The sequence below is a fragment of the Glandiceps talaboti genome, chromosome 2 (genome assembly GCF_964340395.1).
Source record: "Glandiceps talaboti chromosome 2, keGlaTala1.1, whole genome shotgun sequence".
Classification (NCBI taxonomy): Eukaryota; Metazoa; Hemichordata; class Enteropneusta; family Spengelidae; genus Glandiceps; species Glandiceps talaboti.
The window spans coordinates 1459323-1603501 of NC_135550.1; the positions used below are offsets into that span (position 1 = coordinate 1459323).

General features: G+C 34.9%; 1 protein-coding gene across 3 annotated transcripts; it reads left to right on the forward strand.

Annotated features, from left to right (window-relative positions):
• Positions 1–32171: 32171 nt before the first annotated feature.
• On the forward strand, positions 32172–120733 carry LOC144453778 (uncharacterized). 3 transcript variants are annotated; one of them, XM_078145130.1, is made up of 4 exons: positions 32172–32238; positions 89012–89679; positions 109938–109999; positions 120194–120733. In XM_078145130.1, the coding sequence occupies exons 2-3, from the start codon at positions 89058–89060 to the stop codon at positions 109967–109969; spliced, it is 654 nt and encodes a 217-aa protein (XP_078001256.1). In that variant the 5' UTR covers positions 32172–32238; positions 89012–89057; the 3' UTR covers positions 109970–109999; positions 120194–120733. The 3 variants fall into 3 exon arrangements, with proteins under 3 accessions (XP_078001256.1, XP_078001258.1, XP_078001257.1); XM_078145131.1 differs by lacking the exon at positions 32172–32238 and adding an exon at positions 84820–84923; XM_078145132.1 differs by lacking the exon at positions 109938–109999.
• Positions 120734–144179: the final 23446 nt, after the last annotated feature.

Here is a 144179-nt window from a genome sequence, read left to right on the forward strand (position 1 = left end):
TCAGAAACATGACATCTCGGCATTATCTATCACGTTAATCGTATTAAAGAATGCTGATATGCAAAATATAGTGGAGACGGGAAAGTTATGAATGGTCAACAGCATGTTGTGCATGTTCGATGGTGCACATTTGCTGTGCCAAATTAAGACAGTTTCGACACAAGTATTTGATGTTGTCATACACACACTAAACGTAGGGAATTTTTCATTTACTACATGATGATTGTTTTTCCAAATACACCATCGGAAAAGAACATTTCTCAAATACTTCGGGGAAGTAGTCGGACCGGGCTGTTGCCTCCACATGAACATAATTTTACACCCGTACGTTTTTGTTACGTACGTAATTTTGAGTTATTATTCATGCAGAGAGAGAGAGATAGTTCATGATAAACATTACAATCCAAAAGGATTACAGGTTAGTTTGTTCGCCTCTATAGACAACTATATTATCTCTTTTGGACAGCCAGGGATGGGATTAGTTCAATAGAAGGTCGTCTTTGCATTAAGTAAGGGAGCCGTCAGTATTTACAAGGGGGGGGGGAGACGGCCGGAGGAAATCACTCATGGTCTGTTAAGAAAAAACATGAACCTCCCCCATTCTCCATTTGTAAAAAGTGACCCTCCCCTTAGTCCCATTTTGTAAAACATGACCCTCCCCACGACAATTGCATATACTGAACGTTAATCAATATTCCCATTATATGTATACATACAAATTAATGATTTTGACTATGTATTAGAAAGCTATAACTGTACATATAAAGTGACAAACGGTAAAAAAAAAACTGGCTAGTGACCTTTCTCTTATAATCATACACAATCTAGTTACCATCATCATCATCATCATCATCATCATCATCATCATCATCATCATCATCATATTTTAACAACAACATTCACGGACAGTGTGAGTGATAAAGTGAGATGGTACACTCAATAAAATGCATCGTTTTATTAAACAATTTTCTTACAATAAAACTAAAACTACCTTAGGGTGTAAGTAACATATATTTAAGTTTACCTTTAAATATATATATATATATATATATATATATATATATATATATATATATATATATATATTCATTTTTGTATTTTTGTATTTTGGCATGCAAAGTACTCGTAAAAAATGTTGAGTGCTCATCTCACTTTTACATATCAAAACACACAAAACAAATTGACAATAATTGAATCTTCAAAATGGTCACAAAACTGCGGATTGTAAAATGTGACCCTCCCCAAATATCGTAATGCAAAATATGACCCTCCCCCAAGAACAGGTTTGTAAAATGTGAACCCCCCCCCTCCCCCCGATTCCTCCGGCCCCCCCTTGTAAATACTGAAGGCTCCCTAAGAGGGATTTATGTCGCCGATCGAAAACTGATTCAGAAAAAAAAAGTATGTAAGAGAAACTAGGAATGATTCACGGTAAAAGGTAAACTTAAATATATGTTACTTACACCCTAAGGTAGTTTTAGTTTTAAGTCCTATCCCACAAGAAAAGAAGAAAAGACACATGATTTACTCATAAGCTTAGATGGCGGTAACATTTTACCTTTACAGTATAGGAGGGAAATCTCCCTCAAGACAATATCATATAGATTTGTATCATGTTATTAAGGAAGAAATCCTCCACCTAATGGATCATTGGAGTCGGGGGCTTAATCCTTCTATCAGCTGAGCACGGTGGTCTACACTGAGTAAGTTTGAAGCATGAATTGAATTTCTAATGAATTAATGAATGAAAGAGTTAAATGGTTCATGAACAATACGACAACCTTCCTCGCATGAAAGATTTTTGCCCCAAATGTCAGCTGTTTGCATAACTTTATGTGAGCCGATGACATCTACTGTTCTGCGATAGCGTTTATACATATTATCTAGCAGCGTGATTACTTATTTAGCAGCTATTGAATGTTACTGTACCTACGTTTGCGAGCTATAAATTTCGCTTCTCTGGTGTGATTGATATCGGAAAGAGTTCCTTCACCACATCCAATCTTGGCAGGTATTAATGATATCCATGCTACAATACAGCCCTCAACTACCAATCTTGGAAGGTATTAATGATATCCATGCTACAATACAGCCCTCAACTATACGAACAGGAGAGTTGTAGATCATGACTTGTCTTTTTAGAGGAAGCGTATATACAAAATAATTGTTACAACTTCAAGGTAATTAAATCAACTAACCTGAACATTGTTATGGCTCTTAGCAAAAGCTTTTATGTGACACTTGAATCTCGCTTTAGGTACCCTTACTTAATTGCATGTGTCTCATCGTAACATGTTAAGTATGATGGGTCGGTCAGTCGTTAAAAACTGTACATTAAAAAAGAAGAAAACATACTAAAAATAAATGTATCAGTACATATTGGTTATACGTAACAGTCTGAATGACATAGAAATGACAATTAAAATAAGAAGGAAACTTTGAGCTATGTGTTTTATTACAGTTTCGAATTTCCGGAATAAACGATAATTTTGACTCAGATATGCACTCATGAGGTTGCCATCTGACAGTCAGCGACACTTGTAATTTTTTTCTAATCATTTTGTAGAGGGCGTCGACTTTAATTTTCTCCAGATTGAAGAAATATAAGGTTGGTTGTGTCAATGATAAACCTAGAGTATAATATTTTGATATCACATACATACCGAATCTTGTCAAATGACTGATGAAGCTGGTACTAAATATGCAGAGATCTGCAGATATTGTAGCATAACATTATATGACTGAATTTTCATAAACGGTTTAAGTTATGTGCAAGTACTGACAATAATGATTTGATCCTAGATAACTGAGTACGACTACTACGTACATTATATTTCTATGTTGTGAGTGGATTTTGTACAAGGCTTGAATCGAAAGTTACCAATTGTACTATATTAAAGATAGTGTGACTTTTAAACTTTAGGTAATAATGTGGTATTATATATCAGTATTATGTTCTGTATTTAATCAATCTTAATCCAATCTTATAAGACAAATCTTGGAATCTAACACTTTACAACAGCTCAATATAAATAATAATAATAATAATAATAATAATAATAATAATAATAATAATAATAATAATAATAATAACTGGTTAATAACTAAAATCATATACATTATTTTAAAATCTGTAAGTTGAAAATCGTTCTCCCTCAGCTGAGCAGAACAAAATTGAAAGTAGTATATAACTTGGGACAATATGTATCTTTTAATACATAGGAAAGTTTATTCGAATTAACCAGCCGTTAGTAAATATCTTTTCTCACACTATGTTCCAATACAATTTCCTTCTTCTAACTCCCTAGATTTCATGTACAAAATGTGTTGATGTGGCTAGAATCCCAATACCAAAAAATGTAAGATAGAACATTTACATAAAGTGCACAGCTGTGCAGTCACAAGTCTCATGGTAAAAGAATCACATGAAACAAACACAATAAAAGTGCACAACTGAGCACTTTCAGTGTGTCAATGTGGATTTCAGTCATAAATGTATTTTTTATCAATTTTACGTTTCTGACACTAAAGTCTATTTTCATCTAGAGTTTCATGATCTCTCTGAAGCAAATTCTTATATTACAAGGCGGTACTAGTGCTCATTTGTTTGAATTATATAAAAACCTAAGGTTATAATTCCTGTTTTCATTCATTTTGATGTGTTTATCCAGTTTATAAAAAGTATCATCTCTTTTTAAATTAATCAATCTAATATTTAAGCCAATGATGTTTTCAATCCTGCACTAATATTATACTACTTATTGGGAAATTTCCACTATGTAAATAATAAAAAAATCATATATTGATAAAGTATGTGATGATATAAATGTTGAACCAGTCATATCTTGTAATAGAAACCCTATTACATCAAAATCGATATAGTATATTTGTTTCTGTTATTCCATAGTTCACTAATATCGCTATGGTATCCAGTAAATTGTTTAACCTAACATTCCAAAATGTATTAAGAATTTGATGTATTTATCATCCAATTAAATATTTGATCATTTTCGTTTAATTTATGTGCAAAATTAGTTTTAAGTTTTCCTTTTTCTTTGCTCTATGATATCTACATCTTTCAAATCACTAATTGACAAATTTTGTAGATCCATATATGTACATATAATATTACGAAAATATGTTTTATTCTTCATTAGCCATTTAGTCTATACCCTGTCATATAGATGTCTAATGCTGTTACATAATTAACATTCTTCTCAAACACTAATGACTTATTAAATACAGAAAGAACATCTGATGCATTTTCTTCAAGTATTTTACTCCTTTTGTAAGTCAATATTATTGTTTGTAATTTTTGTGTTGTACTTTAAGAAGTTTTTACTTATCAGTCAGTTTTTAATTTGAATTTATTATACTCAATATCACGGCACAGCAGATATAAAAAACAGGTATAGCTGGACATTTTCTAAGAATACTGTTCAGTTAAATCAAAGGTTATTGATATAGCTTTATTCAGTCCACCAAGCAATTTGTATGATCTTCTATGAGCTGAACATATACATTCTAAATAGTTAATTAATGTTTCGATGCTTTGTATTTTTTCACTGATCATTTATTAAATATGCGTGTTTCAGTCAATAATTTTATCAATATATTTAAAATCAATTAATATTATTCCTTTCAGTGTAACTTTTAATATATCAAATAGAAGATTGGTTGTTACATTTGAATCTAAATTTCAACCTTGATATAGAATTTCAACTGATTTATCTATCTTGATGCTTATTTTGACTCATGTATGAGATGAACTTTTTACTGTTATGCTATTAAGTAGTAAATTATATTCACCCTCCGTATTCAGTCTGATACAGTCTATGATTAATGTACCTTTCGTTATTATTTCATTATCATCTGTCATTTGGACGGATGCCATATGCATTGATAATTTTGTTTGATTCACTTTCTATATTTGACTGAGGGTTGTAATCATAACTGCAGTGCACTATTAATGTTATTATATTTCACTATTTCTTTTTCTGGTGTAATTTGAAGATGTATATTTAAGTCTATGTAATCAATTATATCTAATCTAGCATCTGGTGCAGATAAATAGTGTCTAATATCAGAAACTATATTTATTTAATACAACATTCCGTGAAAACACAAATGGTATATTGGGTGTAATTCTATTATTGTTTCATCTATGTCATTCAAATTCAAATGCAACTACTTAACACCTCATTCTGTTGTGGATTTCCCAGTCCAGTGTGGAATAGCATCCAATAATTGAAGCTTAAAGGAAAATCTGCCACACATACAGGCAAGAGAGCTGGGATACTGAAACAAAGGAATATTAGATTAGTCTCGCCAAGCCTCAGATCAAGATGTACTACACATTCAAAACTCAATGGGTTAAACTTCTAAAACCTTATCCAGATTAAATTATCACCAGTAAGCGACCACAGTTCCTCTGTCATTCATAAGCAAAGCCAGCTCTTAATCTTACTTACAACTTGGAACGTCCGTTCTGTCCGTGAAATGGCAGCTGAGATCGATGATTACATAAATGAAAAAGATATTGACATTCCCACATTAACAGAAACGTGGCTGAAGGAGGCAGGTGATGAGCACATACTTGCTGAATGTACCCCATCTGGCCATGTTACAAACATCTACCTTGAGTGGAAACAACTGGTGGCTGATTAGCCATTATACACCAAGGCAGTAGTATAAAATATGAGGTTACGAGATCACCCAAACGACAACCCCCCCTATTTCACCATTTTTACTTTAAATAAAGTATTAAAATTTGAGTAAACAAATAAAAAGTGGAAATTTTTGGAATATTAAAACGACAACCCACCTTTTTCACCCATTTAACTTTAAATGATTGGTTTAATCAGTATTGTAAAAAAAAAAATCACTGCTGTCATATGGATCCTTCCTTTTCTTTCAACTCCTGTCTCAGCCTTGCCTTGTCCCATTTGCTTTGAGACTGGCTTTGTAACCTTTGCATTTAGGTTACTTGTATTGTGTCTCTTATTGACGTGAGATACTTGTCTGTGTAACCTTTTTGGCGAGGTTACTTGTATTGTCCCTTTTGCTAGGGACTCATTTGTGCTTAGACATTATCCATACGACAGGGGCCCCCAGTGATTTGCAAGCAAAGCTGACCAGCCATTGCATAGCAGCGCGATTAACATAAGGACATTTACTCACTTATTAATAGATCATTGTAATATCAAAACTTATGTACGGTTTATACTCTAATTAGTCTAAAAGTATTTTAATAATAAATAATATTAATGTACAATGTACAAACATAGTTATCTTTAAAAATAATAGCAACATAATTAAAAGGCTGTAAAAATTTCACTAATTTTTTTGTTATTCTCAATAAAACAATTTCTTACCACATAATTAACCGAACAGCATGTTGGTTCTATTGTTATGTAAAAGTTGGTCTCAATAACTCAAACCAGACAGTTTGAACTGCGACAATAGGCTCTATTCAAATACACACCTTAATTCAAACAAATAGGCAAACAAAACATGTCTGAGTTTAACAAAGGCGAACCTACATTCAATGGCTCTATTCAAACACACAGTTCAAACAAATTTATACATGTCTGAATTTAACAAAGGCGAACCTACATTCAAAATTGCAATCGTCTGGTAAATCTTTACAAAAATCGTACGTACACTAGGTAAAACAGACTGTTTAACATGATAAATCTTTACAAAGAATTTCTAATATATCAAAAATACTTAAAGGTATTATAAAACAGACAGATAATGTTTCCAGATATGATTGGTATACTAACCGGACATTTCTAACAAGTCCTACATAGTGTATAAAATTCTTACTGTAGCCACTAATCTTAAATACCTACTTGCAGTCTAACACGCGATATTCTATAGTAACCTAGCACTAATACGACATCATAATTTACCATGGCTGTATGTCTACGTGTTGGAATACAATAGAGGTCATGAGATCAAGGAAAAAATAGTAATGACTCATCCATGACATGTTTTTGGTCCTATTTCAACCACCGACTTGTAACGAGCGCCCTCAACCTCAACTTTTTTTTTACAACTATTGCTTTTTTACTGTTTTAAAAACTTAAATATTTAGTATTAATATACACAATGAATAAATCGTTAAGTTTATCTCTTAATGATCTTAGGAACTTTAAATCTATGAAACCAACCACAGGTGTTAAATATCACTTAGAATATGAAAATAATATGTTTAAACTAAAACCTTTACTGCCTCCAAAACCTATAATAATGGAAGAAATTGCGATAATTGAATTAGATCATAAAAAAATTGTTAGGCTATTGGTAAATGAATTTTCTCATATAATAAACACAGATAAAGTAATATTTGATAGTGACAGAAATGATTACTTCTTTCAACCAGGAACTTACCATATTCAACATTTTATAGACTCCGGTAGTATTCCGAAGGATATTAACGAGAGATCAATAATTAATTTTAATATAAAATTCGATGATAAAATTAAAATATCTGATTCAACATATGTTATAAACAAACAAATTATACCAGCATCTGTGTCTCGGTTATTTCATACTGAAAAAGGGGTAAAAGTCACTATTAGTTTTAAGGTCTTCGATCGTCATTATACAAGAATAACTTTTCGTTCAACTTTGATTATTAAACCTTTTAAAAAAATATATTCTACATATATAAGTGATACGATTTTATAAAACCTGAAAAATAAAATGATTGACCAAAATATTAAAATAATACAAGATTTGATCGATTATCTCACATGAGTATGTAGTGCGTATAGATGCTCTTACAAATTATTAAGTCGTGTTAATAAAGCAATACTCATTACTAGTGGGATTGTTTCAGGAGCTGGTGCATTAGCTGCAGTTCCCGCAATACCAGTTTTTGTCAGTATATTAGCTGCAGTTCCAATAATTATTACAGTTCTCAATCAAAACTTAAAGCTAACAGATAAAGTATCACATTTGAAATTACAATATCAACATTTTAAGGAATTATTAATATACACGCAAGCAAATATTTACTCTGAAACACCACAAGAATTTATTCAAGAAGTATTCATAAAGTCTCTTGAAATGCAGAAAGCTGCCGATTACACTCCCCCTTTGGAGCGTTACTTGAAGTATTACAAACTGAATGGTTATTCAGAGATGGAATCAGAGACGAAATCAGTGAAACCAGAGATAGAATCAATGAAATCAGAGGTGAAATCAGCGATGAAATCAGCAATGGTTAAATCAGAAATTGAAATATAATATTTTACTTTATATAATTTACTAATATAGAACAGTATCTGAGAGACTTGTATTACAATTCTGATTTAGCATACAGCAGCATCACAAAATTGTGGCGTAAAATCAAAGAAGACAAGATTCAAAAAATAAAATATAAGGAATTGAAACAATGGCTGGAAGAACAAGAAGTGTGCACTATGCACAAACCAGCAATTAAGAAGTTTCCTTACCGCAAAGTAATTGTTTATGGAATTGATGATCAGTGGCAAGCTGACATTGTAGAGATGAATAATGACCGGGGGAACCAGCGGTATCATTACATCCTGACTGTTATCGATGTGCTATCGAAGTATGCCTGGGCGATACCACTCAAATCAAAATGTGGTATTGAAATGGACGACTCCTTTGAGTTAATTTTCAAAAACCGTGAACCGAATAAAATTATGTTAAAGATCTATTTGAAAATCATGAAATCGAATGGTTTAGTACACGATCCGATAAAAAAGCTTCAGTTGTTGAGCGTTTTAACAGGACACTTAAATCACGTATGTATAAATATTTTACTGATAAACAGACTAGAAAATGGGTTGACATACTAAATCGATTAGTGGATGGTTATAATAATACTTATCATAATTCAATCCACATGACTCCAAAGGACGCATCATTACTAAAGAATGAAAATATTGTTTGGTATAATTTGTATGATGCTTATCTCACAGTTGAATATGGAACTCCGAAGTTTAATATCAGTGATACTGTGAGAATTTTCAAATACAAGAACGTGTTTTCCAAAGGATATTTACCAAACTACACATGTGAACTTTTCAATATCAAACAAATTATCTTTGGTCCCGTTGTTGTTTACACTCTGGAGGACTTATCAGGTGAAGATATTGAAGGCACGTTTTATGAGCAAGAATTATCGACTGATATGACTAAAGAATATAAGGTTGAAAAAATATTACGTAAGAAAAAATCAAAGGTCATGAATACGCATTGGTAAAATGGTTAGGATATGACAATAAATCCAATTCTTGGGAACCGATTGAAAATATTAAAAAATAAATAATTGATATAAGATAACATGTTTGGAGAACATAATATAACCAAATTTTTAAATAAGTACAAAGACGTCCTTGGTTTTAATGTAGAATTGGAATGGGACAGCTTCAGAAGAAAAAAATATGCACATATTAATTGTAAATCCAGGGGGAAAATTGAAAGATACATCCCTTTATCAAATCATTTTATCCTTTTGTAAAGAAGTTGAAAAAAAGAATTTTTCTAAACGTATTGTATTCATAGGTTTATTTCCAGACTCAGAGGACAGCCAAGAGGCTAGATTTTTGAATGAATACTGGGTTCTTAAATTAATACAAGATACTAGGAACAGACGTATATTTCAAGATAGATATGGAAATTTAGTAGTATGTTTTATATAAACCCTTTAATATAAAACCTGAAAAAATGTGGAGATTAGGATTACCAGAGACAATGAAGACGAAGACAAAGTCAAAGAAACAGTTTTCGACACCTTCGGAACCTTTGACTCTTTCAGCTGTGCCTCAGCAGCCTCATTTTCCAAAACCATATACATTAGCAAAGCAAAATGCTAACTATGCAATACATCAACCATTTAATAAACAGTTATCCATGGATTTACGAGACATATTAGTCAACATGGATGTTTATGTAAACGACAGTGATCGATTCAATATAAAGCTGAGGGATATATTCAAAAACTATATATTAATTCATAAAAATGCAGGCAGTGCCAATAAATGGTTGAAAGGTCCAAATATGCATTACTGGGATCAACAGTTAAATTTTGCTGTTTGGTTTTAACAGCAAATTAGTGTTTCGATTAAGACGGCCTTATAGTATAGATCTGGTATAATGTTAATCAATGATATTTTATGGTTATTTATTACATTAGTTATCATCTACTATTTGTATAAAATAAAATATAAAATAAAATGTATTTTTATATTATATAACAATATGGAACAGACATTGACAGATATTTTACAGCCAGTTGAATCAGTAGCACCTGTAACAGAACAGGCGACAGAAGTGTCTCTAATAGCTAAATACAGAGAAAGATTACTATGTATCATTGCTGCTGGACAATCAAAAGCTTTCTTGGGAAAAAATTTCACTCTCGAATATATTGAAAACGCGAACAATAAAGAAATTGAAAAGTATTATAACATATTTGAAAGCACTTACAGTTCTCTCGTAAGTGACAATATTGTAAATGGAGTTTTATTTGGGATTAGTAAATTAGTAGGACTTGTGCTTCCAGTGCATAATGTGAATAAATTAAGTGATGACTTGAAGAACAATTTTCTTGTTACGAATCAATTCAAACAACTTACTGGAAAGTTAGCATACAGTTATGGTCCTCTTTTAGCATTGACAATTGGGGGTCTCACTATTTTAAATAACATTAAAGGTGATTCAAAATGCTCAGATTCACTATCGCTAATTTGCTAGACGACATGTTTGTGAAATGCATTCTGGTTTTAAAACTTTTCAAAAGCGTCTGCAAACACCTTAAAATGACCTTTTTTCAGTCACTTCCCTTCGGATTTACTTCGAGAGTTTTCGGGTATTTCCGGTCCTTCCTAGACCACGGGATATTATGACGTCATAAGGGGTACACGTTAGCACGTAGCCTATGACGAGCGTAGTCACTAGGTGAACAAAACTCAACAGCATTGTGAAAAAATACATTGCTAGTGGTTGTAACAGACATCAGTAAACAAAAACTACACTCTACATGTCTTATTAACCAACATTTACCGATATTTACTCACACTTTCTGACTAATTGGCAGTGTCTGTGGGTATAAATGCTAAAATATTATCTCCCCATATTATGGCAAAATAAATCAAAACGGCTAGACTACAGTGTAGATATACATAAACACTTGTAATGTCGCTCGCGTGTTTCAATTTATTTATCTGCTTTTTTTATTATTTGCCGAGGAGAAGCATTACAATATCTTCGACAGGCATGGCGTCGACAGCATATTATAGCCCACTATACTCGACTATACTCACTGATGTCGCCTTTTGGACGGCGCATTTAGCAACAAAGTAAACATATTTATCTTGAATAAATATACTAGCTATTAGATTGCCATATTATCAGCAATACAATTGTAAAGAATTGAGGAAATTTCGTGAGTTTAGTGTTGTCATTTACATGACTTTAGCAACTCGTCTGGAAGAAAACTTGTATGGTTTCCCTTGTTGCCATATATCACTTAATTTAATGCAACAAGCCTATTTAATATTCATTAGAAGAATTCTGTAACGAATCATGGTATTCGAAGTATACAGTTTAGGAAACCAACAAATCAAATATCGCAATGTGTTCATGATATTAAATATGATTGGACAATATCATTGACGTCGGCAATCAAGGTCGTGACCCCAGCACATGGTTATGAAAGAAAGCCTGCAACTAGATACTTGGCTAGCCACGTCCGGTCCAGTTTCTCAGGGTTTGTTTTGAAGTTAGAGACGTTATTTCTGTACGACTTGAAGAATTTTACAATATATCTGATTGATAAATATGGATTACATTAACACGTGGATAAATTTAACCCGACACGAATCTCCCGATTCCGTACGTACATTGTACATACACTGCTTCAGCTTTGATCGGCGGAACCACAGGCATTTGTTTCCCGAGTTATGTCTCAGAATATTTCTATCAGAATACAATAAAATGTCGATAATATCGTTAATATTGACGTACATAACCAACTATATACGAAAGGGATAAAATTACACTTGTTTCTGTGATCGCGCAGGTTCACTCACTGCGAAAGAAGACACGTGTCGGGCGAGGGCGGAACTATCCTAGTATAAGCTTACTGCCGCGGCCGCGGTGACTGCACAAAACTTGACAACACTACCCCTCTACCTATATATAATAATCACCTGTATACCGTGATAAAAACAAGCAATAATTCGAGTCCCCAACAAGTCGATGAGACCTACTTCTGTTCTGTCCGATCCGAATGCGAGTTTCTTAGGTTTTATATGGGTTTCAGACTCGGACTAGAGTATTACGCCCTAGACAATAATAAATGTAAAGTTGTGTTCACAAGCCAAACATGTGACAATACAAGACCACAACGAAAACTGTGAAAAATTTACAGGTCAGTCTCATTTTATATATGGACAACAAAATTAGGTCGGTCACAGTTCCATTTACAAGATGCAATGACTCGGAGCGTACTTCCACATGTTCGGAGCAAATCGAATCAATTAGTGTATTATGGGACCAACAAATATATTGTGGCACATGTCCCGATACGCCTTCTTGAAGTTTCCCATTGGTATTCTAATAGCTAGTATATTTATTCGAGATGAAATATGTCTACTTGTTGTTAAATGCACTGTTCAAAAGGCGACGCGAGTACGATTGGGCTAAAATATGCCGTCCTTGGCCCGGGGATGCCATCAAACGTCACGACGGTATCGTAATACTTCTTGTTGGCAAATAATAAAAAATCAGATAAATAAAAGTCAATGAATGTGAAACACGCGACATTACAAGTGTTTATATATATCTAGTCTAGCCGTTTTGATTTATTTTGCCATAATATGGGGAGATCATATTTTAGCATTTATACCGACAGACACTTCCAATTAGTGAGAAAGTGTGAGTAAATATCGGTAAATGTTGGTTAATAAGACATGTAGAGTGTAGTTTTTGTTTATTGATGTCTATTACAACCACCAGCAATGTATTTTTTCACAATGCTGTTGAGTTTTATTCACCTGTTGACTACGCTCGTCATAGGCTACGTGCTAACCATGTCTCCTTATGACGTCATAAAATCCCGTGGTCTAGGAAGGACCGGAAATACCCGAAAACTCTCGAAGTAAATCCGAAGGGAAGTGACTGAAAAAAGGTCATTTTAAGGTGTTTGCAGACGCTTTTGAAAAGTTTTAAAACCAGAATGCATTTCACAAACATGTCGTCTAGCAAATTAGCGATAGTGAATGTGAGCATTTTGAATCACCTTTAACTTTGCAACACATACTTGTCCTACTACGCAAAATAAGCAAAGTGACTTAAATGACTTTAATAAAGTTGAAAAGAGTGACTTAATTGAAAAGAGACAACATGGTAAAGTTCTTGATCAAGAACTTATTCTAGAACTTGATCAAGAACTTGAAAACAACTTGAAACTTGACTTAGTTGAAAAGAATTTCAAAAAATAAAGTAAAAATATTTTGTATTATATATATAACAGTGTAAAAAATGAGTGATACAGAACAGCCTCAAGCACAGTCTCAAGCACAGCCTCAAACACAGCCTCAAACAGAAACTGTAACTATAAAAAGTAAAACTAAAAGTCCAGGTAGAGTTGCATGGGGTAAAAAATTAGCAATAATTTCAGCTGAAATAAAAAAAAGAAAAAAATTTAAGAGTTAAAAGAACCGATAGAGTCAAGGGAGTCAAAGCAGTCGAAGGATTTAATGGAACCATCTGAGTTTTCCCAACCGTCCGACAGATCACAATTTAATAATACTATGATTTTATTAACTCGTGGTTCACTAGTAATTGGGGTAGCTGGTTTATTTTATAAAAGACAGTTTTTACAATCAAGTGGTAAAGAAACTAAACAATTAACGACACCACAACCAATTGAAAATAAACAATTAATGACACCACAATCAATTAAAAATAATGCTCTGTTTGAAATGGAATAATAATTTTTTTTTTATATATTATATATATACACAATGACGGACTATACTAAACTAATCGTGAATGGTCTTTATGATGGTGCAGTTTTATCTGCTTTAACAATAGCTAATAGTTTAATACTTGATACAACTATGAAGATGGCTCCAGACAGTCCTAAAACAAGTGTTTCATTCAAGAAGTTTGCTTCTCTTGTAATAGCTATAAGTCGGGCAGTATTAGAGAAAGATATGTTAGAACAAAGAAATATGTTACCAGTTGATCCTTACAAAGGATAAATATAAAGGATAAATATACAGGATAAATATCAAAAGAATAATTTATATATTTATATATCTAAATATATACATAATGGGTGTGGCTATTGCAATGATGGTTGGTGGTGCACTTTTGAATGCAACTGCCTTTGTTGGAGCTGGTTATTTAGGTAAGACACTTTCAGGTGATTCAAAAGACGAACATGAAAAAGAATTGAAGAGACATGATTTAGCTTTGGAGAATTTTAATAAAGATCGTGAGGTATGGTTGGAACATAGACAAAAAGTAATGGATTTTATAGCGAAACAAAAAATTTTAGCTATCCATGCGAGACAAAATCTGGTTCTGACTGATCAAAACTTAAATTTATATCAAGAATATCATCCTTAGATTGAACATCTCGAACGTCTTAAAAATGAACCACAATTTAGTGAGTATTATCAACCGTCGGAAAATATGAAATTATATCAATATATTTATTTAGCTGGTGGTGGAATATTATTAGTTTATCTAACAAAAAAATATATTTAAAATAAAATGAAATGAAATAAAATGGAAGTATGTAAATTATGTAAACAAAAATGTAACAAAAATGTAAACAAAAATGTAAACAAAAAAGTGTAGCCCGTGATTGTACTAATATTTGCGGTACACTGTTTCGCCCAAAATACCATTGCTCTGATTGTTGTGATTCGATGGTAATAATGAACTGGTATGATATTATTCATTGTAACATATGTAGAAGATTCAATATACCTCGTGAGGATATTTGTAAAAACATTTGTGGTAACATCTATGGAAGATTCCACTGTTTTAACTGTTGTACTATTAATGAACTACTAATTAATAGCTTTGAGTATAACCAAGTGAAAAGTAAAATATTTATGATCGTAAAAATCACATAAAAATAGTTTTTAAGAGGTATAATCTTAATTATTATCTTTTATCAACTGTTACTAGAATATTTTTATCAATCAATGCAGTTCATTTAGAGCCAATACAATATCGATTACCTAACTTTAGCGTGATCATAAAAGCAATTCTATTATACTTAGAGCAATATCAGGAAGCGGATAAAATACCAGAGTTGAAAACAAAAGCACATGTACAGTATATAATTCTTGAACACTATTGGAATAAATGGAATGTAGAATATCCAGAGATAAGATTTAGTTGGTGGCGTTTACGTTGGCGTCAAATTTTTTTAAAAGTAAAACAATCATTTAAATAAATATTTAAAAATATATTATTATTATTATATACAATGTGAAATACTTGCGATACTTGCGGTAAGTCAGCGCCTGAATTCAAATGTGAAAAATGTAACAGGCGTTTTAAACATAGGCATAATTTTATTTAACATGAAAACATACAACATTCTTGCGAGAATAAAAAACATGAATATCCTGATGCATGCCCAATATGTGATCGTGTTTTTACTGAGTTCACATGTGTTAAATGCGGGTTTGCATATAAATATGAGTGTCATTTAAAGATACATCTTAACAGAAGTACATCTTGCGTTTTAAAGAATCTAAAAGATATTTCTGTGAATGTGGTTTAGAATTAGGTAGTTATTTTTCGTTGTATAGACCTAAAAAGAAAAGTTGTAAATTACAAAAAAACAATTGAATAAATAATTAATATAAAAAATATGAATAAAAAAATATATCTTATTTATATAATATGAATAAGATTCGGGACCCGCTCACGAACCGACTGATAAAAGTTGGTGGTCTTGTATACAATAAGCTTATACAGAATGGTGATCTACAACTTAATACCACACCCCCAAGAGAAAATCCAAGAGAAAACCCGAAAGAAAATAATATTTTAGATTGGTCGGTACCTGGTGGTCTTCCTCGACCATTAACAGAAGAGTATATCATTAATCCTATCACCAAACGTATGATTAAAATAGGTAATGACTCTTATTAACAGAGGTTACCGATATGTAGGTGGTGTTATAATATCACCCAAATATCATGAACTCAAGAGAACTTTAAAGGATATGTGAAATCATATGAAATTGATATAACTGAGAATGAACCACATACACAATTAACTGAACATAAATTGATAATAAAGAAAATCTTAGAACAAAATTTACAAAATACGGGTGGAATAAAAGCGATATTAACCTTAAAGATAAAATTTGTTAAAAGTGGTAACAGTGGTAAGGAAGAGACAAGTGATGGTTATTTTAATAGTAGTCCTTTACAAATTATAAATACTGATGAAATAGAAGAACAAATTCATGCAAGTTTTGAAAGAATTATTGAACATATCGCCAAATGGTTACGTGAAGGATCTGGTTGGCAAATAAAATCACTTCTTAATTTTATGTACTTATTGCAGGATACGATCCTTTACAAGGTAACTCATATATCAAATTACCAAAAGAACTACAGAATTCAACGAAAGGTCTCATTAATATACAAAATAATGACGATGGTCAATGTTTTAGATGGTGTCATTTAGCATATAAGTTTCCAGTCGGAATTAATAAAAATAGACCATCTAGATACAGTCAACATATTAATGATGTAAATTACCAAGGAATAACATTCCCAGTTACTACAAAACAAATACCAAAAATTGAAAACCAAAATAATATATCTATTTCTGTATTTGGTTATAAAAATAAAAAAGCATATCCACTTTATGTTAGTAATTATAGTTATTTATGCAGATTTCGAATCTATAACTCGAAAAGTAATTACCTGTCTTCCTAAAAAAGAAAAAAGATTCACACATCATTATCAAAAGCATGAAGTATGTAGTTTTAGTTATAAACTTGTCTGTTGTTATGATGACACATCCAGTAAAGAAAATGTTATTTACAGAGGACCAAATGCATCTAAAATATTTATGGAAATGGTGTTATCAGAAGTTGAATATTGTAATAATATAAAAGAACAACATTTTAACAAATCTTTGTGTATGAGTAAAAATGATGAAATATGTTTCCAAAAAGCAATGCAATCTCATATTTGTGAAAAATTATACAAAAGAAATGACATACCAGTTCGTGACCATTGTCATATTACTGGTAAATACCGTGGTTCAGCACATGTAAAATGTAATATTGAATTTCAAGTAATGAAAAAAATACCCGTTATATTCCACAATTTAAAAGGATATGACAGTCATTTTATTGTTCAAACCCTTGAAAATTTTAAGGGACAAAAAATTAATATTATCCCACATTCTATGGAAAAGTTCATGGCTATAATGGTTGGTACTCACTTAGTCTTCATCGATAGTTTGAATTTCTTGAATGCTTCATTAGAAAAACTCGTATGTAACACAAGTGATTTCAAATACACAAAACAAGAATTCCCTGCTAGCTTAAAATTACTAACACGGGTGTATACCCCTATGACTATATGGATTCCATTGGAAAATTCAATGACATTAATCTTGAACTAAAGGAAAAATTCTATTCCATTCTAAATGAGACTGGTATAACTAAAAAAGATTATAAGCATGCAAAAAAAATTTGGAAACATTTTAATATGCAAACGATGGGTGATTATCATGATCTATATCTTAAAACCGATGTACTTTTATTAACCGATGTATTTGAAAATTTCCGAAAGACATGTAATGTATACTATAACCTCGATCCCTGTCATTATTTCAGTGCTCCTGGATTATCCTGGGATGCATGTCTAAAAAATGACTAAAATTAAATTTGAATTATTAACGGATATAGATATGCATCTCTTCATAGAAAAAGGTCTTCGTGGAGGTATCTCTTATATATCCGCTGGTCATGCAAAGGCAAACAATCCATACATGAAAGATTATGATCCAACTCAGGAAACAAAGTACATCATGTATTTAGATGCTAATAATCTCTATGGTTGGGCAATGACTCAATCTTTACCAACACATGGATTTAAATGGATTGATTCGCCTGATTTAAGTAAGTACACCAATGAGAGCGAGCATGGATTAATCCTTGAAGTTGATCTTGAATATCCTGACGAGTTGCAAGATCTTCACAATGATTATCCTTTAGCACCTGAGACACTATGTATTACTGAAGACATGTTATCACTGCATAATAAAAAGATACGTGGCTTATTTAAAATCAAATGTGGAAATATAGGGAAATTAACTACAACTCTGAGACCGAAAAAGAAATATGTACTTCATTTTCAAAACTTAAAACAATATTTATCACTCGGTTTAAAAGTCACTAAAATTCACAGAGCTATTGAGTTTATTCAATCAAACTGGATGTCACAATACATCTTATTTAACACGAAAAAAGAAAGAAAGCAAGAAATAAATTCGAAAAAGATTTCTTCAAACTAATAAATAATTCTGTCTTTGGACATACTATGATGAATGTACGTAAACATCGTAGTATAAAATTATGTATAACAGAAAAACAAATCAAGAAATTAGTATCTAAACGAATGTTTGTCATGCAAAAAATTATAACCCAAAGTCTAGTAGCAGTGGAAAACAAAAAAGAACGATTAACCCTAAATCAACCCTTATATGTTGGAATGAGAATTCTTGATTTATCTAAAACTTTAATGTATGATTTTCATTACAACTATATAAAAGAAAAATATGGACCATGAGCTAAATTATTATTCACAGATACAGATTCATTAACGTATGAAATTAAAGCCAATGATTCTTATAAAGATTTCTACAAAGATAAAGACCTTTTTGATAATAGTGATTATTCATCAGAAAGTCCATATTTCTTTGATTATAAAAAAGTAATTGGTAAATTCAAAGACGAGTGTGAGGGCATACCAATGATTGAATTTATTGGACTTCGAAGTAAAATGTGCTCTTACATAATAGAGCCTGATTCAGAGTCTGATTCCAAAGCAAAAGATAAAAAAGAGAAAGATAAAAAAGTGTCTGATTCAGAGTCTGATTCAGATTCAGAGTCTGATTCAGATTCAGAGTCTGATTCCAAAGCAAAGGATAAAAAAGTAAAAGATACACGTAAAGCAAAAGGTATAAAAAAGTTAGTTATAGAAAAGAATATAACTCACGAAGAATATAAGACAGTACTTTTTGAAAATTTACAAATGAAACATTCCATGAATACTATACTATCGATAAATAATCAGGTTGGTAGTTACAAAATCAAAAAACTTCTTTAAGTTGATTCAATGATAAACGTTATGTTCTTGATCATCATAACACGTTAGCATATGGTCACATTAATTTAAGTAAGCTTTAGGTAAACTTTAAGTAAGCTCAAGTTGAAATGAAATTGGCCAACCATTAAAATCTGTTATTTCATTATTTTGATTAGTTATCCAAATTCGAAGATTAGTTATATTCATTTTCTTGATGGGTACTGGAACATTCACAGGAAATGAATAAGTGACAGCTTTTCCTATTTCACCCCGATCTTGTATCATTAAAATTTGTAAATAATTAGACCTTTTCCCATTGATGTAATTAGTAGGTGTATCTATAATATCACAGTAGACTACGTATTCAGTCACTGGAAGAAAATCTGCTTTGTTTGGACTAATACCCGATAAACTATATTCTTTCTCTTTAAAACCAAGTATCCTCGCAAAATTCTTAGGTTTTGAAAAGTCTACTTTAACATTATCACCAAGTACCATCTGTGTTTTTCCTGTTGGTAAAATTCTCTTAAAATTAATTATTTTATTCTACCAACTGCTTGTGATAATGTTTCTACATTGTAATTACCTGGTTCTACTTTTTTAACTGACTCTTTATTGTTAAAAGTGAAAGTGATTTCATTGTTTTCTTTCATAATATTATACCAGGAATTATATAGTTTACACTCCAACAGTCGTATCTGTTTGTAACCAGTCAGCGTTTCTGTAAAACTGATAGTAATATCATTAGATTTTTTGTTAATATACAACTTCATTGTTTTTTATATATATATATATACATACATACATACATATATATATATATATATATATATATATATATATATATATATATATATATATAATCAAAGTAGGTTGGTTGGAACTTGAGGTGTTTGGTTGTAACTCCGAGTTTCACGCTCAATGCGTTCATCAGACAAGTCTGATGAACGCATTGAGCGTGAAACTCGGAGTTACAACCAAACACCTCAAGTTCCAACCAACCTACTTTGATTATTCCCGCCCTGCTTACCCAAGCATCGAGCACTCTATTCTACGAGTTTGATACTATTTACTATATATATATATATATATATATATATACGAAGTATGCCATCAAATTTTGGATTAGGTATGATAGCACCACAAGGATATGCACTTAATGATCTCAAAGATGTTTACACACCCACAGCGTATTTAACCGGACGTAATAATAATAAAGATTTCATTTTAAATGGAAAAATAATTCTAATTCATTTAATTTAGAACCAGCAGCAGTTCAATCACATGAACATACCAACAATTTAGTAGATCTAAATGATATAGATGAGACAATCGAAGAATATAAAGTAACAAAACATCATGTACCATTTGGCTTTGCACATAGCAACAGAGATAGTAAGTTCTATACTTCTGAATTACCACAAGATTTTGTTGAATTGATTGAAAAGCCGCTAACTATTGACCATGGTTTAACTGACCAAGTTCCTTATGTGATGGTTTATAATGACAATAATAAGACATTTAGTTTAACTGATATCAGATACTATTTACCGGAAGCAGGTCCTAGACTAGACCTTCTGAACCCAAAGCTGCATTTAAAATTGGATGCTTCAAAAACAATAGTAAAAAATGACAATACTTTTCGTAGAATTATGAATTCAGGGGAATGGTATTGTAGTTATAATCTTCAAGAAGGAAATGTTAACTTATTTTATGAAAATCAGTTTAAAACATTGGGTTTGAAACCATATGAAGGTGAGGCTAAATTAAAATTGTTTACTTCTAATGAAGCGATGACGGACGATATAAAGAAAGTAACCAGTGGTATCATTGTTATTAACTGTATTAAATTAAATACTGAGAGTGAATATGATATTCTTTTGAATGGATTTTCAATAGCATGTGACCAACGTACATTATTAACTATTGAAATCCAAATTGATAACGGGAAGATTAATGTTACTTTTACAGAAAATAAAGTGTTATCTAAAATAGCACAAGAGTTAAAAGAAAATGAAGTGTTATATGCAATAACACAAGGGTTAAAGTTTCTAGATATTAAAACAATAACTTTGAAACGTATGATTCTTATAGATTTAAAAGTATTTTAGGCTTATTTTACTGTGTTGACTAACTTGAATCTGGCAGAGAAAGTAGTATATAAAAATAAGTGAAAATAAAAGATAAAGATTTTTAATTTAAGCAAACAAAATATTAATAATATACAAACACAATGACACATAATTATGTTTTAACAAATCTAACAAAACCAATAAGTTGTATTCCAACAAGTTGTATTCCAACACAAGATCAATTTCACAAAGCAGTACAAGAACAATCTGTTAAAAAAATGGAGGGATTTACCAGTACATGAAATATATAAAGTAACTGAAGTAAAAACAATTAATGGTAATTAATGGTAAAGTTATTTAGGTAAAATAGAAAATGATAATTTAAAAGCTCATTATTATTTACCATCACATATTGATAAACAGTTAGAATTTTATAAAGTTCCATTTTATATAAGATCAGGTCTTCAAAAATCTGACAAAACAGGTCAACAATATTTTAAATATAGTTGTGTTAATACTTAAATACGTTATTAAAAAACCTGAGTTGATTTTGTATATTTTTTTTATCCACTCAAAATGCACTTAATAAAAGGTTAATATTTTTAATTTAAACAAAAAAAAATATTAATAATTATATATACATGGCACAAATGGCACAAATGACAATGTCTGAGCAAATGACCACCGAAGAATGGATGAGTGTTGAAGAAATGGAGTCAAACGAAGATAAAGATCCTGAAGAATTGGAGGCAATAAACCTAGTACTCAATGAATGGGCAGGTATTTTACCTACTCCTGATCACTTTAAAAAATCTACTAAGAGAATTAATAAAAGAACTAAAACATTTAAAAATTTAATCAATCAACCAAATAATAACTTAACTAATGAAACATTTAACAAAGCAGTACAAGAACAATCTGTTAAAAATGGAGAGATTTACCTGTTAATGTTATTTATAAAGTGATAGGTGTATATCTAATACAGGGAAGATTTGGTGTTAGTTTTATAGGGGCTTTTCAAGATAAAAATGGAATAACTATGAAATATTATTTACCGTGTATTAGATCAGATGGATTACAAAAATCAAATGAAACAGGACAAGAATACTTTTATTATGCAACTGTTAATATAAAATAAACAATACTGATTAAGGTAGACGGGGAAGAACCGCTGACCGACTGCTGCCGATTGCTGGCCCTTAGATCTGTAACAATTACTAACATACATTGTTGACTTCACATGCCACTCATATGGAAATTTGCCGTTTAATTTTCATGAAACTTCGAATACAGACTTAAAAATACCTAGTGAATCGATGTATGAAAAAATAATTGCTTGGTAGAAGCGATTTTCTTTACAAAAACGTCAAATTTGGTCAAGATTTTGGGAAAAAATCGGTGAAAATTTTCCTGTAAATGTATTTGCCGTACACCCTGAACTATGACCTAGACACATTCAAAACAACATACTCTATCGATGTTTTATAGAAAATAGGTGAATTTCCAATTAATTCTTAGTAAAAACTATGAAAATAATGCATTTTTGAGTCCAAACGATGTCATTTTCCAAGTCCCAGGCGAAATCACGTAAATCTGTAATGAGTGATCCGATTGAAAAGCGAGTACCAAACATCGATAGGTCAGAGTCTGAAGAATTACCATAGAACTACGTTATCATCCGGGTACTTCCCGCTCACACGCAAAGTTGGGTCAAAGGATTAGTCCGAACGTGAAAAAATATTGCCGAACGAAGCCGAAGATGACGTTTTTAATAAATATTCATGAGATGTTATGGGTGGCGCCATGATAATGGAGTGGAATGCGGAAGTAGGTCTCTGCATAACGGATCGCCCGATAGTGCATTGGTTGTGACATCGCGGGAATTTTGAAACATTAGTGCAGTAAATAAGATTGTTTTTGTCAGGAATGACAATTCTTGAGTATATTTTGGTAAAGGAGCATGAACATTGGACTATCTGTTTCTCCTCTTTGACTGGCCGTGGTGGGACGTGAGCATGGACAATTTGACATATGCAAATAAAGTTCAAAGTCCAAAACACTTCGTGCTGTGTCGGATTACGTCGTAAATAGTCAAGGCGGTTCTTCCCTGTCTACCTTAAACCATTTATTTAAAGTTAAAAAGGTGAAAAAGGTGGGTTGTCGTTTTAATAGTCCAAAAAATACTATTTTTTTTGTTTACTCAAATTGTAATACTTTATTTAAAGTAAAAATGGTGAAATAAGGGGGTTGTCGTTTGGGTGATCTCGTAACCTCATATTTTATACTACTCAAGGCATCATTGAAGCTAAGTTCCTGGAAACCAATCCAATATGTTAAGTCATTTGGAGCAGCTGAAGCTACAATTCTTCACCGGGAATCTCTTTTACGATCTTAGTCGTATATCGACCACCACCTTCCGTTAAAAAACAAATTATCAGTTTCTCAATTCATGACAGAATTTAGTTCTATATTGGGCAAAAATAGGTATATGTCCAAATCATCTCTACATTGTTGGTGATTTCAACCTACACATCGACGACACAAATCATCCTGTTGGTGGGAAATTTAATGAGATCATCGCCACGTATTTTCTTACACAATGGGTACATGAATCAACTCACATTAATGGGCACACACTGGATCTAACTATGTCTAATTCTCCAACAAGTATCAATAATACTTTCGTTGATTTCACCGGACACTCAGATCACAATCCCGCGCATGCCGATCTTATACTTCGTAAACAGTCAAGATGTGAAATAACTTTTCGATGTATCTCAACGTCATCATTTATCTCCCAGATCTCATACCACTGCCAACAGACCCCTCTTCTGCCATAGCATCATACATCTTACTCAGCTTCTTGAAATTCATGCTCGTCTGAAAAAGCGGACTGTCACTTTACAACTCAGACATTTAATGGTATACATCCGAAGTTGGTATGGCCAAGAAGACGAGGGGAAGGACTGAACGTCTGTGGCACACTACTAAGCTAGAAATAAAGAAGAATGCAGAAATAATAGCCACGTAATCAAGAAAGCGAAGAAGGAATATTACTCAAATTTAATCACTACTGACAACAAGGAGATCACTATTTCACATATTTTCTAGCTTATCCGGCAAGCAGTGTACAACCGACATTTGTAATAATTGCCGACATTTGTAAAAAACCGATATTTGTAATAAAATTGCTGACATTTGTAATAAATTGCCGATATTTGTAATAAACTGACGATATTTGTAATAAATTCTGTGAACGACATTTGTTATAAAAATGGCGATATTTGTATTAAATTTCAGTTAACAATAAATCTACTTATCTACCTAGTATCTACTAACTTACTTGGGGGTTTCATTGGATCAGTCTTTATCTGGTGAGATTATAGCTTCTAGCGTGCTATCAAAATGCGCAAACAAACTTAAATTTTTATACCGTAATACTCGAACTTTTAATCTGAAAACAAAGAAATTACTTGTCTCGGCTTTGGTTCAGTGTCATTTCGACTATGCCTGTTCATCGTGGTACAGTGGTCTCACAAAGAAGTTGAAGGGTAGACTACAAGTTCTGCAAAATAACATCATAAGATACATACTTAGTGCTGCTCCTAGAACACACATTGGATATAATCAATTTAAACTTGTAGGTATGTTTCCAGTAAAATTGAGGGTTGAGCAATTAAAACTCAATCATATGTTCAACATCATAAATCATTGTGCTCCTGAGTACTTAAATTGCAATATAGAAATGGTCCGTAATCGGCACAGTTATAGAACAAGAGCGAGTGAACTGTCATGTGCAGTTCCAAGAGTCAGTGGTATGGGTAAGAGTTCATTCGCTTACACAGGCATTGGTCTTTGGAATAGTCTCCCTCTCTCAATTTAACAGTCTCATACAAAAAATAGTTTTAAAAACCATGTCAAATCTTTTCTATGGAACAAATTAGAGGTTAAAGAACATAAAATTTTGTAACTGTTTAGTCCTTCCTTTTTTAAATTGTGGGTGTAGTCTGTGTAATTTATAATTTTTTTTTTGGTGCTCTGTCATCTGTAATACATTTAAAATTATTTTAATTTTGTTTGTTTGTTTGTTTGTTTGTTTGTTTGTTTGTTTGTTTGTTGTTGTAACATTGTTGCCATGGCGTTTTGAATACCCCTATGAGGACCACATTGGAAATAAGTGTTTTTAAAAATACTTTTATGTGTTATCCTCGGTGATTTTTTATCCTTGTATTTTACTATGTACTTGTATAAATTTTTACCCAAATAAAATCAATCAATCAATCAATCAATCAACTTACTTACCTACTAGTACCTACATTATCTATCCGGCAGTACTATTTTACCCCTAATTTACCAACCCATCATACCAAATCGTCAATCCCTTGATGAACATATCGTGCTTTAGTGAACGAAGGTATATTTTAATTATTGAATGTTATCAAAAATAAAATAAAACATGATATTTATGTAGATACATTGCTCAATAATAAGATGTATCACACAATGAAAACAATTAGAAGTATTAACCATAATTTGAGTACTTATAAAATCAATAAAACCTCTTTATCATGTTTGATAAAAGATTTTTATTAGATGATGGTATATCAATATATGGGCATCACAATATTTAACTAATTTGAGGTAACCACTATATTAAATGATGAGATTCAGTAGGTGTAAAAGAATGTCTGAGGGCGTACTTCACATATGATCATATTAAGGTGTGTGTTGTAAAAATGAAATAAAGATTATACAATTGGGATTTTATACTATGTGTCTTCCCCTTTGGAGAATTCACTGGACAAAGCAAAGCTTCGTCCAAAGCCCTAGGTCCGGCTTCACTTGTGTCATAGTATGTTATTTGATTATAAATAAATTATACTGTGGTGAAAACTGTGGCTACACCCTGCCTGGAATGTCATGTGGTGAAAACTGTGGCTATACGCCCTATAATTACAACTTCTTCTTATTAAACCCAGCATTCTAAAAGCTTTGCTGACAATAAGTGAGATATGCTCTTATAGCTTAAATTGTAAGTTAGTAAAATGCCAAAGTCTTTGATTTTATAAACTCTTTCAAGATCATTAGGGAGCCTTCAGTATTTACAGGGAGAAGGGCCGGAGGAATCGGGGGATGGGTCACACTTTACAAACCTGTTTTGGTAGGTCATATTTTGCATTACAATATTTGGGAAAGGGTCACATTTTGTAATCCGTAGTTTTGTGACCAAATTGAAGATTCAATTATTGTCATTTTGTTTTGTGTGTTTTGAGATGTAAATGCGAGATGAGCACTCAACATTTATTTTTACGAGTACGTTACATGCCAAAATACAAAAAAAATACATATATTGTAAGAAAATTGTTTAATAAAACGATGCATTTTGTTGAGTTTACCATCGCACCTTATCACTCACACTGTCCGTGAATGTTGTTGTTAAAATATTATGGGGATGGTAGCAGTGATGATGATGGTGGTGGTGATGATGATGATGATGATGATGACACGGACAGTGATACATGTACTGGCTCAAGTAATAACAATGAGTCAGATTAGAGTGACACTGATCATCGCAATACTGAAGGTGAAGGTGATGATGATGACAATAAGATCAGGGAACTTTTACAAGTGACCAGATCAGGCAGAGTATGCTCAACATGGGAAGCACGTTTTAGATACTAACTAGATTGTGTATGATTATAAGAGAGGGGTCACTAGCCAGTTTGTTTTACTGTTTGTCACTTTATATGTACAAATATTGCTTTCTGATACAGAGTCAAAATCATTTAATTTGTGTGTACATGTTACACCCAATCTGTGAAATTGCCCAATTCATGAAATGGGTAGGTCACTGAAATACTCAATCGTGTTGCCCAGGTTATGAAGTGGGTATAGTAAGATATGCCCAGTACATGAAATGAGCATCTTTTATAGGACACACACAAAAAAGAATAAGAATCAAACAACTGTATTATCATGTATTTACAAACTCATCACTTCACAATTCTGATTTTATAATAATTCGGTGTAGCTTGTGTTTTTAGTTCGATAATCAACATCCCAGTTCAAAACTCTTCCCCCAAAATTTAATTTCGCTCCTTTTAGATCATAATCTATACTCTCATTTGCATAAGGTTGATTATTTTATGAACTGGGCAAAGTTACATGCACATTTCATGAATTGGGCAATTTCACAGATTTGGTGTAACATATACATATAATGGGAATATTGATTAACGTTCAGTATATGCAATTATCACGGGGAGTGTCACATTTTACAAATGGAGAATGGGGAGGGTCATGTTTTTCTTATCAGACCATGTGTGGTTTCCTCCTGGCCCTCCCCCTTTGTAGATACTGAAGGCTCCCTTATCATCTATCATTTATGTATGTATGTATGTATGTATGTATGTATGTATGTATGTATGTATGTATTTATTGCATTACATGCCAATGCCAGAAGTGTGTTGTTTTTTATATATAGGTTCGACTCGACTATACGTTGTCTTGGTGATCGTTGATCTCCGTCTTACCAGACAAAAGAATCGTAACTATCCTGATAATGTGCATTTTATTACTAAGGGACCAGTCAGTTTCTTCGGCCTGTAGGGGGGGGGGGGGGTAGGGGGTTGGAGGCGGTGGCTTGGTAGGGGTCACCCTGTTTTTGAAATTGGCAGTGGAGGGAACATGCTGGTTTGAAAATTGTGGATGGGGGGAGGAGGTCATTGTGATGGTAGGGAACAATCCTTTTCTACAATGGCATATAGCCTTGTATGAAATGTGGGACATGCAAATATGTGTTGTTGTCCCTGTTTCTTACAGCAATTCGTTAACACGTAGAATTCAAACATAACTATACATATACATAATTATACATGTATTACCTAGCTAGTACACTAGATACAGAACATGTCATGTAAATGCTTGGCTGTTTCAGAATCAATGCTTCACCTATATTACACTATGGGCAAAAGTAAACTTGAAGGTTTCGTAATGGCAATCTTCATAGATAATTTATAAAAGAAGTTAATCTAAATTGTTCTACTCTTCAGTATGAACTTGTCAGAAGGGATTAATACACTTTCTATTTCGGATACTACATGTTATTGACACTACAAATCACCACATCTCATTACATTCCAGTTTCTATTATACACTAGGTATGACCACCTAAAGTTCTCTAACATACCGGTGGCTTTACTATACATGCAATATTAATGCCCTTATGTTACAAGCCCATTTGTATGTGATACTTAAATATATAAATATTTTCACCCTCTGCTAATTTGAGATGATATTGTCTTTTAAGTGTGTGAAATATTTGCCAAGATAGTATAAATTGCCTTAGAACTCCAAATCTCCCGCTACCAATGATACTACCATAATATGTGCTGACCTTTGTTATAATGGTGCCATATAACTTTTTAAGAACATATTTCAACCCTTTGTAAGTTGTAAAGAATAGTTTCTGATACTTGATGGTGCTACCTTGTAAAGCTTGGATTTATTGTTTGAAAGGGTCTGAATAGCTTAAAATTAAGGGTAAAAACCCTCCCGGGCTTCTAGGGGAGACCCCCTCCGACCCCCTCCCCATGAGAGGTGTATATATTCCCTTCTCAAGCTCTCCCCCCACTTTCACTGTCAAGGTGCTATTAAACTCTTTTCGCAATATATATATATATACCCTGTGTAGTCAATAATTATTTGATAGTCCCTAACGATCATAGCGTATCAGATATGTGTATTTCATGAATTTATAAAGTTCTGGTGATGAGGATCGATTGAGGTTTAAGAAGGTGGAAATCATTTTCCGTCTCGGAAAGCTGGAACATCATTGAATAAATAGATTATTTACATCATTCCCCTAAAATTTATCTAACTACGCTTATTCTATCTTTCAGGCGTGTTCTATAAGCTTCTTTTTGGTGCACGTAACTTTTAGATCTTTCCGATCGTAATTTAACCGTTGAAAAGAACTTGCGGTAATCGTTTTATTCCATGACATTTAAATATACAGTCAGGTGGTGACCTACTATTTATCTTGCCTTGATATCCTATGATAAAGAATATTGATTCGGATAGCATTTATTGATCGGGGCTGTTTTACTTGTTCCTTATGCACTTTTATGTATGTATGTATGTATGTATGTATGTATGTATGTATGTATGTATGTATGTACATGTCAAAAATGTGGTTTTCTATATATAGGTTCAACTGTACGTCGTCTTGGTGATCGTTTCGTGGAACATCTCCGTTTGACCAGACAAAAGAATCGTAACTATCCCGTATCTATGCATTTTATTACAAACGATCATAATGTATCAGATATGTCCATTTCAGGAATTTGTAAGGTTTCTGGTGATGAGAAAGCTTTGAGGTTGAAGGAAGAAGAAATCATTTTCCGTCTTGGAACGCTGGAACCCCTTGGAATTAATAGATTATTCTCGTCTTTCCCAATCTAATTATCATGATTATTGGGTATTTTTTTAAATTTCAGGCGTATTCTATTGGGTTCTATTAGGTGCGTGCGAATTTAAGAACTTATCCCACGTATAACCGTTTATTTATATCACGCGCGGTTTTGTTCCATTATATTTAGAAATGTTCGGGTTTTCACCTGGCATTTCTCTGTCTCGCCAATTTTTCCTTTGATAAAGAATATTTATTCGAAACGTCGGATTAAACAGCTATATATACGGACTGGTTTATTGGTTCCTTATGCATTTCTATGTATGTATGTATGTATGTATGTATGTATGTATGTATGTATGTATGTATGTATGTATGTATGTATGTTTGTCTGCATGTATGTACATGTATGTACACTTGTATGTGCGTACATACGTACGTGAGTGGAAGGGGCTAGAGGAAGTTTAGATACATGGTTTACCTTTCCATTGGATGCTCGAACTTTAAGCCCTCAAATGTTAACATTTTCTTAGAGTCTCAATAGTTAATAGAATTTATAGGATATTCATATTTGGTGACGATCTGTTCAACTAACGTGTGATAAGTTTTGGGATTGGAAACCAAAGTACTCTCTAATATACACTGCGTTTTTGTTTATGCCATTGTTTGGGCATTGCTGATATTTCGCATCTGTAAGATCTGACATAACAAGCTATGTTTTAGCCCAACTGAACTGATAAGGTTTAGTAGTGCTATAGGCATGGTGTGGTGTCTGTCCCTGTGTCTGTGTCTGTGTCTGTGTCTGTGTCTGTGTCTGTCTCTGTGTCTGTGTCTGTGTCTGTGTCTGTGTCTGTGTCTGTCTCTGTGTATATATGTGTGTGTGTAGGCAAGTTATACTAAAAAACCGCCAGACCGATTGCCTTGGTATTAAGCGGGAACATTACTTTTGGTGTCTAGATGGGAAATTATTCGAAGCAAAATGATCGCATCACACGTGTGATTTGTATCTAAAAATGCCATTTTTGGTAAAAAAACTTAAACTCTAAAACTACTGGTCTGAAATTTGGTGGGAACATTTTTAGGGGTGTACAGATTAAGATTTGTCCGTGACATTATGATTCCATCAGTAATATGCACATTAGGGCTAATGAGGTGTCTTTTTTTAGTAACAAATCTTTCATTCCAAAACTACTGAGCAGATTGGATGAAATTTAAGAGATGCGATTGGGGTGTATAAATGAAGAAATATCAAGCTTGCATTGATATCATCAGCGATATGCAAGTTAAATGTGAATTTTGGTCAAAAACGTATATCCCACAAAGTACTTGGTCAATGAGCCTGAAATTTGGTGAGATTTACTAGAAGTGTTCTTCTGCAGATTTTGGTCAAAACATATTGACACAATTGAGACCATGACCACGCCCTTAGCAACAACCAAATGCCAGTATATTTTGCTAAAATAACATCACCTGGTAGGCAAATGAGTAAACATTCAAACATGTAAGCAAATATCCATAGCAACCATGACCACACCCATAGCCACATCCAAACGATGGTGTTGTTTACAAAGATGACAACATGGAGTAACAGACAAGTGACTAGAAATTCAAAACATGTATGTAAATGTGCCTAGCAACAAGGTCATGCCCATAGCAACACTCACATGATGATGTATATTGCAAAGATAACATCAGGGACTGATAGACAAGTGAACGAACATTCAAAAAAGGTATGCAACTATGTCTCGCAAAATGGCCGCCGCGCAAAGATAACAACAGGGTTGGATAGCAACTGGATAAACATTCAGCACATGAACACCTATACATAGTATGGATCGATATGTGGGTAAACATTTTTAACAACTGTACAGTTGTGCTACAATGCCATTGACGCTAGTTTTACCACATAAAGGATAAAGGAATCGAATATAGTGGGATGTACACCACATATTCTCTTACATAGTTGAAGTTTCTGTAAAGGTAGAAAAACACAGGCAAACAGCAGTAACATGATATTAACGTAAGCTACTTTCTTTTCAAGAGGTTTATATATCAAAACTGTTGATTGTGGTCCTTCAAAGTTTCATAAAAAGCTCGATGCAATGTAAAGATACTAAGACGGTGTTTTGTGTGATCTATAATGCTTGTGCATGAAGGTCAGCTGCTTAGTTTGATATGACGTTTTCCTGAAATCATTCTCAGGAGCAATATGATAAATCCAGTCAGTACTCACGTGTTGATTTCACAGGTGGTTGGCTATTGTTCGTGAGTAATATACTGGGCAAGCGCATTCTAGTTTACCTAAGTGGTTAATGCTGTTGGCGTTTTACGGTATCGTTACGTTTAACTGCAAAAGACTAGGAGGACTTGATACTATACGTTGTATCAGTGAAAAGGCACTGTAAAGGTAAGTTTCTGTATTTCAGCATTTGTTAATGCATGGTTAACCACTCCAAGTAGTGTAGAATTGAAAGTCAATGTATTAATTTGTGTACATAATTTCAATCTACCACTAATTTACACTGAGAAACTGTCGTGAAACTCTCGGTTTACTGTGTGTTAGTTGTGGACCATGTCATACATGTTGAGACTTCATAAAATGGTTTACGTTGTGATTCGTACATTATTTAATCCTTACCTTCACCTGTTTCTGTGGTAGTAGGTTTTGCTTAAAGCCAATGCCAAAGGTGATTAAGAGGACGAAAAGATCTCCAACACTTGTTGAAGATCGGCTAACTAACACCTTGAATAGTAACCCTGATAATAAACGATGTTTGACATTTTGCTATCTGCTCACGTCATGAGAATCATGTTATAACTATCTAAGATTGTCGTGTAGAAAGCGTCACAAAGTGCTCTGCAATTCATGGTGGCAATGGAGTTTTCTAGGGTTCGTCAGTGAACAGTATTCAGTCTTTTCAAGTTGTGTCACAATGGCATACAGATGAACGTGATGTAGTTAGGTATTCACGACGAGCCCATCGCCTTAATCGCAACGAGACATGAATCATTTTCAATGTGTACTACGTGTGATATTTTTGTTACTCAATTTGTAAAGACTATTCATCAAATAATTCATTACATAAGTCTTGAAGTCGAGTTTGGACCTGACAACGGTGGTTAACGCTGTATTTCAAATACGTACGTTGGAATCCGTTCACTCTCTACTAGGACTATCCTGAACTTTGATTTAGCTTAACAATATATGAATGACGTGGCCGACATTAAGAAGAGATGACAAATCGTGATCACAATATTTCATTCGCTACGTATGATTTTAGTATGTGTTCGACATTTAAAAATAAAAATGTCTACACGCAGTTCACGAATGTTAAATGCCACTTAGTAAATTTCAGCTTGTATGACAAACTGTCTCTATACACATAAATCATGAAACGCGCGTGTCAAAAAGAAATTGTCATTTGCTAGCCACTGATAGTAAAGTAATAGAGCCGCTTGTAGAGACTGGACAGTGCAATTTTCCTTGGAGACAGCTCTATTTTCCCTCGAGACCCTTGATACTCTCTTACCATAGATTGGGCAATTGACAGTTACAAATGTATAGAAGGTTTCATTTATAAATCATGTTTTACTATGATTTAGACACGCGATCATGTTTGCTCTGAGCAGACAATTTGATAGATCAAGATAAATTGGTGAAATTTCTGACTCTTCAAACCTGTCACGTAGATAATATCATGATACACCAACAAGTATAGTACAGATAGAGAAACAGATTTTTGTGCATCAATTAATAAACGCTCACTGTTACAAGTATAGTAGTAGATTGCTCCTTTGTCTAGAAAATTTGTCAACTATCTTTGATCGTTCTTTCGTAATTTCTATTGACCAAAGGAGACCAAGGAGTTCAAACCAGACTCTATGACCAATAACCTTGAACTTAAGATATAAAGCGCAAAAACAGTCATCTGCCTTGTTTGATTAAAGTTCACTCTTCATTTGTGATTTTATATCACGAATCTTGCTATAAAATTAACTCAAGTTACATCAACTTGTAGAATTCAAATCAACCTTCTATGGAAAGCCCACTGAGGTAAGTCGAAGTCGAAGATCAAGCCGGTGTTTACTGCAGAACCCCATTAAAGTACGCCATCCAAGCTTGGTTTGAATAAGTAACCCGAAGTCGAAATCTGTAAAGACTAATCACCGTAGCTTAAACCACTGAACTCTTTATAATCTTTTTTTTTTCGTTCTTGTGTCGAATATATGGTGTAATGTTTATCCTTGGCGCCGATTTAGTGGATGATCATAAGCCGCTCTTTTCTTGAACTGTTACGATGTTTGTATGGGAATTCAAGTGAACATTTATGGCTCTTTACATATGATTTTCTCATTAACAAGTCCACACTTATCTCTAATTTAGCTCCTCTTTCGTGACGTAGGCGACATTTCAAATTAAGAAAAAATGGTGAATTCATAAGGAAGTCACGACGTTGGATCGGAAGCATCACTAGTTTTGCAAACCTTGACATAGTAACGGTCATATAGGTCGTAGCAAGTAAGCCCATCGGGAGTAAGTGTGATAATTGGAATTAGTCTACGGCATATTAAGTAACCACGTTTCTAATCCATCTATGACATAAGAATATCGAAGATGTCGGGTATGGTTTCCTTTACTATCTCCAAATTGTATTCTCATGAATATCAGTGCATGAATACGCATGCGTACACAATAAGTCATCATATTTGATGATTGTACAAGGCTATGTGATTACTCTAAAGGACACAGAGGTGTGCTGTCTAGGGGAAACAATATGCAATGTTGGTAATACAATATGGAATGTGCGGTTAGAAATACACGGATTTGCACCAAACGATGTGAAGAGATAACATCACTGGCTCCATACATTTGATATGAAAATGACAAAAAGGAAAGTGACACGCGTAGGAGTCGTGTCTTCCTATGCAAAATTTTCTAATTAGTCGAACTAACTCGCCGAGATCGACTGGTCAATTTTGAGTATTCGTCTTGGTGCGTATATTTATTACCTCATGACAGGCGAGTAGCCTACTCTTTATCCTCTAGCCTGTCACGGTCCATGCCGCCGGGTCGACAACTTAGACATTGCGATTTCTAATATAATGAATTCGAAGATCACACAGCGAAACAACGGCTTGATGACACACACATACACATACACAAGCACGGACATACATACATACATACATACATACATACATGCATACATGCATACATGCATGCATGCATGCATGCATGCATACATACATACATACATACATACATACATAAAGGTCTTTTGGCATTCGTGACTGTTTGTTATTGACTGCATAAGTACCAACGTCGTTCTGAATAGATCACACACTCATTTAGTGTTCCATACATATATCCAAGATATGGTCTATCAAGCACGACTACATAGATCAAATCCAGCACTGTTACATCAAACTGAGGCCAAGCCACATATTCATCATCCTAGATCATTTATCACTGTTTTTACTAAAAGAAGCGGGAGAGTTCAGCAAAGATGGGAAAATATTACGTGTGTGATTTAAATGATTTAAGTATTCCAAACTCATTTACGACACTATATTGCCTATATTTGCAGCTTTGGGCACGATTACAAAACGTACGGATACATATTGTTAACAGCATTCTCATCTGAAGTTTGGTATGTTTCATGTCCCAATGACTTTTCCCTCGTAAACATTACTTTGCTTTTCTAAGGGCTATTGTACTGGCACTGACACAACATTATAAATTTGATCACTTAAATTTACGGCGCTAGACAAATAAGAACATTCACATCTTTCACGCTTGGACCTGACATGGCATATACATTTGATTGAAAGCTTATTAAAACTGTCGTAATTTTTCGATCGAGATTTGCTTAGTGTATTATATGTATGTATTTATCCAAAAGATCGAATAACGCTAATAGTCGGTATTAAATTGTATGTTTCCATCACAGCAAAGACACGTAATTACGGTCAAATAAAACTAACGCTCACACAGTGTCTATCACTATGTCCATGCGCAAACATCGAATCGTGTTCTCTTTTACAAACTTGTTGCGAGTCTATGATGTGTAGTTTCGTTTGACAGTTATTGCAATAGTATACTTGTATGAGCCTAAAAGCTATGTTTGAGAATATCATTGCCAAAAGGTTTGCAAGAAAGCATTTTGTTCCTTTTCCTAAATCGGACAAATATCCTTTTCTGCTATTTGCCAGTGTCTAATCACGACATCATGCAGATGCCACATCCTGCATAAACTATAGCGTTATGGGTTTGAAATATTTATATAGTTAAATAAATTATGTAAGGATAGCCTTTAACGAGTTTGATTTAAAGGAGGACTTCCTAGGGTTCGCTTAGTGATCTTTTAGTGTGTCCTCAATTACACAATATACTATCAAATGCAATCTTTTGCATAGAAAAGTACCACAAACATATCATTTTCAAGCACATAACGTTTTGTCCGTATTTGAATTGGTGCCAATATTTGTTCCCTGCGTAAGACCTATTCACCTGTATGTGGACATCCATATAAGGTAATATTGACTCCGAATAGAATTAGACAAATCTGCAAATATACACCATCAAACTAAGAGGCAAATTACATTGATGAAAGCACATCAGAGTATTTCCTTTCACAACATCCTAACCCGATTATCCTACATATAGTGCCGAGTTTATGCAATTTGTCTTCCTAAATTTGATTTCCGCAGTCTTGTAAGTATGTTCTTAGTGTATGCGTTTCGTGTCCTTCATCCCGTGCACTGTGTTCAGTCGGCAAACAAATTGTTTTCCGGCTCAGGAACCCTCACAGCCATTGTTTCTAAATCTGTTATGGAAATAATGATTTCTTTCCTGGAGACACCAAATGACTCGAACAGGGGGAAACAAATAGCTCTGAAGACATATATTTTAGCGAGTGTGGAATAAAGTTAGGTTTCCTTCTATACTTTGATAAATGATTAGAGGGTGTCCATAGCCTATAGAAATCCCCTAGGTCTTCGAAAAGATATTCGGCTACAAAGCATGTATGAGGAACAAGGAAGCAGAAACGGGTTTGTCAATTTAACCCTTCTTACATGTTATGCTACATTTGGGTTGCGATGAAAATAATGTACGTTTTTGAGAGAGACTACGAATCCCTGTGGCAATAAAGATGCACTTCTTTGACACTTGGAGTATGACAAATTGTTTGCGAATGCAGTTCGTCTATTCAAGACAGATTAATCTCATATCTACTCTACGTTTGAAGTTTTAAAAGATAACACAGGTTTGTTCTGTCGACGCGTCCGTTAATGTAGAAACAAAAATACTCTCGTGCCTCGACTACGCATTTAATTGCATTTCACTTCAGTCCAACCAAACACCGTGTGCTTTATTGAGCAGCAAAATGCTGTCCCAAGATACGACACTTGTTGAAGTCCTATGATTACAAATTGCCAAGATTGTCAAATTAATATGAATGTTACGTGAAACAAATTTGCATCACCAACTGTAGATAATTGAGACAAACCTTTGTGTGTAAACACTGTTACATTATTTGGGCATTTTAATACAGACGATGACAAAGTTAAATTCACAATATTAATTTTGTATTTTTGGTCAGGGTTGAAAGATAACATAAATGGTCGTGAATAAAGCTCCTTTTGGACAGGACGATTTTAAAATTGAAAATAAGACTGTATAATTTCGTGAAAAGCATTTATAAGAATGAAATATAGCATTATTAATCATTACCACCGTCTTGTTCTCCCTATCCAATCATTTCTACTGAATTAAATGTAAGACTTTAGAAACCACTCTGTCCCAAGACTAACATTTCTATTCTCTTATTTTTTTATTGACCATGATTCATTTGACGAACTTTCTTGATAATTTCTAAACCGTTTCTTCTTTTTATTATATGACGTATCAAACCCGATACCTGTACTTGGTATGATAGAATGTTTCAATGAATTTCAATCTAAGTTTATATAACTTACAATTGACTGTTTTATTATGCCAATTGAACATAGTAGTAGAGTAGGTATTTTCAACATTGTCGATTCCCGACTCGTAATTATTGTACTCCCACAGGTACAGATAGATGACTGTGTGACTTACATATAATTATATGATGACATAAGATAATATGATTGAATGTGTTCCCAGACGGCCACTTCTTGTTGATAGCTTTAGTCATGTTATTACAATTTACTAGTTGATAAAGGAATTATATACAGAAATGTACACTTGATATGACCACGTTTCATTGTAAGAAAGGGTGGCATGGACATAACAGAATCGGGTGGGGTGAAACTTTTTTTCCTGGTATACCTACATTCCTTTTCTCTTATGTTCATGCAAACACGTTGTTGAGGGATTCTACATTTAAGGCTAAGGGGGTCAGTGCACGTGGCTGGTTTACGTTCAAACAAAGCTAGCTGGACAGGTATGACTTGCCATTAACAAACTTGCCATTCACAAGCCGTTTTGTCAAGTTTGCTCTTCCGGGTGTCTCTGAGTCTCCTTATTCTGATAGTCCACATGAAAAGAGGTCTTTAGCAACAATGTCGAATGTTAAGATGTTGAATATGCACGATATTTGTTATAGGAATAGCTTAAACTTACATTTGTTTTGCATAAAGGGCACATTTTATATGTTTTTCTTCTCTGTATCAATACATGGAATCGTGATTATGTTTGACATTAATCTACAAAAATATGTCGTTTCCATGACAACAAAAGAATATGAAACCTAACCGTATATTTACATTTTCCTGTGGATTGAGACTCTACTTTTCGGCGTAAACAAACCACTGATAACGCTATTGTGTGGAAGGAATCTTTTTCAGATCAAAATTCAATAAGGGCTCCTTTGTACACCTGCGGTTTTAATACGAAACCTAAGTAACAGACACGCGTTTTGACATGCATGTACAATTGCTGGCTCTGAAACCCTTTCAAATTGTAGATAAAGGATGTGGCTCGTAGGAACTAAAAGTCTGGTTAATAAAGAACGGTTACGAAATATTCGTTAAGCCCAGTTGTGATATGTGTGACAACATATCGCAATTTGCAAACGATAACCGGTAATACTATGGGGATTCGGTGTTTTATGTATGAAGACATTACGATAGCTAACTACCGTCTTAGAAATCATGTTGCATCACAATTGGACACACAGAAATACAGAACTCGCCTGTCTTGTACCTTTGTAAACTTTCTCAGAACGAGATAAGATCGATCATTTGAAGTGTACATAATCTATTTGTCAAACTAGCCCAACGATACGCATTGGATTTACTAGATTAATAAAGTTCCTTCATGATCGATGGAAATTATTCCCTATGCAGCGTGCAATTGATAGACCTCTTGTGGAATCATAAATATGGGATATATTCAATATGTAGGAGAACACCTACACAAGACAAAATGCAAATGTTTATGTGTCTACATGACCAGTGCCCCCTTTCAATATTAATTAGGATTAGATAAGAATTAGGAAGTTAGTACAACATAAGTACTTTGTGTATTTCTTAACTAATCATGTTTCATTAGTATACCCGTCCTCCTTATGGATTGACAGGGTTGTTAGCAAGATTTTTCATGTTGCATAATTGTGTATATTTACATTCCCCATGGAGCCTTGTGTTGTCATAACATAAACAGTTAATAATCAGAACAACCAAAATCTAAATGAATTAGATGTCACATATAAAAGGCATACTTGTACCTGCCAATCATAAAACATCCGTTTTATTGATGTCAGTCAGGTCCCGGCAGTCTAAAGTTCTGTTACCTGTTAGACGCTGGAGTTGGCGTCAAGCTGGATTTAAACGGCTGTTTTGATTTGTTTATTTATTTATGAAGTGTGATTATTTCGTTTATTTGCTTCCTTGTCTATTGATTATATAGCAACGATGATGATGCCCTAAGAAAATGAAAATTCAACGTATAAATTATTGATGAGTTAATCTGCCTGGGAGTCGGACTGAATTTAGCCTTATTTGTATACAGATTGTCATGGTAAATCCGTCTACAATTGAATTGGCTAATCCGTAGCATTAGCATTAATAATCACCATGCCAGTAAATGCGAATCAGAAATCATATTGAAATGGGAACCTTAACTAACTTCATATACCTCGGTTATGGTTGACATTTGGTTGGCCATGTCTGGCAAGGCATTGTGGTATTATAAGCAGAATTACTGCCCAACATATAATAAATCCTTGTCCCAAGAGATTTGTGCAAATCGTGTTAGTCTTACAAGATTCTTTGTCTTGTCCTGTTTTATAAGTAGTACAAGGGTACTAACAGCTAGGTCTACTCATACGTTCATGACTAGATACAAGGGAAAGTACACACATTATTCATCAATGATATATTAACGATAAAACGCCGATGGGGATTAAAAATGCTTACACACTAGGTGAATGCACAATATAATCAAGTGACTTCGAACTCATGGCTGCTAGGGTCAATCGTACATGTGTGCCAGAAGAAGAGGAGCTTGTCATGTCTCTTTAAATCAATGTCAGTGAAGTCCCTTAGATTACACAACTACAGTTTGAAGCAAACACTTAGGACAATTCAAGATATTGGGAGACAATTTAATACTTGACACCAGTTAAAGAAAACGACACTTGTGTCTTCTATTGACCTTTGGCATTATTTTGTAAATCAAACCACTGATCATGATTTTAGGGAAGGAAAACAGTGTATTGCATAAACTCTTAATTAATATCCGCAAAACCAATTTCTTCCTCTGTGAACATTAAGTTCATTTCTTCACGATATTATTAGTTCATCGTTTTCTTTTTGTGGTTGTTCATTTTAGTTTATATTTTATTTTACTTTAGTTTATTTCCATGATGGCCAATGGGAGCAAGTCCCTTTTCCAGGCTTTCTTAAAAATACAACAGAAACACACACAATTACGTCAAGCACAAACAACCAGGTGAAGCTAAAAAATTACAGACTAACAATAAAGATAAAAAGACCTAACAAGCCCTGTGAACGTACCTGATGGTACTAATTCGAAAGGAGGATATTTAAACAAACCAGTTTTAAGATCAGTAGTCCTACAAATACACATTGACCTAGTATTTCTCTGTGGTATGTTAAAATTCAAGTCTGAGAAAATCAAATGACAATCATAAAAATAGCGACAATGGCGTAGTAGCACAACTCATTCAACTAAGTCGTGTACGAATTTTAATATGTTAATTAATGAGATTTCATTTCAATCCGAGATGCCATCAGCACACTGCAGTAACCATTGGAGAGCCTGGCATGTTTTGTTCGCTTAAGAAATACTTTTTTCGCTTGAGAAATAGTAGATTTTATCCGTCGTTAGAGCATTTAGGTTATCAACTGTCGTTTTTATGAAGGCATGTATGTTGTTATGCAAAATATGAACATGAATTTGTATTTAGTGTTTTAGTGACCTCTACATATCAGTTCCTTGTGTGCCAACTCAATTTTCGGTATATTAACATCTGTACGATTTACAGAACCATGGCCACTATGTCTATGTTTCAAAATTAGGATTTTTTTGAATTTTTACATCGTATATTTCTTGTTTTTGTTTGGTTTTTGTCGTTTTAATTCCATGAAAAACAGCCGATAGAAATCTCTAAAGTTCACATTTGCAATAATCAATATGGTGGCTAACCTCGCTAGTATACTCTACCAATGACATACATCCCGGAGAAAATAGAGCTCGATTTAGAATCTCATCTTTTGTAAATTTGTTGTAAATTTTGCTAGCAATACCAACTACCAAGAATTATATTTAAAAGCACCCAAACAAACCCTGAATGTACGTGTTTGTGAAGTTTCCTATTTGGGTGGGGAAAATACAGCGTGACTGTCGTTTAGACTAGTAGTAGTACATGCATGCCAATCAGGGCAAAAAATGACATCGAATTTCATGTATTAATATGCTATATCTAGTTCGAGAGAGAACAAAATATCGTCACTCCACACACTCTTGCTCCAAACACAAACACAAACACAGAAATTATAAAACAACAACAACAACAACAACAACAACAACAACAACAACAACAACAAGATTTATATAGCGCCAATGACACTTTCAGGTTGATTAGATCAGATATTTACACAGGAGCAGTGTTGTTCAGAGCTTTGTACGTGAGTAGCAGGATCTTGTAGCCAGGTAGCCAGTGTAATTCCATACGTATAGGGGTTATGTGGTCATATTATTTATTTGACGGAGGTGGTAGTAAACTGACTTGCATATCGTGTGAACGTACTTACATAGAGTGTAGTTTTCATCAAATGTTAGTCCTACATTCTCCACAGAAAAATAGAGCAGTGAGTGTATATTGTACAACTGCAGACATCAGACCATGGACGAACAGAACCTGTTACAAACAGGGAAACTAAACAACTGAATTGGATTAATAACACTTGTCACAGCATGTTGGAAGGACAGAGACTTGTATTACATTTCATCATTTGATGATAACAGTTTTATGGCCATTTTACGTAACAGTTTACATTCACAAATAAATTTCTAGTTCCCCTGGCATTCCATCTGATGTCTACAGTTGTATGAGTAGTCTTAATCAATAAAAATACCGCCAATGGCGTTGTAGCACAACTGTACAGTTTTTAAAAATGTGTATCCATATGCTAGTCCATGCTAATAATAGGTGTTCGTTTGCTGAATGACTATCCAGTTGCCTATCCAACCATGTTGCTATCTTATACGGTCATGTTGTTAGATATTTTTGCATACATTTTTTGAATATTTATTCGTTTGTCTTTCAATTCCTGTTGTTATCTTTGCAATATACGTGATTACTTGGCTGTTACTATGGGCGTGGTCCTGTTGCTAGGCATATTTACATACATTTTTTGAATGTTTATTCAATCTATTTATCCCCGTTATCTTCGCAATATATGTGATCACTTGGCTGTTGCTATGGGCGTAGTCTTGTTGCTAGGTTCATTTGCATACATTTTTGAAGGTTTATTCATTTGTCTTTATATTCCTGTTGTTATCTTTGCATTATACGTGATTATTTGGCTGTTTCTATGGGCATGGTCTTGTTGCTAGGCATATTTACATACATTTTTTGAATGTTTATTCAGTTGTCTATTTATCCCCGTTATCTTCGCAATATATGTGATCTCTTGGCTGTTGCTATGGGCGTAGTCTTGTTGCTAAGCACATTTGCATACATTTTTTTATTCATTTGTCTTTCTATTCCTGTTGTTATCTTTGCATTACACGTGATTATTTGGCTGTTTCTATGAGCATGGTTTTGTTGCTAGGCACATTTGCATACATTTTTTGAAGGTTTATCCAGTTGTCTATTAATCCCTGTTATCTATGTGAAATACACGACCGTTTGGTTCTTGCTATGGGCGTGGTCATGGTTGCTAGGGATATTTACATACATTTTTTGAATGTTTACTCACTTGCTTACCAGATGATGTTGTTATTTGACCAAAATATACTGCCAAATGATTTCTTCTTCAATCAAAATTGAATTTATATATATATATCTCGATACTGAGAAGTAAGTTTAAGCTGCTCAACTCGTGATTTAGTTTTAGCTGCTCAACTATATAAGTATCTCGATACTGAGGAGCAAGTTTGCTTCCAGAATGCAGAGCATTTATTAACATAATTATGACAAAAGTATATGTTGTTACTGTTTTGGGCTCCGTACTCGGTGCTTGAATTGGGTCAAATTTTCCCCAAATTTTCCGATGTTGATTGACTTCGTTCTTGACCGTTCAAAGTATTCGGGTTGCTTGTATTAAAAGGTATGTATATCGAAATATATATAGATAAATTTCTTTCCAGATTTGATTTTTAGATTTCGAGAAATGAAACGAATTTGAGAGCGATGGAAATTCACTTCATTGTGGCATGCATTGAGAAATTCTTGAACTGAGTGTTACATAAGGATGTTGCTGTGAACGAGTTGTATAGAATCAAAGTATACACCTGTATCATGCTTACCATGAAGAGTGTGCGTTTCAATTATTTTGTTTATTATTTGCCGTGGTAACGAGTGTGTATCCCGGGTATGTTGGGGATCGCGAAGGCCGAGTGAAGTCGAGGACGGCAAGCTTTCCTGTACTGAGTATAGCTAGCGAGCATTTAATCAACTTTTTCGACAACTAACGTTTACTGGGACTACTAAATGTAGAGCTACATTTCTTGCAAAATGAATGAAATTATTAGTTGCATTACTTTGACCTGATCTCACAACATCATGTCACATCACACATGTGTAGTTCTACTAATACTATGTCGTTGTATTGACACTCTCGTGTTGTGCGGTAAACTGTCAACGGTGACGATCATTTCCTTTTCGTATTTGATATTTTTTTTCACTCGTTATGAAGAGATGGATTTTCTGTTTATTTTCAGTTTCGTAGCAAGACTAGAAAGCACTGCATTCAACTCCGGTTTATGCACCTTCCTACTTTCTTTTCTAAGTTTGGAAGTTCAGATTTGATATAGATAATACAGTGAATCCATCAAAAGAATGAAAACAAAAGTTCATTATGTTCAAATCAAATGATACCAATAAACAATCCTAAGATTTGTTCTGTATGCATGGGTAAATGTATGTCTGTATCTGTTTCTCTGTAAATTAGAATAATTTCAATTCAGAAACTGTGGCACACCTTCTTGCCAGTTGATGTATCTCTCTCTCTCTCTCTCTCTCTCTCTCTCTCTCTCTCTCTCTCTCTCTCTCTCTCTCTCTCTCTCTCTCTCTCTCTCTCTCTCTCTCTCTCTCCTCTTATGTGTTGGTTCTGATGGCAAGTGAACTGCGACACTATATTCCCCCTTCCTTCAGAAAATTAGCATAAATTAATGTAATATTTGTCGTTACCTAGTAATGGGCAAGTACATTTCTATAGTTATATAAGGGAGCCTTCGGTAATTACAAGGGGGCGGCTGAAGGAATTCATTGTGCTAAAAAGTGGCCCTTCTTCAACTTTCTTTCTCTAAAACACGACCCTCTCCCAGTTAAAGTAGTTCAAACGTGAAATATCAGAAATGTAAAAGGACACAAATCTAAAAGTACAAAAAGAATCCCACTGCTGCCACCAATGTTGAAAGTTTTAAGGGCATTGGTTATTTCCCATTATTACCGCCATGTGGATATGTGTGAAGGTACTGAATTAATAAATACCTGTGTTTGGATCTCATTGGCTGAGCTGAAGGCCACAACTGCCAATAATTAAGTTGGCACACTCCCGAAATTGTCGGAACTGAGGTCATGGTCATCACAACATTATCTTTAGTATTTTACCCAACTGTTCTGTTTTACAACTGTGAGACCCACTCCTCTCCTCACACCACAACTGACAATTAATTCGTTACATTGGTTGGCAACAGCAATTTCATTGATAAAGGCTGATATCATGGGTACCTAATCCTAACCATATCAGTAATCCTAACCCTAACCCGAATGGCAGCAATGGGATTTGGAACTGGTGGCAGCGAAGGGACGACGATTCAACCAAAATAATGCAATTTTAAGCAATACAATGAGTCAAAGTAAAATGTGACCCTCCCCCTAATCCCATTTTCTAAAATATGAACCTCCAATACCCACGCCCCCTCTTTTCTAAATACTGAATGCTCCCTAATGTCTTTAACTTCTTCATGAAAATCGCAGATTCAAACGATGAGTCAGTATTTGTGTTATGCCACAAATGATTTGAAGATCAAATTTAGCTATTGAAAATTCGAGTCAAGGAAAGCTGTCAAGGAAACATGATCAAAGAATTTAAGCCTATGATACTAAGGGATGGTTGATTTTATTTGCGGAATTGTACAACAACATTGGGTGATTTATGATGACGATTGGGAGGCTTAAGTGTGTGATTTGTGACTTTAGACTTAATGTCAGAGCATGAATGAATGATGAATACTGAGGATGGACATCGAAATAGGAAACTCAGGTGTTGTGACCGAAATAAGGGTTAGTGAATTGATACGTATTTACACAGAAATGTGTTTGGGTGGTGAAAAATTACCCACATTAACTGTTCACCTTTAAACTAATCGTTTATAAACACTTTGCGATATAGGGTATCAGGCAGGATATTCAATTTGCGACTGTAATCCAAAAAAATATTGTATTTTGTGGCAATATTGCACTTCCGTGTGATATGTGCTTCGACACGACGTAAGAGTGTGCGCCAATCAATGACTTCTTTTCTTTCACATCGTAGTGTTATGTTTTTACGAATAGCTCGAGGCTTCCGAGGTGAATGCTGTCTTTTTGTGATAATTGCAGCTACTTTATTCAGTACCACGCGATTTTGACTAATTTTGGCCAATTATATCATACCCTGCATGTCTGTGACTCTTTGCTCTAATCTAATTAACTACCCAAATTGTTATCATTTCGTTTTGCTTGCAACCAAGAGAGTCGGTTCATTCCAAACTATATACAAAACCTTTCCACATTTCAGATCCTGTTTGTTAGAGAGGAATCTTTTTGACTTTGAATTATTCGAAATTAAACTGAACTGCTGCACCAGACTACTGCATCCAAATATATGCTATAGTATATACTTCAAGGCTCCAGTCTCTTTTAAAAAGAGTCTGATTATTTTGACACTGAATCTTTCAATATAGATTGTTTTTATCTATTTTTCATAGATGAAAGGTCAAGTGCGTGAGTCTAACATATAGTACGTGTAAACAACAATTATAGAGGGTCAAAGTTGATATCATTTCAAGATGCCTGTTATATATATCTAAAACACATGTACAAAAATCCTGCTGCCATATTTACCTGCAAATGTGACTAGTCGACTGTATGATTTTGGTGTGTGCAAATAATACTATTTTAATGTTTGCCAAAGATTTCAGTAAATCACATTTTTTTTAATTTATCAGCGATACACATAGTAAATAGTCATGTTTAGACAGGACTTTAATTAAACCCTATTTATTGATTTAGTGCATTTACCAGCAATAATACAACATTGCGAAACTTTCCCAATACTGTCATTTGTAAATGACACTTTTAGTGGTCTAAATTACAGTGGAAATCTACACCAGATTAAGACACGTTTCTTGCCACACTTGTTTCATGCATTGTTCAATCTTTTTTTTTAATATTTCTCTTCTCCTAATTATATTTTCCTTTAAGAATTCTATGCGCACTATATAGAAATTGTATATGCTAAATTAAATACATTGTAACAGGATGAAATAGTTTTTAATCAGATGTACACATTTACAATGATACATCACTGATGATGAAGTAACATTATACTCATTCCATCTTAATATATAAATATTCCATTTTATAGGGTACAAATCACCTTGAAGTATCAAGTTTGGAAATGTCTATCACTTCAAACATGTAACTGATTTTAGACTTGATGTTCTTGAACTCAGCGAGATCAGTATATTCTATTATGTAATAGTAGATGTCGATTTTCATGTTCAACAACGCTAGGCCGACTTAGAAGGCTTAGTTTGTGATTTTTGAAGTGATAAAAGATGTACATTACATGTTTGACTTTGATATTGATTCTGTTAGGACATATTAGGATGCTGATTGGGTGAACAGAGTGGCACAGATTGTGATCGCAACTCGTAAATTGTCACGTTCCTATCTTTGCAATAGCTGATACAACACGACTGTGAGTTCGGAACCAGTCACGTCTTCTCTTATTATCGTGCATTGAACGTATTGCTGGAGAATCCAATCGCTGCCATCTAATCGAATTGAGAATAGTTCATTAATACATTTCCGGAATCATAGTAATGTTGATACGATAGGAATTGAATCCGGCTTTAGATTATTTGGAATAAATCGTATTAACCATGGAAAAAACGATTTACAGATCGAATCTCAAACTTATTTTGACCTACGCGTCAATTCATAAATACTTACATTAATTTCTTTGTCTGAGCTTAAATATATATTTATGAACTTTATAAGCAAATTTGTACAGTTGTATTAAGAACATGATTATGGCAGAATATGGCATATACATACACTTGCATAAAAGATATACCGACATAGAATTTTACATTTGTGTCTTTAACTAACAAATCGTGATATTCCAATGTCCAAATTTTGATTAAAATCCACATCTCTTGAACAACGTCTATTACTTGAGTCGGTCGGTACAAAACAGAGGTACAGGTCAGGTATCGACTGAATATATTTAGATTCACATTCGGATACAAAGATGTGAACCCCTCAATATATTTGGTGTAGATTCGATTAGTTATCAGGTTATTTTTTTCTCAGCAATTCGCCATCAGTTAGCTTTGTTTTTAAAATCGCCACTCAATTAGTGTCTTCTGTTCTGGGAATTACATTTTTCATATACACTCATAATAATGAGAATATTTCAAAGTTAGCCTTATACTCAATCTGTTTTCTATGAATGTTAAAAAAATACTCTTTCATATTTTATTGATACATATACGTAGTCTCGATTACCCATACTCTTGCTGTTGATGGCTCCACCCCAGCATCTGGCACGCATCTACCATTTATACCCACTTCTCCTTGTATGCAATGTAACAAAAAAGGCTTTGATATCTTTACTTGCCTACTACACACTCTACGACACATCTAAATTGTAATTAAAATTGCTAATTAATGAGAGAGATCGTTTGAGTGGTTCGGCGTATTTATAGACATTTTCAACAGAATGTGAACATATTTGAATACTTACATTGTTGGATTAGCATTTATAAAAGAGAAGGTGGAAATTGCCATGAAAACAATATAAATTGGATATTGCAAATAAAAACACACGAAGGATCTTTGGATCCGAATGTTGAAGTGAACCCCAAACAAGTTTTCAGTATATACCTGACCTGGCCTAGCCTGGCCTTGCCTTGCCTTAGCTCTACCTGGCCTGTACCTGTGTTTTGTACCGACCGTTACTTGAGTATAGTTTTTGGTGAAAGGTTTTGTTATCGTTATTACTGTCGATGCTGGGTGTTTAAATCGAACAAACAATGTGCAGTTCCTAGCTAATGTCCTGACTCAAAAAAATGAAAGGTCGACAAAAGTCAATGAATATACATTTAAATAAATAGAAGATTGTACGTGACAATGACCCGTCATTGTGACGTCACTTGCTAATTCCATTGGGCATATTCCAGGGCCAAACACTATACACATGTAAACAACTTATCACAGGATGCAATTTGTAACATCGAGTGACGTCACATTAATGGAAATCGTGCGTCGAAACTTGAAAGCATTACACTTTTCTTTAATGTAAAGTGGGCTACCTACATGCTGTTTGATAACTCCTGTCACATGATTTATACTGGGTCAATAGTCTTGAACTTATTGACAAATGGATGTCATTATGGGGAGCTTGTATAAAGGACTATACCTTCAATACCCTTCCTTTAGAAAATCCATAAATCCATTTTTACCTTTCATAAGAAAGGTTATAATTTAGGGATGAACAGTCTGTGTGTGTGTCTATGTGTCTGTCTGTCTGTCTGTCTGTCTGTCTGTCTGTCTGTCTGTCTGTCTGTCTGTCTGTCTGTGAATCGTTTTCTCAAAAATGGCTGGCTCAATTCTAACACAATTTGGAGCATATATATGTATAGGGTAATGGCTAAAACTGATTAAGTTTTGGTAAACGTCACATAGCCTAATTACTGAAAATGAATAATTATGCAAATGCCTCTTTATAACTTTCAGGACATGTGCCCTATCTATTTAGGCTTTATCTTAAGAATGCATGCTTCAAATCCGATATAATTTGGGTACATACATTGATGATAACAAGTGCCTGTGTCATATAAAGTTTGATAATGTAGCTGTTTCAGTAATTAGGCTATATCATAAGAATGTATTCTTCAAATGTGGTAAATATTCCAAACAAAACAAAAGGCACATGTCCTGAAAGGCTTGTTGAAGTAGCTTTGAGCACTTTCAGTAATTAGGCTAAATTTTAAGAATGCACGTGTCAAATTCAATATGATTTACTACATACATTAACTATAACAAAGTACAGAGCTTCCAAAAAACTTTGTGGTGTAGCTTTTAGATTTAATGAGGCTTTTGCATAATTAACCATTTTCAGTAATAAACCAGGCTACATCTTACAAATGCACTCTTCTAATTCAATCACATTTGATACATACTTCAAACTTAACCAATCGCACACATGTATGTTCTGTTGCATTTCAATAATTATTGTATGTAGGAACGAAAATATAATAGCTTTGCCCTTAGAGAAGGCATTCAGTTTAAATCTGGTTAAATATCTCTGTTTAGTTGCGTCTGGTAATCGTCATTTCATTCGAGTCAATGTGATATGGTATGTCTATGATAAACAAGTTTTGTTTGCTAAGAATTAAATGTTGAAAAAAGGGGTTAAATGAATTGTTTGTTTGTTTGTTTGTTTGTTTGTTTGTTTGTTTGAGAGATTGATTGATTGATTGGTTGGTTGGTTGGTTGGTTGGTTGGTTGCTTGATTGGTTGCTTGATTGCTTGATTGATTGATTGATTGATTGATCGATCGATCAAATATGACAGTTATAGTGATTTTCAAACAACGTGCCAGTAACTTGGAAGGGAAATATGACAGTTACAGTGATTTTCAAACAACGTGCTAGTAACTTGGAAGGGAAATATGACAGTTATAGTGATTTTCAAACAACGTGCTAGTAACTTGGAAGGGAAATATGACAGTTGTAGTGATTTTCAAACAACGTGCTAGTAACTTGGAAGGGAAATATGACAGTTATAGTGATTGTCAAACAACGTGCTAGTAACTTGGAAGGGAAATATGACAGTTACAGGGATTCTCAAACAACGTGCTAGTAACTTGGAAGGGAAATATGACAGTTGTAGGGATTCTCAAACAACGTGCTAGTAACTTGGAAGGGAAATGTGACAGTTATAATGATTCTCACACAACGTGCTAGTAACTTGGCAGGGAAATATGGCAGTTACAGTGATTCTCAAACAACGTGCTAGGAACTTGGAAGGGAAATATGACAGTAATAGGGATTCTCAAACAACGTGCTAGTAACTTGGCAGGGAAATATGACAGTTACAGGGATTCTCAAACAATGTGCTAGTAACTTGGAAGGGAAATATGACAGTTGTAGGGATTCTCAAAGAATGTGCTAGTAACTTGGAAGGGAAATGTGACAGTTATAATGATTCTCACACAACGTGCTAGTAACTTGGCAGGGAAATATGGCAGTTACAGTGATTCTCAAACAACGTGCTAGGAACTTGGAAGGGAAATATGACAGTTATAGGGATTCTCAAACAACGTGCTAGTAACTTGGAAGGGAAATATGACAGTTACAGGGATTCTCAAACAACGTGCTAGTAACTTGGAAGGGAAATATGACAGTTACAGGGATTCTCAAACAACCATGGTCAACAATGGCATTTTAGAACGTGATTTTCAAAGTGAATTAATCCAACTGAAACAATTGAACAAATTGTTCATACTCAAATAAAATGTGATCAGCAGACGAAGTAATTGTGTTCTGTAGAGTAGCAACGACAGGACTAGAACCCATGCTGCAATAAAATCCCGCAAGCGTCAACTCAAACAATTTTAGCAATTTTCGTATAGGGAAGATTCATTGTGCAAAGCTATATTTCCAGAACAACGAGCATGTCAGTCGTGTGAGATTTTCAAGATCAACTCCTTATACCTAAATATCATTCACCTGACCTCTGTTTACGATACTACATAATAAAACGTCGTAAAATCCAACAATTCCGCGGTTCGCATTGAGACATTTGTGTGAGAATACCTCGTAAATGACAAATGAAATATTCATGGTGGACAACATTAATCGAATTTTGATATTCCCTTATGGGTATTACATTATTTGTTGTTTTCTGATCTAATAATCTTGTCAGGCATGATTAAATCATGGGTGTACTTTATTGGAAGCAGTGGGCTGACGTCGCCAAGGTGACAGATATGTAAATTGGAATTGAATGGAAGTTATTTGAGTGTTTTTGCATATTGCTCATTGTTATATTCTCCCACACACATAATGTGATTGGGTGAATGATTCCGATATTCTTGATTTAAAGGCTTGGGATTTTGATATTAGATATCATATAGTGAGATTGTTAGTGCCACAGAGTCTGTATGCGGATAAAAGAAATTTGTGATTTCGTGTTTTCAGCCAGTTGGTGAGTAGTAGTTTTCATGTCTGTTTTATGCACCTGTAGCACAAAAGTACGATGTCGTATGTATAAAATATTTGACTTTGCAGGTTCAAAATCTATGTCAGTCATCAGTTCTAGCCACACGATAATCATTAGGTATCTTTATTCACTGGTCACAGAGAAGATACGTCGGAAACAACCTGCCTGTAGTTGGGGAATCATGTCATGATATCGAGTCATCTCGGGTCATCTATTGCTACGAAAGCATAGACAAATATATTGTTGATGCGGAAAAAGTGTGTTAGACGTCATTTCGCAGCTTTTGGTATTGACAAAGCAGACACTTTGTCGAACGATGTTATAATGACCTTTCATCGTCCTGAAAGAATTGTGGGATAGTGGACCATGACAACTACATTCTGTAAATTTCATTAGAATGAATAATGAATTGTAAGTTAAATTGTTCGTGTTGAAACCGTTTTAATTATGTTGCAATATCTGCATATTGTAAAATGTATTGGATAAGAAACGGATGTACACACAAAAAACGAGGAAGATTTTGTAACTCGATTTAACTCATGCATTATTAATTGACTGCTACTATAATCTCTTATGATTCTCATTCTTTGAACGCAAGTTCTGATTTGCCTATTTGAAAAATAGTTCAATTTTTAAAGATAACCCCTGAGCAGGAGGAGAATCAGTTTGTTTGAATGTGCATATGTCCATTTCAACAATGAATATATCTAAACTGCTTAGGTTAAGCTCAAAGTGTGTATCTGTGTAGTATACTAGCATGGCTCATACCACCAAATAATTTACAATCCTTCAAATGGTAAATACCTCAAAACTAATTTCCTGTATGTTGTACAGACTTTTTTGAGCACGATATTTTATATTTGTCAAGGAATGATCGATGGTTGGCTACAGAACTAGGATCAAGTTAAATAGCGATGTTCGACTGTTGTAGGCAATATATAGTAAATGACTCTGGCTATCATGGAAATCCCCAGATCATCCGTCTAGAACATTCTTTGCTCGATTTTCCCTGTGTATTGAGTGTTTTGTTGTTGCAAGGAAGATGACTAACTATCGACCACTCACTAGAGATGTTACTTTGACTCAGTTGTCAGGAAGTAGCCATTAACACTCGTCTTAGTTACAATAATAGATATTCACCCTACATCTAATTTACTTTTCTTACCTCCTCAGCCCATGATTTGTTACCGCCCTAGGGCAATCGCCTTACCACTTCTTAGAGTATCATTTACCAACAGAAAGTTTAGCGCAAATAAATAACTAAAAACATTGAATAGGTGAAGCGCTACTCAAAGTGAATCAAAGTCACAGCAAAATATTAAGAATCAGATTTAAACTGAATGCCTTCCGTAAGGATTTATGCAAGAAATTTAGCTCTATATCTGTGATTCGTCAAGTCCCAATGAAAGTTAGTTGTCAAAAATGTTGTTCAAATGCCTAACACGCCTCCTATTCTCATCACAGGAAAGCTTGCCATCCTCGACTTCACTCGGCTTTCGTGATCCCCTACATACCCGGGATATGGCATGTGCGTGTTGAACTTCCTTCTGTCCCACCACGAGTTTACACATTCTCAAGATTTTGTTGAGTGGCGCTGTACACTAATTATATAGAGGTCAATGTATAGGTCACCATTAGTGATATATTGTCGCGAAATTTTCTTCGTAGGCTATAGGCGAGGCTTGGTCTATTTTCCGTATTTTGACCACACACATTTGGGTATAAATTATAGATTATTACACTTGATAAATATGTGAGAGAGTATTTATATCCTGAGATACAGTGCTAGATAAATGATTATGTACAAGCCTTGAAACAAACAGCGGTAGTTTGTTATCGAGAGAAATCGGAAAAGAACATGGTAAAAAGGAGATGGTTTCAGGTCAATATAATACTTCCTAATCTTCAAATCGTAAATCTAAAAAGATTTCTCTTTATTCATCTGCGCATCAGTGTGTGAAATTTGAAAATGATAAGGCCATATTTGACGAAATTGAAACGATGATAAATATTTCACCTGTTTGTTAACTCCGCGCTCATTGTAAACCTATTTTAAGGCCAAGAAAAAAAATGTTTTCTGGTGAGTTTGAATCACTTAAATACCCTGCCTCAGTCTTCTTTTTCTCGTGTTTGTGCAGCCAATGCAGAGTGCAGATCCAAGGGAAATACAAAATAAGGTTGGCACGAAACCCCTGAAAACAGTCTTTCTCAGTAGTGTAGAGCACAAGTATAAAGTTGGCGTCAGATTCATATTCGGATCTGGGGCCATCTGACTGCCTCGGTTTTCCTTTTTTCTCGTGTTTGTGCAGCCAATGCAGAGTGCAGATCCAAGGGAAACACAAAATAAGGTTGGCATGAAACCCCTGAAAACAGAGTCTTTCTCGGTAGTGTAGAGCACTAGTATAAAGTTGGCATCAGATTCAGATTCGGATGTGGCCATCTGATGCTCAATATAACATTCATAAGATAACACTACCTGAATCTGAATCTGAATCTGAATCTGATGCCAACTTTATACTCGTTGGATCGATTAATTACTCAAATTGGTCATTAATATTCATCGGATTATTACCAAAACCTAATCAGTTCTGGCCATTACCCTACGGAACATGTCTATGAAATTTTGTTTGAATTGATGCAGCCGTTTTTTCGGAAATCGTGATACAGACAGACAGACACACACACAGACACACAGATTTCATCGGTATATTATAACCTTCCTTACGGAAGGTAATAAAAATGAGCATTATCTGTTTGGATTGATCTAAACACGTTGCCTGGCAACCTGTCGTTGCGAGGTTAGCAGTGTGATCGGACACTGTCGAAGTTCAAAATATCTTAAAATGCTCAAATGTTTGGTGCCATAGTAACTGCACGTTTGAACAAAACTTGTCGGATCTGTGACGATTTGTGAGAATCACTGTCCGTACTTGCAGCGTGTGAATCGTGAATGAAATTCTAACGTCATTAGCAAGTGACTGATATGTAGCAAATTATAGTGACTCATGGAGCATCTGTGGCTAGGAAATGTGGTATTAGTATTACGGTAATTTTAACAAGATTACTTGTAAAATTGTGTTACTTTTAGGCACGGAGTTGAAAGGTGGCTTTTAAGTAATTGCTATTCGCATCATGGGCATCTATCAAATATTGACAAGTTTATTTTGTGACCACTCTGTGTCATCACTTTCATTAACTCTGTTTAACAATAACTGACAGAGAAAAAACACAAGATCCTTCAGTTTTACATCATTCAACACTGATATATAATCATAAGGATTTTTTTCAAGTTTGGCATTACCATGTACGGGTATGTACGGGTATCGTGGACACGTTCATCTCCGAATTATACACGACAAGTTTACATGTCCTAGAAAACAAATTATGAGTACGATAGAAGCGCACAGAATCTGAAATTCCAACCAGTTCGATATAATGACACAGCACGGGGTAATACGGGTTTTTATATATCTGGATATAGTGACAGGTTCTAACCTCTTGAATAAATTACAATTCTTTTTTTCTTGGCGTTAAAAACTCCTACCTTAAGATCTGTGGTTCCAATGTCTATAAAAGCTTCACATTATTACCTTTTTGTGGTTGGCTGTAAGATCGCATTTGCAGGCAATCATGCTGGAGAATTTGCCTACATAACTTCATACGATCTCTTCACTATTTCAAAATTGAAAATCTTGTTTTTACTTCGTTCGATATTCCCACGTTCGAGCAGCCTAGGAAGTTGCCGGTGAAAATGTTCCAATGCCAGTGAATTCTATAAATATCGGCATTCAGCAGGTGACATTCTAAATTTACTAGTAGTGTAGATGAAATATCCCGACTGATGTACTCTGACTCCAATGTATCAAAACATATGAAGACAGAAAATGTTGTTGATGTTAGTTTTGATTGACACTTCCTTTAGATAACAATGGACGACCATTCACGTAAGCAGTGTACTCAAGTTTGATAGGTTTGTTGTTGTACATGACTATGTTGGCAAGCCTTAGATTTCGACACAATTTGCCCTTTTCTGGATTTTCATTAGCTACAGGTGTTTGTACCTGACATTGGTGATTGTAAAGATTTTAGTTCAACATCTCTCCAAAAATCATGGCAGCTTGACCGAGTACCTACACAGGGGAGAATCACTGGTTCCAGTATGAGTAAAGAACACAAACCTCATTTCTTTTCTCCAGCTAATCAGCCAGGTATGAGTGATGGAAATGATGAACAACCCACTAATCGCAACAATACAATAGGCGACGTTTCAAATGTGGTGGTTTGAAAAGATAAATCGTCACAGTCTGTAAAATCTAAAGAGGTAAAATGGCACAATGGCTTGAACAATTTGAGTGGATGAACATCTATACCAATGAAAACAGGAAGTACCTAATAGATGGCAGTATTTACAGAGTATGGTGTCAATATTGTAAATTCTCGAAAGAGAAGTCTGATTTCGCTTTGGAACGGGGAAAATTGGTTGAAAAACAACACACTTTAATGGAATACTCCATTTCCGTGACACACGTTCGAGCGAATTCAAAGACATATATTTAACGAAACCAGTGGTGGCCAGTCACTTGGTGAAAGCCTTTGGTATAATGTACTTAAATGGTGATAACAAAATAGCAGAAATGAAAATAAAGATAAATATTGATAAATCTAATAGCCAAACAAGAAGTGCCATTTTCACTATTTCCGAGTTATTGCTACTGCTCAGAGAAAATGGCGCGCATCGGTATTAAATCCAACCTATGATAACACTCACAAATGCTCAGATATGATTGCAACAGTTGTTGGACAAATGAGGAATGACTTGGCTAACGATATCAGAAACAAAGTCAAAGATATTTCTATTTTGATTGACGGCGCTGAATTAACTAAGTGGGACAGAAGGGAGTTCAACACGCACATGCTGATGATGGTGTTAATGCAACAAAAACTATATGTGACATAGTTTATGAAAGTTAGAAGCAGAAACTTATAGGATTTGGAGCAGATGGTGCGTCTGTCAATCTCGGTCGAAACAAGAATGTATACACTTTACCCAGGATGAAGTAGGACAATAATACCGTATCACTTCACTGTATTAAAGTTGTTAAACTGTTACGGTGCTTACCATGAAGTATGTAAACTTTCTAATGCATAATAGCAATGTTATGCGGGTTTGGATTTCGTTTATTATTTGCCATGGAAACGAATATACATACCCTTGGTATGTACGAGATCATAAAGGCCGAGTGAAGTCAAGGATGCCAAGCTTTCCTGTGTTGAGAATAGGAAGCAGGCATTTGAACAACAGTTTTGACAACTAAGTTTCACTGGGACTTGAAAAAAAATCACAGATGTAGAGCTAAATTTCTTGCATAAATCATGAAATTGCAAGATTACCCTTACAGAAGGCATTCAGTTTAAATCTGGTCTGGTATGTATTTCTCTTCTATGAGGTACGATTCTCTGTCTTTTAATAACCCAACGTCTGTGTGAAGTGATTGATGATACAAGGAGATGACATGAAGTAACATAGTTAGAAAAAAATACGTGCAACATCTACCTTGAGTTGAACTTCGTGTTTCGTTCCTTTCTCTATCTTTCTAGGCTTTCTCTCTTCTTTTCTATCTTTCTCCTCTGCCTCCCATCCCCACCCCTCCTCTGTCTGTCTGCCTGTATGAGTGCCTGCCTGCATGCCTGCCCACCCGCCTCTTTGAATTGTGTATTTCCCATCGCCTACAACCATGGCTCCTCAAAAAGGAAATACCATACCCCTACAAGCCAGTTATTAACCTGGTCACGTCAGAGTAATATTACTAGTGTTGTGTATTCTAGAGACAATACACTTCGTCACCTTGATAGGCGTAGCAAAGTATTTATGTGTAGCCTATACATTCACAAAGCTTTTAATTCTATATGGTGGAATGGTCTATTTCACAAATTGTACACTTGCAAAATATGTTCATCGGTCAGATGAATATCCTATATTTCAGTGTGTACGACAAGGAAGCATTCTTTCTCTCCATAATTTATGCAAACGACATCTTCGTTGAACTCGAGAACAGTTTGGTCGGATGTTACATGGCTTCCCTATCACTTGGTTCACCTGGTTTAGTAGATGACATTTCAATATTAGCACCAACTCGTTCTACATGTCATAAAATGTTTAATATTGTGTGGAACTACTGTTCAACATGGAAACAAGAACTCTCAACCACAAACAGTAGATTGTTAGTTTTTGGAGAAACAACAAGAGAACACGATCGCGCTCGACAACATCGAAACTTGTCTTTGAACAGCTGTCCTCTTACAGAAGTTGACTCAATCACAATTGTCGTCATGCAAATTGCAAATACATTATCATCTTACAAAATATGTTCTACGGACAAAATTGTCAAATCTCCATAGCCACGTATACGTCAGATGAATATCCTATATTTCACGGTGTATGACAAGGAAACATTCTTCCAACAACTCTTTTCCCAATTTATTCAAATGAAGTCTTCGTTGAACTCGAGAACAGATGGGTCGGATGTTAGATGACATTTCAACAATAGCACTAACTCGTTCTACATGCCAGAAAATGCTAAATATTGTATACAACTTCTGTTCAACGCGAAGACTAAAGCTCTCAACCACAAAATGGAGATTATTAGTGTTTGGAGCAAAAAGAGAGAACGCGCGATAGCTCTCGCCAAAATCGAAACCTGCCCTTGAACAGTCGTCCTCTTACAGAAGTTGACTCAATTACAACTGTTGGCATGCAAATTGCAAACTCATTATCATCGATGGAACGAACACTCTCGGTTTGGAAAGAAAACAGTTATTGGGCTATATGGTCTTAATCCAATTATCGGTACTAAAGTTTGGGAACTCATGTTCCTCTCAACAGCTTTTCATATATTTGAATTTTGGGCTCCTACCAAAACTAAACCTTTAATGGTTGAACGATGTCAGCGATATGCCACCAGAATTATGCAAGGTTTACCGTCCAAAACACAGATGAATCTCGCGCTAAGCGCCGTGGGTTTGACATCAATTGAGGTATATATTGACAATTGCAAACCGCGATTTTTTGAAACTCTCTGTATTTATGATAATTTCTCAGCCAGGAAACATGTATTTTTACAAGGCAAAGTGTCGTCAGTAAAGAAATGTTTAGGTTTTATGCCTCGTATTGTGAATATAATTTCTAAATACGGATTGCTTTGTTTTTGTTTTTTCGATGAATTCTGTATAATTGGTTATTTTCCCGCTAAAGCTATTTGGTAAATTATTGTAAAAGATGCTATGGACAACTCTTTTCAACGAACCCCACGTATACACTACTATGGCTTTGTTCAAATCTAAGAGAAACGTGTTAAAATATCCTACAATTCCTGAATGGTAGAATAAAGATATTGACCTATGTATCAAGATTATAGACAACTATAAGTTCAATAAGTCAAGAAGTAAAAAAGTGGCGAACTAAGTTACAGATTTAAGTAGGACAGCTAAACGTGAATTTTATAGTACTAAAATTGAATAATTGCACAAATGATTTCTGGAAATTTTTTAAACATATAGTTCCAAATTTTAAGTCAGTGAACCCCACATTTCTTTCTAGAAATGGTACAGAATATCAGTCAACAGGAAATGACTTTAACATTTTTTTTCACAAATGTAGCTGCCAAATATATCAAACAAGCAAACCACAATAGTGATGGTATTACATACAAATTATTTTATATCAATGAATCTGTCAGATGATACCAAATTTGACAAACCTCTGATCTTGTTAACCATGATACTTTATTGAAGTTGAAAATGTATGGCTGTTCAGAGAAGACTTTGTTCTTTTTACATCATATCTTCAGAACAAGTCTCAGTATATATCGTTTAATGGCATCATAAGCGATTGTCTTCTTGTTTGTGTTTGTGTTTGTGTTTGTGTTTGTGTTTGTGTTTGTGTTTGTGTTTGTGTTTGTGTTCCTCAGGGATTGATTTTAGGCTCGCTGTTTTTTTCTGCTTTTTATCAACGACCTCCCAGTAATATCCGCAAAGACAAATATGTTCATGTACGCTGACGATACTGCAGCACACGTTATTATTATATTATTCCTGATATTAGCGTAATTGAATCCAAACTCAACCATTTTATATGAAATTAATCACAATGATGTAAAAGGTAATAGCTTGTGTATAAATTTGCAGAAAAAACCAAGGTGATGGTCATAGGAACAACTCAGAAAAAAAGGAGAAGGTATAATTCTATAATTCTAATCAATGTTACACGTGGCAGTAATAACCTACAATGTATTTCATATGGAGAGCTCCTGGGTGTAAATATTGATGATACACTGACCCGGAAAAAAACAAGTGAACACCATAAAGTAAAGTAGCTTTTAAATTGCATCACCTCAAACGTATTAGAATTTTTTACACTTTTTTACAATTGTTTTATATTGCACCACTTGACTATTGTTCTAACATATGTGGACACTGTTCCAACACTTTTATTTAATATTGTCAGACTACAGAAAACTGTTTCAAGAATACTCTTAGACTCTGATTTCAAGAATACTCTTAGACTCTGATTTCAAGAATACTCTTAGACTCTGATTTCAAGAGTACTCTTAGACTCTGATTTCAAGAATACTCTTAGACTCTGATTTAAAGAATACTCTTAGACTTTGATTTCAAGAATACTCTTAGACTCTGATTTCAAGAGTACATTAGACTCTGATTTCAAGAGTACTCTTAGACTCTGATTTCAAGAATACTCTTAGACTCTGATTTCAAGAATACTCTTAGACTCTGATTTCAAGAATACTCTTAGACTCTGATTTCAAGAATACTCTTAGACTCTGATTTCAAGAGTACATTAGACTCTGATTTCAAGAGTACATTAGACTCTGATTTCAAGAGTACATTAGACTCTGATTTCAAGAGTACTCTTAGACTCTGATTTCAAGAATACTCTTAGACTCTGATTTCAAGAATACTCTTAGACTCTGATTTCAAGAGTACTCTTAGACTGATTTCAAGAATACTCAGACTCTGATTTCAAGAGTACTCTTAGACTCTGATTTCAAGAGTACTTTAGACTCTGATTTCAAGAGTACTTTAGACTTTGATTTCAAGAGTACTTTAGACTTTGATTTCAAGAGTACTTTAGACTTTGATTTCAGGAATACTCTTAGATACTGATTTCAAGAATACTCTTAGACTCTGATTTCAGGAATACTCTTAGACTCTGATTTCAAGAATACTCTTAGACTCTGATTTCAAGAGTACTCTTAGACTCAGATTTCAAGAATACTCACAACACATGTCACGTGCTGCAGCCAGGGATGAACTATATATCCCAAAACACAGAGCACAGGTTTTAAAGGTGATTCAAAATGCTCACATTAACTATTGCTATTTTGCTAGACATGTTTGTGATACGTATTCTGGTTTTAAAACGTTAAAAAAGCGTCTGCAAATACCTTAAAATGACCTTTTTTCGGTCATTTCCCTTCGGATTTATTTCGAGAGTTTTCGGGTATTTCCGGTCCCACCTAGACCACGCGATTTTGTGACGTCATATAAATTTCATCTTTTAGCAAACAGTTAGTTTTGTAGTAACCTTGTCGTTCTTCTGGCTTTTGTCATTTTACATTTTTTGGTGTTCACTTCATTGGTTTGTATTTTACTTCTTCATATATTTAATGTATTTATTTATTTGTATATTTTATTTCGACACTGTGTGAGGAGAGCCTTTGGCTGAACAGGCTATCGAGTTTAAATAAAGTCTAATGAGTAGTAATAATTAAGTAAATATTATATATTAATAATAATTTTAATAATAATAAAGTTTATTTGAATATTAACCACCCTACCTAGGCTAGTTGTTTATGCTGAGTTCAAGAAAGAGGGTAATTTTACTAACATCCGTTGCCATGGTACCCACAACCACCAAAATATGTGGATCATTTTTCCAAAATTTGACATAAAACATGAGAATTTAATAAAAGGACAAGTCCAAGTCTGGTTAAAACTTCTGCTTTATTTGAATCCCAACGTTTCGACTGTACACAGACAGTCTTTTTCAAGGGCTAAGAAACAAAAAAAAAGTATGAAAAAAGTAATAGGAATACAGAAAATGAACAAAAAGCTAAAATGATTCCAATGAACTGTGTAAAAACAAAAACTAAAATGGTAAGAGACTAGAACAGTAAAATGGCATACCTATAAAAAAAACCTGGAGAGCAGGTTAAGTGATGTCATGTAAAAGTATCCCTAAGTTTATAAAAGAAGGGGGAATGTGAGGCTCCCTAGATAGATGACTACCAGTCTTTTTTGTTGATGCCTGGTGGACGTAGTGTATTGAATACAATCATGTGCTTTATTTCAAGGCTTTTTCTGATGCGAGTATCACGGGGAAAAGATCTTGGAAATACCAATAAATGTAATATATATGAAACTGTGGTTATGGGTATTAAAGTGTTTGGCAACTAGAGTATTTCTGTTTGACCTAGTGTCATACTGATGCTCATACATACGTTTGCCCATGACTATGCTGGTGTATGTTGGTGCAATCTTGCTTCCCATAGCAGTACCTTTAGTTTGCAGGTAAAATTTGCCATTGAAGATGAAGTAGTTCTTAGTAAGGACAGATTTCAGCATCTCTGCGATAAGTTGCGGTGTTGACATTGACTCTCATGTACCAAAATATCCATCCAAAGTTGCGTTCAAGGAAACCTTTAGTTTCGTTATGATTGAACACAACGCCGCTGGATATAGTTGGGGATGAGTAGTCTTCCATACCTTCCATTTTTACGGGAATATTGATAAATTATCCATGATTTCACAGTTGAGTTTGTGACCTTTTATTTGCATTGTTTTAGTTTAGTACGCATGCGCTGTGGAGATGCACACGTAAATATCTTGTGAATGTGATTAAAATCGCAAAATTTTATTGCAAGTAACGCAAAGTTAAAAAAAATTAAATCAAGTGTTTGTAGGAGTGCGAATTTGATATTTAATTCTGAATACTATGTCAGATTTCCCGTAGAAAATCAATGACCATGTTCTTTTATGACAACTGAACTTTCCTCACATTCAACTTTTCAAATGCGCACTGAACGGTATGAAAATTCGTAGAGACCAAAGGGATTTGTAAAAATCTGGGTTTTTTTTTGTTTTTTTTTAGATTTTTCAATTTTTGATTCTTTTCTGGAAAATGGTGTGCTATCGCCAACTATGTTGAAACCGTAAGAAAACCATTGTAATTTGTAAACCGGCACATTTTACCATGTACAACTACATACATACATATGGACCTAACTTCGTTATTCTGTAAATATTACATGTAAAACATACAGACTGACCTAGCATTTGCTTTCACAAAATTAATCTTTAATTGTATCAAAGCTGTGTGGCAAAAAGCGAGAATTTCGAGTTATTACATATATTTTAGTTTAATACCCGCCAAAAAATAATGCTATCAACAGGTCAGCAATATGTGTTCCACGGGCACTCACCACAGTCAGTACACTGCACTCATGTCAGAAGAAAAAAATTGATATTCTTTTCACTAAACTTTGCAACATTATTTTATGACAACTAAACTTCGCTCAGCTCATGCACAACTTTTTCAAATGCACACCAATCTGTCTGAAACATCGTATGTAGAGACCGAAGGAGTTTTGTGAAAATCTGAGTCATCGCTACTGTAGCTGTCAATCAAATATTCGTGCCTAAATGCTTCGCGGAATACTTGATGGACACAAATAAAAGATTCGTTGGGCCACAGTGCTAGTGCCAATTTAGTCATAAATAAAATAATATTGTTAATGTACAGAGTAAGTACCAAGCTCCCAATTGTTACGACTTGAAGCTTGAATGGGAAATGTTGGAGAATTAGTTGTAGGTGTAAAACTTTTACACCTCCAACACAGCAACCATAAGTGACATTCCTCTAAAGTCCTCCCAACATTTTTCATTCTTATATATATTAAACCCCTTAACTTGTAATAACAACAATAATAATTAAATAAATATTACATAATAATAATTTTGATAATAATAAAGTTTACTTGAAAATTAACTACCCACCCTGCCTGGGGTAGTTTGAGGTAGTTCAAAAAGGTAGGTCATATTATGAACATCTGTTGCCATAGTAACCAAAATCACCATAATATGTTAATCGTTTTTCTAAAGCTTGACATAAAACATTGAAAAAAAAATCAAATTTAATGAAATTTCTTTTTGGCATGTATGAGTTAGTGCTACCTGGTGTAACATAAATTGTATAAAATTGGATAGCTGTTTCCATGGACACGAATGGTAGACGTGAAAATTATGCTTTCATTATATACACATACATGTACATCTCACAAATAACATTATAAATAAGATAAATATCTTTTTTATTTTCACATTGACCCCATTACAAAGGGTAGTTTGTCATGCTGAGTTCAAAAAAGTAGTCATTTAATGAACACCAGTTGCCATGGTAACCAAAATAACCATATTATGTGTATTTTTGAAAAATTAGACATAAAACACTTTTAAAAATTAAAATTTAGGAAAAAACATCATTGCTGTTGGCATATACTAGTTGGTGATATCTGTTGTAACAAAGTTTCATGATTTTTTGAAATTATCTGTATCAAACTTAGGTAATTCTAAAACTCTAATATCGCCAGAATGCATTGTAAATACCTAAAATACCAGCAGTCCTTGAGAATTCGATCTGCGCAACTAGGTTCAGTCTTTTATCACAAAATCGTCGAAGTAAGTGTACACATATATTTGAGTACAAGTTGACATGATAGATGACTCCATACTGTATATTGTTTGTACTGGGATACATATTATCCAACAAATATCGTCTGCTTCAAATTCTCCAACTCAACTGAAAATGCGATGTGTGTATATGCGTATGTACACATTTCCAGGTCCCAGTGCATGACACATGCCAAATTCAAACAATAATTACACTAAAGATATTTGGGGATATGTTGCAGTCATGGTATCATCAATTGTTACAGGAATATTGATATTATCATCCAGAATTTCTCAGTCGTGAGGCTTGCTGACCAGTGTGATAAAGATGGCGACTGTAATACTATGTGCGTGCTAGGTGAATATACAAGTGAGATAGACAATGATAGAAACCAACTCACTAGCCTATTGTTTACATGACTTTGCCGAATGACTAGGAATAATCATTAATTCACACGAAGTTGCTAAAATCATCGATGACTTAAAACAGCTTGGAGCATTTCAGATATCTTTTTCAGACATTTCATTGATGAATGTTATTACAGTGTTTTTTAACGGGGTGTCTGGTGACCAGCGCCTGATTATGGCATCAGTTCCAGTGGTATTGCTATGAAAAGTAAGCACTGGTTACGTTTGAAAATGGTAAGACAGATTATTTACAATTGGATAGTGGCTTCCGTGGAAACATAAAATACACTTACAAATGCCATGTTTTAGTTTTAAAAAATACATATGACAAACACCTACAAACGAATGGGTTTGCTATTAAAATACCAAATATTTTGTTACTCTAAGTCCAAATAAAATATGCAACTCGTTACAAACTGAGTGGTCATAAAAGCTTAAGATGTATGTCAGAAGATCTGTGCCGATTACAAGGCCTAATTACGATCCCAAATATCAAAGGACAGGGCCTGACTACATTACAACATGTCACACGCAAGGAGGGTGCTACATGTACATACATACATAAACAAGCGATGTGCAGGAATGTGAAGAATCTTACAGGGCTTTGCTAGTTTTCTGTTAAATATTACATGCAAAAGCTGGCAACCGTTAGCAATAATGACAGCATAACACAGAAATAACGATATACTGTGTAAAATTACTATTTAATACAAATTACTCAACATAGTCAGTGATAGCACATCATTTTCCAGAAAAGAATAAAAAAACTGAAAAATCTAAAACCAAGAGATTTTTACAAAACCCCTTTGGTCTCTATCTACGAATCTTCAGACCGTGTGCATTTGAAAAAAGTTGAACGCGAGTAAAGTTCAAGAACACTGCCATTAAATAAATGCTTCGCACAATACTGGACAACTGAGAGCTTCACTGGGCCGCAGTGCTAGTGCCAATTTAGTAATGAAGAAAATAATATTGTTAGACTTGTATTCATATACACAGCAAGTACCAAGATCCCAATTGTTAGGACTTGAAGCTTAAATGGGAAATATTGAACAGTTAGTTGTGGGTGTAAAACTTCAACCTTTACATCTACACAACAGCCATAAGTGATATTCCTCTAAAGTCCTCCCAGCATTTTCCATTTTTATATATTAACGACTTGAATGTGTTAAATAAATATTAAATAATAATAATAATTTTGATAATAATCACGTTTATTTGAATATTAACCACCCTACCTGGTCTAAATGGCGAATATGCTTCGCATATTGCACTTTGGAGCAAAAGTTGAAAGTTTCGTAATGGTAAATATAGTTTATAAATTTAAAGAAGTTAATCTAAATTGTTCTACGCTTCAGTGTGAAGGGATTAATGTGCATTGTATGGTTTCTATTTCAGACACTACATGTTATCGACACTACAAATCACCACATATCATCATATTCCAGTTTGTATTATACATAGTACATGTAGTAGGTACGAGGACCTTACATTCTCTAACATTCCAGTGTGTTTAGTATATCTCCAACAGTAATGCCACAATACCAATATCATGTTACGGACACTACCTGGCCCATTTTTATGTCTCAGGCAAAACTCGTTTACAACTTGCATTAACTTAAGCTTTTCGAAGCTGTGAAATATTACCTTACATGTAAAGGCTATAGATAACATACAATTGCTTTAATTGAGCGAAACCAGGTCTGCTGGGGGGGGGGGGGCTGCTAGGACTACCTCATCCCAGAGGTCACTCATGCAGTCAACCAACAGTCAGATGTACACATTGTACTGTCATAATGGTATTAAACGTTTCTCAAATATTTTAACCATGTGTACAAAGATTAATTGCTAATTAATTGCTGTCTTTTAGAGATTTGAAATTATTGTCAGGATAGTCTAAAACCTGCCTTAAGAGAGCGATCATTTTTTATGGACAGGGGTGGGCTGGTGAGTTTTTGTTTGTGTTGTACTTAAAAAAAGTGACCAGCAATTCATCCACAAAACAATCCATCCACACCCCCCCCCCGCAAATAAAACAACACACTGACCCCCCCCCCCCATCTATTGACAAGAAACATTCTTTTTATTAAAGGACAATGTATTCTCAAAGCATAATACCGCACACTGCATAGTTAATTTTACATGTTACATTTTCAGTAATTTTAAGTATCTGGTAAATTGCTAACCATAATCCGTTGCTTCACATGTATAGAGCTCTTTAGATAGTCATCCTCAGAGAAGTATGATTGTCTGTTCACGGACAAACAAAATATTCATGGTTTAGTAACCAAAAGTTCTAGGATATCTCTTAGATTGAGTGAACTATGACTATAGATTAATTCAGCTAATTAGCAAGTATATTATTATAAATAGAGTTTATATACTTGTAAACCCATGTCAATAACTGTCACACATAATGATAAATTGCATCATATAATGAATTGTTTGCATCATATAAAGATATGTTTGCATCATATAGTCAATATATTGTTTTCTTTAGACTTAAGACAGCTGCGGCTTTCCATACATGTACACTCATTGACTAGTTTGCTCTTGTATCACCCCAATATGTAATAATCAACCCAATATGTAATACTAACCCAATATGTAATAACACCTTAACCCAATATGTAATACTAACCCAATATGTAATAACACCTTAACCCAATATGTAATACTAACCCAATATGTAATAACACCTTAACCCAATATGTAATAACACCTTAACCCAATATGTAATACTAACCCAATATGTAATAACATCTTAACCCAATATGTAATAAACCTAAACCAATATGTTTTAACACTGAACTCAATATGTTCCACTAACCCAATATGTAATAATACCTTAAACTAGTATGAAATACTAACCCAATATGTTTTGACACTTAAGTCAATTTATTTCACTAACCCAATATGTAATAATGTCTTAACCCAATATGTAATACTAACCCAATATGTAATAACACCTTAACCCAATATGTAATACTAACCCAATATGTAATAACACCTTAACCCAATATATAATACTAACCCAATATGTAATAACACCTTAACCCAATATGTAATACTAACCCAATATGTAATAACATCTTAACCCAATATGTAATAAACCTAAACCAATATGTTTTAACACTTAACTCGATATGTTTCACTAACCCAATATGTAATAATACCTTACACTAGTATGAAATACTAACCCAATATGTTTTGACACTTAAGTCAATTTATTTCACTAACCCAATATGTAATAACATATTAACCCAATATGTAATACTAATCCAATATGTAATAACACCTTAACCCAATATGTAATACTAACCCAATGTGTAATAACATCTTAACCCAATATGTATTAAACCTAAACCAATATGTTTTAACACTTAACTCAATATGTTTCACTAACCCAATATGTAATAATACCTTAAACTAGTATGAAATACTAACCCAATATGTTTTGACACTTAAGTCAATTTATTTCACTAACCCAATATGTAATAACGTCTTAACCCAATATGTAATACTAACCCAATATGTAATACTATCCCAATATGTAATAACACCTTAACCCAATATGTAATACTAACCCAATATTTAATAACATCTTAACCCAGTATGTAATAAACCTAAACCAATATGTTTTAACACTTAACTCAATATGTTTCACTAACCCAATATGTAATACTAACCCAATATGTAATAACATCTTAACCCAATATGTAATTTGATTGATTTGATTTATTACTCTAGGTCAATGCATCCATAAATGGATTTTCATGCATTGAATATAAAAATACAAAACATACGTTAAAATACAAAGATACATAATTTAAAAATTTGGGAGAGTAACAAAATTTACAGGGCAGAGTACAAAGATAATAAACCTAAACCAATTTGTTTTATCACTTAACTCAATATATTTCACTATTCCAATATTTAATAACACTTTAACCCAATACGTAATGACACTTAACTCATTATGTGATAATATGCCACGTCGGAACCATACTTAAAATGGTGACTTGACCTGAACTTTGGCATAGCGGCCTGTTTTAGTTATATATGAAGTCGTAATATGTCATGAAATGGTGTGATTTGTATTGTTCCTAAGATGTTGTGTCAGCAATATTTGCCGTAAAAACACATTGTTCTCCTTTAACTGAAGAGTAAAACAATTAGGACTTGATGAATAACTGTTATCTAAGCTATCCACTAAATGTAAACACAAGGAATTTTAAATGTGTGCACAAAAGAGTTATAAATATTACAACTTACGACAGTATGTTGCAAACACATAAACAATTTATTGAAGACATCCTTCAATCCAAAAACGTCCACATACCTCCGTATACTACAGCGCAATACGCTTATTCACATGGTTATAAGTGTAATTCGCATGTAATGAAAACGTCAACAAATAAACAATTTCGTTTTATTCAAAACTATGTTCGTAATGAGTTACGGTACTGTTGGCAAATATACAACCTATCCAACTTCGAAAACGTATCTCCCTTTAATTTTGACATGTACTCCCTCGATATTTGCTTTATCGCCAATAACATTTACATTTACATTCCATGCCTTTTTAAACTGTAAGTTGAATTTAAACAGAATAGCCTGCAACTAAATAATTAAAATAAATAAATAGACATGTTAAATAAATAAATAAATAAATAAATAAATAAATAAATAAATAAATAAATAAATAAATAAATAAATAGAATAAATAAATAAATAAAATAAAATAAAATAAAAGAATATTCCGACCTATTTTCTGAACTCATGTTGTTGGAAATGTTTTTTTTTTAAATATAATAACTTCATATCGAATTTAACAAAACATATTAACATATTTGAGAAATATCAAACTTTAACACGAACTTGTTAATATTTTTTCCCGTCCCTCCATATGATCTCCCGCACATAAATCCAATTTTGCACGCCTGTGAAAAGAATATTAACCCATGCATTGAACCATCTGTTACTGTTGATAATTTCCCGCAATCTTATCACTATCCAGCTACCTCTACCAAAGTCACGACATATTTGTCGCATGCTGTGGAAACCGGCGAATGTATCTCTGTCATAGCTAATTTTCGGTAATCTACCAATATACTTAACTTCTGAAATCGTGTGTTCAGTACAAACAGAAAACCGAACGTATCTACAACGGTACGAGTTTCCGAGAGTTTCGTTCACTGGACGTGTTCTGCTGCAGAGGTTGCTCTATGATGCTTTTCTGTTCATCATCGCTATGAGGTTGCTCTGTTTCAAGTATGATGCTTCTCTGTTCATCATCGCTATGAGGTTGCTCTGTTTCAAGTATGATGCTTCTCTGTTCATCATCGCTATGAGGTTGCTCTGTTTAAAACGCGTAGGAATAACTCAGTTTAAGCCAGAAGTTCTATTTTCGCACAGCGGAATGTTGTTTCGGCCACTTGATATAAAATTGCAAAGTTCTTGTATATTTTACACAGACTTGTAACAATAATGAGTACACTTGTAATGAAAATAAAAATTAAACTTGTCAATATTTGTAATAAACTAACGACATTTGTAATAAAATTGCCGACATTTGTAATACAACTGCCGACATTTACAATTAGTTATTGGCATTTGTAATAAAATTGCCGACATTTGTAATAAACGGCTGACATTTCTAATAATATTCCCGACATTTCTAATAAAATTGCCGACATTTGTAATACAACTGCCGACATTTATAATTAGTTATTGGCATTTGTAATAAAATTGCCGACATTTGTAATAAACGGCTGACATTTCTAATAATATTCCCGACATTTCTAATAAAATTGCCGACATTTGTAATACAACTGCCGACATTTATAATTAGTTATTGGCATTTCTAATAAAATTGCCGACATTTGTAATAAACGGCTGACATTTCTAATAAAATTGCCGACATTTCTAATAAAATTGCCGACATTTCTAATAAACGGCTGACATTTCTAATAAAATTGCCGACATTTCTAATGAAATTGCCGACATTTGTAATAAACCGCTGACATTTCTAATAAAATTGCCGACATCTTAAAGCCGAGTTTTAAGATTTTTAAGAACAGCATCTACATAGAAATATCTTATGTGATCGTATTAAAGTATTTTATATTGCCTGAAGTGAATTAATAGAAAATCCACTATTTTTCGGACATTTGCTATCAATGCTTCATCTCCACCAATCCTAGATTTCAATAACTAAAATAACTAAATCTAAAAAAAAAAGTGATTAAAATTCCCTGTGTAAGAACCTATTCTACATGCCAGAGACGTTTTTTGGCGATACTTAGCACCAAATGGACACGGAACGATATGTTATTCCTTCTGTGATTCGAATCCAAAATTCTTTTCTTATCATTGGTTGGCCTATCATAGGCTTGTGTTAATAAAACCATGAGATGTTCTGATAATACGGATAATTATTTGCAAGCTATTATGTTTCTTTTTATACATAAATACAGTAACTTAATTAACGGACAAACTTAAACTAATTTTTGAAGCCAATAAATGCATTGGAGGACATCAAGTATACCTAAGAACTCAGTTGCGTATGTAAACCCAACATAGTAATATCTGTAATATTGACATTACTCTTGCAGATACGATAAAGTCGCTTCGGTATAATAGAGAACTTTAGGTGTGCTCATCGACCATTACGGAATTGTAATTTCACAACAGTGCAACCTATTGGTTGTGAAATCGCTGTTTATATGTTTCCTAGAGAAATCAGTTTGTTGATAGTCAATATACTTTAGCTAAGATCTCTAATATGGATATATTATTTCGTTATGTGCTATGGATATATTATTTCGTTATGTGCTTGCTAACTGGCTGAATCAATCACTCACTCACTAGTTCGCTCACAACCCACCTGCTCGCTCGCATATGATACCCATCCACTCATCACTCAGTCGCTCAGAAGATAACGTAGGGTTCATCATCACAAACAACTCATGCATTCGCTTGTACACTAGAGGAAGTAGGAATTAGGAACTAGATAAATTCAAGTTAGAAAACAGTTATTAACATTACTTTATTGCATTGTTATCTACCCACTATATGCCCGTCCGTATGTCAGTCAGTCGATCAATCAGTCAGTCAGTCAGTCAGTCAGTCAGTCAGTCAGTCAGTCAACAAACCAACCAACCAACCAACCTGGTTGGTCCTGAGTTACCATTTGACAAAGTCAATTGAACAGCACGCGTACGTCCGCCAATGCTTAAAAATATTCATTCATTCGTTCGTTCGTTCGTTCATTCAAGCATGACGTTTTGATCAAGTGATGGGTTTATGATTTGAACTGATGGGTTGGTACATAAGGGGTAAAAGAGTACTGCTGGGTAGATAATGTAGGAACCAGTACGTATACGTAAGTAAATAAGTAGGTCGGTAGATAAGTAGACTTATTGTTGACTGATTGTATGACCAATCGATCGATCGATCGATTGATTGATTGATTGATTGATTGATTGATTGATTGATTGATTGATTGATTGATTGTTTTGATTCATTGATTGATTGATTGATTGATTGATTGACTGATTGACTGACTGACTGACTGACTGACTGACTGACTGACTGACTGACTGACTGACCAATACAAATACAACAATACAAATCACACCATTTCATGACATATTACGACTTCATATATAACTAAAACAGGCCGCTATGCCAAAGTTCAGGTCAAGTCACCATTTTAAGTATGGTTCCGACGTGGCATACTATCACATAATGAGCTAAGTGTCATTACGTATTGGGTTAAAGTGTTATTACATATTGGAATAGTGAAATATATTGAGTTAAGTGATAAAACATATTGGTTTAGGTTTATTACATATTGGGTTAAGATGTTATTACATATTGGGTTAGTATTACATATTGGGTTAAGATGTTATTACATATTGGGTTAGTATTACATATTGGGTTAAGGTGTTATTACATATTGGGTTAGTATTACATATTGGGTTAAGGTGTTATTACATATTGGGCTAGTATTACATATTGGGTTAAGGTGTTATTACATATTGGGTTAGTATTACATATTGGGTTAAGGTGTTATTACATATTGGGTTAGTATTACATATTGGGTTGATTATTACATATTGGGGTGATACAGCTCTCCTCAAGACACTTGTTTGTCCTGTTCATAATTGTTCAGTTTAATCATGGCAGTGACTCAAAACTCCTCTCACATCTTTGACCAAACTACTTATTCTAACCAAAATGTTTTTGAAAAGTTTTTGAATAATGAAACGTGGTAAATGTCATTGATTTCAAAACATAAATAAAAAAATGTCCTAAAAAAGATTTTCTGTACTACAGCTGTTTTAGAACTAGATTACTAATTCAATCCACTTACTACTGGCTATGTTGTCCAGTATATTGCTGACAACATGATAGCCTTGAAAATAAATACATTCTAATACCAAGTAAATGTAATATAATCTGCTAACAAAATTTTACTCGCAGTATACAGCCATTCAATGTGGATACTAGATATTCCCGGGAGATGTAAAATCTAATTCTCCTCATACCTTTGCACACTGTCTGTACTATAGAAGTCCTGGCTACGGTGTGTATCAGTCATGTACATAATATATATTCTCCAAGAATCCGATTAATGTTGTGTTCACCTTGGAATATATCTTGGTAGTTTATGGTGTAAAATAATAGCAAGAAAAGGGGGTTTCAAATATAACCAGGTAACATGCATTAAACCAATTTGGTGATGGTCACAGGTATCAGACAATAAGTGAAACACAAACACAGAAAGGTTATTTTTGATAAGAAGACATGTAGTTCGTACTATAGCTATGCCAAGTAACAGTTCAGTAGTTTGTACATGTATGACAAATCAACACATTAGGGATGAGATCAACAGTTAAAAAAACTAATTCTTCTAGTAAGGCCTCAGAGCCCCTATCCCCACCCCATTCTAACTAAATTGGTAAAATTGTTGTGCACAGCACAATCAATTTCAAATCCGTATGTAGTATTATGTAGTGCTATGAATACAACGCCAGTATGTAGTGAGGAAAAATAGCTCTTTTAATGGCACAATAAATGTTTTTAGTTACATGCACAATAAACATGCGCATTCTATATACGATGTGCAATCTCCACACGATGCTATCTTCGATATCATCGTGAGGCAGCCAGTCACAAATGAATCTACCCTGCGCGAGCTTAGGTGCTTTGCCTAGTTATATTAAATGTATGAACATTTAAGTACAGGAGCGTGGCTCATGCTTTTTTTAACTTCGTAAAAATGATGACCCCTTCTTTGAGTCCCAAATTGAGGTGACCCCCTCTTATTTTCCGCACCCCCGGCCGTAAAAACTGATCGCTCCCTAAAGTCTCTTAAAGTAAAGAAACTCTCCAACTCTCAATTAAACATCTTTTAATAATTCAACCCTATGTAGTTGCTTTTTACATGTTGGTCCTGACTTGTAAAGCTTGAAAACTATTATTTGAAAGGAAAGAGTCTGAATAGCCTAAAAAAGCTTTAAGAACAAAAAACCTCCAGGGCTTCTAGGGCAAGACCGCTTGGAACCCCATGAGAGGTCTACATATTCTCATCTAAAACTTTCCCCCTACCTTTTACAGTCAAGATGCTATTTATTTTTGTTCAACATATTTACCTTGTTTAGTCGCTAATTTAGTATGATGCTATCTTATAAAATATTTAGTTAATCAGTCCACCCTGAGTCATCATCAAATACCTATCATGTAAATATGATATATATATGTGTGTGTGTGTGTAGTGGTGGCGGGGGTGTTCAGTATGTATTAGAATTAAGTGATAGGGGGTCAGCCTGTTATCGGTTTTACAGATATGATATGTTTCATTTTATTCTCTCAAAGATTTCGAATTTGGTCTTTCTCGATATTAAGGTCACAATTTTCGGCCAATTCCAGGACAGTTTCGTCATATTTCCTCCAGATTTCAAATCTACTTGACATTGTATTCAAGTCACCCGGAACTGCTTCATTTGCAGTATATCTACATGCTTTCCATATGAATTTTTCCAATGTTCATTGCATGTTTTCAAAACAGTCCATGTCAGTTTGACTTAATATGAGTATTTCACCTGAATATTCAAGTGTAGGACGCACTATGTGGTTCCATAAAGATAGTCCAAAATCAACCCTATTGATGTTAACATGGCTACCAAGAATAGATTTCATGATGGGGAATAAATTGTCAAATTTCTTAGACACTTTCATAAAATGAGTATGATCAGAAAGGTTGCGAGTGATCCAGTACCCTAGATACTTGTATTCATTTGCCTCTTTTATAGTTATATTACAAATTAACCACTTCGTTTGTCTGTCAAACATGTATGTTTTCTGGTTGTATTTACGAATTGTTGAAACAAATATTTGATCAATTGTTTGTCTATCTTTCCTAAACTCTCCTTGTATTTCACCTAGTGTGTTCCTTGATCCAATTAAACTTGTTACTTCTTGTTCAATAATTTCATTGTATAATTTACCCACAACTGAACTCGGTGAACTCTGTACTTATCAAGATTTCTTGTGTCACCTTCTTTATGTAGTGGGATAATTATATCCCCCCCCCCCAATCTGTTGGCACAACTTCTAGTTCCTTATATAAATTAAACATAACTAACAATATGACTAACTGATAACCTTCCCACCCCCTTTAATAATTTCATGGGTTAGTGCATCTGGACTAGCGGCCTTATTGTTCTGTAGATTTGGAATTAGGTTGGTAATAGTGTCACCTGTTATTGTTATTGACTGATTCTTTCTCAAATTTTGACACAGACTTTATCACCTTATTCTCAAAATCCTTTGCTTGTTCCCTGTAAATATCGTTTAAGGACAAGTTGTTATCTGGTTCCGTTCACCTAAATGTTACAAATAATCAGTGAACACATCCTTAACTTTATTCTTTTCTAGAACTAAATTTGATTCCTGGTTGAGAACTACTGTTGTTTATGATCTTTCTTTTATACCTCTTAATAATGACCAGTATTTCTTACTGGATTTCCCACCTGATTTTGAAACATTGATGGGCTGTTTGACTTTACATTCAATTTGTTTCTGTTTAATAATATTTTATGTGCACTTCTTATGATCCAAATAATTGTGTCCTAACGTTTGGCCATATTCACTATTCATATTATTGTTATTGTTATTATCATATTGTTATTACATTTACTGTTTTCATCCCATAACTTCATGGCGTGTTTCAGTAACAGACGTTAGCCAATAATTCCAAAGTTCATCACAAGCATGTTGATTCTTTCTATTTGAGGCCAAATTAACCATTGGATTTACGTCGACTATTTTCATTATTCAATTTTGATACATGACATGGTACATGAACTTACGAGTCCATATAGTGATTACCAGAGTCTACACTTCTACTATAAGAGTTGTTCACATGTAAACATGGTACACATATATTGATCATTTCGTTTTTTGTCGGCACACTCATCGTCGCCATGAATTTAGTAATCCTGAGTGTAGTCCTGATTGTAATTCTGGGGACATAATTTTGTCCTGTGACCTGGTACACAGCAACTGTAACAAGTGAGTTTCTCTCCATGACGACCAACTCACTGAATATGGCTTGGTTCTCCACAGTTGAAACATCCTAAGGACCTTTGATTTGGAGAGCTAATTCTGTGTTCTTGTACAGTCACTGTATAGTTATATCTGTCATGTTGGTGGTATGGATCAATTCATGGTCTCTGGGTATGGAGGCTGGATCTGATTGGTTTTGCCATGGTAGTATACTGCTGGATGGATGATTGGTTTTGCCATGGTAGTATACTGCTGGATGGATGATTGGTGATACACCATGTTCTTGTAGGTACAATTTTGCTTCATCAATTGAATGGAACCCTTTGTGTAATTGTGACTCAATCCATTGACGAATGGGTCAGCTTCAAGCCAACTTTTGAATATGACTGTCTTCCTATCGCTTGCAACTGCATATAATGAGAAGGTACATTTTTTTCTTTGCCTTCGTTTGGGCTGAGGTCTGCAACATCAGGATGAGGTGCCCATACTGCATTATGTGGAGGTAAATTTTGTATATTTGCTCCATTCATGATGAATGTTCTGTTATAACTTCTGATTCTTCACTCTTATTTCTGGTTACATCATCTTCACTGCCGACAACGTTTTGAATAGTTGGGTTACTGGTTTCTTGACTTTGTTTATCAGCACCATAGGTGTCAATTCCACTGTTTGGTAATGAGTCTGCCATTCTCTGAACACGGTGAGTGTAAGTAGATATAGACAACTAGACCTTCAAAAAAATCTTGATGTCAAATGTGTTCTAAGTTGTGAAAAATCCTCAGCACGTACTTCAAGTATTCATACTACTGTTCCATAAGACAGTAACAGTCAGAACTTGCTGGAACTTATGAAAAACTCACGGGAATGGAGAGCATGTTCTGTGTGTCTGTCTGTTCACTGGAAGTCAGCCATGAGATCCTCATCAATGTAAAACCAAGCAAGCAAAGTCCAAAGTACAAACAAGTTGAACAGTTGAAATACTCATCAATCTCATTGGTAAAAAAGTCCTATAAATAATGTTTATACACTAGTCATGCAATCATTCTCATCATTATGCAAAATTCACAGAAGATAAAATTGTACCCGGTTCATGTTATCGAAATGTTCATAATGTCATGTGACTTGAATAATGTCGACATTGATTATTGAGACGATGGCAGGCAATGCCAGTCAGACAGACAGACAGACAGACAGACAGACAGACAGACAGACAGAAAGCCAGCCAAACAGACAGACAGATAGACAGACAGACAGACAGACAGACTGACTGACGGATAGACAGACAGACAGACAGACAGACAGACAGACAGACAGACAGACAGACAGACAGACAGACAGACAGACAGACTGACTGACTGACGGATAGACAGACTGACTGACTGACTGACTGACTGACCGACAGACCGATATAACTAGAACACAACCTCTCCTAAAACGAAGTAATACTGGGTGGATAACGTTGTAAATTGTATGATGAAAACTCATCTGTGCAAAGGTTCAGTGTAAGTTAATAGGTTTAACTTTGTATTGCACCAAAATTTAATTAGCTTACCAAAGCTTTCGCCAGGTATCCACCATGGCTTCATCAGTATTTTCTGAAGTCACAACACATGCGCATGTAAATTGTAGTTAACTGTTAGAGTGGAAAAAATCAGCTCCACATCTCATTTGGTTTAAAATAAATACATATTATCTTCGCAATCGACACGTTTCTACTTGCACTATCGAGCAAATCCCTCATGTCTCGTAAAAACAAAAACTGTTTTTATTCAATACCGGAATGTGATAAACTCACAGATAAGATCTCAATATGTTTGTACCATAGGCATAATTGATGACAAAGGTAAACAAGATCGAAACAATATGTCGATATCGACATCAGGACATATTTCTAATCACTGGAGAACGACCATAACGGGTCGACTGGCTGCAAAATAAAAACCCTTTGTCAAATATATTATCTCAACATTGATCGAAAACTCTAACATAAAGATGTAGTTCAGCTAGAAGAATATATGCGACTATGTAAATACATTTAGAATCATAAACTAGGTGAAGAACTGGGTAACACAAGAGTTAAAAATACTCATGTGAATCTAAGCTTCAAACAGCGCAAGCTCTCTGAAATTGTATGAAATAATAACTAGGTATCCTACTCCATGGAAAAAACATCAATGATTCAAATTAAAACCAAGCATGCAAAAAAAACAAAGTACGAACATGTTGAACAGTTGACATATCATCCATCTCATTGGTAAAAAAAAGTCATATAAATAATATTTATATACTAGTTATGCAAATCATTATCATTATTATGCAAGGTCACAGAAGATAAAATTGTACCCGATTCATGTTATCGAAATGTTCATAACGTCACATGACTTGACTAATGTCAACATTGAAATCACTCAGTGTAAGGAAATACTGATAAATTTAAATACTCTTAGAAGTAGATTTTCTGTGAAGGATAGAGCAAGTTACATAGTTTCAGAGTAGGTATCAGAATATCTAAGCAGCAGCAATCTGTGATTCACTAGCCTTCAAAATAATGCCTAACACCGCACGTCCTTAATAACACGTCAAGTATATTAAATGGAAGTGACTCTTTGATTACAGTACATCACATGTGTATACAATGTGTGGAAGTGTAAACGATCTTTGAATGATATGGTTCTTTCAATTAAGTCTGTTTGCCAAATGTCGTCTATAAATTTACGATCGATTACCCTCGTACACTTCTAAATGTTATACATTCAACACATGTATTCATGTATACCAGGTAATATTTCTTAATTCATCACATCATTCTATCATTCAATCAGTGACATAAGCAAAGTCCGTTCTACGTATTAACGAAACCAAGTAAATGTGTGGCTAACACAAACATTACTGCTTGTTTGCCCCTATTCGCTTTATCATAAGTTAAAGGCATGATATACAGTTAATATAATTACTTAGCATTAGCATTGATAAGTGGTTGCGATTCAAACTAAATAACATTTTACCTGAATACACTTGACTCTTAAACTGGAGTCAAAACTTGTGGTTCATTCTCATTTGATGCATGCATTGGTGAACATAAAATTATCTTGATTTTTCATTTCATTTTGTTCCTCAAAATTACAAGCCTGTGGAATAATATGCAAATATTGCATAATGTGTAAAGATTTAGCTATAACATTATCATTTTTAGTCATCATGTATATGATAATCATATGGTAATGGTAATTTGATATTTGCATGGCATTCAGAAAGTAAAAGTATTATAATTACAGGAGTGTCTTAGTCCAAACTGGCCATGGATGATCTGGTATAACCATATAGTTTTGAAATCGATAAAGAACCAGATTTAACCTGAATGCCTCCCGTAAGTGCAAAACCATATATTTTTGGGCGTACATTGTTGGAATGCAAAATTCTAAACTGTGGCTATTTTACATGGTGTACCACTTAATTAGAAACTGAATTATATGAAACTAGAAATTTGAAGCTTGTATAGTTAATATATTGCCTAATTATGAAAAAATCATTGATCGTGCAAATTAACCATATAGTTTATAAGTTACAACATCAAGCTTTAAATGACACATGCACTTCTTTAGCATCAATACATTTACTAAATTATCTGAAATTTAAATATTGTATTCAAACGATATTGCCTCATTAATTATCAAAATGATTATTGATACAAGTTACATATCACAATTAAAAACTACATAAACAACTACATCAAATACGTATGATTTGTTATGGTTAACTGATGTATCAAGTTAAATTAAATTTGAAGTTTGCATTCTTAACAAATAGCGTAATTACCGACAATCTTTAATTATGCAAATTAGTCTTTAACATTAAAAACTATATCAACAGGCTTTATAGGATATGTGCTTTGTCATGGTGGTTGTATGTGCCAGAGTATATGGAATTTGAAGTGTGACATAGCTTAATTACGGAAGATCATTAATTATTCAAATTACTCATTAAAAGTAAAGGCCATGGCAACAAACGTCTGTGCATTGTTATGGTTGTTATATGCACCAAATTATATAAAATTTGAAGTGTGCATTCTTAGGATAACGCCTAATTACCGAAAATCATTAATTATGCAAAATATTCATTAAAACTAAAATTCTATGCCAACAGACCATGGCAGTGCGAGACTCACACGCAGACCCTGCACTACCCAATGTTCCACCCTGTTTGCAGTACACACCCCCGCTGGTGGCTGGCAAAACTCGGGTACCACACCTTCCATGACGTGACGTCACTCAAACAGGCGAGTGGCGTCACGACATGGCTGTTCACTACGACTCCTCCACGTGGAGCTTGTCTCCCCTTCTTTATCTTGTCTCAAAGTCATCATTTATTGGCATTAATATGCAAATATCGCATAATACATAAGGTTTTAGTTATAGAATTATGATGTTCAGTCATCAAGTATATAGTAAACATATGGTAATTTGACACTTTCGCATGGAAGTCAAAAATGTGAACTTATTGTTACAGTAATCCTTTTGTTAAAACTGGCGAAGTATAACCTGTTATAACCATATATTTTTTTAGAGATAGAGAATGTAAAAATATCCAAATATTCGTCATATGACCTAATTAAATATTCAAATTGGCCTCCAACACACAGCATTTTTTGCCTTTTGATGGTGAAATTTACAACTTTCGTGACTTTTCCTATCATTCCATTGCTCCCAATACCACATTGTTGTGGCTCAGAATACAAATATAAAACAACAAACAAATATGTAGTCATGCAATGATTTCTATTCTCTCCATCAAGTACTGTATGTGGTAATTCAAAAAGTGGAAGTAACATTTACTGAGGATCATGTGTCCAATCTGACAGCTCATTATATAGTATAACCATATATTTTTCATTCAGTGTGACACAGAGGACTTTCAAAATCATAATTTGGTCATGTAACGTCATTATGTATTCAAAATGCCTGCTGGTCTCGAAAAACTGGACAAAGTCTGAAATATTTTTATTTTCCACACCAAAAATTCATTCGAAGTCATAATGTACGGTACAAATTTCCAAATGTGACTTTAAAATATATATATCATTCTCTTACCTCTGCAGCCTGGGTTCGAAACCACCAGGTGTCGGCTGGGTCTGATTAAATTTACCACGCTCTAGGTAAGAAGTTTGACTCTACCGTGCAATGCAGGTTTTCTCTCGGTATTCAGGTTTCTTCAGGGACTGGTCAGTTTCTCCAGCCTGGGGGGGGGGGGGTGGATTCTTAAATCAGGCCTACAAAAAGTCACTGACCCCCTCTCTGTAAAACTAAAGACAGGCTGACCCCCATCATTTAATTCTAAAACATGATGACCCCTCCTCGCCTATATTTAATATTCACATGACAGGTATTTTTTGATCGTGACTCAGTGTGGACTGCTTGACAGTCTTGCATCTACTTTATAACATCCCGGGTTAGCACTATCATAATTATAATTGACTACACTGCGTAAATATATTCCAAAAGTAGTTTACTAGCATCTTTGACAGTGAAAGGTGGGGGAAAGCTTGAGAAGGGAATATGTACATCTCTTATGAGGGTCCTAGGGGGTTTTCCCCTAGAAGCCCTGGAGCCAATATTTAGACTATTCTGACCCTTTCAAGCAATTACTTAATCCGTGCTTTACAAGACAGCAAGTATCACAAACTATTCTTTATAACTTACACTGAGGGTTGAAATATGTTCTTAAAAAGTTAAATGGCATCATTATATATACATGCAGTAAAGATCAGCACATCTAATGGTAGTTGGGAGATTTGGAGATTAAGGCAATTTTAGACTATCTTGGCAAACATTTCACATCTTGAAAAGACAATATCATCTCAAATTAGAATAGGGCGAAAATATTTAAGAAAGGTTTAATACCATTATGGCAGTAAAAAGGTTGTCGGTGCATCTGATTGTTTGCTGAATATATGGGCGACCTCTCGAGGTTAGGGAGTCCTTGGGGTTACCCCCTGGTAGATCTGGAGTTTTTTGCTTCTGCTAAGGCAATGTTTAGGTTATTCATAGCCTTTGAGATAATATTTCCAAGCTTCGAACAGCTAACGTAAATGTACGTTTTAAAAGAGTTTCCCATGTCACATAAAATGGGCACATAACATTGGCATAGGGGCATTAATAATGCATGTATAATAAAGTCACTGGTATGTTAGAGAACTTTAGGTGGTCATACCTAGTGTATAATAGAAACTGGAATCTGATGAGATGTGGTGATTTGTAGCGTCAATAACATGTAGTGTCCAAAATAGAAAGTGTATTAATCCCTTCTGACAAGTTCATACTGACGAATAGAAAAATTCAGATTAACTTCTTTTTTATAAACTATCTATGAAAATTATCATTACGAAACCTCCAAGTTCACTTTTGCCCCAAAATGCAATATAAGTGAAGCATTGATTGTGAAACAGCCAAGTATTTACATGACATGTTCTGTAACCAGTGCGGTAGCAATGTAATACATGTATATGTATATGTATAGTTATGTTTGAACTAATATTAAAGAATTCATGTAAGAAACAGGGACAAGAACAAATATTTACATGTACCACATTTCAGACAAGGCTATATGCCATTGCAGAAAAGGATTTTTTTTCTTCCATCACAATCTGAAACACTATCACCCCTATCCACAATTTTCAAAACAACATGACCCACTGCCAATTTCAAAAACAGGGTGACTCACTCCCCCTACAAAGCTGTGAATCTGCGAATATTTGGTGTAGATTTTCTATTAGTTTCAAAATCCCCACGCAAGTAGTATCTTCTGTTCGAGGACTTACATTTTTCACATAGATTACATACTTGTTCTTGTACGTTCTGGGTGCATTCAAGAGTAAAACGTAGTCGCATTTCGTGCAGTTTCAGTATTTATTGATAACACAGCACAATAAATATAAACTTAAATATAACATTGCAATATATTTAGGACAGAATGTATCAATTTGGTTTGGCTAAATGAACTGACAAGTGCTCGCTCAAGAACAACAGTCTTGGGATATTAGTCCAAGTGTGACATCCCTGAAGATAAATAATGATCTAGCAGGTGATTCTGTTTCACGACTGGACATCTTTCACCCTAATTCAGAAGATAAGGCTTTGGCAGTTTGTAAACATTGAAAATTAATGCCCACCGTACACCCTAATTTTTAGTTGCGATGTCATATTTACATAAACATGTTCCAGATGAAAAGGTCAACGGTTATTCAGTGGGCAATATAACATGTATAGCAATAGCCATTAGAATTCCACAATTACAAGATAGTGAGTAATAATAAGAAAATTTTATTAGATTTAATTTATATGAATCTTCATATGAATCGTAAAAATTATGCTTTACTATATATTGATACATACACAGTCTCGGTTACCCTGACTAACATATACGATGCATCAAAGGTCAATGAAAGTTGGCACAAAAAATCAGGTCAGGTGATGGTTACATTCTATGCTTTGTAATTGTGGATTTCATGCAATGTAAACAAATAGGTTTTAATTTTTACTTGTCTACTGCACACTCTATGACACATTGAAATGCGCCTGCTCTGTGTGAGCAGTAATTAAAATGAGTAATTAATGGTTGTCAAGAGAGATATAGTTTGACGTAGACATTTTCAACAGAATCTGAACATATTCGAGTACTTGCATTGTTGAATTAGCATTTATAAAGTGAAGGTGAAATTTTAAAAGAAAACCAATATGCATATATTGTAAATAAAAACACGACCGGTCTTTGGATCCGAACATGAATGTGAATAAAAAAATATCCAGTCTTTACCTGGCCTGGCCTGGCCTAACCTGACCTGACCTGACCTGACCTGGCCTGTACCTGGGCCGTACCTGCGTTTTGTACTGACCACCATACTAAATTCTATAACAGACTGGATGTGTGGCCCCCTAGGTTGTTTAAATTGTATAGCAGACACCTTTAAGTAGTAAAAGCGTAAAAAACGGCTTACGTCAACCTATAAATAGCTGTGTGGTGACGTCATCATGTGTTCCAAACGGACGCTTAGGGTTCAATGGATTCGCAATTTATTTGACGAATGATCTTACTTTCACTTTCCTGTTGTCTGCGTCCTTCATTTCGGCTAAGGCCTAACAAAAAGTTGTGTGGTTCCGAATACGCTCAAGTTTAGAATAGCCCACATGGGGTAAGTAGATTTTTATATTTTTTTTCATATATGAGTGTCTAGTTCAGGTAGTTATGTTTTCCGTTGTTTTCCAGATAGTCTCTGTGTCATTGATGTTTGTTTCCGTATCCACTATTTCTTGCGAGACAATTTTCGCGATATTATTTATATATATAGAGAGAAAAGTAGTCTATAACGATACTGATGAGGTAAGCAATATTACCTGATTTGTATTCAATACACAAGGCATGGTAAATACCCATCGCCAGATATATGTAACTCCTTCGACTATGTAGACGTGTTATTGAAAACATTGACATACAAAATAGTCAAGTCTTCAGCGCTCTTAAAACATGGTGCCTTTGGCGTTTCTGACAACGGGTACAACGGATATCAGTTTTAAACAATTTATAAACAATTCAATTTCCGTTCCGCATTGTGTCACATTTGAAGCTGTAGGAAGTTTACTACTATAGATAGCTTACAGTAACTGTTTACATTACCTGGGCTAACTAGACAACGATCAACATTCATTAATGTTTCTAATAACGCATAGGTCAATATTCAATGGGTTTTTCAGTATTAATGACAGTAATATTAGGCCAAAAAAGTATTTCTGGTCAGGGCATGTTGTCTAAAGTCGTGAGACGACGCGAATTTATTTATTTATTTATTTTTAATTTCAACAAACCTGTAACTCAGTGTAATATTTATGGCAGTTACTGTTCTTTTTATTTAGTACTATGTTGCAAGTGTATATTTGGGACAGATGTGTCATTTGCTTGTTCATGATTAACTATGCAGTTGTCGTCATTGAAGTACGGACAGTTATTTTATGTTCCCTGGATCTGCAGATTGTATGGGCTGGACCGACGCGTGGGTATTTAAGTGATAAGCACGCTGACCAGAAACAATTCTTTTTCTTTGCCCTAAAGAACCCTTCCTTGTCATTACCAGATGTAAACTGAATTCCTCCCATAAGGATACACTACTCTTCGTTTTGTTAAAGAGTGTGTACCTTAGTTTGTATTTTAGCAATACAGATCTAAATATAACCAAGTGCCAAAAGGACAAACACAGAAGAAGAAGCCCGAAATCACAGCAAATGCTACCTACAATATATACAATCGACATGATGGCGTCATGGACGCCATCTTGCCATTACACTTACATGCATGGTTCATGCATACACATTTGTCTTCATTGCATTCTCTCACGGAATTGAACTTCGTAAAGGTATAACTCAATTGAAATGTAAACGCACTAGAGCCAATGGGGAGATCTAAAAAATATATAGTATTTGTATACTCAACAAACGTTTCGGATTTGGTCTGCTCGAACCATTAATATGCAAATTTATATAATTAAACATTAACCGATCTGTTTCAAAACCTATTCAGGTCTAGCCATTACCCTAAGGATTATATATTCCAAATTTCATTACAAATGAGCCAGCCGATTTTTAGAAAATAATGACACAGACACGGACAGACAGACATTCCCCTTTTAATACCCCCCGTACCCTTACGGGAGATAAAAATGATAGAGTCCTCCAGTCACAGTACTACACCGTAATGTGGTGGTGTACGTCACGAGATGTACATTTTGTAAATTGGTAATAAATAACGATTTCGATGTACACTAGCATTCAATTTAACACCTGCAGTATCCTGTCAGCGATTTACAATAAAAAACACACCTTACAGCTGAATTGTTGCTAAAGCTCGGAAAATGAAAGTGTTTTAAAATCCCCTTTTAAACTCCTTTCATAAATCAAACGAGCAATGTCTTTTTGCATTTAAATATTTAAGTAGCTTAGAACAGTTACAATGAGACGAGTTATCGTGCTTCCAACAGTTCTGGCCTCAAGCTTAAGTAGACTTTGCATCAAAACTGACACCTTTATTCAAGCTTAGGCTTTTGCTAGATATGATATCAATATACCCATAGATTGATATTATTGAGATATTTGGCACTCGTAGGTTGATGAACACCTGTGTCCGTCTGCCTATCGCCATAAATTAGGAATCGATTTTCTCAGAGAACAAACTCGTCATTGCGAGAAACATGTACGAGTAAACCTATCCTGTATTTCTCTTTAAAGAATGGCTTGATTATTCATAACAAAAACTTATATTTACATTTAACCAAAGCAATTGCCGCTTATCATCAGCAAGAAAGTTGAGAAACAGAAAGAGGCTACATTCGATTGAAATGCATATTTGACTTCGAACATATCACCTCTATTTTCTAGATATTTCCCTTTGTGTCATCGTTACTGTCTGTCATCTTCTGAGACATGATTGGTGAAAAGATGAATAGAAAACACTTATTCCCTGTCTCCCTAATGTTACTATAATTTAAATTTTCATGGAAAGTACCTTGATAAAAAACGTGAGATTGTAAGAATGACACAACTACTACCAAAAGATTATTATAGAGGAAACGTAGTGTATAGACACAAGAGAGTCACGAAATGTACATTGTGTACATTTAGTGGTAGCAAAGTTACACATAACAGTTACTTTTAAAGTAGCCATTCGACATTCGATGGTAAGCAGAAAAAAATTAAACAAACAGTCGTCTCAACAATGAAATTTCATGATCGGAACACACAACGTCTCCCCTGGCTGAATACATGACTAGCAAATATAGACTGTACTGATAGGTTACAATGACATTTACGCATTTCTTGTGACCTCATACCACAGTCCTGTAATATGTAATACGTCTACACCGTAACGAATGTTGCTCTTTGTCCTGGTAACAAAATCCTTCCAGTAAACTTTCATGACCTCAATTTCCTAAATTTCGAAACCATAGATCTTTGTTCATACACATACTGTTGGAATGGACAATTCCGAGCTATAGCTATTATACTCGTGTACGTACATCACCCCCTATATCAAATTTGAAGATAGCACAATTAAGATATTGATTATATTAAATATCGAAAATCTGTAATTATGCAAATGGATATTGCGATTTTAAGCTATGCTTTAAAGGACACATGCACTTCATTAACCATCAATACATGTGCTAAACTATCTGCAATTTTACGTTTGCATTGTAAAGATGTAATGCCAAAAAAAAACTAGTTTCGAGCTCTAATTTGATGGGGTAAGTAAAATTGAACAATTGTTGACAACTATTGTATTGACATTGTTTTCGTGATAACTATATAACATTTGAAACTTCAAAGCTCCAAAAATACTGCAATTGTTGTACCAAGGGTGTCCAATTGTATAAAATTGGCCTTCAGTTTACGATAGATAATTGTTTCAGAAGTCCTTTCGCTCTTTGTGTTCAACACGATGAGATTTTGTCATTTCCACTCGATTGGTTTAAAATTGACCTGAAGTATTTTTTCACATCGGCATAATATACGTGATAAGCCTTTAGGTTGTATTTACACATTATTTAGAGATCGGCCATCCCTACCTGTACGAAAATATCACATCAGCATAATATACCTGGGAAGCTTTTTTGGCTGAATGTAGAGTTCAATCACCCCCTGCCCGACCAAGAATATCACATCGGCAGGTGGTAAGTGGTAGATGGTACTATGCTTTTGGGCTGTATGTACAAGTTCACCACCCCTTCCCCCTCTTCAATAATTATTGAACGTCAGATTAGTCGAATGACATATCCTATCCCTCTCACTTTTACAAGCCAGGAATTAGCCTGTTTTGATATGATTTATGTCGAAATACAATTATAGCCATGGTTATTAAATGGGCTCAGAGTTTCCATGACATAATTTACGACCTCTGTGCAATGATCATCCGCTTTCTACACACTTTATCATGTTTTAAAGCAACACAAAGACGACATGAAATGATAAATATAATATAATTTGACCAATTGACTTACATAATGTTGTTACTAAACTGTATGACGTTGAATTAATTCCAGGGTGCTTCCACTAATTGGATTCTTGTTATAATGAATCTAATAACTATCAACTATCAACTATCAAGAGCCTTTTATTTATCTTTGATTTTATATATCTTTAATGTTCCGACATGAAACTAATTAATAAATCCATTAATACATTTTGGTACCTAAATTTGAAAAAGCTTACTAAATCAATTTCTGTCTTTCTTTAGTCACTAGAGTGAATAGTATCGCACAACAATAAACGATATTGGCAAGATGAAGACGTACAGCAGTAAAGTAGGTATTCTATGTACTGGAATATTGTTGGTGATTCTCTGTGATGTACCCGTACATGGAATTCAACTCAGCAACTCCGTACTGGCTCTTTGTGGGCCAGGTAAATCCAATGGCGCCTTCTGTAGGGCGCTCGTCAAGCAATTAGAATCTCTAGAATCTAAATTGGAACAAAAGGTTGATGTTATCCCCGATTGGATAATAGATGCAGAGGTGAAACGGAGCAGGTGTATTCCTGGTCTGGAACTGAGTTGGTGGTGTAGATCCCGTAGAGAGAATGAAGAATTTCAAGATATTAAAAACGCTATCACTATACCTGCCCCAGAACTTCTATCTCCATCGAAACGACCAGCTCCTCTTGGTCTTCAGGACTGTCCTACTGACATCAGTGGTGCGATAGATCCCGTTTGCATAGAGAAACGACGAAGACAGAAACTTCAGAGTCGAGCTGCTGCTTTTGGCAATCGATGCATCCCTGGTAATGAGTTCAACTTTTTCTGCAGAGGAAAGAAATCAAACGACGATTGGTCTACGTTATCTGGGAAGAAATTAGACATGAAGGACCCAGGATATGATGAGTATGTGATAAAAGATAATCTACGACGTAAGTATGGAAATGAACTCACATGCATTTCATGAAATTGCTTTGATTTGATTTGATTTGATTTGGCAAAAAATCTTCAGCAAACCACAAAACAAAAACGGAAATAACACTACAGCTTTCACAAACAAACAAATACAGCACGGAATATCTTTGCCGAGGATAACACAAAAAAGTTTTAACAACTTATTTCCATTATGATTGTGGTCCTCCCACACCAAACATTACCTAGCATAAAAACACGCCGAAAAAAACAGTACATAGTAGACAGAATATACTAAAAAACTGACCCAGCTACTGCATATGGAGCAAGGCCAGCCTACAGTAAATAAACGAACTCACTTTCTTCCAATTCAGACAATTTCTCGTACATAAAAAGCTTTAACACTTTTCTTAAAAAGTTGCAAAGAGCTGACATTACGAATACACGAAGGTAGACTGTTCCAGATTTTTGCGCCAGACAAACGGAATGAATGTTGACTCTGAGTATTGAAGGTTGGAATATAAATAGAGGAAGAACTAGATCTGGTGTTGTATGGATGCCTACTACTGGTTAGTCTGAAATGATCGGAAGGATAACTGGGTGCATTACCGTTCAGCACTTTATAAACATGATTTAGTTTTAGCTGTTCAACTCGTTGTTCAATAGGAAGCCATCCTAGTTGTTTGAAGTGTGTGTAGGATATATGAGTTCTTGGATGCAAGTTTAACACAAATCTGATCAGTTTGTTTTGAGAGATTTGTAGTTTAGATTTTGTACGTCGGGCTAGGCTTTTGTACCAGTAGGAGCATGCATAGTCATGTGATCTGTTAAGACCATTAAACACGTATCGGTAGAATAAGACGAACGAAACCCAGATTGATACATATACAGAAGGTTCGAATCTTCAACATACTTAGACACCTGATCATGTACGACTTTTTCAAAGACTTTAGAAATTATGCTGAAAATAGACACGGGACGGTAATTTCTGACATCAGTTTTATTGCCCTTTTTATACAAAGGGACTACTCGTGCATTCTTCAAATCATTGGGCACTTTACCCGACTTAAGTGACAAGTTGATTATATGTCGTAGATGAAGGGCAATAATTTCGGCTGTATCTTTTACGAATCTGGCCGGTATGCCATCTAGCCCAGTGGCTTTTGCAGATTTAGTATTTTGGAGAACTTTGCAAACGATGTCCTCACTAACAAGGGATAAACTAAACGAGTTTGGAAGAACACCCCTATTAGCATACAATCGTTCCACACTAGCTATGTTAAACCGACCTGTGCCAGTAGGGAGTTTCTGCACCAAAGTTGTAGCCACACTTTCTAATATTATGTGGATAAAAACAGGCCCAAGTTAAAGCATGGGCCATGACTTTGCCTCATGTAGTTGACACCCTTACTTTTGGGGGATAATTTCTTACTCTTGTGTATCTGTAAACGTTTTCCAGAAAACATTATTTGGATGGAATCAAGCGATATTTTTCAAATGGTTTGTAATTGCATACATGATGTGATGTAAACGGTTACTAATTGCATGGCTGAACGACATAATTATAGTTTAAGTGGTCCAGAAATCCCCCACATTAGTCTTGTTTGATAGATGTGATTAGTTCAGTATTTCTCGTTTCCTTCCGTAACAAAGGAGATGTATTAGGGGTTGAAATGTCTGTGTGTCTGTGTGTATGTCTCTATCACCATTTTCTAAAAAACGGCTGCATCAATTCGAACGAAATTAGGTAGACATGTTCCGTAGGGTAATGGCAAAAACTGATTAGGTTTTGGTAAACACCCATGAATACTAATGAGTAATTTGCCTGATTAAGGGTTTTCGGTAATTAGGCTATACCTCAAGGGTGCAAGCTTCAAATTCAATATAATTTGGTACATACATTTGCGATACCTAAGTGCATCTGTCCTGAAATTATTATTGATGTAGCTTTCAGTTTTAATAAGATATTGTCATTTTTCGGCAATTGGACACGGTGGCCACACAAAAGAAAGTAGTTGATTCTGTTCAGGAAACATTGCCTAAAGTGGTGTGATGACACAATTTTTTTTAATTGTTCATGATTAGTTGTGCAGTTGTCTTCCCTGAAGTAGCAATTAATTTAGGGAGAGTTATTTTTGTTTTCCCTTGGATCTCTGCAGTCTGCATTGGCTAGACAAACATGGGAAAAAAGAAGATCGATGCAGACTCACCAGAAAACAATTTTTTCTTGGCCTTAAAAATGCCTACCATGAGATCTATCCTACAACTTTCTATAAAAGCTTCCCATTATTACATGTGTGGTTGGCCATAAGATCGCATCTGCAGGCAATCGTGCTGGAGATTTAACCTACATAACTTTATACCATCTTTTCACTATTTCAAAATTGAAAATCTTGCTTTTACTTGTATATTTCTGTTTCTGAAAGCATACAGGAGGAGATCGTCGGTCAATCCGGGTCAGCTCCAACTTCCAAGTGAAATCACCAGCTTTCTACCGAAAATTCTTGCTGGAGAATTCACCAAGATAAATCCATACCATCTCTTCTTTCATCAAAATTGAAATTCTTCTCTTTTTTAAAATACAAATCTTTCGCGAGTTTGCTGCCAGAACGCGTGCATTTATTTGTATTAACACATTATCACAACAATGCAAATGAGATAGATAAGTAAATGTTGTTACTGTGTTGCAATGTTGGGCAGCGTACTCAGCACTAGTCACTGGTTTAATTGGGTGAAAGTTTCCTCAATTTTCCAACATTGATTGGCTTTGTTCTAGATCATTCAAAGTATTCTGCTTGCTTGTATAAAAGGTACGTATATTGAAATATATATCGATAAGTTTCTGTCGAGATCTGAGTTTTATATTTTGAGAAACCCAACAAACTTGAGAGCCATGGAAATTCACCTCATTGTGGCGGACATCATGAAATTCTTGAACCGAGTGTTACATAAAGGGTATTGCTGCCGTAAACGAGTTGTATAGAATCAAAGTATAGACTGGTATCATGCTTACCATAACGTATGTAAACTTTCTGCATACTAGCGATGTTATGACAGTTTGAATTGTGTTTATTATTTGCCGTGGAAACTAGTGTACATATCGCGGGTATGTAGGGGATCGCGAAGGCGGAGTGAAGTCGAGTTTGGAAACTATTTTTAGTTACCAATTTCAAAAACTGTCCCCATTTCTTTATATGTGCTTTTAATTGACTTTTTCTAACCGCAGTATGAAACGCTACACGCTACAGCGTAAATCGGGTATCCATCATTAAGCGACTGTATACTACGAGTGAAATTTTGTCAGCAGATCATAATATTACATTTCCTTGGTATTATCCTGGACAACATAGCTAGTAGTAAGTGAACTGAATTAGTGATCTACTTCTGAAACAACTGTAGTACAGAAAACCTTTTTAAGACATTTCTATTCTGAAATCAGTGAAATATATCAAACCCTGTTCAAAAAACTTTTTCTTTAACATTAGCAGTTTGGTCATTGAAGGGAGGGGAGCTTTGAGTCAGTGCCATGATTAAACTGAACACTAATATTATGAAAAGGACAAACAAGTGCCTTGAAGAGTGCAAACTGGTCAACGTGTGTACATGCATTGAAAGTTATGGACATGGGTTTACAATTATATTAACTCCATTTCTAATATTGTACTTGATAGCTGAATTAATCTGTGGTTATAGTTCACTCAATCAGAGAGATATCCTAGAACGTTTGATTACTAGACTATGTATATTTTGTGTGTCAGTGAACAGACAATCATATTTTTTATAGGGTAGGGTTAACGTTCCTGTCTAAAGAGCTTTATACATGTGAAGCAATGGATTTTGGTTAACAATTTACCAGATACATTTTAAATTATTGAATATGAAACACGTAAAGTTAACTATGCAGTGTGTGGTATTATAATTTGAGAATAAAGTGGCGTTTGCAAGAAGAGGAATAATGTTTTTTGCCAACAGATGGGGGGGGGGGGTCAATGTGTTTTATTTATTTTTCAGAGGGGGAGGTTGGTTTTTTGTTGATGAATTGTGGGGGGGGGGTTATTATTATTATTATTAGACTTTATTTAATCTCGATAGACTGTTGAGCCAGTGGCTCTTCTCACACAGTGTCGAGAAAAACATTAAAATATATACAATATATACATTAAATACTGCACACATCAAATGAGGACAAAACAAGCAAAAATATAATGGGTACAATAACAAAATAGACGAACATCAACAATACACTACTGAAATTATGAATCACTTGAAATTGAAAAATGATATTTACATTTGCTTTTAAAAGCCTGCAGTGAGGGACATGATTTTAAGTCAAGTGGTAAACTGTTCCATATTTTTACACCACTGTAGGTAAAACTTTTCTTAAAAAACTCGGTTCTATGTTTTGGAATGTATAAATCTTCCCTGGTTCACTACCTTTAAGTCAAACACAAACAAAATGTCACCGACACACCCCCAGCCGTAAAAACTGATTGCTCCCTTATCGAATATTTGTACAAATCATCACCTTGTACGTTCAAGGCATGCAAGGTCCTAGCTTCGACTCGGTTGGAATGGAAACAGGTGAAGCAAGTGTAAGAGCTTACACTGATCGACTTATCAAATTATAGAAGTTTGTCTAGGATCCTGTCCTAGGGTATCAGTCATCAATCCGAGAGGGAAATCCACAAACCAAAAAGTCTACTGACATAACTTAAAAACATGTACTCAACCTGTCGCCTTGTGTACCTTCTCAGTCCACCGAGTCGCGAAGACGCAGCAAGCCGTATACAAACCATGTCAAGTTATCGAGTCAAACAGGAGGTTTATTAATAACTGTACTTTTACCGATCAAAGTACAGATAAAATAAATCCAGTCACTGCACGACATATGGCGTTCATTGTCAACGTTTAGAGTTGATGTCTTGAAGGCACGCAGCTTCATTATTTATGCAAAATATTCGGGGTCAAAATGAAAGTATAATGTTACATCTTAACTTGTTTCGATTTTTTTCAATATAAGGGTCAAACGTCCCCAGGGAGTGGTTTATTGCTTAAATAATTAACCCAGTTTGCATAAACCATTTCATACACGAGTACATGGCCTATATGCAGTCGGTACAAAACACGGGCAAAGGCCAGGCCAGATATCAACTGAATATTTATTTTTTGGATTCACATTCAGATCCAAAGATGTGAGTCCGTCAATATGTTTGGTGTAGATTTTCGATTAACTGTCAGGTTATTCTTTCCCAGCACTTCACCATCATTTCTCTTGGTTTTCAAAATCGTCACCCAATTATACTAGTGTCTGCTGTTGTAGGAATTACATTTTTTCATATGGATTTCATTACTCGTTCTTGTATGTACTGTGTACATTTAAGAATAAAGTACGTTTTGCCAACTACAAGTACTTTAGTAATTTTCACATGCAAAATAAAGAAAAATGGCCAAATGGCCATTTGTCTAAATGAAGTGACAACTGCCCCTTCAAGAGCAAAACGTCTTGGATTATTAGTCTAAGTGTGTCATCCCCAAAGATAAATAATGATGCCCCCCCCCCATACGTCCTAATTTGTTAGTTGAGACGCCATGTTAATGTAAGCACATTCCAGACGAAACGATCAAATAAAGGTTATTTAGTGGGAGATATAAGTATAGTAATAGTCGTTAGAATGTAACAGTTGAAACATTGTGTGTAATACTATTATATAGTTAGCCTTATATTCTATGTTTTATATGAATATACAAATTATGCTTCAATATATATTGATACATATATGTAGTCTCAGTTACCCAGACTCTTGTCATTCAGGGCTCCATCCCAGTTGTTATGTGGGGTGGATCCCCCAATGGCAAGAGTCTAAGTAATCAAGGCTAACACATATGTTGCATCAAAGGTCAATGAAACATCAGGTAAGGTGGTGGGTAAATTCTATACTTTGTAATTGTGGATTTCCGTAATTGGCGAACAAATTTATCCTCACTTATTGTGTATGCAATGTAACATATAACAAATAGGCTTTGATTGTTACTTGCCAACTACACACTCTACAACACATCTAACTGCGCATGCTCCATGTGAGAGGTATTTAAAATAGGTAATTAATGGCTGTCAAGAAAAAGTGTTCAGAGTACTTACAGACGTTTTCAACAGAATGTGAACATATTGGAGTACTTATGTTGTTGCATTATCATTTATAAAAGAGAAGGTGGAATTGTCGTGAAACCAATATATATTGCAAATAAAAACAGATGACTGATCTTTGGATCCGAATGTGAATGTGAACGTGAATCGAAAAAAAAATGTTTAGTCTATTCCTGACCTGGCCTACGTTTTGTGCCGACCAGTCACTAGAACAAAGTCAGCAGTCAAAGTCCTAGCATGGTTGTACCCATGTGTAGAGCACAGTAGTGCGACTGTGTTGAAAGCTTTGACTAAATATTGACTAGTGAATTCTGATGGTAGATCTTTGGATCTCAAAAATGAAATTCAGTTAGTATCTATGTTTTGTACCGACCGATTTTCAGTTCTGGGACATTACCTTACCACACCCTCTCATCAACTTTCAGACATAAATTCTTTGGCACAATTACCTCCAGTCTCCAAATCCTCTCTCGTAAACCTGTCAGACATGGTTCAAATCTCAATATTGAATGTTTAAGTATGTTTTATATAACATTTTTAGAGTCATAAACATATGAATGAATACCATCATCTAACAAACCGAAGGGACAGAATTGAAGGACAAAGGTACACAGCACAATTGTTCCTGGAGTGAAAAATAGATCATTAAAGCTTATTACAGTATAAGTATGTAACACAATTTTGTTATTTTATTTAAATCAATACTTAATTCATGTGTAGTTTCATGTTCAATAAAAGACTTATTTAGCCACTTTCATCATTACTAAATTAATAATTTCTTTTCTGGATTCTTTGTTAATTCAATTAAGATTTTCAACTATAAATGTCTTTTGACCTTGACCTTAGGGTCAATTATCAAAATCAAACTATTTCTTGCTTACTGCAATAAGTCTTTACCATTTATTTATGGCCAACTTTTTAAAAATCATGTCTAAAGTAATTGAGAACAAGATATACATGTATACCACCATTACATTTGGTGGGCATACAACCATTTACTAGATGGTGGTTATATTTGTAGTGAACTGTCATAATTTGCCAAATAACTCAAAAGCTTTAATACTTAGGAATCTAAATGAGATGGAATGTTAGAACAGTGTCATACCAGGTGTAGTAATAGTGTACATAATGTACTCCAATGTCTGGTCACCTCTGATTGACCTTGATTAAAAATACTTTGACTAAGATTGTGTGATTTGCAATACTTGAAGGCAATGATTACCTAGCTTGAGTCTCCATATGCTCTAAAACCAATATAGTTGCATTGCTTTATTTTCACTAATGTATGAATAATCAAATGTACACTTACAGAGGCTAAAGTTACAATAGTGAAAGACATAACAAATAGCTCTAATAGAGCTAACAAGACGTCTGGCCAATTGATTAAACATTACCTCAATATAGTTTTGTGAATAATATTACACTCAGCAAGAATGTTTTGAAAATCTTAATATTATTTTTATACATAATCGAAAAATAGTACATGCACTTAGAGTAAGCTACGTAAACGTGAAATAAAAATCTGAGCAAACGTGTAATGTAGCAATTTCCTTTTCAAAACAACTCTGGAACCACTGTTTTTGAGATTAGTTTTTGTACATGTTCTATCCATGTTAGATTGTAGTCGACATCAATGCCCAAATATGTCTCCACAAGTCTACTCTTTTTAAAGAAGCATTATCAATTTGTAAACTGTCAATAACAGTAATTTATCTTGTTAGTTTTGAAAAATAGCAACATTTGTTTTGTAACTTTATTTGTAAGTTTTATTTGCCTTATACCAATTAATCCCTTAAATTTATTGAATTTTCCTTGATAATAATTGTTGGGCAAGTTAATTGTATGAGTATTAAAGAACGAATTAAAGCAGCATCGTCAGCAAAAAAGCTTTAAATCAAATGCATCTGCACATGTAGAAACATCGTTTATATATAATATCAAAAGAAGGGGACCTAAAATTCACCCCTTGGGATCTTGACAAATTGTTTTCTATTTGAAAGGTAGCTACTGCACCGATTTGAAACTACACCTCTACAACCATAAATTTTCATATTTCTGATCAAAATGTTATGGTCAGTCCCGTCAAAAGCTTTCTTCAAATCAATACAAACACCAAATTACAGCAACCATCAAGTAAGTGCTGTGTGACGCCCGTGACAAGATCCAGAAATGTCAATTTAGTACTTCTCTTATCAAACCAAATTGAGCATCACTCAAATGTTGAACTTCTCAAGGAAAGGCATGATTTGTTTATTGACAAGTTTCTCAAATAATTTACTGAAAATAGGTAGAACTGAAATTGTAGAAGTGAGTTACTTAAAGCAATTTCCAGACGATCGGGAAACACATTTGAATGAAAGGTTTATAATATGTACAATTGGCTGACTAATGTAACACTGGGATGAATATTATCAAAACCAGAAGATTTTTTTCGGGTTTAGTGTTATGATGTCATTAAACACATCTTCGTCATTGACAGGTTGGAAGTAAAAAGAGATTTTGGAATTTTGTGTAAGATAAACTGAAAAATCTAGATCTGATTCAATTTGAGAAGCAAGTTTTGAGCCCGTACCTGTGAATATTTAATAAATTCATCAGCTATCGACTTCTCCAATGTTAAGGCATGGCATCCCTCGATTCACATTCAATTTTACTTGGAATTTTGGAACTTTTACAATTTTTATTGAGAATTTCGTTGATTGTTTCACATGGCAGTACCGTACACCAAGGGGGGGGGGGGGCAGCTGCCCCCCCCCCCCCGAGATTTTGGAAGAAAGAAAGCTACTTCTTGAATACATAGTGATGTTATTAAATGATGATTCCTAGTATGCGTGATTTAAATTGATGGTTCACTAAAGTGACTGTACACTGACTCCACCCTAATTTGTATCTTATATCTATATTGTACGCTGGCTTAACTTTGAATAAAAATGTGTCCAGTTAAAAATTGTAACTTTGTGCAAAAAATTAAAAATTCTTTGTGAGGGAAAGTACAAAAGCAGTGCGCACATGCACTGACCACTGTGCATTTTCTGTGAGTAACAGTAGTCTTGAAAGTCTCCTTCATTTGAAGATAGCAAGTGGCAATTATAATGTCAGCGAGTGTAACTCAAAAAAAAGACGAAAAACGTCGTTCAATCTGAGGTCGCCTGCTATGCTGCATACAGTGACTCTGAAGATGCGCTCGATCTCATTTACATCTTGTTCCTTATATTAAAACATTTCATACTGATACCAGATTTAAACTGAATGCATTCCGTAAAAGTTGTCTTACAATTTCATGATTTATGCAAGAAATTTATCTCTACATCTGTGATGTTTTCAAGTCCCAGTAAAAGTTAGTTGTCAAAAACGTTGTTCAAATACCAGGAGAGCTTGCCATCCTCAACTGCACTCAGCTTTTGTGATCCCCTACATACCCAGGATATGTACACCCGTTTCCATGGCAAATAAGAAACGAAATTGAAACCTGCATAACATTGCTATTACGCATCAGAAAGTTTAAAACATACTTCATGGTACGCATTGTAACAGTTGAACAACTTTAATACATGAAGTGATACAGTATTATTGCCCTACTCCTTCCCTTGGTAAAGTATATACATTCTTGTTTTGATTGAGATTAACAGACGCACCATCTGCTCCAAATCATATACATGCATGAAAGGTGTGAAGTGAGCAGACGATTGTGACTGTATATTTTTGCAATAAAGCTTACCGATGATGTGTATTTTCAGTGCTCACCTTGCTTTGATGAAATAATCTTCAGATTCAATGAAAATATCAGTACAAACACTTGAAACCCCTGAAAACATAGTCTTTCTCAGTTTAGAATAGCGTGTATCTGTACCATAGCTTCCTGGTTTATCTTACATCGACGTTGGTGGTGCACTTTCAAAACTAAGCACGTGTGCGACCAGACGATTGATCGACTAAGTACGCAAATTGCTCATTAATATTCATGTAACTTTAACCAAAACCTAATCAAGTCTTGCCATTACCCTACGGAATACGTCTCCAAAATTTCATTTCAATTGAGCCAGCCGTTATGGAGAAAACGGTGACACAGACAGACACACAGACACACACACAGACTTCCACCCACTAAATACAGCTCTTCCTTACGGAAGAAAAAAACGGCAGATCTCTTTTTGGAATATTTGGTGGCCCTGAAAAACTATTAAACTAGGTACGCAGTTTAAGATCCACTCTTTGAAGATTCACTTTCAATAATTGTATTCGACGTTGCCTTTGGTTAAAATGTTGTTTGATATAATTATCTCATTTCACACTCACACTAGCGTTATTCCACAATTCAGTTTGAAGCGACAATTTGCTATGGAAATAATGGCCCTGAATTCGACATCCAAACTTTAATTTCCATTACAATGATAATGACAGGGAGAATTCACTGAGTCCACCTTTGGTTCCGACATAAACGAGGCCATACAAGTTTTGGGAGTTGGGTAAAGAAAATGATTATTTTGTTGTTACTTATTTGAGAAAGCACCATCCATTTTTTTACTTTGAACGTGACATCTTTTCGGCAACTACAACAGAAAAAATGAAAAAGCTGTTCAGCCTACCAATACATATTTTCCTGGTGATTGACAATATATTCTCATGCGGGCTTCGCATTTTTTTTTTCAAAATTAAGGATATTCCTTTATATTTTCTGAATAGTACATGTAACGATATACAATTGAGTCTATTCCAAATTATACAATATCTTATATAATGATTTACTTGGCTTTGATGATGCATACAAGCATGAATTGAGATTAAATTAAGCTGTTGTATATCCAATGTGCACTAAAAAGAATGGAACAAAAGTTTACGACAATTGGAGTGGGCTAGCTGAGCAGTCATCGGGCCATCAAAAGTCTGAAAGTCTTGAAATGTTTTGCTCTTTATTCGGAACCAAATTAAACTTCAGAAGTCACTTACCAAGTGCACATCCGCAAAATATCTTTCTGCTTTGCCACAACAAAATACACTTCCTGATAATATGCAATGCATAGCATATTTGTTTCAGTTCTGGTATTTTATTACCATATTCCAGCATTGTAAGACTTTAAATTATGTGTATGGTTTGATAATGTATGCCTCTATAAATGGCCTCCTACACTGTCTTATTTGCAATTTTTTTCACCTTTGGAGTTGTCTCCTTCCAATCAGTAGCAATCAAGGTGATAATTGTCTTTCTCCCAAAACAAGATGGAAGGTTTCTGGCTATTAAAGTACCTCCCTGTATAGGTTAGAGCTAATTAGAGACATCTCCTTATGCATGTGAAATCCACATCCTGTGTAAAGTAATCTCATCATTGTAGTTGGCTATCACTGATATTTTTATGCATCATTGTACCATATGATTTTATATCTCCACTGTAGTGTAGGTGACAGAAGGGGTGGCTAACATAATGCTTGAGTTTCATTTGGCAGGGCTGAACATTTTTTTAGAAGAGCGGTTGAGAAGAGCTACAATATCTGAACTCGACCTGAAATATTTTGCTATCATTATATATGGTTTGTTTTACCCTTGTCAAGCATTGTGAAAAAATGAAATCGACCTACCTACCCAATGTGATGGGTTAGGTTACCCGTTGACCAACATTTTTTGTTTTTTCTGGCCTTGATATATGCGATATTTAATGTACACTTGTTTGGATCTAAACCATTACAATCACAAACTGGAGTCCAGTCTATCAAACTGATCAGATCACTCAGATTCTCTATTATATTTTGAAAGGTCTAATGAATTGGAACATGAATTATTCAATCACATTTGACATGGAAAAAATAACACTGAAGCTTGGAATCTCCAATCTCTGGAACAGTGTTTTTGTTAAAGCAATAATGAGCAATTAAGTATAAGTAACATGTTGAAACATTGTTCAATGTATGGTACAAAACAAAACAAAACAAAATCATGAACGCAGTTCCCAGGCATGGAAATAAACTAATAGTACTATGTTTTCTTTGCTGTTTTTGACAAAGTGACAGTCTTTGAATCTGAATCAAATAAGTTGACATGTACATTACAATGCATTCTATTACTTCACTACCAGTTGTTAAAATCACTTTTCTGATTGGACAATGACCTCAATCACGATGGCTTTATTTTCACTGTTATAAACCATGTCTCCAGCAACAAACCTAGAAGTTATGTCAGGAACACTCCTTCTTCTGTGTCTTTTTTTGCCTATAATAAAGAATGCATTCTCATCAGCAATGATTTCGATAAACTGCAGTCTCCAAAGGTATTAAAGTGAGAATGAACTGTTCAGTCATCGAATTAAAATTAACACCATCCTACACTTACAATGACCACGCCTGACACTTCCTTCATTCATGAACAAAACAAAGTTTCGACACCTTGAACTTATACCCTAGATATATCACTGCTATACTGTCTTTCCATATTGCTTATTTTTCCTTAAATGTGGCCGATTTTGATCAAGAATCAAGATGCCTGGGGTCTGACCACCTATATTTTACATAAACTTTCATCAAAGTATATATATTTACATGGAGCATTAGGCATGTTCTATGTCTTGGCAATGCTCTCATTTCAGACAAGCATTATAAAGCAGGAGATTTGATGCCAATTAATCCACATCACTTGCACAAAATTAGTTTTCCATACCAATAGGTTTCAACAAATCAAATGCCAGTCGCAAACTGTAAGTGGGGAAATCTTTTATAACGAATACATTCCAACTTGATATTGTTATATTTTCATTCCATTACTTTTTCCAACCGGAAATGCAGAACACGATTTGATCATTATATTTCATGTACATCTGCATACATGTAAAAGTCACCTGATCATCATAACTTGGTGATAGTCATTTCTTTGTAGATGTCTTAAGAATTTTGTACTCACACATACACACACACACATCTCAAACCTACACTTTTGAAGTCGGTTCAGTTCTTTAAAAGATATTTGTGTACTTTCACTTCACATACTACATGACAGAATCCTATCTGACACTGAAATTGATTAGCTGACGTTGAAATTTTTATGATTCCTACAGCCCCATCAATGTTACAAGTAAAATATTGTACATTTACAATAACAACATGAACAACACAACAGTATATTTCCCATGCATTCATAGCAATTACAGGGAGACATGTACATATCACATCACACCAATTACATGTATACAATGTACATGGATAATTCTCAAATGAATTCTGAAAATGTCCCATCCTAGTTGCCTTTTATAATGTAACAAAACAACAAACAATAGTTCAGAGATAATCATAACCATGGAGAATATATTGTTCATGGTTCCGAGAATCAATAGGACAGTACAATATAGTTACTTTGGAACGGTAAATAGGAAACGAATGCGACGTTTCGATTCGTTTACTACAGACCTTGATCACGCAATGATTTAATTATTCAGTGTTAATGTTTATCTCTGAACTGGCGGAATAATATGTCCGTAAATTGATGGTTTTGATATGACGTTTTTTTTCTCGCCCTATCTGAGGAAAACAAACGCCAACTTCGCACTTTTCCTGTAGTGCAGTAACATTCTCACAAACCAGAGTTATTATTTCTTCCACTACACTTCGAAATAAAATGTTTGACAGTTTATTAACGCTATTACGCAAGTTAGACGCTCCTTTATTGAAAATTACATGTGTAAACAAATGTGACACAAAGAAAGAAGTAAGAAATTACCATTTTTTGACCGAAGAATGACAAAAGCATTTATCCTCAACATAAGGCGTCCAAGTCCAAGCTCGAACCAAGTTTGGTGATAAGGTAATGCTTTGACCCAAACATCCACAGAAAGTAATTTCTGTTTTGCAGTCTGCGTGAACTGTGTGTACTTTTCCCCAGTGACCAGCGACCATCTTCGTCACCTGCTTCTATAATTTCTCCCCAATCAAATGTGAAAGTGACCATACTGATACAGTGATGGAATTTAACAGAGCATATGGAAAATGGGAAAATACTAGTACAGTGTCGAACCGCACTGATTTAGTAGGAACTTCATTCGTTCATGTGCATTACTGCACTGCAAGGGAAAGCAGGAAAGTCATGCTAGCTATGTGCACGCATAGGTGTTAATTCGCATAGTAAGTGAGAAGCCATTTGAATTAATACAAGTTTGAATTAATTTTCATTTGCAAGTCAATATCCTACCATCTTTATTTTAACGAAGAACAAGTGGCATATTTCATTGTACAGCTATTTTCTCTCTCCAAGATCACTGTAATTCAAAAGTGTAGTTCACAGTGTAAGACTATTTTCAAGCAGTAAATCATATCAGGCAAAGCTAAAGTCAATATATGTTATATCAGTTGTTATCAGTTTTATTGACCCTATTATCAGTGACATTGCAAACAGCTTTAGATATGCAAACAATGTTTTTTTATACCCGAGCTGCTGGCTCACCAAGTCGGGTTTGTATCACTTGAAAGGCTAATGGGGGAAAACCGTCATGGATTGTTGTTTTTCGGTCACAGAATAACTTCACCTGGGATTGATGTCTGCTCTTGGCTATATTTAGGCTATATATGTTCTGTAAATGTTTCAGTTGCTTCTATGTCTTTTAAATCGAGAGTTTAGAGCTATTTTGTCGACTCGACCATGGTCGACGAACACTATAGTAGGACCGAGTAGTATACATAAGGGGCCGGTCAGTTTCTTCGGCCTGGGGGAGGGGGCGGTGGATTGGTAGGGGAGTCACCCTCTTTTTGAAATTGGCGGGGGGGGGGGGGTGTCATGCTGTTTTGAAAATTGTGGATAGGGGTCATCGTGTTTTAGATTGTGATGGAAGAAAAAATCATTTTCTACAATGGCATATAGCCTTGTCTGAAATGTGGTACGTGTAAATAGTTGTTCTTGTCTCTGTTTCTTACATGTATTCTTTAATATTACTTATTAGTTCAAACATAACTATACAATATACATATACATGTATTACCTAGCTACCATACTAGTTACAGAACATGTCATGTAAATGCTTGGCTGTTTCACAATCAATGCGTCACTTATATTGCACTTTGGGGCAAAACTGAACTTGAAGGTTTTGTAATGGTAATCTTCATAGATTCATTTTGGACACTACATGTTATTGATACTGCAAATTACCACATCTCATCAGATTCCAGTTTCTATTATACACTAGGTATGACCATCTAAAGTTCTGTAACATACCGATGACTTTACTATACATGCAATATTAATGCCCCTATACCAAGTGTTACGGGCCCATTTTTGTGTGATATGGGAAACTCATTTAAAACTTACATTTACTTCAGCTTTTCGAAGCTTGGAAATATTACCTCAAAGGCTATGAATAACCTAAACATTATTGCCTTAATAGAAGCAAAAAACTCCCCACCCCCAGAGGTCACTCATGCATTCAACCAGCAATCCGATGCACAAAAAATCTTTTTACTGGAATAATGGTATTAAAATATTTTCACCCTATTCTAATTTGAGATGATAGTGTCTTTTAAAGATATCGATGTAAAATTGCCTTAAACTCCACATCTCCCCTACCAATGATACTAACATTAGATGTGCTAAGCTTTACTATAATGATGCCATTTTACATTTTAAGAACATATTTCAACCCTATGTAAGTTATAAAGAATAGTTTCTGATACTTGATGGTGCTGTCTTGTAATGCATGGATTAAGTTTAGGACTGCCACCCCCCCAACGACCACATGAGGTGTACATATCCCAGTCTCAAGCTCTTCCCCCTACCTTTTACTATCAAGATGCTATCAAACTTCAAAAATATTCCAACCCTATGTAGCTGCTTTTTACATGTTGGTGATGTCTCTTGTAAAGCTTGGAAATTATTTTCTGAAAATGACTGAACAGAGTTAATAACCTCCTGGGCTTTTAGGGAGAGACCTAGGACCCCCATAAGAGATCATGAATATTATATATGGGCGGGTGATCATGTTTTAGAATTATGTGATATGGGGGGTCAGCCTGTTTTTGGTTTTACAGATAGGGGGAGGGGGGCGATCAGTGACTTTTTGTCGGCCCAATTTAAGAATTCACCCCCCTCCCCTAGGCTGGAGAAACTGACCGGTCCCTAAAGATGCTTTTGGGCCAGATTTTATATAAGCCCTCTCAGCCCCCCCCCCCAAAAAAAAAAAACAACAAAAAAAAAAAACAAAAAAAAACACACCCCTAACTTCCAGCCTTCTCAAACACATAGACAGCATCTTCACAGTGACACAGTAAAGGTCATTTAAGGGCGATATTTACGTCACACTTAAATTTGTCAGTTACGAATTGCACCCACTATGCTTGTTTTGGAAATCAGTTTATATTAATTAGGGTTTCGAAACCAGAACTTCTGTAAACCTACCCACCCCTAGGGAGCCTCCCAGGAGTGGTTTACAACTTAATTACGCAAAAAGAACCGATGGGTCTTTCTAGACCAGAAGAACCCCAATTAATATACATACATAAATAATATTGAAAAAAAATTAATATATCCTAAAATTAAATAAGATATGCTAAGTGAAAAGATACAAAGTATCAAGGAATTAATTAACGGGTTTGTAGTGCTTACAGAAGATCATGCAAAGTGCTTGGTGGCGTGCATAAAGCCATGATACTAATAACTTCTGATACATTAACTTCTACAACGATTTTAGCAGCGGTGTCGGCTATACCTGCTTTTATGTCTAGAGTGGCTGATGTGCCTGTGATATTGAGTATAATAAATGCAAATTTCAAACTATCTGATAAAAAAGAATGCCTTTAAGGGTCAATATAGAAATTACAAACAATTATTGACCTACACAACAAGTAAAATATTTGAACAAAAACCCATCAGAAGTTATTAAAGATATATAAATCACTGGAGTTTCAGAAAAATGATAATTATATACAAACTAAATGGGTATACAGATACACAATGCCTCAATTAGAAACACTTTGACTGAGGATATACCTGAGATAAATGAAAGGTACAAATAATTGTGATTGGCTTCAACTTCGATATACACAATTATGCGGAAAGAGCTGTCTTGGAAAGTATTGTAAAATCCCCCTGGCTGATCACCTACACAAGGGTTCAGGAAGAAGACCTTGTACCGGCAAGGGTTAGCATGACAAACATCGCAGTGTTAGAAATGAATTTAGACATGTTGCTGCAATAGATGTCTTGTAAATATTTTTAGAGATATTTGAACTATTGAGTATACCACAATATGGCAGCAATGGATGACTGCTGTTTGCAGAAATGTCATTGGATAAGGTATACGACGCTTACTCAAACCCCTGCTTCCAGCACATCAAGCACACCGACCATCTGTCCCACCTCAAAAAAAGAAGGAGAAAAAGTGAAAAACCATTCTGGAGGCGTTTGACCCCTTCCCTACTCTAAAAATAAGGACAGTCGGGGACTACCAGAAGGAGGTCCTTGAACTGCAAGAACAACGAGAGGACCTCATCTTCATTCAAACCCCTTGGGAAATGATGAGCTTTCTCAGAGGGTGACAGATGGATATTCCCGCGGGGCACAAACTCAGTGCAGACCGCCGAGCCTTCTTAGAATCGTATACTCCATAACCCACCGGAAATTGGCATGAGATCCTAAACCTCAGAGGGATAAAGTTTCAACTGGTTCTCAAGATAGACTTCTCTGGGTGCACTCACAGACATCGATCCTGTAAATCACCTGTTGGCCCAGCAGAACAACCCAACCCTGTTTCGGTTGACATGGGTGAATAACAAGTGGTCATCTTACGATATTCCCCAGAATCGTATAGAGACCCTGAAAGGTAAAGGGGTGATAGTGATGTTGTGAAAAAATGTCCCCCTTGTGCTGCGGCTCAACCCGGACTCACAGTTTGTACTCAAGGATGCACAAACTTATTATATCATAGATATGAGGGTCAACGACATTGGCATTCTCCAAGAGAATGGTATTGTCAAACCTGAGAGAGTGGCATTGTTAATATCAGGTTACTACTGGAACATACTACTACAAACAGGAAACAAGCTCTTGGTTTAAAACCAAAAGACAATGAAACTACACTAGTCTTGAGCTGGAGACTGTCACTCTGCAAAAGACCAAAGATATCAGATACAAGGCACCATTCCATCGACCTTTTAAAACTAAACACAGATTGAAGGTGATTTTGACCCTTTGTTAGATGGTATAAAAATTAAACGTGCCTCTAAAACCCATGTGAAAATTGAAATTAAAATTTCTAGTAGTGGGACCCTTATACGTTTTCTAAGTAGTGATACAACTAGTGTTACCACTCGATTTAAAAATACTAGTGAAATATTGACATAAAAACTCTTACTTTTAAATGATTAATGTTAATTAGTATGGAATATAGCGAAGACTAAGCTATTGAATTTTTTATGGAAGTATGTTTCATAAACCACAACCTAGGTGTAAGCGATTTGCTGTGATACCACACAGCATGCCATATCGAAGTCTTTGACCTCATGAACAGTCTACATATATACTACTGGACCGTATTCTCGGCGGGATGTACGTGTACCTGACAACACATTCTCAGTCACATGTGACTTCTAATAAGTCACGAATTCTCCCTTCGCCTGTACTCATTCAAGATTGAGTTTAAAAGTTGCAATATATTGAAGAGCAAACTTATTACATCCGAGAATAGATCAGGCGCATTTGACACGATGCGATGACGCATTTTCGTACTCAAGGACTATGCACATGTACACTGCATGGTACTAGACTTGGCCTATTTTCACACATTGTGAGTTAAATACCTCGAGCCGTACATGGATGGCACTAGCAGATATTCGGTCGGAGTGATCGTCTGCCGGTTCCTTTCCTCCGACAAAGTGTAGCAAGTATAGGAAAATATATGCCTTGATACTATGTAAGGCAATGTTATCGCCCTGGGAACAGGCCTTTATCCAACACTGACATTTCTCCGGTTGTGTTTTTGGTTTTGAGAATCCTATGAAGTGACCACCATCCATGTAGTGCCGGTCATATTAAAGACTTGCATTCCCCATATGCAATCATTTTACAACCATACTTTAAAAGTTTGGTTTGCTTGATAGATCATATGATATACATGCGATGACTTTGAGAATAGTGTTGCTAAGCGTTTGACACTTCAGCTTGACCACCCTCATGTGGTTGCTATGAACTCACTGGCTAATGTGGGATCTTGTGGGATTTGCCGCGAGACGAAAAATGACTTATTACAGATAATCCCCTTAGTGCTTTGTATCAAAGTCAGATTGGATTGCAAACTTAACAGAATTCGGTTTGTGTAAGTTTAACCCACTCTCTGCTTCCAATTGTGTCTGTATTTAATTGCCGGCGGAACTTGATTTTAATATAAAAAGTTGTGCTGCACTTACTGAGTGTATAAATCCAATACATGTCGTGCGGCTTAAGGGGAATGAGTGGATAGAAGTAGTTGGGCTCAATTTACAGGCAAATGTACTATCTAAAGTAGCTATATCCACGGCATTAGTTGACAATTACGTTTAAGTAATTATTTTGTTTTTGCAATTTATCAATGCCTCTGGGAGATTCTTCCCTGATCTCTTTCCTATGGAAGAATTGAAGTCCCCGTTTTTCGAACAATATTCAATGCATCCTACGTATCATTGACCAGAACCCGACACTTGAAAACTTTCTTTTGCATAATTTCGGCAAGCACATCTCCACGCACATTAATTAAACATATATGTTGACATAGTCTCGGTTACCCCGACTCTCGCCACTGGGGGCTCTGCCTTCGAGACCTCCCCAAACGAGAGTCTGGGAAACCACAGTCCAACTTGTTCGCGAAGGAAATAGCTGCTAGAGCAGTTCATCATGGGGACAGGCTGAACGACTTGGGTACAGATTATCACTGCTCAAGTGACTGATAAAAATGAATTACAACAAACAGGCCTCGTAAGCCCATTTTTTATGCTTGAAGAAATGTACTGTACGACCTCCATCGCGGGGTAGTTAGAACATGGTTTTCCCAGACTCATGTTTGGGGAGGTCTCGTAGGCAGAACACCCTGCCCAGAAGGGTAACCGAGACTAGTGTTGACATTGAATAAATTTATTTATTGTCGGGTTTTAGTTGCATTACCAATTTTACACAAGGATATTTGAAATACTTCATTACAGGGATTATGACGAAGGAGATGGATAATAAATAGAAAAAAAGCTACTGACAATTTTCTTACCAGGTAAGTGTACCCACAAATGAGAGATTACAATTCAGGTACATAATGTTGATTAAGTGTTGAACGATAGGTACTCTGCCTAGATAGCATAGAGCAGATGTGCCGTTCATCATACATATTTTTTGCAAATAATTTCTATACTGTCACCTTTTTTCTCTTTGAAAGCAGTTCACGTAGCTCTGAAACTGTTATGGCCATCAATTTTTCAAAGATGATATATTTACTATGTTTACCTTGATCAAAATCTTCAAAACCTATCTTTACCTGTGATTCCCAGTCGTATAGTTTTAAGAGCGAAGTGGAATTTCGTCAGAGAAATATTAAAATACATCGCTGCAATACAATGTTTATATCATTATTTATTTTACTAGGCAAGTCATCATTTCATTTTTTAAAACGGAATTAAGTAACCAGATTTAAACCGAATGCCTCCCGTGAGGGCAAACCATTTGTTTTGTTACTATACACATAGATGGAATTCAAAATTCTAGGCTATAGCTATTATACATGATGTACCCCTTAATTGGAAAATTAATTATATGAATATATATATAATTTGAACATATATGCAAATGTCACATTAAAAGCTTTTAAAGTACATGTGCACTTTGCTATGTTGATGTATGATGCACCAAAATATTCCAAAATGTAGTCCAATTATCAATAATCATTAATTATGCAAATAATATATCACTATCAAAAAGTATAGCAAAACATGCTCTTTTTATCTTCAATAAATACACCAAAAGTGACATCCATGAATTGCAAATGTCACATTAAAAGCTTTTAAAGTACATGTGCACTTTGCTATGTTGATGTATGATGCACCAAAACATTCCAAAATGTAGTCCAATTATTAATAATCATTAATTATGCATATAATATATCACTATCAAAAAGTATAGCAAAACATGCTCTTTTTATCTTCAATAAATACACCAAAAGTGAAATCCATGAAGACAAACCTCACAGGACAGGTGTGCATTGTTATGGTTGATATATGTAGCAAATTATATGAAATTTGAAGCTTGTATAAACAATATACCCCCAATAGCCAAAACAAAGAATTTATGGAAATGATTCTTGAAATGTAAGAGTGAATTCTTAAGCTATGGTTTAATTACTGACCAGATTTAGCCTTTAGATTGCTGTTCCTCCACGCCTTGTCGAAAAGCAAAATTCTGTGCTACCAGACATGACACTGTATGTCCATTAGTTATCATTAATTATTACATCAATAAAACGCAGCTTTGGAACTACAGCCGACATATTGTGCATAGCCACTTCTACAAAAGTTGAGTTTGGCGTAATTTCAACTCCCATAACCTTCACTAAAGTCCACCATTTAGATACTGTAAAATCGTACACCACAACTTACAGCTCTTCTCTCGTGCCAGTCAATCAATTTATGATTTTTTTTAGGAATACTGATTTTACGGTGATTTGATGAAGCAAACTTGATACCCAGAAATTTTGATCCAGTTTTCCGCTTATATTTCCTTAATACGGACCATGCAGAAAGTTTACAATTTTCAAAAAAAAGATGAATTCCTATGTGCTTTAAATGATCATAAAAGAAAAAAAATGCCCGTTCAATAATGTTCCATAAAACACAAGAAAGCGGATGATTTGACCCGGAAGTTGAAGCTGACCTGGTTTGATCGATGACCTTTTCATGAACTTACTCTTACACAACTAACAGAAACGCGCCTGTGCAAAAATGCTCCTAAATTAGCGAAGTACAAAGATTGTCAACATTGATTGAGATTGAACAGTGAAGATATCATATCAATTTATCTTGGCGAATTCTTCAGTAAGATGTGGTCTATTTAAGGCCACAGCATGCAATGTGAAACATTCCTAGAACATTTCGTAAATATTCAAATTAGCACGTCAAAACATAGAGTTTTCACAGATCTAATTACCAAAATATGCAAATAACTAATTAAAGCTATGCCTGTGGTGTTGAGTATAATAAATGCAAATCTGAAACTATCTGATAAAAAGAGTGCCTTAAGAGTCAATATAGAAATTACAAAGAAAGAATGTGGGTATACCACCATATGACAGCCATTAACTTCAACTTCAATTTTATTACACTTTTTCGATTAAATCATACATGAAGAAGCAGACCATTAACAATCTGCTTGCAGAACTGCCGTTTTAACAGCAGGCAGGGTTTCTCCAGAGTGTTGTCCCCATCAGTAAGAATGGGCCATTAAAAATAATGAGAGGACCTCACCTTCAGGCAAACGCTGTGGGTAATTTCTCAGAGGGTGGCAGATAGATATTCCCGTGGGGCACAAACTCAGTGCAGACCCCGAGCCTTCATAGAAGGTGTACACTCCCTAATCCACCAGAAACTGGTAGAAGAGATCCAAAACCTCAGAGGGATAAAGTTCCAACTGACTTTCAAGATACAGCTGCAGAAAGGCAACCCTAATGATAATAAAGAATTCACAGACCCATTACTTTGCCACAAGCAAGAGACCATCTTGAAGGTTCATTAGATTGATGGGGTGCTTGAAAAAACATTCACAAATATCCATGAGCCCCTAGAGAAATGGATCAGGGTGGGTGGTTAACAAAGTTGAAATAAACCCTCTGGTTGGACATTACCCTTTGTCATCCGCTTCAAGGAAGCTGATACATCCCACTAGCAACAGCACTTACAAACCTTCATGGATGCCAAAATTGACGAGATATTTGGTACCATGCATAAGCCACCACAAAATCTCTGCAAACTCATGGGGCTTGACAAGGCCTTGCAAACAATCCAAGGTGAGCTGACCAATACCTGGCCAAATTGTCAGAGCTTGACAAAGACATTATCTTTGAGAGGTGAAACATTGACGAGGCTGAAGATGAGTTTGCCCTACACTGCATCGAGTGCCTTCGGAATTTGGAAGTGAAGCACTTGCATGGAAGCGGCCTCAGTAACTGGAGACATTCTTCACTCATAGATTCAGTGAATCCAAGAGACCATCAACTGAATCCTCAATGAGGACACAATGCTTGCTGAGTGCATCCACACCCTCTTTTGGGAGCAGGGGATCACTATTGTCTCCATCCTGACTGCGATTTGGATGGCCATCTCTACTCTGGTGCTTGGCTTGACTTCGGGTGGTAATAACACACCAATGCCCCCAGGCCACCAGATAAAGGAGGTCTCAAGGAATGGGTGAAAAAACATCTACGGGCACATGGACGAGCTCTGGGCAAACTGGTTGGGAAGGCATATGGGCTCGTAGGCCCGACGATCGTATGGGTTGTCAAAGGCTGCCCAGGCCTGATCTTGGGGCAGTGGAGCCTGTGTTTTGTCAAGGACTATGCGAACCTGATAGTACACATGGAAGGAATATAGGGACCGCATGAGAGGGTCTGTCCAACGCCTGCAACATTGTCCTGTCGTTGCACACCAAACCATGAAATTATCCTAGTTTTGCCTTTTCTGCATAGGATGACATTTGAAACACATCAGGAAACTCGGTTTGGAAATTTCCTTGTGCTCTGGACACTTGGATGTTGGGCCGGGTAGGCTGCACTAGTTTGGTATGTTGCTCCATTATTGAAAACATATGCTTGTAGATCCATCATACAGAGTTATTGAGAATGTTCAATACTAACATCCAAAAGTTTCTGCATCGGAGTAAACAATTGAAATAGAGTGGTGCAAGCTTCGGAGGAGCAATTGGCATGTCCTCATTGTAAACCCAGGTGGGTTGCTTAACTCTGAGTACCAGAACATACCCACCCTTTCTCAGAATTATGATACTCTCGCGTCTTCAAATGGGTTGAATGTTAATATATTCCGAAAAGCAGGGTTAGCAACCTCTCAGTATCATATGAATGAGTATTCTTTCTTCCACCTGAGAAATGACACCGATGTATATATGTATATTAATAGAGGTTCATCTGATCTAAAATCATCTCCAGTAATTATACAGACCAGACGAATGCAAAAGCTTTGCAAAAATAATTAATTGGGTATCAAAACAATTAGCAAAACCTGCCTCTCTGTATGCTCTTTTTTGTCATTTTTTTGTTCTCCCACAAGTATTTGATCCCCATGCTTCTCTCCCTCACACATTTGTTAATGTATCTGTTTTTGGAAGGTTTTTTCCTTACGCTTTCAGTTAATTAATTCTTTTTATGAAGATCAGAGAGCTTTTATGAGCACAGAGAGATTGATCATGTGGGCTTCCCGGGGATTGACACTAGTGCCAATGTTTGTAGGGAGTGCTTAAGGTTATATATGAATTCTTTACAATGAAAACTCTTTGTACAGTGAGAGTACAAAGCTAGCTATTTTTCATATAAATACTATATATAAATATATACAGCTTAAATAAGTGTAAATATAATAACTGTACATATGTAATGACACATCCCATTACTTTAAAAACAATTAAATCCTTTGAATGTGCTTGTTTTATGATATTAGTTGTATACAGCTGAGGGTAGCACAGTTATACATGCAACGACATACTTATCTTAATGTGTGGGAAGTAGGGCAGTGTGTGATATCATGACTTTCTTTACAAAGCCATTTCATTGTTTACCCGACGGCATAATGACTATACGTGAAAGGAATTTGGTTTTTACAATGTGTGGTGCTTTATAAATGTAGGATGTTGAACTGAGTCAACTGAATTTAGTTGTGATTAACATAAATTGATTTCAAAAACAGACATGCAAGTTAGGCTGATTGGCTTTTTTAGGGGTTGAGAAAGCTTATATAAAAACGGTCGAAAAACCTTATTTTCAATACTACTTCGTTACATTGTTACTAACTATGGGTATGGGGTTCTCAAAACATGTTTCACGTTTACTATAGCATCATTGTAACCATCATTACAACCCTGTGTTGTCTTATATTATGGCTTAGGGTTATGATTAGGTATCACAACATCTGGCCATATCATCAAATAGCCTTTAAACCATGTTTTGAAATTTTTTACAAGGGGATGGCCATATTTTAAAGAAAGGAAATTGAGGGTGGGCCACCTTTTTAGTACGACAGTATCTGGGAGGGTCACATTTTACACAATAGCCCAGGCCTGATTTCCCCCGGCCCTACTCCCTTGTAAATACTGAAGGCTCCCAAATGGTGGGTATTCGTTCGAATTTCCTTTCAAGACCACCATAGGATGCATACCACTTGTGTGAGATACCATACCGTGTTAATGGAATTGATTGCAGGTAGCACAAAACCAGAATAGCATTGTGTTACTAACCCCCCCCCCCCCCACGTTCTACACGTTCTATCCCTTCAGTTTTTGAAAGGACCAGATCATTATATAGTAATAACATAGTCTATAATAATAGGAAATATTTTTAGCGATTAAGCCATATCGGATATCAGTGATCCTATAGAAGAAACTATTATAATAAAAACCCATGTTGTACATTAATTTTATAACAATATGTCATGAAGCAGAAAGAGAATTTCACAGCTGCATCTCTCAGTTCACACAATACATTGATCGACATTTCTGGTTCCGGTCTTTACATCTTTGGAAACAGTCAAACTGTTATTACGAATAGGAACAATATAGTTGAAAAGTAGAGATTAAAATATCAATCAAGGCTGACTTTTTAACTTCCGTCGTAATAAGTACAGCTGCAAACTTTCACTACTAATTACACAGCTCTTTGCAAAATAGTGTGGAGATTCATTGTTCGATACCGACACACTCCTTGACTGACAAACACAATAACATTTTACGAACGCAAAGACTGTGCTGTGCAGCATATTGTCAACAACAGAAAAAGAAATAGACTTTGAGACGCATAGAATCTACGTGTACAGAGTATGTATACTTTGTATTACTATGGAAAGCCAACAGTGTCTTATATGGTAGTCTATCAGTATACATATATCTCTTTTCAATATACATATGTTGTCAATATATATATATATATATATATATATATATATATATATATATATATATATATATATATATATATATATATAAATCTTCAATTGTGTTCTTTTAGCACCCAGCTCTAGTGACAGATGCAGTTTTGTAAGGGCAAACCATAGGTGTCTGTTCCTTCACACATTGTTTCTTACTAAGATATAGCCTAATTACTTAAAATTATGCACATTATTCATCAAAAATAAAAAAAATATGCCAACAGGCTGTACAGGATATGTGCGCTTTGTTTTGAGTTCATGTATGTACCAAATTATAAGTATGCATTCTTAAGCTAAAGTACAATTACCGAAAATAATTAATTATGTAAAGTAATCATTAAAACTACAAGCTATATCAACAGGCTTTATGTGTGCTTGGTGATGGTTGATGTGTGTGTCAAATTTTATGGATTTGAAGCTTCCACTCTTAAGATATAGCCTAATGACCAAATGTCATTAATTATGCAAATTATTCATTAAAACTATAAGCTACATCAACAACCTTTATGGTACATATGTGATGTTATGTTTAATGTATATGCCAAATTATATTGAATTTGAAGTTTGCATTGTTAAGATATATCCTAATGACTTAAAAACATTAATTATGCAAATGAGGAATTGTTCTCCATTCCAGGTTTACCAAAATCCAGTCAGTCCTTGGGTTTAGCATATGGAAGGTGTGTAACACGTTTCATTAGAATCAGTAAAGTAGTTTTTGAGATATCATGTCCACAGACAGACAGACTCATAACATAACATAACACTAGTAACCAGATTTAACCTGAATGCCTCCTGTAAGGGAATCACTAATTATGCAAATAACTCATTAAACTAAAACACTACGGTAACAGGCTTTTTTGGACAAGTGTGTTTTCTTAGGTCAATGTATGTGCCAAATTATACGGAATTTGAAGAGTGCATGATACTGCTTAATTACTGAATATCGTTCACTATTCAAAATACTCATTAAAGGTAAATGTGGTAGCAACAAACTTCATAGGACAGGTGCGTATTATTATGGTTGATATATGTACCATATTATACAAAATTTGAAGCTTGCATTTTTAAGATACAGCGTAGCCTAATCATTAATTATGCAAATATTTCATGAAAACTGTAAGGCTATATCAACAAATTTTATAGGACATATCCGCTTTGTTGTGGTTAACGTATGTACTAAATGATATTGAAATTCAAGTATGCATTCTTATGATATATTTTGATTACCGAAAATCATTAATCATGCAAATTAGTTATTAACACTGTAAGGTAAATCAACAACTTTATAGGAGATATGCACTCTGTTATGTTTAACGTATGTACTAAATTGTATTGAAATTGAAGTATGCAGTCTTAAGATATAGCTTAATTACCAAAAATAATTAATTATGTAAATTATTCATTAACGCTGTAAGGTACATCAACAAATTTTACAGGACAAATGTATGTTTTTATGTTTAACTAATATACTAAATTATATTGACATTGAAGTATGCAGTCTTAGGATATTGCTTAATTAGTTGATTTCATTTTTCCCGAATTTCCCTAATTAACATAAACAGATCTCGCTCAAAAACTAATCAGGTCTGGCCATTACCCCAAACATTATAGGTACTAAATTTCATTATAATTGAGCCAGCCATATTTAAGAAAATGGTGACACAGACAGACAGACAGACAGACAGACAGACAGACAGACAGACACACACACACACACACACACACACACACAGACAGACGCCTGACAGACACACAGCCAGATATCCCCCTTTTAATACCTCACATACCCTTACGGGAGGTAAAAATGACACTATATATAATATTGCAAGACTGATGGACTGTCTTTAAATATGAAATAATTTAGCCAATCGGTCATGGAAGAGTGACATATGTATAATAATAATAATAATAATAATAATAATAATAATAATAATAATAATAATAATAAATATATGTGCATTGAAGAGAGAGGTGTGAGAGAAGGGCAGTTTCGTAGAGTTGTGTTCAATCAGTGTTTGGTTTTCGAGTGAGCATTTTTCGCAAAATCGTCTGAATTTATAGTGTGTGTTGAAAAGAAATTTCACAGCTTGGGTTCGTAACTGGTGGCCATCGTGAGAGTATTTGTCGTTCCGACATGAAAGGACACCTACATTTTATGTTGTGATGACTTTGCCGCCGATCAGCGGCTTTCTGACAAAGATATGGTTTGTGTGATCTTCCCGTTTTTTTTTGCTTTTCTGCGGAACGTTTCATTTTTATCATTTTCCTTGCAATCAATTGTTCTAACTTACATGAAAAAGACCTTTCAGATCAAGTTGTTATTCACACTTTAATTCACACTTCGGCCCACACGTCGATCTGACCATTCATTAGTCACTTCACACTCTTACTTTGAAGTAAATTAGACACTGGAATTGAATTGTAACAATTGTATGTATGTTAACTCATGTATAAAGGAAACACAGAAGATAAGCCGACGAAAGACAAAAGACAGCAGGCAATGCGTTGTTACAGTGATCACAGAATCGCCCGTGTTTGCGTGGTGATGAAAACAATGGGTCGAAGAAACAATAGAAAATTTTGGGAGACATGACAGCGGTTCGGATGACCGAACAATTCGGATAATCGGAGTTCGGATAATTGGAGTTTTACTGTATATATATATATATATATATATATATATATATATATATATATATATATATATATATATATATATATATATATATATATATATATATATATATATACTTTGAAATCTGTGTTGATCGTTTATTGAGGAGCCCCACTTTATTCGCACTGATGATAAACATCTTCTCCGTAAGACACAGGTTGCACCTTTTTGTTGCATTAGAGTAGGCGGCTGCATGGGCAATGATAGCCCAGTTGATGGAATACTGGTGGCCCGACTCCTTTATTTTCCAGACACACTTTGAAAGTTCAGTACAATTTCCAAATTTGTTATTGGCGAAAGAACACTTGTGGTTGCCGTAACGCGTTTTGAAGCTGTTTTCTGTTGAGCCAATGTAGGAGTTGGTATTCTCTGTTGTTTATTTTGACCTGGGCGCTGTAGACGATATTGTCTGATTGGCATTTCCCATCAAGCGGGCAAGTTGATTTGTCACGACAGTTGCATGTCCCTATGGGAGCTTCGTTTCCGCGTTTAAGGATCATATTATTGTGAGCTTTGATGATAGAAGCCATGTTATTCATACAACTGTAGCTCACTTTCACATTCCCTTTGAAAATTTTATGTAACTTGTGTTCCTTAGGGAAGTGACGCCCAAGAAGTTGGAGGAAAATTGATGGTGTCAATTCTATCTGTGTAAGCAAGGTTGTCTTTATAGCCACTTGCTTTGAGTGCGTCATCATAAAGGGGTGCTGCCACACAGTCTTCTATTTATGGCTGCTAGGAGATGCTTGATGATAACCGGTTGGTGATTTGACTGTGGATTGATGTAGACTGGGTTGTCATTTGGTTTTCTGTATGGGTAATATTTTCCACTGGAAAGGTCTAATACGATATCGAGGTAATTTACAATTTTCAGGTTAGCTTCGATGGTTATTTTCAGACCGATGTCATTGAAGATCTTTGTGGTGTTTTTTTAAATCTGTTCTGCCTTGTTACCCGATATTTTGTGGAAACCAGCTAAACCGTCATCCCTGTATAGACCTACATGGTCTTTAGAGTACTGCGATGCAATAGTACCCACTCGTTCGCAAATCTCGGCTCCATATATATATATATATATATATATATGTGTGTGTGTGTGTGTGTGCGCGCGCGTGTGTGTGTAATAAGTAATTCTTTTGAATTAGTCTATAAATAAGTGTATAATGCGAGTGATATATGTACATTGAAGCGAGATATACGTATATGGAAGTGTGACATATGTATATTGATAAATGATATATGTATATTGAAGAGAGATATACGCATATTGGAAGACTTCCATATACGACACTGTTGGCGTTCTATAGTATATTACAGTTGGTACTTTATATATACGTGTAAAGGACTTTCCACAACTGCACGTTCGTGCTATGGTGTAGACTCCATGCAGTAGTGTCTACTGTACTGAAGTGTTCGCAAAACCTCCATACTATAAATTATAATGCAATCAACAGTAATATTAATTATTCGGATTGGCTCCCATCAAGTTGAAGTGTGAAGAAAATGTTGCGATGGAGGTTATGTGTAATTGATAATCCTTCATAAAGATGGACATCTGTCTGTACGAATCAGTTTCTTTACTCTTTCTGCATTTCAGGTTGAGTTCACCATCAGCAGACAGACCAATCCCTCTCAGCTTGGAAGATTTGACAGACACCTTTAAATCGTACAGGTATAAAAAACACAGCCGTTGAATATCGAGAATTATTTTCCTTTCGAACATAGTTTTAAACTTAGTAATAACTGTTCGGACCATTCTGTTCGTGATTTCCTGTTTTTTACGAACAATTAATCTAAAATTAGTGTTACAAGAAATAAATAATACTTTGAACATATCAAACAATTAGCATTATTACAAACCAAGCCTTGTATACAATGATATACAGTACCGCCCAGACCCGTAGAGGATCAATCTATGAATAACTGGAACGGTTTGGTTCGGAAACAAATTTTGCTGATATGTTGTGTGCACTTATTTATTATTCGTGGCATACATATAAATATTCAATTGAACTCAAATACATGTATTTAACTTTTTGTAAAATGAAATGTAAGTGACCAGTGTGTTGTCAGTTCATGAGGATATAGATTGATGAAACTGTGGTTCATCCATCCACGGACGAATGATGATGATGATGATGATGATGATGATGATGATGACTATGTACTATTCTATTAAATGTGGTGTAAAAGTTTACAAGCAAATAAAATAGTTCTCCTTATGCACAAATATCGAGTTTGCATTTATGATTGTGAAAGTTCGTCGTAATACAACAGAAATGTTTTGCGGCAACTGTACAAGTCGCGTCTTGTAATATTAAGACGCATTCATGTCGATGAACAATTCTATGAAACATTTGCCAAGATTGAAATGACAAAAAGAACTACCTTTTCATGTTTCGTTTACTCCCTCATGTGAGTGACATCTCACCTTAATCTTGATCGATTACAAAGAGGTGCGTTACAACTTTGTCTGTAAGATACGACGTATCATACAGCTCAGTCATCACAAAGGGAAGAAGGAATGTAGCCAAGAAAGTTCAAACCATGGATTTAACACAACTTTGTATGGAATATCAAGGCATCACGGACCATCATAAGTAAGAAATGGTTACACCGTATTGAAAGCCAGCATACGTGTACGGGACATGTGGGAAGCAGGCCTACCAATCATAAGCATTGGTTGAAATAATGTTAAATGGTTAGGCAATTGTAGTACGGTTTTGACATTTATATCGCCGATAATATTCCGTTCAGTTTGGTCCGCAAGTACAGGAACATATATTCCTAAATGCCCAAGTTGAATAGAGAAATCGCGCGATGTTCCTTCACCCAGTAAATCTGTTGCTGAAGTCAAGAAGCCATGAAATGGGAACATCCTAAAGGTGGTTGGATACCTCGCCTAACTGCCAAGAGAGCACTCTTTATAAATAAGATCCTGCTACAAGTGTAAGAAACGGAAGTAGAGAAAGACTCAACAATAAAGGACAAGACTTCTGCAGAGCTTTGCTTCAAACCATACAGCAATACTAGTAGATGTGGATAGTATTGATGTTGAAAGTGTGGCAGCAATGCCAAAATATGATATGAGATACATAAAAACTAGTTTTAATCTAGAGTATGTAACTAAGGATGCCAAAATAAAAATACATGATCATTTCAGGCACACTTATAATAATGATGATGATGATGATGATGATGATGATGATGATGATGATGATGATGATGATGATGATGAAGACATTGATGATGTCAAAAGTGATGATTTTGATGATGATGATGATTATAATGAAAGCGACAACATTGACAATCAAAACGATTATGATGAACAGAGCAATCACTGTGACAGTGGTGATAGTGATGGTGGTGCATCGAAGTTAGTGATGGTGATGGATATGGAAGTAGTTAGATTAAAGATGTATATTGTACATGGAATTAACTTGTTTTCATGGCAGTGGATTGAATAAAAACGCTTTCATAGTAAAAGAGACTTTGTATAGTTAATAATAACATCAGTTCAGTATTTTCTTTTCTCAGAATTTTTTTAAACGCTTTGCAGCACAAACACCCATATCTGACTGTCAAGTAGGATTTCGCTATATGCAGATGATGTTGCCATTGTTGCGGAGTGTGTTGTAAACTTACAAAGATTAATCAATATTTAAGTTAATGGGCGATGAAAGTAAACATTGAAAAGACAGATTATGATATTCAGAAATGAATGGTGGTTATAGAGCAAAATTTGAAAATTGGCTTTTGAATATGCAAAATGTTGATGTTTTTAAAAAAATAAAAATAAAATGTAAAATTGTTATACAATGGATCTATAGCAATAGTAATAAAGTTATATATACCATGTGACAGCAGCCTCTGTCAAGGAACACCATATCATATCATACATTCATAATCACAGCCTCGTATATGGATTTAAACTTCAATAACGTCTGTGGCTGTTATTGTACACAAAATTCGTGGGGTAAGGCTGTAGCCACTTTAGCCGAGCAAGCATACAAAGCATTAACTATATTATTAATTGCTAGTAAGAAAATTGGTAGTTTCCCTTGTGATACCTATTTTATGTTGTTCGATGTAATGATAAGGGTGACCTTTTTTGTTTGATTCTCATCTCCAGTGGAATAGTCAGGCGGGGCGGTCGGGCAAAATAAAAAAAAGGGGGCAAGGAAAAAAATCTGTATTTTTCCCAATTCTATTCTCTGTCCTTTCTGTCCTGTCAGTCTCTCTACAACTTCTTTTCTCTTCTCTTTATTGAATTCCTTGTTACAGGTCTCCTCCCTTCATTGTAGCAAGGTTGACAAGTCCGTAGAACAACTTTGTAAGAAGATGAATGAATACTTATCATCCTGATGGGCGTATATCTGTAGCCATGAACTATTGTATGATTTTATCAGGAGTACAAATACATTCGAGTTCTATTAATCAAAGTGGCATTGACATCGCTAGCAAGTTTTTCAAGTTATATAATTTGAACTTTAGTATGTAACTTTTTGAAACACTTGCGTGTTTGTCATCAGTGTGCTAGAGGAATTTTCATTTTTATAAATCATTTCTTCTATGAAACATTTTTCTTCAGTGTGATCTTGTCAAAATAATCCACCAGATAACATGTAAATATTTCTAGAACTCAGTACTCTTTTGGGATTTACTGTATAAAAATACTAATGTACAAGGTGCCTAAGGTGTTCAGTAGTGACAACACACTACTACTTGTGCTCGCAAGTTTCTCATCTTTTCCTGGAAGCACAGTGGTTGCAACGCTTTTTCCCGTCTGCAGTTTGTAAGAATTGTAGTTCTTCCAGGTCTCTGTGCTAATTTTAGCACGTGCTGACGTTTTTTATGTACGTTATCGTCGTTGGAAGTTTTTTGGTCTACGTTCTCACCCAAGATGGGTCGTCGCAAGCGTCATCAAAAGAGTCCTTCTCGCCAGATAACAGGTGGAAATGGAAACAGTGGAGTTAGCATGTACACTCATGGTAGCACTGGAAGGAGAGAAGAAGTGGTAGAGAAAAGTAGAAATGTCCAAAGAAAAGCTGCAAGTCCCTTAAAAGACAAAAACCTGAAGGTAAAATTCAAGGTTTTCTGCCAAAATCTACAGGGCGTAAAAGAGCTGGACGTAATAAGAAGCTCAAAACAGGTGGTAGGCAGTCAATGTATTTGTGGTGTACAATACCTACCAAAAAACAAGCTATGGCTAATTTATGCAGAAAATGTAGACTGTAAGAGAAAACTTCTGGTGCGTGGACTCAACATTGCAGGCATGCACGTGACATTGAATACTGTCGAATCAGAAGACGAAGATGACACACACATCTCTATTCTTGATATTCCACAACACGTGGCAGATAATACAGTTGGAGATTTTCTTGATAAATACTGTGAAAGAAGTCAGCCAGTCGTCAAATGCACGGTAACTGACCCAGATGACGGCACATCGTATTACAATAGCAATAGGTATTGTTATGTTAAGCAGATAAAAACACCTATTCCAAATTTCTCGCAATTGAAATTCATCGATGATAATGGAATTCATCGTGCATAAAACTTCAGAATATTTTATACTGGTCAAGATAGAGAGCGTTCCATTTGTCGAGAAATAGGACATAAACCAGTAATGTGTCCAAGTAAACCACCTCCTACATGCTACGGTTGCAGAGAAACCGGTCATCGGGTACAAGAATGTCCAAAAGGAAAACGATGCTACAATTGTAATAAATTCGGGCATATTGCAAAGGTATGCCCTGAAGCGGAAGAGGAATTGATAGATCGTTTTGTGGAATCACTATCAAGTAAAGCTAAAGAAGCAGAAAAGCTGATAAATAAAGCATTACATCGAGACAGGGGAAAGTCTTCGCCAAAGTTTTCACCAAAACCCGCTTCCATCAAGGTAGATATTCATCGTGACGCAGAACAAAATTCTGCGACATCACAAGTTGAATCGACTGAAAACAACAGTGAAGACACCATATCTAAAGAATCGACTGTGTGCGAATCTCCGGTGACAGACAGTGGCGTTAGAATGAAAAAGAAGGGTTTGAAGAAATATTTCAGTGTTAACGGCATTTTCAGAGCAAAATCAAAATCAAGTGTCAAAGCTGGAGCGAAATCTTCACAGACACCTGCATATAAACGGAAAAGAGATGCAGTGTCATCACTATCAGCTAGTTCGTACTTTAGTGAATAAGTTATGCTTTGTATTAAAGTGGTGCATGATAGTTTTGTTTACGTTTTGTTTTGTTATTATAATCTTTATATTATAACATGGTGCCATTAAAAATAGCTACATTAAATGTAAGAGGTCTCAGGGATAAAATTAAGAGATCGATTATATTTAATTGGTGTAAAAGGAATAAATTTGAAGTAGTTTATCTGCAAGAAATATATAGCAAGGTATCTGATGAAAACAGGTGGGAAAAAGAATGGGGAAGTAATATTGTATGGAGTCATGGATCATTTCATAGTCGAGGGGTTGCAATTTTATTTGGGAATAACAAAGGCATTGATATCAATGAAACATGCAATGATGATGAAGGTCGCTGCTAACGTATGTGTAGAAAATGATAGACTTTGGCTAATTAATGTATATGTGTTACAAAGTATATACCTGTATTATAAACACAGTAATTGTATCTAGGTTACCCGACCGTGAAAGGTCTAATTGATTAATGACTCGGATAGTAATACGAGCTAGGCCATGTTATTACTTGTAATTAAGTGAATGTTTCAAGTGTCACTACAAGTGATGAATCACAACTTTTAATGAATTCGGCTATAGTATAAAAGGATAATTTCAAGATAGTTTATCTCTTGATTAGATTAACTGTAGTTCATAAACACTTCCTATATATGGAAAAGAATTGAAGTTTACTGTAAACATGTTATTTACTAACCATATTTGTAATACGGAATGAAACTTTGAATTTGAATAAAATGTGAATGTTGGGTGTATGCAAGGATATAACTGATACAAGGAGAGATCTTGCGGGGCGAGGAGAGCAACACGTCTTTAACTTACGGTAACTGATCTGCATCGTAGTAGGAATACTACGGAGAACTAATTGTTTCGATCTAGTCTGGACTGCTGTAAGTGAAGGAAAACTAATCCAAAGCTCTCGTATTGTTGGTTCAAGCATACACCTACTTCACCAAAAGTAACATTTTGTGTGCTTGTGAGTTTATCCCCTGAATACGTGTCCTGAGATTCTGGTACCTCTGAGATTGACTGTGTGCGTCTGAAGTTACAACTTGAATTTGGTCAATAACTATCAACACCAAAGACAAGTCGGTAACATATGCGCCAAATTCACCTACAGGAAAAAAAAGTTTCTTCTTGTCTTTAGAAACATTTATCATAGAAAAGGGGATTCGCTTAAATGATATGATTGTATCTGGAGTTTTTAACATTCCATTTAATTTACAATTAGACAAAGATAAAGGTGGTATTGAATCCATCTATGATGAAAACCGACAAGCTAGATTGCATCTGATAGATTTTATGAAACATAACAATTTAGTAGATGTTTGGAGAAAGCTACACCCAAACGAAAAACAGTTCACATGGCGTAGATGTACACCTTTTGTGCAGAGTAGATTAGATTATCATATTGTAAGTCAGTCACTACTGAAAAATGTGTGTGAGATAAACATTGTCCCTGCAGTCAGAACTGACCATTCAGCAGTTGTACTAAATTTAAGCATTTCATCAAATGAAAGAGGGAGAGGATATTGGAAGTTCAACAATAGTTTGCTTGATGACGTCGTGTACCTTAACAAGCTTGCCGTTTTACTAGATCGTTTGGAAGAACAATATGAAGAAATAGAGTCGAAAATTTTGAAATGGGATTTATGTAAAAATGATATCAAAGATTTTACAATCAGATACAGTATAGATAAAGCAAAAAGATACAGAAATGAAGTAGACGAGACTACAAACAGGTTAATTGAACTTGACAAGGCTTTAAGCAATGCACCCTCATTAACGTTGTATGACGAGTATAATTGCTTAAAGAAAAAACTCAATGAATTACATACATACATACATACATACATACATACATACATACATACATACATACATACGAGGCTAGAGGCAAACAAATCCGTTCAAGAGCTAAATGGATCGAGCATGGAGAAAAAATACCAAATATTTTCTTAGTTTGGAAAAGAGAAATGGTAAGAGAAAACATATAGCAAAGCTGAAAAAAAGCAACGGTGGCTATATAACTAATAATAGAGAAATTTTAGAAGAGATAACAGGTTATTATACAAATTTATACAGTAAACGTATGAGAAAGGCTAATTTGCATAATTTCTTGTGCAATACGAGCCTTCCGCAGCTGGACGACGAACAAAGACATTTTTGTGATAGACAGATAACAGAAGCGGAATGTTTTAATGCCATGAGGCATATGAAAAATAACAAGTCTCCTGGCCATGATGGATTGACATTAGAATTCTATAAAAAAAATGTTGGCCAACAATTAGTGCATTGCTATTAGACAGTTATCATGAAAGTTTTCAAGAAGAAGCACTTTCTACTTCCCAACGAAGAGGTGTTATAACTTTGTTACATAAGAAAAAAGAAACAGAGTTGTTAACAAGCGACCTATCGGTCAGCATAGCTCCGCTGTTTTTTTTTTAATTTTATTTTTTATTTTGGTGACATGTAGAAGTGGTTCAGTTCTTCAGCTCTTCACTATGCAGTTTTGTTTTAGCGATGCAATAAAGTGATTAGTGGTTTCATATGATGTCTCACTATAAACACATTTTACACAGAAGTCGGTAATGTATTGTACTTTTATACCATAGTCACCATTTTATAACAAAAATCTACTGTTATGAAAAATTGCACAAAATCTAAGAAAAAAAATGACTGGGAAATGCACACAAGAAAAAGAAAAAAAAAGAAGATTTTGAGGTTGGCTATAAATAATTCCAGTGTCTTGCAGCTTTAACCCTGGAAAATTTTAATGATGAATGAAATAAACTAGGGATCGAAAATAATTTTGAGGCAATTTGAATTTCAATTTTCTAACAAATTTACCAAGTCAACAACATTCAACTTGTACTAGTTGTAGTAGATATATATATAGGGAAGAAATGTATTAATCGCCATCTTAGTTTCCGTACGGCGACAATCCCAAGTACCCGAAAGAGAGTCATTCTCAGCCAATTCAGGGTTCGACACTAGAATAAAAAAGTCACTATCCCACAGGACTAGGAAAATTGATAACGTAGTAGTCCTGCAAAAAAATGTGGTGGTCCTATCTTTAAGTGCTTTCGCTTGTTCACTTAGGCTCTTCATCTCTCTTAGTTTTTGCTCTACTTCTAATTCACTTTTCCAAACCCCATATTTATTTCAGTCAAACCCTGTGTTGTAATTGAACTGTCTATTTCTTTGTAGTTGTTTGTGCGTCATCAACTCCTTACTTTTAATTTTATTCTCTTTTTTTATGTTTTGGAGCTTCTTCTCTTATTTTGTTGCTTTCTGTGAGTAGTTTGTCTTAATTGGGCATGGGGGGGGGGGGGTAATAAGATATTATGTGGTCTTATTTCTAGCTTAAATACTACATAACATTTCTGGTACACATTGATCTAACTATTGCATTTTTAAAAGACAAAAAAATACCTTACATAGAGCAAGTCTTTATAGTGTTCTCCTTAGTGCATATTAGAATGTATTTACAACATAAAAATAAATAAATTTGAAGGTTATCAGCAGTTACAGCAAAATTTTGTTACTAATTACATGTACAAGTCACTTCGTCTATTTTCGTGTCTATGTACTTCCGGGTTGACATAAACGTTAAACGTGATATAGTCGGCCCTATAATTACTAAGAAATGACAAAACCGTTCGCAAAATAAAGTTCAAGATTTTAATTTTTAAACTGAATATCAATATCCACTACACATTTAATAACTGGTTTCGTGTATTTAGAAATGTGCCCCAAAACATGAACACGGAACACGGAATCGTGTCAGTGTTACTAGCCAAGTTAGCAGTTTCATTGTAGGCTGTAAGTTGTACCGGTAAAAAAGACGATCATCACATCATGTAGGAAGTACAAAAACATAGAACACGTTGTTTTCTTGCTGAATAAACTCACTGAAATAACAATACGGTCAAATTGCGTCTTCGATTTTGACAGCCACCATTATGATTGAGCTTCACTTAGTTCCGCTGAACGTGGCCGAGCCCGGGCGAACGCTGCGCTGACATCCAATTTGTACAGCGTTTTTACAAAGGGAGCTCGTCAATAACCTACCGAATAATTAACTCAGAAACGTAGTTTAAATACTAACTGATCTAAAAATTACTGTTTAGAAAGACTACGCATCCGTACATAAATACGAAATCGTGCGACAAAGATTTCAACTTTACTAATTTACTTGTTACAGTGTAGAGGCCGGCGCGGCCAGCCTTACCCTTATTATACACATATCATCGTACAACTAATTTTATTGGCTATAATATTAACTACATTTGAAAGGTCTCACTTGATTGGCTCACCCTTCGCTATTCCCGTTTTCAAGAGACACCCCGCCAGAATAAAGTGCCACGTAGTACAGCAATGGCGCGAGATCGCCTGTTGGGCGACTTTCCCACCGGGTGTGCTTTTCGAAAACTACACAACACATGATACGCTTTTATGACAGGGAATCAGAGAAAATCTACCCCGTTTCCAAGCTAATCGTAAGTTTAATCGCGAATAGACAACCGGAGTTGGTCAAAATAGCAAATTAAAAATCAAATGAATTTTACTATGACCGTGAATTCACATAACCGGTGGTTTGAATTCTGAGCTCCCTAATATACCTATCGAAAAGACACTATCCCGTCAGACTACCTGCAATGGGCATTTTAGTAACCTCTCACTTGATCGTGAGGTGCGTATACTGGAATGAACCATTCTGTAGGAGGGTGGAGAATTTGGATTGAAGTTTACAACCCTTTTTCGAACAAATATTTGTCATTTGGGCGCACAATGCGTAGAATTAAGACTATAGCATATATTACATTGCTTGTTTGACGTCAATAGTGTCTTTTGAAAAGTTGCACTTTACCTAAAGTCTCGCGGACTGATTTCCAATATGGCGTCGGTCATAATGCTCATTAACATATTCATTTTTTTTTCAAATTACAAAAAAAATCATAAAAAATAGAAGAGAAGACGTGCTGACTTGAAATTAACAAATCTAAGTAAGCTACCCTCTGTGCATCAACACACCAGATATCAAAGCAATCTGACTTGAAGTTTGTGAGGAGTTGATAAAAATGTCATTTTTGGAAAAAAAATCATAAAAAATTGAAAATGGCACAGATCAACTTGGCATGAACAAATCTGAATAGCCTCCCCCCAGGGAACATGCACACCAAATATCGAAGAATTCCGACTGTCACTTTCGGAGTAGATAGTGAAAATATAAAAGTTTGACGGACACCTATGATTCACTCTACTCTCTATACTCTATACAACCTATACCTAAAGCTACGCTTTCAGCTTTCGCTGACAGCGGAGCTAAAAAAAACTGGCGTGCAATTAGTCTTTTGTGCCAGGACTACAAAATTGTATTGGCAAATAGATTGAAAATTGTTATGCCATCATTGATAGACGCTGACCAAGTTGGATATATGAAAGGTAGACAAGCAAGCGAAGTGATAAGATTAATTGAGGATATATATGATTATACTTTAAGACAAAATGTACCAGGAGCTGTAATCTATATTGACTTTGAAAAAGCATTCGATTCTGTCGATTGGAATTATATTCAGGAAGTATTGCATTTATTCCATTTTGGAGAAAAGTTTCGGAAATGGTTCAAAGTTATGTATAACAATATAGAAAGCTGTATAAATAATTGTGGATGGATGACGAAATTTTTCAAGTTAGAAAGGGGAGTTCGACAAGGATGTCCTTTAAGTGCACAACTGTTTATACTTTGTGTAGAAATACTAGCGTGCAAAATAAGGCAGTGTTCGGAGATCGATAGTATTGACATACCAGAGCTCAAACACCAAAATGAAGCTCGTATTACACAACTAGCGGACGAAACTACAGTGTTTGTAAAAAAAAATGAGAAATCAGTGCAAGGAGTGTTATGTATTATGGATGAATTTGAGAAATTATCGGGTTTAAAGATGAATAAGGATAAAACTGAAGCTGTATGGATAGGTAAATCAATGGGCTGTAGAAAAACAATAACCCCAATTTAGTGGTCAACAGAACCTGTCAAAGTCCTGGGTATGTACATTGGATATGATAAGGATAAATGTGATCAGTTAAATTGGGAACGAAAGATAAAGAAATTAAGTAACACCTTTCACTCCTGGAAAATGAGAAATTTAACTATTTTTGGTAAAATTTTGATTATTAAAAGTTTAGGTTTATCAAATCTTTTATATTTAGCCTCAGTTTTGCCTGTACCTGCTGATGTTGTCAAAAGTGTTGATAAAATGATTCTAGAGTTTTTAGATTGTATAAGGTATAAGATAAAGAAAGGAGTTTTAATGTCGCCTATCTCAGAAGGAAGGATAAACTTACCGTGCTTTAGTACACTTACAAAGGCTTTAAAATTTACCTGGTATAGAAAGCTGTTTGATAATAGCTATGCAAATTGGAAAAAATATTTTTTCATGGTATATGCAGGAAGACAAGGCAGAGGGTATTCTTGGAAGTTTTGTAAATCCAGAGGATATGCCAATTCAAATTGTTCGTAAATTACCAGAGTTTTACATTGAATTTTTACGTGTTTGGTTCAAACTAAGAGAGAAACAGAAAACCAAGCATAAAAAAATTGCTTTGGAATGCTTTCTATAATATATTTGTTTCAACGATTCCTAAAGAAGAACTAAATGTATTTCTTCTTAAAAATGTACCTGTATGTATAAGTGATATAAAAACTAAAGCTATATATAAACTGCTTATCGAGGATACTTTGATACAAACGAAAGCCATTTTAGTTTGGGAAACAGAATGTAGTTGTAGTTTTAATGATAGAAAGCTCTGGATGTTAGCGAAGAAAATAACACCAGAAACCAAGCTTCAAGCTTTCCACTGGAAATTTATGATTTGTCGGATTCCAAATGCCGTGAAACTTTTCCAATGGAAGAAAAGAGATTCACCATTGTGTGATTCATTTAGGAAACATGACACTTACAAACATAGGTATTGGGACTTCATAATTGCTCAAAATGTTTGGCGATATATTGAAAATATTTTGGGAGGACTTTTGAATTACAAAATATCTTTAAACTTTAAAGTAATTGTTGGAGGGATAGCCACATGTAAAAAATCCTTTGAAAATCTAGCAAACCTGATTATTCTAGTTGGTAAATGGTCAATTCACAAGTATTGGACGTGTAACCTTCACAATAAAGCTTCATCAACAATGGTTGCAAGAATCGAACTCCTTGAAAGAGCTCATTCACAAAATATGCCACGTTTACTTGAAATCCTTTGATATTTTGTCTCTAAACGTCTATATTAATCAAGTTTATAAGGTACTGGTTATTTTTTGTATGTAATTGAAATTATGTATTGTTATGTATAAAACTTTTCAAATTCAGAAATAAAATTAATACTTAAAGAGAGTAAAAATACTAATGTAAGCATCGGTAACATGCCATGTAAGTCTTGGTTGACCTTGCAGTACAGTATATATATATATATATATATATATATATATATATATATATATATATATATATATATATATATATATATATATATATATATATATATATATATATATATATATATATACAGTCTTCTGTAACTTATTCCGGGAACTTGTTACTAATTAGCAATAGGCAATAGCAAGACGTTGTTATGTTGCATAGTGTCAACACTGACAAATTTACATTCAAACATTCCAATGCTGAAAACCATTTTAATGACCAGTTATCACTACTCCTTTTGAGTCATTTTGTACATTTTTTGTAATATCCATGCCTAAAACCTGTATTTATTGACACAATTGAAGCTTGTAAGTTGTAACAACCATCGTGAGCCCATGCTACGTGAAGCAGTGATAATTTCATTCATTGCGTATTCGCAATGAACAAAGTACGTCTTCCAAGGTCATGCATGTCATGGGTCATGAAACACATTACCATTACGGAGTCGGTCATTTCCCCGATGATACAACTGATTTTTGAGGAATGCACTATGCCTTTTACCAATTTTAAACATAATTTTGAAAATGATAGAAATATTCTCAGCTATCACATTGCAGCAAAATGTACCGCGCGACGGCATTACTTTCGAGCAGACATTACACCGACACTGCGAAAGAAGACACGGAATCTTCTTTCGCGGTGAGCGAACCTGCGCAATCACAGAAACAAGTGTAATTTTACCCCTTTCATATATAATTGGCTAAATACGTCAATATTAACGATATTAGCGACAATTTATTGTATTCTGATAGAAATATTCTGAGACATAACTCGGGAAACAAATGCCTGTGGCCTGTGCCGTCCTGTCGAGCTGTCCCTCAAACCACAACGACTCCAGCCATGGAAGACACATGCTGCTCCGGCGTAACAAAGGTGGGGGGGGGGGGCGTGTTGAGGGTGTTAGACGCCATGAGGGACGTTTGATGTTCGTTCGAACCTTACAATCTTGCTGTGTTGAACTCAGGGGTCGGTCGGAAATAAAAAAGTTTGTTTCTGATGTCGGAGTTGCAAATTAGGGTCGGTCGGTCGGGAGATGAGAAATAGAAACATGAAATGGGCCGCCCTAAGGTCCATTCTCTTGTACGACTCTGAAATATGGGGCTATCAATGTTTTGAAATACTCGAAAAGGTTCAACTACGAAAGTGCGACGAAAGAGGCAGTAGTGGGAGAGCGTGGACGTTTACCAATGTTTGTATGGTCACTTAAACGTTGCATTAATTTTGGCTTAAGTTAATTGAACTACCACCCCATCGATTAACACGTCAATCGTATCTTTTGCTGTTTAATTTAGACTCAGGTAGACGCAACTGGATATCTTCTGTCAAAAATAGTCATTTGGTCATGTTTGGTTGTGTAGAAGACAAGGAAATTTTTCTCACCGACTTTGTTAAAAGGTCGCAAGATATTTCCAAACAAATATGGATGGTGTAATATTAGAGAGAAACCAAAAATACGCTCGTATGTGGGCTTGCTCGAAGTTGAGAACTCTGTACACTTAAATTGTGCAAATTGAGTTTCTCCAGGTGTAACGCCTTTTTGAAGGATTACGTAATCACCACATATCACACAAACTCATGAATGCATGACATATTTAATGCTTTCAAGCGACCTCATTTCATAATTAACTGGATATTTCCCCGCCTTGTCAATCGAAATATCTTGGACAGGCTTGAATCACCACAATTACTTTTGGAGAGGCATCACTAAAATTCGGATTATCATCATTTGTGGCATACAAACACATCAGAACAAATTGACTCGTGTCCAATGTAATATCAATCATCTATATCCATATTTAGTGTCATGGATAGTGTATGAACAATTAATGTTTTAAATAATGGCAACATCTCGTAGGTTACTAGTCTCATGATTAAAAAGAACATGAGCTCCCCATTCGGCCTTGCAAAAACGCTCATTACTAATCTTTACGGGCTGAATATGGGTTTTGCGGACCAAGGTTGTGCTGCAGAAGGGGCCAGTTTTAGGAGGTCTGTAAAACCCATAAACCATACGGTTTATTCATATAGCTCTTGAAGTACTAAAATACGTTCGCAATAAGTAATTTGGACATTTTTAAAGACAGTAAGGGACATTATACCGAAAATAAATTGCTGTTCATTGTAAATCTCGAGGTATGCCAAGGCCTTAGCACATGTATGGCCTGGCGGATTTATTTCGGTATGTTCATAATTATATATATCGAGCTTCTTGCATGTACATGCATCGTTCGAGTCACACGAAACACACAAACGCACACAAAAAAACCTGGAAAACATGAAACACAAAATTACTGTTAACAAGGTTTGGCATTTAATAAAATCTATGATAATTTGACTGTGAAACAGATGTTTCGGAAAAATGATCTTGTACATGGTTGAGTACCTGCCATGATGAACGACATGCATGCCACGACCGACGAACAACAAAATGTAATGAAAGAAATCGTGAAACCAGGCGTAAAACAGGTCTTCGTAACACTAAAATCGTCAAAAATCACAAACTGGAAAAACTATGCTTCAGTCGCTGACTATGGTCTGATTCTAATAACAAATAAAGGTACACTTCGTCTTGTTCCAGCCCTTTGATACTGTTACCTTATAGCTAAGCTAGCTAACTTATAATCATACAGAACTTGAATGATCTGTCGATGGCTTCACTATTTGTACATCATTGATCAAATCCAAAGCTTATACTTTCTTCACATCATGATTCTTCACTGAAAGCATATCAGGAAATTTAAAGTTGTCCAAACCCACGGTACATTGTTGCCTAACACTGTGGTCAGTTCATATGTGTTTAACCGGATCCAAGACTTTTGTTGCTGCCTCTTGTGTTGTCTATGTGGCATTTATTAAACTCCAAAAACGTTACCTGCACTTAAAGATGAACTTTTCAGATGCAATTAGACCACCTGACCAATGTGAATGTTCCAAATAAAGATACCTTTTAAGGGTATTTGTGGAGGCCAGCGAACATCCATTGTTATGCTGGAAACTTGAGCATGGTTTTTTCGATGTGGTCTTTCCTCACTTGTTTGCCCTCCTTTGTAGAAAGCTCTGTTCTCTTTATTATCAATTTGATAATTATCTCGAGGCAAATGTGCCCATCTCTATGCAGCCATGATGCCTCCAACACCATGGTTTATGAACAAACAAAATACATTGCAACCAAGAGATTGGCGTTCTAAAGGATACACATATCTACATTAACAACCAGATTTAAACTGAATGCCTCCCACACATATAGTTGGAATGCAAAAGTCTGGGCTATGGCTATTATAAATGATGTAACCTCTAATCGGAAAATTAATTATATGAAACTATATGGAATTTGAACATATTAACTATTTATCGAAAATCATTATTCATGAAAATTTCCTGCTACATGATCAAGCTTAAAAGTACATGTGCACTTTGTTATGATCTTTGATGTATGATGTGCCAAAATATATGAATTTTGACGCTTCCATTCCAAAGTGTAGTCTGATTATCAAACTAAATATCAAAAACTATAATAAAACGTGCACTTTGTTGTCATCAATAAATAAACCAAATTATACAAAATCTGAAGCTTGCATTCTTCAGATATCTTAACTGCATCACTATATGCATATTTCTCCTTAAAGACACAACTGCCCTAGATAAAGAGGATTATGGCTAATCAATGCAAATGCGGGAAATTCAAACTGCTGTACAGAGCACTAGCTTCTGGGTCTTGTTTTCAGCATTTTTTCTGTGCTTCGAGAAACACACAGGTCATGTATCATGTACAAATTGTTTGTGAATGTCGTAGGATGGTAACTTGATACACAAATTAGTTGAAAATCAGTCTGTTTGTTTCATAAAATGAAAAAACCTCTCCAAATGAGACAATTCCCCTGCAAACAGCTGCTTAGATTGTGTGTCATTCAGGATTATTCAAATATGCGGCATTTGCATGTGAAAAACCCAGATATAGGGAATGTTTACATTTTGGTGATTACTTGCCAGTGAGTCATCACAAGTTCTCCACCTCCAAACATACAGTCAGTCATATGCAAAAATGGTCCCAGGCGCCGCCAGTTGCATGTTTAAAAGTGAAAGCCATGTGGACAAACTTCATTGTACATACGCTCATTAGTATGGCTGATATATGTAGCTAATTACATTAAATTTGAAGCTTGCATAGTCAAGATATAGCCTACTTGCCACAAATCATTAATGTATGCAAATGATGCAATACATTTAAGAGCTATGATAGCAGGCTTTGCAGGATATTATTATTATTATTATTATTATTATTATTATTATTATTATTATTATTATTACAAGTGAAGGGGTTTAAATAGTATATAATAATAAAGCATTGTGTGAGAGACAATTTAGAGGAATGGTTCCTTTTGGTCCTATTGTCAATAAAATGTATCCGTTTGAGCATATATTTGCTATGCCGGCTCATATTTGCTATGCTGATTGACGTTTGAGAGCGCCCTTTCACAACTTTATCTGTCCATACTTCTGCATTCAATTTGTGAGAGTCTAAAATATAGTAAAAGTAATTTCAAAATTGCATGTTAGGAAAATGAAAAAGTTAAGGGGTGTAATATTATATCATAATGAAAATGTCTGGGAGGACTGTAGTTGAATATCACTGAAGTTGAAGTTTACTACTCAATTAATTTTGCGACATTTATCATTCAAGCTCAAGTTATAACAGTTTGGAGTTTGGTTACTCCTCTGTATATGAATACAAATATAAGTATTATTTAATTTATTACTAATTATGCACACTCCACACTTTAATAACTGAACTTTTAATAATTCAAATCTAATGTCTGTCATAATACTGTGGAGTGTGCCCTGTCGACAAAAGTCTAAATGTTTGTATATACTATTAGCAGTTCTGTGCAATGACAAAACATAGATCAGTGTGAAATATCCTCAGGAATCTATAGAGTTTGTTCGAACCTAAATTATTTATTTCTATATGCCAGTGTAACTGACTGTGACTTCACATGTTTCGGACTAGTTTGGCTTTTACCAATAACGAACCCAAAAGTGTGGCACATAAATGTATACTCAAATAAGGGACTAGCCCCCCCCCCCCCCGATATTTGTCTGAACAGCTCGCATCACGACCGAGCAAGGTACAGACAAATACATTGTTCTGTAATGATTTATAAAGTTGCTGATGACATTCCCTGAAAACAATATTTGCAATGCGTCTCACAATATTTGTAATATTATTCCGAAATCACTGCTGTTTTCAAATCATCGTAGACTTTCACAACATACTGTTACAAATATTCCATGAAGTGTTTAGTAGTAGTATTTCTACTATGCAGCAGTACATTGACAGGTACAAAATTTTGATAATACAGTGTTGCAAAGTTTACTGAAAAGATAATCGATTTTTTCCGACCCCCTGCAGGCGCTCTGAGCTGTGCGAGTGTTATACAATTTGAGCCAGGTTTTTGAGCTATTGCCGTGCTTATTATATTGTGGAGTCAAATGATGTATCCATTCATGGCAAAATTTGGCCTCAGATTTCTGTTTGCTATGAAGACAGGTGTACTTGATATTTAAGGACCCTTTACAAAAATAATAGTTACCAACGTTAGATTTGTTTACGAATTACGTCACTGTACCCATCAATGTCGCTCATCACTAAATGTGTTGCTTCCCATCAGAAAATTTAACTGAAAGTAAGGGAATTTATGATCGTAACATATTCAGTCATAAAATAATCAGGTTTCTGGCAATTTCCATGACTTGTTTAGAAAGATTGCAGTTCAATAATATTTGGAAGCAAGAGCATAAAGTTAGTGCTAAATATTACGTGATCACAATCAATCCCAGTCAACCAGATGCACATGTGGTATGTTTGTGCCTCCTGTATGGTGTACGGACGGACTAGCCTGTCTGTCAGTGTCATATTTGCTTCTTATCGTCAAGATGTTGTAAGAATTTGAAAATAGTCTGTGTCTGATCAACAGAATTTCTCTTCCACTAAAGTTTAGACAACATTTAGTTGTACTCACTCATGCAAACGTTGTTGATCATGCTTGAGACCTCGTTTCCTTCGACGCCCTTATGAAAATAGGTCAAGGGTTAAATTCACCTAGAACACTTTCGCTCGTGATAACATTGCTAGTCTTGTTTTGCCGCGTAATCGTCAAATATTTTCTAGATATCTTATTTTACACTTTGGGCTTTTTAGTTTTATCTGATAACCAGCCACCTTGAAAACTATGTACTCACGTTATTTGATTTTCTCTTGATTGCGTTCATTACTATCCACAGAGTGACACGAAGCATTTTCGTTGTCTTTCAAAAAACTTCCCGTCCTCTGCGTGTACTGAAGACTCACTGTACATGTGGCATGGTGTATCGTCTATGACTATTTTTGTCTTGTAAAATAAAATTTGAACATGCTGAAGAGAACTATGGCTAGGAATGTCTTATTTTTGTTTTATCTATTTATCATTTTGTTTTGACGTATTGACTGTACTGTGTTGTGTCCATATATGTTATATGAACCTGTGTTTGCCATGATCCAGGTAGACAAAGCACTGGCAACACTGAATTGCAACAACATCAGTACAGCGTTGTGTCTTTTTATGTTGATTTCGACAATGATACATGTTATAATTATGTATCAAAATAAAAGCAATCAACTCTCGGTAGTCTGCTATCATCATGAAGCTGACTTGCCTTCTTTATATCAGTTCAAACACAATTTTCGATTTCACTTTGATCATGAGCCACAAGCGGGGAACTACTAAATTGGTCAGGGAACCAGTTACATTTACTGCTGGCCTTCAAAACGTTCGTTGAATCGAAAGTTTATTGTGATGACCATTGGCAAGTGTAGTGTGTATATTTTTTTTAGAGTGTTGTGTTTCTTGGTTCATTGTGCACGATTGAAATAGAAACAGGTGAAATGCACATAAAATCGTAATTGCTAATTCGGGTTGGAAACGTGGTAAAGGCAAGGTACTAACCAGTCTAACGCAACGTACTCCTACTAATGCACGAGTCAATGTAATGCCCGAGGGACCCCACCTCGGGCGATACGAGACAAATGTGGGGGATTAGACCGTGTTTGCCATGAAACAATGCCCGAGGGGGGGGGGGTTGCCTCATATTCACCCCTAGTCATTTTCACGGACGTAAAAGAGTGGTTGTGTGTCAGTCAGAATTTTTTAATGCCCCACCCATTAGGGTGGGGGAAATGTTGGGAGTATTACTTCTTTTAGGTGGTGATTTTCCAGAATGTCTTGCCCCAGGGAGTGGGGAATTTGACAAATTTTATAAGACCAATTTCCAAATCCCCTACTATGCCCCGAGATGGGGGGGTGACATTGACTCCTGCATAAGGCAGATGTTGAAGCCTGTATTACATGTAAACAGACGTGTCGTGTAGTTCTCAACTTGTCATATACTATACTATACTTGCTATACTGTAATGTACGATGAAGCAAACTGAATCTTTACAACAACAACAACAACAACAACAACAACAACAGCAATAACGACGTTACAAAGAGATACAGAACAACAGGTTTTAGGTCAAATACATGTATCGGCCATGGATATACATGTATGTTATGCAATTCCCTAGAAAGTATACATAAATAACCGCCCCCCCCCCCCCCACGTCATCTCAGTTTCACGTTTGCTCGCGATATAGACATCATTAAAGTTCAGTGGATTCAGTGTACTTTATTAGGCAACTGTTTATCAAAGGTAACCAGTGCTTATTATTCATAGAAATACTCCTCAAATTGATGTCATAAATATCCCACACCTCAGCAGACACTCCGAAAAAACACTGCATAACATTCGCCTATGAAATGTCGGAAAAAATATTTGCAATGGCCCTTGCTGTTTTAACTCATCCATAATTTTAGCAACTAAGTTTAATGTAAATTAATGATGATTATTCCTCATCGTCGGCAAAGTCATGTAAACAATACATTTGTAAGCTGGTGAGTTTGTTTCTATCGTTGTCTATCTAACTTGTAATATTATATTGTATGTGATGTGTGTACCGCGGTATCGCATGCACACATACGACAATGTAACGCACATTGCTACATTGTATTCAATTCTAGTGACGTCATTCACCTCGCGCACACACAGTAGTATTAGTAACGGACGCCATTTCTCACACTCGACACTTCGCAAGCCTTTATGATCGAGAATTTCTGGATAATTTATAAGTATTCCTGTAACAATGAATGCTACCGTGATGTCACTTGTCCCCGATGACATGAATGATATCGGTGTCTGTTATCGTCTGAATTTGGGACCCAGAAATACGTACATACGCATGTACGCACATCGAGTTGCTACACACTACAGTGTCAGCTGGAGCAGCAGACGATCTTTGAAACTGTCGGATTTTGAATTTCTATCCATAAACAAACGATATACAGTATCGAGTCGCGTATGTCAACTTGTACTCAAATGTATGTGTACACATTTGGAGATTTTGTGATGAAAGACTGAACTAAGTTGTGTAGATCGAATTCTCAAGGACTGCTGGTATTTAGGTATTTACAATTTATTCTGGTGATTTTTAGTTTTACTTTTAGAATTGCATAGGTTTGATACAGATAATTTCAAAAATCATGAAACCTTGTTACAACAGATATCACCAACCCATACATTCCAACAGCAATAATGCTTTTTTCCTAAATTTGAAATGTTTAGAATGTTTTATGTCTAATTTTTCAAAAATTCACGTTATATGGTTATTTTGGTTACCATGGCAACCGATGTTCATTAAATGACCGCTTTTTTTGAACTCAGCATGACAAACTACCCTTGGTAGTAGGGTCAATGTGCAAATAAAAAGGTATTTATCAGATTTATAATGTTATTTGTGAGATGTATGTGTATATAATGAAAACATAATTTTCACGTCTACCTTATGTTGCCATGGAAACAGCCATCAAATTTTATACAGTTTATGTTACACCAGGTAGCACTAACTCATACATGTCTAATACAAGGACATTTTTTCACTGTATTATCTTTTTTTTCAATGTTTTATGTCAAACTCTGGAAAAATGATTAACATAATATGGTGATTTTGGTTACCATGGCAACAGATGTTCTTAAAATGACCCCCTTTTTTGAACTCAGCATACAAAACTACCCCAGGTAGGGTGGTTAATATGCTAATAAACATGATTATTATAATTTTTATTATTATTATATACTTATTTTATAATTATTATTATTATTAATAAAGTAAGAGAAAAGTAAGAGAAAACACTAAAATGTAACACTGAAGTGAAAACCCTCCATAAATCAAAGTCTCAAAGTACAAAAAGCACTAGTAAAGAATCGACCTAGAGTGTTTCCAAAAGTTAGAAAGGAAATAGGAATCGGAATGTACACAACTGTAAATAACAGTATTCTTGCTGTCCATTAAATGTTCACACTTCATATGTGTATAGTTTGTTACAGTTGTTTTATGTGGCAAATAAGCATTTGGGTGTTTGAAACACACACAATCCTTATTTGAGACACACACAATCCTGGTCACAAGAGCTTAGCATTTGCCGTTTTGTGCAACAATTTACTCTAAAACAGGACGCATCAAAAGATGCGTCAGTTAGAGGTGACAAAACAAACAGTCCAGGCGAAACCACACCAACTTACGTGTGTATCGACTGTGGTTTACGCATCCCTTGATGTCTTCTATTTTAGAGTAAATTGTTGCAGAAAACACCCAAATGCTAAGCTCTTATGACCAGAATTAAGGTGTTTACTCTGAAAGACAATGCATCAAATGGCCGTCAACATAAATTGACAGTACAGGCAGCCTTCACGACGGGTGTTTTCGGTGACCAACACCCCATACAATTCTGTCTCCCGTGCCCCGGTGGTGGCAGTCCCTGGATCATGGATGGGTTGGTACCAATGCTTGTTAGCAAAATTTCATATGTACCCCTTTTCCAGGAATATTTCAATAAAAAAGAACCTCCCCACCCCTTTGTTTTAGTGAATCTGGGAGAAAACCACTGCAAAAAACCTTCTTTCCGAAATCCAGGAGGTTTTACCCAAGGACACCTAATCCATACACTGCATACGGTCCTGGATTACGGGACCTTCCTCCCCGGTCCTTCGTCAGGAAAGTTTCTTCTGCGAGAGAGAGAGAGTAGAAAAGGGGCATCCTATCCATATTCTCGGAGGGTGATCTGAAAAAGTACCCCCCTTTTTACGATTCCACGGACCTACATGGCCGACGAAAAACGCCCCCTTTTCCGTGAAATTTCTAACAAGCATGTGTACCTGCCACTTCGTCTGGGACTGCCACAACCGGGTGGTGCCAAACTAAGTCAACTAACCCACTCTCTACCTTGTTGCGTGTTATTAGACATACAAGAATACTCGTAAGTTCTATATACCATGGCTCTTTTCCTAGTACAAGTGCTTAACAGAGGCAAACGTCGTCAATGCTACCCAAATGGCTTCAAATCGTATGATGATCTCAATTTAAGTACAAAGTATGAGAACGACGAAGGTATTGTCATAACGCTATCACAATCATGTCTGATAGTCAAATATCTCTGCGAAACATCCATTGGACCGCGACCAAGAAAACAGGTCGTAAAGTGTGATATTGCGATTCTGAAGAGTCACTATCACGGTAGTCCTGCATGCAGACGGTGCACTGTACAACCGACATTTGTAATAATTGCCGAAATTTGTAATAACGCCGATATTTGTAATAAAAATCATGTTTTTCATGTAATAAAACCGACATTTGTAATAATTGCCGAAATTTGTAATAATTTCTATGAACGACAAATGTAATAAAAATTGCCGATATTTGTAATAAATTCCAGAAAAAAAATGTAATAAAATTGCCGAAATTTGTAATAAAAAATGACATTAAGGAGGGTCCTTCCTTCTACACTAAAAAATGAGTTATCTAAATAAAGAAATACAAGATTGCAAAAACATAACGTCAAACGAAAGTGGATTTAACAAGCATTAATTGAATTGATTAATATGATAATTAATTGAACAATTAACCGAGTTATTATTATTTCAATCAATCCGCATATATGTATGTATGTATGTATGTATGTATGTATGTATGTATGTGATGAGGAAGTGCAAGAATGATTGATTGAACAAACTAACGAACGGATTAACGAACACAGAAATGAATGAATGAATGAATGAATGAACTAATTAATTAATTATGGATGGGTGGATGCCATTCATTTGAACGAACTAATTAATTGATTAATTAATTATTGGGTGAATGAATGAACGAATGAATGAATGAATGAATGAATGAATGAATGAATGAATGAATGAATGAACAAACGAAGAAATTAATTAATTACTGAATGTTTGGATGGATGAATAAATGGATGAATAAATAAATGAATGAATATACACTAATTCTTAGCGTCGCTTTTGTTTGAACGAACTAATTAATTAACGGATTGATGATGAATGAATGAATGAATGAATGAATGAATGAATGAATGAATGAACGAACAAATTAATTAATTAATGGATGGATGAATGAATGAATGAATGAATGAATGAATGAATGAATGAACGAACAAATTAATGAATGAATGAATGAATGAATGAATGAATGAATGAATGAATGAATGAATGAATGAATGAATGAATGAATGAATGAACGAACAAATTAATTAATTAATGGATGGATGAATGAATGATGAATGAATGAATGAACGAACAAATTAATTAATTAATGGATGGTTGAATGAATGAATGAATGAATGAATGAATGAATGAACGAACAAATTAATTAATTAATGGATGGTTGAATGAATGAATGAATGAATGAATGAATGAACAAATTAATTAATTAATGGATGGTTGAATGAATGAATGAATGAATG

Excerpts from the sequence above, each read along its gene's own strand:
- LOC144453778 (XM_078145130.1), top strand. The coding sequence starts at position 89,058 with ATGAAGACGTACAGCAGTAAAGTAGGTATTCTATGTACTGGAATATTG. Across the intron at positions 89,680-109,937 it reads GATAAAAGATAATCTACGAC|GGATTATGACGAAGGAGATG; the intron begins GTAAGTATGGAA and ends ACTTCATTACAG.